At 46.7% G+C, this 144,179-nt stretch overlaps 1 protein-coding gene and 1 pseudogene across 1 annotated transcript; both read left to right on the forward strand.

Annotated features, from left to right (window-relative positions):
- Positions 1 to 36,553: 36,553 nt before the first annotated feature.
- On the forward strand, positions 36,554 to 38,085 carry LOC130022372 (zinc finger protein 420-like; the record flags this gene model as incomplete). The annotated part of the gene is made up of 2 exons (XM_056113117.1): positions 36,554 to 37,855; positions 38,026 to 38,085. Coding segments are annotated over 2 exons (1,362 nt in total), but the record flags the coding sequence as incomplete, so codon positions are not given.
- A 20,398-nt stretch (positions 38,086 to 58,483) lies between these two features.
- Positions 58,484 to 117,290, forward strand: LOC130022191 (putative zinc finger protein 66; annotated as a pseudogene).
- The last annotated feature ends 26,889 nt before the right edge of the window (positions 117,291 to 144,179 follow it).

Consider the following 144,179-nt stretch of genomic DNA (forward strand, 5'->3'; position numbering starts at 1 on the left):
AGAATTCATACAGAAGAGAAACGCTATTCATCCAAGGAATATGAGAAGACCTCAAGACTTAGTAACCATAGGAAAATTCATTTAGAGAAATCTTATTCATGTAAGGATAAGGAATGTTTGAAGACCTTTATTTCCTTCTCAGGGGTTTCTGTGCATAGAAAATTCATGCAGGAGAGAAACCTTACTCATGTAAGGACTGTGGGAAGACCTTTGTACTCAGAACTTACTAAGCACAGGAAAATGCACACTGAAAAGAATCATTATATATATATATATATATATATATATATATATATATATATAGACTGTTGGAAGGCATTCACTTACCTCTCACTCCTTATTACATATAAGAACATTCATACTGGAAAGAAACATTATGTATGTAAGGCAAGCAGGAAGGCCTACATTATCTCCTCAAGCCTTATTGATCACAGAAAAATTCATATGGCAGACAGCTTACATATGGAAGGTCTGTGGGAAGGCCTTCATTCAAAATTGATGTCTTACTAAACAGAAAATTTCATACCAGAGAGAAACCCCATACATGTTAAAAAGGCTTTTGCTCTACATTCAAGCCTTAGTATGCATAGGAAAATTCATAGTGGAGAGAAGTCTGACATATGTCAGGAATGTGCGAAGGCCTTCACTCAACCCTCAACTCTTAAGATCCATAGGAAAAAACAAACTGGAGGGAAAACTCATGTTTGTAAATGTAGGAAGACCTTTGTGTGCCTCTCTAGCCTTTGTAGTCTTTGTAAAATGCACATGGGATGAGTTAACCCCAAAGAACTGTCCCCAAGTTTAGAACAATCCCCCTAGGGAAGGCGAGTTTTATTTAGACCAGGAAGGTTAGGAGGGGGCTACAAAAGTGCAGCCCAGAAGCTAAGAATCCAGCATGAAACGCTTCCCGTGACATTATCCTATAAGGGAAAGGTACCCGGTGATTATCACCAGGGCTATAGTTATGCCAGTGTCCCGGCATTTAAACTTCACAGTGTGTTAACTTGTAAATAACAGTCTTGGTTATGGAATCCAGGAGGAATGTGACTAAATAAGTACCAAATATAAAAGGAAAAAGCTCTTGAAGCAACAAAAGCTTTTAAAAATTAATGAGACAATCTTACCAACCCTAAAACCAGATATAACAATGTTCACATGAATTTGTTTTCTCCACCTATTGATATAATATTGCAAATTTGTTATCTCAAATTTTATTCTATTCTTTTTTTTTTTTGGCCTTTTGGGTCACATCCGGCGATGCACAGAGGGTACTTCTGGCTATGCACTGAGGAATTATTCCTAGCGGTTCTTGGGGGACCATATGGGATGATGGGATTCGAACCTTCTTAGGCCGCACAGGATCCCCTGGGTGTCCCGAAAGGATCTCTCTGCACCTGGAGCTTGCCCTTTAAGGCTGCGGGTGGAAACAGAAGTGACATCACAGACAGGGCCTTCCAGGTGCCTGTGTTCTTGCTGACAGAGATGGTTCAGTCAGTCTCACTATTGTTACCTGGGTGAAGCATGGCCTGGAACTGGCTGGAAGCGGTTCTTAAAGGCGGATTTTGGGGCAGGAGAGGGGCAACTCTCCATCTCTGCACTGTGAGCAATGCGTTAGTGTGGGGGACGCTTCTGCGCTGGTTTCTCACATATTCCTCGACTTCTAGGTGTTCCTGAGGTGTGGCGGAGGCTTTAAGGGGGATGCGGAGCTTTGGGGGGCGCGGTGGGGGCTGTACTGGGGCGCAGTGTTGCGGGTGTGAGTGTGTGTCCCTGTAGGCCGATGAGGCCGTAATGGCCTCCATCTCCATGATGGGGCAGCGGCGGGTGGGGGACGGGGTTGAGCTTGGGGGTGAGCACAGGGGTGCGGAACCTGCACAGGGCGGGGGTCTTGGCTGTCCCGACCCTCCCGGCAGTCCCATATTGTAACCTTTGGCCCTAATCTCGTAGCTGTAGAACTTCCAGATTTGAAGGGCAGAGCCGAAGCCCCCTTTGCCCCCCAATGGCAAGGGTCCCCTTGCTGTACATCACTTTCATTGCCACCGTGTTGGTCTGTGACATTCGGGGGCAGTGGACCTGCAGGTGGCTGGGTTTGCCAGTGAACATGTTCTCTTGGGGCTCTTTTTGGTTTGGGGGTTGTTTTGTGGGGCGTTGGGGGGAGGGGGCATCCCCGGAGATGCTCAGGGCTTCCTCTGGCTCTGGGCTCAGGTATGATTCCTGCTGGTGTTGCTGCGGGACATAGGTACGGGGAGAATTTACAAACTCAAGGCAAGTGCCCTACAGACTTCATTGTCTGTCCAACCACAATATTGGTGTTTTTTTTTTCAGATCACGAGTGTCAACTCCCTCATGTCAAGTTGCAAAGCACCCTCCACTCTTCATCTCTTCCTGAGCGGGTGACCCGTGGCTATTGGGATAAATACTGAGAGTAAAGATTTTTGTTGTCATTTTTAAATTTCCCCCCCTTTTTTTGAAGGAAGATACTTGTTTATTTGTGTGGGGGGAAGGGGGACTTTGTACAGGACTCCTGGTACTTTTGGAAGAAATTTATGTAGGAACGGTCAGAGCGAAAGCACAGCAAATACTTGCCTTGCACACAGTCAACTTGGGTTCGGTCACCTGCATCCTAGTGATCCCCAAAGCTTCCAAGAGTGAAACCCTGAGTGCACTTAGGAATACCCCATGAGCAATGCTTGTTCTGGATCAAAGAAACACACACACACACACACATACACACTTGCACACACTGGAAAACGTGATTGCAAGAAAAAAGAGAATAATAAGGATTCTGGGAAACTATGGAACTGCCAGAAAAAAGAGTTTTAAGAACCCACTCTTTTGCTATTTAAATGTTCCTCTCTAGTTTGACTTTGCACATGATTTTTGTTTGTTTGTTTTGCTTCCTTACAGTTGTCCTGTTGTTGCTGTAGTTTTAGCCACTCCCTGTAGTGCTCTGCCCTTACTTCTGACTCAGCTCAGGGATCACTGCAGCCAGGGCCCAGCGTGGCCAAGTATCGTACTTGGGTCAGCTGAGATTAAGACCACTCTGCCCCCAAAATAGAATATTTACAGTATAAGTAGTCTTGAGAAGTTCCAAATGACAGGCACAGTTCATATTATGGTCCTTAGTAAAGAAATGCCTTGGTTATTTGGATTTATTTTCTATAAACCTGGGTGATTGCATCGTTTTCAAATATATTCCTGCACAACAGGAGCAAGCATAGGATGAGATTCATGCAGATGTGCTGATGCAGGATTAGAGTAAATCAGGACTCAGATGGGCCCAGGTCCAGCAGGACAGAGCATGGCTGTGCCTCAGGCTTATCTGGACCCAGAAGTGACCTTGTTCCCCTGGACAGAGTGCACAGGCACATATCCTTGTCCACCCTGCAAGAGAGTGACTGAAAGTTTTTCTACCTTACGCCCCAGTGACTTTCCCCATGGCAGAGCCACATTCCAGGCTGTAGTTCCCAGTGGCAGCACTGCTACCTGCCTGCAGGGGGTGCTGGTACTCAGGAACTCTTGAGGCCCCTGGCTGGGTCTCTAGGGAATTTTTTTGTGCTCCATGGAGGAATCTGAGGATCATAGAAGGCTGCCATTTCCACTGCTTTCACCCCTTCTTGATGACTTCCTCACGCAACTCAATGTCAGGTGCTTTGTACCAACCTGCCTGTTTGTCCTTGAATCAACCCACATGTGTTTTTCCTGATGGATTGTGTGTGAGAGCATTGTTTCAATGTTAAGACTGACCAGTGCAGGATCAGGGGTCTTCCCCTTATCCCCAGACCCCCACTGTATGAGCAAACACTTTAGCAGCTACCTCTCCACTCCTTTATTCAGTCCATCCCCCTTGCAGCACGGATTCACCTGGGTGGGCACAGAGGGTCTCTGCATCTGGACCATGGCCCTTTAAGGCTCCTGGCAGAAGCTGAAATGATGTCATAGACGGGCCCTTCAGAAATCCTTTCTGTTCTTGTTGTGGTTGCCTGGCTCTGGCCGCCATTGGTCTCCTGGGTAGAGGAGAAACTGGCGCCTGGAATGATGGGGAAACTGTGAGACCACTTTTGTGGTAGAACGCAAGTGGCCTCAGGTGAGCACCCCGCGTCTTGGCACTGTGAGTGGTGGGGCTACGCCAACTTGGGGGGTGCTTTCATGCTTGTTTTCCTCTGTTCAGGATGTCCAGGCAGTTCCTGAGATGAGGTAAAGCGAAATCTTTCAGGGGACTCAGAGGCTTTGGGCGGTGCAGTGGGGGCTGTGACAGGCGCAGGGGTCGCAGGTGTGAACAAGTGATCCTGGGGTTCCCCTTGGCCAAGATCTCCTCCAGCTCCTGGAAGGGTCAGAGTCCAGTGGGCCTGGGGCTGCGGGATTTGCAGAGGGCAGGGCTTAGCCCTCCCGAACCTCCAGCACCGGACTTTGCTTGGCCCTGTCCGGAGCCTTTGGCTCTGGCATCCTTAGTGTGGCACCTTCAGGTTCACTTAGAAGGGTGGGGCCCCCCCCCACTGCAGCAGGGGACCCAGTCGTCTTCTGTCCTTTGTTTGACTGTCCTAATGCGGTGGGGCCACCCAGTGTCTCAGTCCTTGCAGGTGGGTGGCGTTTGCAAATGAAACTTTTTCATTATTATCATTTTGGTTTGGCTCTTGTACCACATCTGATGGTGGTCAGGGTTTACTTTCAGCTCTGCAGTCGGGAATTCCTGCTCGTGGTACAAGGGGACCATAAGGGATGCCGGGAATTGATTTCAGTTGGCTTCATGCAAGGCAAGTTCGTACCCACTTACTGTCTCTGGTCCCAGCTTTTGTATTTTTCCCTAGGTAAAGAATTTCTCTATCCTAAGGTCCAGTTGCAAAGCACCCCACACATGTAATTTCTCCCTGACCAGATGACCCCCAGCTATTGTGAGTACTGGGGGTAAAGTTTTGTTTTCCTTTTTTAAGAGAAATAGTTGATTTTCGGGGCGGGGGGTGTTGTTGGGGAATCTTTTTCAGGGTCACTCTTGATATGGTGGAAATAATTCACTTAGAAAGGGCCAGAGCAATAGTACAGCAAGTAGGGTACTTTCCTTGCAAGCAGCCAACCCAGGTCTCTCTATGTCTAGTAATCCATATAGTCCCTGAGCCCCACTAGGACAGAACCCTGATCCCAGAGCTGCAAATCCCTGAGCACTGCCAGTTGTGGTCTAAAATTGAAACATGTGCATGCACACACACATACACACAGAGAGAATATGAGAGCATTGAGAGAGAAGAGTAGTATTCACGAGAAAACACGAATTTCTGCAGAAAAGAAAAATACAGAAAAAGTGGCTTAAGCATCCACTTTAAATGTTTCACTCTAGAATTTGTCTTTACCCTACGTGTATTAGGTTTGATCAGTAAATTTCCACTTTTGCTCCCTCCAAAGATGGTTATAGTGCTCTTATGAGCACTCCTAATCTATCCTTAAATCATAAAGTCAAACCTTCTGGTGACTCTAGACTTTGTATCTGCAGTCATTTATTTGCATTTCTCTTTCCGCTGTAACCTGTATAATCTATAATCTATCACTATAGAGCAATGTTCTTTGCTTCAAAACAGAAAAACCTTTCATGATAAGCTCTTAATATTTATGAGTTAATTGACTCTAAAATATATATACTGCTGTCCATCAATCATAATTACTTTACTCAGGCTTCAGTTACTGTAGTCGCTAACCCCAGAAAGCTGGATGCCAGCCAGCTTTTAACCTTAGCTCCTGGACCCCAGAGAAGTAAGTTTTGGGATGTTTCTCTACTGTGTGTATTGATAATTTCAAATATTAATAAGAAGTAAACTTAATTGTTTAGTATGTACGAGCAGGGAAGGAGAAAAGCAACACAGATGCATATAGCCCATGAGCGAATTTCTCAGCAAAGTCTCCCGCAGAATGTCTCCTTGAGTTAATTCCCCCGCAAAGAATTATCTCCGTTGAAACGCTTGACCTCTGTAAATGGTAAATCACAATACGTGAAGTTCTGTACCTCAGAACTTCTCGGATGTTCTATAAGTATGCTATTCGGTTCTGAATTAAAGATTGACTATGCACTATCCATTGGCTATCAGTTGTTGTGGTCCCTGTGTCTGTATTTCTTTGCAGAGACAGAACATTGAACATGTTGCCATGTGACCTACCAACTCACTATTCTTCACATCTGGCGACCTGGTGTGTATGCCTAAGAATTGACACTTGCGTATTTTTTGTTGTTGTTCTCTTGTTTCATTAGAGTTACCTTTTGAAGTTGCAGTATTTTTGGTAATCACCATTCATTGTCCGTGGCTTATTCCTGCCTCTGAAGTCAGGGATCATTTCCTGCAAGGATCAGGGGCCCATATATATTCTAGTATATTGAACCTGGGTCAGCCAAGTGCAAGCTGAATGTCTTATCCACTGTATTACCACTCCAGGCCCCAAGATATAATATTCATGGATTCAAAGTAGATTCACTCTAGAAATTCCTGTTGTTAGACACACATAACATCATGGGTCATAGTAAACACCCTAGTTATTTGGATAGTTTTGTGGTACAACACACTTTTTACATGGTTTTCAGAGAGATTCTTGCAAAATAGGAGCAAGTGCTGGATGAGGCTCATGTGCTAATTGGGGATTACAGTAAATCAAGACCAGGATGGGTCCAGGTCCAGAGGGTCAGAGCTGGGACTGCCTGGGGCCTACTCGAGCCCAGAAGTGACCTTGGTTCCTGAAAGAGAGCTCCCAGGCCCGTGTCCTATCCACTCTGTAAGAGGGCAGCTGAAGTTTTGTCCACCCCAAGTCCCTGTGACTGGCCCCACGGCAGAGCCAATAATGGTGCTGTGGTCACTGGGGCCTGCAGGGGCTGCAGCTACGTGAGAGCTCCTGGCCTCAGAGTTAGTCTCTGGCCTTTAGGACCTTCCTGTGTGGTTCCCTAGGTAGAATCCCGGGCTTGGGCAGCACCGGGGTTTCCTCCCCTGTAGGCCTCAACCACTCCTGTCCTGACAGCAGCTGGGTCACAAACCATTTCTTTCTCCCCCGAGAGACAGGAACATCTGTTAGTGTCTCGCCATGGATGTTTCTGTGAGCCAGTGTCCAAACATCCAGCTGGTCACTACCTTTCTGGCTCCAATGCAGGGATTTCTGGTCAGGTGGGGTCCGGGGCTGGTTGTGCTCCTCTCTGGTACCCACGGCTCAGGTACTTGCATGGAGCCTCCTGTTGGTCCACAGGAAAAACAGGCAGGAAATGGTGAGATGGCCTCTGCCACACCATCTTCAGGCAGGAGAGTGAGAAGACAATGCAGTGCAGTGACATGTAGCACAAGCTTCCCAGGCTGATCGTCTCTGATTGTTTTAGGAAGGAGCCTGGGGATCCGGCTCCTGACCTGATTGATCAGCTCTGATTTAGGCCACTGTTTTATTTTTTTGTTGATTTGAATAAAGTAAAGGCCCTCCCGTTGATCATCGATTTGCTCGAGTGGGCCCAGTAACGTCTCCATTGGAGATTTTGTTGTTACTGTGTTTGGCATATCGAATACATAATGGGTGGCTTGCAAGGCTCTGCCGTGCGGGCGAGATACTCTCGGTAGCTTGCCGGGCTCTCCGAGAGGGGCGGAGGAATCGAACTCGAGTCGGCCATGTTGGCTGCGTGCAAGGCAAACGCCCTACCACTGTGCTATTAGTGGTGCTCAAGGATCATCCCTTTCAAGACTGGGGTACCAATTTTATAGGGTGCCAGGGGTCCAACGCTGATTAGACTTATTTGTTTGTTTGTTTTTGGAAGATGTTTAAGGGGAGGGGCCATACCCAGTGATTCTCAGGTTATTTCTGATTCTGTACGAAGGATTTCTATCTGCCAGTTCTTGAGGAACTATAAGGGACGGCGTTATTACCAGCCCTTAATGCTGTCCCAGACCCACTGTTCTGTTACTCCATCCTGCTGCTTTGTTTTCTTTCATGTTTAGTTTTGTGCTTCACTCTAGATACTCAGGGCATCCTCTTGGCTCTGTGCTCCAGATTCACCTCTGACAGGCATCAGGGGAATCCAGGTGTGCTACTTATGTATGTACCCTGATGGCTACAAATGTCTCAGACCCCAGGACATGTGTTTCTCCTATTTTGTCCTTCCTGCTCTGAGAGCCTCACCTGCTCAGTCACACAGTCTCATGTTCAGATGATGCTGTGTGTGCAGTTCTGGGCATGCGCCTGTCCCAGGGATTTGGGGCAGAGAACCTTAGGATTGAATCACTTTTACCATCTTTGAGATGAATTCGGGGAATCCGTTATATTTGTTAGGACTGTGGGAACCCATTCAGTTACTCCTCCTTATTACACATAACTTACATGTGTAAATGATGCGGAAAGTCCTACATTATGCCCTCAAGCCTTATAATTATAGCAAAATTTGTCGTGGAGACAGACTCTACATATATAAGAACTGTGGGAAGGCTTTCATTCAAGCTTGGTGTTTTACTAAACACAGAAAACAATCACACTGGAAAGAAACCATATAAATGTCTGACATGTGGGAACGTCTTCACTCTACCCTGTAGCCTTACTATGCATTTTAAAAGTCATAGTAGAGGGCTATCGTGCCGCCAGCAGGTCAATCTGTACCTGTGAGGTGAGTGCATCAGCAGCCTGATGGCACTGTCCTACTTTCAGATACCCCAAAATTGCTGCAGTGCCTTTGGCCAGACCCCAAAAACTTGGGGCAAAGTTTACCAAGAAAGTAAACGGCCAAAAGTTTGGTATGTGGGAGACACATGCACAAACCACCTCCAGCTCAGCTATATAATTGGAGACATGGCCTCTCTGATTCCTAATTGAACTACTTAATGGCCCTGATCCCAGAGCCTCAGAAACCAATCTCGGAACCCAAAGACTTTTGGCAGAAATGCATCCTGTTCCTGCAATTGGTTACTGGCACTGGGCCACTCCAGGTGGGAATAGGTTTCATGCCTTGGCCTGTTCCCCTTGGCAGCCTGGTGACCACCATCCTCCAGAGGCCACTGGACAGTCAGGTTTGGGCCTGCAGTGATGAGACACACGGGGCTTCACCAGATGGGATTGGAACCGGCCCTTTCCTCCCCATCCAAGCGAGACCCCGAGTCGCCGCATACAAATGGCCTCTCCTGCTCCTGATCAAGCTTATTAACAGCCATGATCCCAGAGACTCAGAAACAAATCTCGAAACCTAGTGGATTTTCGCAGAAATGCATCTGGATCCCATATAATGTGGCCGCCGTCTCAGAGCTTATTGGAAAGCCAAGTATGTGCCAGCGGTGAAAGGGCAACTGTAGTCTCATGGGAAGGGGGTTGGTACCGGCTCATCCTTCACGCCCTACCGAGGTCACTAGTTGCCCCCCATGAGTGGCTCTCCTGCACAGCCATAACATCGGATGCATAGAAACCAATCTCGTAATCATCTGGCTCTTTGGAGAAATACATAATCGTGGCCCCATGGCATTATATGATACTCATAACCAGCTATAGAAAACAAACTATTTCACAGTGCCTTTTCAACAATTCTGATTGTTGGGGGGGGGAATTCTAAACAATAATGGTGCATCTTTTGTCAAAATAATGAATGTAATCAATGTGGAGAAGAGGTAAGTAGAAATTCTTGCCTCACAGTCATTGGGAGGGTTGGGAGGGGGGTATATTGGGGTTCTTAGTGGTGAAAAATGAGTTCTGGTGAAGGGAAAGGTGTTTGATCATTGTATGACCGAGACAAACCTGAAAGCTTAGTAACTTTTCCCACAGTGATTCAATAAATAAATATAAGAAGAAAAATTATGAAAGAAAAAGTAAAAAAAAAATAAAAGTCATAGTAGAGAGAAGTCTTAAATATGTAAGAAAAATGCAAGACCTTCACTCGACCCATGGCGCTTACTTGCCATATCAAAACATATACTGGAGAGAAATCTTATGTTTGTTAATGTGGGAAGGCCTTTGCATACGTCTCAAGCCTTGTAGACATCATAAAATGCACACTGGATGAGTGATCCCTAATAACTATTCCCACATTCAGAGGAGTGCCCCTAGAGAAGACAAGTTTTGTTTGGACCAGGAGTGTTAGGGGGCTACAGGAGTGCAGCCAAGAAGGAAGTAATCCAGGTAGCAGGTTACAAGCTTCCAGTGACATCAGTACAATAAGGGAAAGGTTCTTGCTGATTATCACCCGGGCTTCGGCTTTAGCAGTGTCCCAGCATTTGGACTTCACGTGTATGTTAACTTGTAAATAATGGGTTTTGGTAATGAAAGTCAATAGGAAGCTGACTAAATAAAAATTAAAAATCAATATGTAAAAACCTATTGAAGCAACAAAAAGCTTCAAAGATTCTTCGAGTCTTAAAATCCTGCAATCAAATATAACAATGTTCACATAAATTTATTACTACATCGATTGATATTGCAAGTTTGTTTTCTTATCAATTTTAATCCTAAATTTTATTAGCAGTTGGGGATTTTTCTCTTTAGTAAATTAAATACATACATATGTCACCACCCCTCACTTTGGACTACCAAGTTTCACCATTGTCTCAGTCTTTGCTCTGATTCTGGCTTGGCCCAGAGGCCCTGTTTTGAAGGGGTTTATGGCAGAGATCCACCATAATGTTGCCAAAAATTATTGTGAATCAAAAATCAGGCAATTCTTCATTCTTCCCACCTCGCTGTCTTATGCCTGAGGGAGCTGTGGTCAGGCCCTACACCATAGTATGGGGTGGGATGGCCTCATTCCTGTCCCCTTATGTCGGTCAGGACATGGTGATCTTCCCCTATGTGGCCATGAGCTTCACCCCAGAGGAATGGACGGGGATGAGAATGCTAAGTATGTGCAAGGAACAGGTGAACCCCAATTTGCTGGAGTATCTCCCCAGTTGTGGGCCTTATTTATTATGAGTCCAACTTATTTTTTTACTTTGTTTCATTTTGGGGTCCAGCTGGAAATGCACATGGTGACTTCAAGTTCTGCACTCAGGAATCACTACTAGTTTGATACTTGACATCCAATATGGAACCCAGGAATGGCCAGGAGTATTTCCTCAGCCCAGAGCCATGAATATACCCTATACGTTGCTTTGTATGTGACTCAAAACAAACGAAATAAATTTACTTCTCTTTCCACATTTAACTTGGGTGTTTTGCTTTTGCTCTTGGTATTGTTTCGGGGACACACTAGGAATTTTTATTTTCTTTCATTTGTAACTTTTAAATTCCATTCATTTATTTTTTGGTTGTTGGGCCACACTCAGTGGTGTTCAGGGGTTACTCCTGGCTCTTCCCTCAGTATTTACTCGTGGCAGTGCTCAGGGACCATATGGGATGCTGAGATTCGAACTCTGGTGGTTTGCATGCAAGCCGTGCCCGCTATTCTGTCATTACAGCCCTTAAGATCATTTATTTCTTAGAGTCTCACCCCCTCATCTTCTCTTATTCTCAGTGCTTGGGGTGACTTCAAGTGATCTTCGGTGATCAGGTGTCGCCCAGCATCAAATCAGAGGTTCCTGCATGCAAAGCATGTTTCTGAATCCTTTGCATTGTCGCCCTGCCTTCATCGGAATCTTTTAGGTTTTTTAAAATTTGTTTTGGGCCAAACCAGCAGGACTCAAGGTTTGATCTTTGTTTCTGCACTCAGGGATCATGCCTGGCTGGTGGTGGACAGTATGGGGTTGTCGGGCATCATACCTGGTCTGACCATTGGCAAGACCATTGCCCCACCTGCTGTAATACCTGCTACCCTCCGTCTTTCCCTTTGTTTTTAGCTTAATATAAATTTGGGGGGATTTCCATCATTGTCCTTGTTGGATGCTTGGGTTTACTACTGACTCTGCGCTCAGTGAGAGTGAACTCAGGACCCTCCAGTTGCTGGTGTCCTGGACACAGGGCCCAGCAGTCATTGTTCTTGTGGATAAAGGACACTGTAGAGTATCTTCTTGGAAAGCTGACTGTGAAGGCCAATTTTGTGGCAGGAGACAAGGCCTCCTGTGAGCACCCCACACTTCCCAGTCTCTGTACTATAAGAGGGTTACCTGCTCCAGCTTGGGGAGCGCTCTCACACATTTTTACACTTGTTCCCTTATATCCAGGTGGTTCCTGGGGAGCGGTGGAGGCTCTTGGGGGCACAGCTTTGAGGGGTATGATGGGGGCTGTACCAGGGTGCAGGGTGCGTGGGTGTGAGTGCATGACCTGGGGGGGGCCCTGCAGCCACAATCGCCTCCAGGTCAGCTATAGGCAGAGGCGTGTGGGAGCAGGGTTGAGCAGGGGGACTGCAGATCTTGGGGTGAGGGACCTACATCAAAGCACTGAAAGCCCTTGTTTTCCACATTGCAGACTGAGGTTCCATCCTGCTAGCAACAACCTGGATTGATTTTTGTGTGCAGAGCCAGGAATTACCACTTAGCATCAGCTGTGTGGCCTCCAAAAAAATAAAATAGAAGATTTATTTTGATTGGGCTGGAGCGATTTATTTTGATTATTTTGATTGATTATTTTGATTGGGCACAGCAGGTAAGGCATTTGCCTTGCATGTGGCCTACCCGTTTTTGATTCACAGCTTCCCATATGGTCCCCCGAGCAACTGCAAGATTAATTTCTGAGTGCAGAACCAGGAGGAGCCCCTGAGCATCGCCAGGTGTGACCCAAAAAGAAAAAAAAAGAGTATGTAGGAATATGTTAAGGAGCAAAGCACCTTTCTCATTTCATCTCTCCCTTAGCAGGCTTCCCTCGCTGTTGTTTTGTGTAACACTGGTAAAGTAATATACTGGAAGGAAGATATTTGACTATTTGGTGAATAGGAGCTTTGCTTAGGGATCACTGCTGGTGTGCTTGAATTATTTAGAAAAGGCAGGGGACTGGAGCAATAGCACAACGGGTAGGGCGTTTGCCTTGCACGCGGCTGACCCGGGTTCGATTCCCAGCATCCCATATGGTCCCCTGAGCACTGCCACGAGCAATTCCTGAGTGCAGAACCAGGAGTAACCCCTATGCATCGCCGGCTGTGACCCAAAAAGCAAAACAAAACAACACAAATACACAATACTTTTAAAGTTACCTTTATAATACATTATTTACTCAATAATTCAAAACTCTCCCAAATAAAATTTTCTCAAGGACCTAACATTATATTTTGTATGCGTCCAATTTTGTTTTCTTTAGTTTCATTTTTCAGCCACGCCATGATACTTCGGGGTGACTCTGGGTTCTGCACTCACTTATCAGTCTTGGTGTTTGCTTGGGGGATCATATGGGATCCGGGGATTGAATTGGACCAGTTGCGTGCAAGGCAGCAAAAGTGAAGGTTGTGTTGTTTGCATACTTTCAGTAACTTGGCTGGTTATATCAGGGACACATGGGCTAGGACTCTCACCTTTTCATTGGCACTAATCTCTAAATTGATTCTATGGGGTTCAGGGTATTCTAGGGTGAAGCCAGCTGTAATCCCCTGGATGGTAGGAGGAGCCCTGAGGCCAGGGAGGAGAGGCGTGTATGCAGCTGAGTGTCTGTGGACCCTCCCAGGCTCGGCCCCGGGCATCGTGGGTGTGCCCTGAGTGTGTGTGAAACATGCTGCTGACCCCAGGGGGCCTCGGGCTCCTGGATGCAGGCATCTGTGCTCTACTCACACAACCCTTCGCTCCCCTGGGGTGATCCTGTGCTTTGCTTTCTTGGCTCATTCCAGTCTTATTCATTAGTCATGTGTTCTTGAGATTCAGGGTCCTTTGTACCCCTTTCCCTTATCAGCCTGACTGCACAGCCTGTATTGTTGGGGTGCCCTTTTCAGGAGCAGCAGAACCACCTTGCACCCCGCCCTCTCTGTCACTAAGCTTGTCTTTGCCCTCAGGTCATTTGCATGTTTTTTGAGTATACGAAGACATTTTGTTTTGTATCGGTTTGGGGTCTGATGTTGCCAAGGGGTTTATTCCTGGCGGTGCTCAGGGGTTCCTTTGGGCAGTGCTTAGAATCCTGCCCCTGTCAGCCTTATGCAAGGCAGGTGCCCTACCTGCTATTCTCTGTCTGACCCACTATGAAATATTCTTTCGGTTTTATGTTAAAAAGTCATTGAGTGAGCCCATAATAAAGCTAGTTTGTGCTGAAGTCATAGTATAGTGGGGAGGGTGCTTGTCTTGCACAGGGTTTGAGTTGCAGTTCCCATAGGATCCTCAAATATCTCTGGTTCTACTAAAATAGAAAAGCCAAAAGGCTAGTGTGTGATTGCCAGGCTCCTCCCAGCAATAATCCCAAAGGATCGTCCCTTTGCTCTGGGCCTGTTTGGACTGTGAGAACCACAGAGATGTCATCTACCTGCTCGGCCTGTTCACCCAAGAGTCATTTGACTAATTCTTACCTGACTTGCTGTGATTTACTTAAGAACTCAAATCACAGCCTCAGGATTTGGCATAGCTGCAATCTGACTTGGGAATAGGGTCACTGAGTATGCGTGAGCTGGTAAGATTCACACATTCAAAAATGAATATCATTATACCCCGCGGGATAGATCAGTGGAGCAAGCATGTGACTGGAAAGGTGGGGTTCTGGGCTCTCTCCCTGCCATTACATCTGTGGTCTCTGGACACTGCAAAGAGAAAATCCAGAGTCTTATTCTGGGAGTAAAAGTCACTTAGCCTTACTGGGTACTGAAACTGAAAAAAATTCGATTATTTTTCATATCAATAAAGTACTTGAATTTTTTCTTCTACTGAAAGCAAACACAAGTGGTAATTGTTTCAAAGAATTCGTTTGTCAGTTCATGCTATGTTTACAAAAAATGAATATGAAGGCCCCTCTCTCTCTCCTCTCTCTCTCTTCTCCCCTCCCCCCCCCCCCACCGACGCCTGAATTTGATGGTCTCAGGCTGCTTTCCCCACCCTTGGCCAGCTGACGGCCATGGGTGGATGACGGAAGGAATGAGGGCCAGGCTGGTTGGTATCAATTGCAGTTTCTTCCAATCTCCTCTCAGTTCTCCTCTGATTCTCCTCCCAAGAATCTCCTTCATTTCTCTTGGATTTTCCCTCTCAGATTCTTTCTTGATTTTTTCCCTTGCCAACTATTATAGCATTAATTATCCCCCAAATCATGAGGGAGTTGGGGTAGCAATTACACATAGGCGAGGTCATACAATCAATGGATGTATGGTCCCTCTCTCAGAGGAAACTTCTTCTAGGACAAACTCTTTCAGCAAGAAGACCCATCTAAAGGTGCAATGCCATCTATGGGTGCGTTTTTCTTTCCCTTAGTTCAGGAACCATATAAACATTCATCTTAATTCTACTCCTTAATAAAATTAGTAGTCATTTAATATGGACACAGTAATAGATACATTAAGCTGGGGACATCTTACTATAGATCTCAGATTACAGTGCTCAGGCCAGATTAGTCTTTCTTAACCCTAGCATGGTACCAATCTAGTTGTTACTCTTTGGATCATGACAGAATTTGTCCATGATCATGCTCTTAACTCATATGGCATTTTGGTCTAGCCCATTTCGATGCCAGGGTACGTCACAGCTAGCCGTGAGTCCATCCAGTCCCTCATCATGACACTGCCTTTGCGGTGCTAGACACTAAGGGCAACTGAGGCTTAGATTGAGAAAGCAGATGCCCAGGTATGAAGTATTATTTGGTGTCAATTAACTCCCAAGTTACAATGTCAGAGTATTTACTATCTTCCTATGTCTATACAACAAGGGTGTTGCTCTAAAATAATTATGCCAAGGACATAAGGAGAAGAGAAAAGCAGTTTTTCACTCAGATTTCTGAGGATTCAGACCTTACAACTTAACAGAGTCTGATTAGGAGAAATATGTGACAGACCAGTTGGGAAAGCAAAGCACAGAGAGGGAGGTTACAGAGAAACATAGAATAATGGGAGTGCCTCAGGAGCACTGTGGTAAGCCTAAGCTTCCTCTGGCAAGGGAGGAAGGACATACCAATGTTAAACCTAAAGTGTTTAGAGCTATATTCCAAGAAATAGAGGAATGGGAGTGCCTCAGGAGCATTGTATGGGTGTAATCCAATAAAACTTAAACTCCCTGTCACAAGGGAGAATGGACATACGAGTGTTAAACGTAAAATGTTTAGAGCTATATTTTCAACAGAACAGTGTAGTAGTTGGTCTGGAGCGATAGCACAGCGGGTAGGGCGTTTGCCTTGCACGTGGCCCTTGAGGCTGCTCCAAGTTCGATTCCTCCACCCCTCTCGGAGAGCCTGGCAAGCTACCAAGAGTATCTCACTCACACGGAAAAGCCTGGCAAGCTCCCCGTGGCATATTAGATATGCCAAAGACAGTAACAACAAGCATCACGATGGAAACACTATTGGGCCTGCTCGAGCAAATCGATGAACAATGGGAGGACAGTGTGGTAGTGGGAAGATAGGGGAAGTTGAAGATAGGGGAGGTTGTGCTGCATCCAGCCTTCTACATCATCCCACAGCTGACTCTCGGGACCAGAGAGAAGATCGCCAGTACTAGCAGGTCCTTTGAAGGCTTTCCGCGGACATCCAAGGGGTTTGGGATGTTGGGCCCCCACCCCATCAAATATCGAATGAACTCCAAAATTTGGACTGTTTGTTCACACCAGGTTACAGGCTGTTCTGCCAGGCGAAGCAGCAGCCTCCCAAGAGAAGCACAGTCTGTTGGTTAGAAAAAAGCACATCCTGACTCACCTGTCCATTTCATAAGCACCCACAAAATTAAATTCACCAGACCCACATCCGGGTACCCTGTAAATTTATCTAAGCATAGTGAGGCAAGCATAGTTACCGAAGCAAAGAAAGCGAATACAGAAATAAATCAGCTATTGATGTTTACTACCTCACTTTGGGGGGACCCTAACCTATTTTTCCTATTTGCACTCTGTGACGATCTGGCACCCTAGTGGAATGGTTACAAGAAATTGAGTATGTTTTTGTAATAACTCCGCTAAAAAGTAAACTTGTAAACTAAATTAATTTCATATTCTTACGGTAACAAGCACCAAATCATCATAGCCAAACAACAGATCAATAGATCAACATGTCTGAAAAAGAGGCTTTCTCCTGTACTACTACTGTACAGTTATTCTTTCCCACTGGTTCAAATTTTGAAGAATTATATCTTAATAAATCAGCAAGTACTAAAATATTAAAAGACTATTTAGCTGCACAGCAGTTAAAGGACTTTCTATTCATTTGTCTGATCCATGTAGAATCACTGCTATGTAGACTTTGAGCACTGTTTGAAGAGTTGCTGCGCATAGCTCTCAAGGAATAACTGGAGAGCACCGTTTGCTCTGAACACTCACAAATACAGAAACAGGAATTTTTGCATACACAAATGTCTTCCCAGTCATCAACAATTCTTGAGTCCCCTTCTGGGCTACCCCTGACCGCTTTCTAAGCCACGTGATTCACTTAGTTTCTGAATCTCTCCTATCATTGTGAAAATAAACAGTTGAAGCTACTCAAGACCTATACTTTCAGTGTGATATAAATAAACGTGGGGACTCAGAGAGGTCTGGATGGCTGTTTGCAAAGAATGTGAATTTTATTTCCTTTGTCAAAACAAAGACTTCTGATTGACGTGCTATCTGTTCAGTCCGTCACTCTCCATCTATCCCAGACCTTGCAAATATCAGATGTCCTGATCACCTGATCCTATCCCAGAAACGGGGAAAAATGAACCTTTCTGACCAGGCAAGTACCTGGTCAGGAATATTTGAAGCCTGGCCCTTTAAGGCTCTGGGCGCTCTGCCTATGACGTCACAGAGTGGGGACCCTCTTTCCCTGCGCGTCCTGGAAGTTGGCGGATGTGCTGGCGGGCGGCTTAGGTGCGGAAGGTGAGGAGCGGGTGAGGGGGCACCCAGGGGGCCAGAGGGGTCCAGGAAGGTCGGTTTCCCCGCCGGCCGCCCGAGTGGTCGCACTTAGCGCCTGAACTTCCGTGTTCTCCGCCTTGTGGGCGGCGGGGTCGCTCCGTGGTGGCCCGGGGTGGCGGCCCCTCACCCAGGTCGCACAGAGAGCTGCTGCCGAAAGGTTTATCTTATTTATAAATTGATTTTTGGGGAAAAACGATCGTTTTTACTGAGTAGAAGTTACTTAGAAAGATGCGTAAGGGGGGAACGCGGCCGGCCGGGTTCGATCCTGGCACCTCACAGCGTCCGATCACGGCCTGGAGTGAGCCCAGAGCCGGGAGTAACCCCTGACCAAAGTCCCCCAGAGCTCCCCAAAAAGGTGGGTGGGTAGAGGAAGCACGTGTTCGAGGAGAAAAATGAATCTGATGCGCTAATTTCATTCTGAAAGCTCCAGAAACAAGGACAATAACCGAATGAAGAAAAGTGGAAACAAAAGTTGTTTTAATTTTTTTATGTGTTTTAGCCCCTTACCCGGTGGCGCTCAGGACTCTTTCCCTGGGGATCCGAGGACCCTTTGGGGTGTCGGGATGTGGGGCCAGCGCCCTCCCTGCTGACCCGTTGCTCGGGCCCCTCACAAAGGAGAAAGAGTCAGAGGTAGAGGGAGCCTCAGTCTCCCCCAGATCTGATGGGGCGGGTGAGGGCACCTCAGTGTTAATTTAGTTTCAGGGCGACGACCAGCACCTGGTCAGTCACAGGGGTGGGTGGATCATCCCAGCAGTGTCCCCAGGACATCCCGTTACTGGCCCCCTTTCATTCCTTAGGCTGATTGTGGAATAGTGCTAAAGCGTGGGATTCCCTCATCAAAGGGACCTGGGGGCGCATTCTTTTTCCTCGTGGGGGGGTGTTGAGCCCCACCTGGCTGTGCTCTGGGGTCACTCCTGGGGTTGCTCAGAGTACCCCATATCTGGGTCAGCAGCATGAAGGAAAAATACCCTACCCTCTGTCCTGTCGTTCTTGGGGGTGTCAGGTCTGGATGGGGGGTGGGACTGGGCACATTCTTCATATGCTTGGGGCTTAAAAGCATTTGGCAGAGTCTATGATTTTCACTTGTCCTTGTGCATTCAGTGGGTTCTGGGAGTTCAGGGAGGTGGGGAGCTTCTCTTTCTTTTTTAAATTTATTTTGCATTTTGGGTCACACCAAGCGAGGCATTATGGTTACTCCTGGTTCTAAATTCAGCAAGCACTCCTAGTGGTGCTAGGAACCAAAAGCGATGGCCAGAATTAAACCCACGTTGGCCACCTTCAAAAGAAATGCTCATTTGTCTATGCTGTCACTCAGGCCCCAAGGTGTGGAACTTTAAGCCAACTCAGGTTGCGGTCTGGAGGGGTGCATCAGGGTGGTGCTACAGTGGGTCTTGCAGCCAAATATGCAATCTTAGCAGGAAGTAGCTTGGGCACTTCCAGAGTGTGCCCTAACCCCTCTAATAATGCAATTTAGGATCACTATTGGCCACCACAACTTTATTCGTTTAATGAAATAATTATTTAGTCTGTAGGAAATACAACTGCAAGACTCAGTTACTTCTCCTACTCAGGGATCACTCCTGGCGGGGTTCAGGGCACCGTATGGGATGCCAGGATTCAAACTTGATTTGGCCGAGTGCAAGACAAGCACCTCACCTGCTATACTGTGTCTCCAAACTCTTTCCACAGAAATTTCTCTTTTTTAGATTTTTAGGGTCACACCCAGCGATGCTCAGGGTTTACTCAGGCTTTGCATTCAAGAATCACTCCTGGCAATACTGGGAGACTATATGGGACTTTGGGAATCGAACCCAGGTTGGCCGCATGGAAGGCAAATTCCCTACCTGCTGTACCATCGTTCCGGCCCCAGAAATGTCTTCATTACTTGATTTATTATACTTTTTTTGGCCACAGCAACACTCAGTGCTCAAGGGTTACTCTTGGTTCTGAGTTCATGCATCATTTTTAGCAGTGCTGGAGTGAGTGAGCCTATGTCCTGTTGCATATTGACCCCAGCTTAGCTGCTTGAAAGAAAAGCACCCTACCAACTTATTAGCTTTGCTAACCCTATGTGATTATATTTCCTCAGAAAAAAAGAATTTCTGCCTCACCTGTCCAGATTCCAAGCATCTCCACTGTCCATCTCTCCAAGACCAGGAGTGTGCCCTGCTGTTGAAGTGAGTACTTGAAGAAAGGGGTTTTCCAGGGACCAGCTGCAATAGGTTCTAAATGTCTCACTCTTAGGGGCTGGGGCAGTAGTACAGCCAGGAGGGCATTTGTCTTTCTTGTGGTTACCAGAGTTATCCCTGGCACAACATCACTAGGTGATATTGTCCCCTGAGCATCACTAGGTATGACTCCAACCCTCCCACTTCAGAATTTGTCTTGACACATGAGAATTTTTTATGCATCTTTTTGGAGTTGGAGTGTTTCTCCTGTCTTTCCCTCTCCCCCTCACCCGCTTCATTTGCTACAAACTTGGAGATAGTCAGAGACTCTCCCCCTATTGTGTCTGTGTGTCTGAGATGCAGGGGGAGCCATGCCATGTCCCCCAAAGGTAAATCAGGTGCTCAGCCCTCTGAGCTCCTCTCCTTGGGGGTATCTCACTACCTGGGGAGAAGATGAGGTGAGATTTGGGGCCACACCTGGTAGTACTTGAGGTCTGTATCCTGCTCTGTGCTCAGGGGACTAGTGGACACTGGATACAAGGGAAGGCCTTCTGGCCTTCCAGGTGGCTGGCATCTGCTTCAGTCTGGTGTGCTCTCTCCTGTTTATGCCTTCATGGAAAGTTCTTACATGTGAAATTTCTAGAGCCCTTTCAACAGATGGCTGTTAGGGGAAAATGAAGGAGTTGGAGTTGGAGGCTCTTAGCGAAATTATGGACTTTAAAATCTCATTTGGGTTAAATTTAATTTTCTTTTTTCTTTTTTCTTTTTGGAACACAGCGGTAATGCTCAGGTGTTATTTCTAGCTTGGCACTCAGGAATCACTCCTGGCAGTGCTTGGGGTACTGTATGTGATGCCAGGGATTGAACATATGCCCTGCCAACTGTACTATCACTCTGGATCCAAATATAATATTTCATCCTCTTTTTCTTTTATAAAATCACATAACCATAGGAGTAAAATCATAGTCTGAAAACCTGGCCTGTAAGCTCTGAGCATTTCTGGATGTGGTCCCAAAACAAAACAACAAATCCAGAGGTCTGAGCGTTCAGAATATATTACTAGATTTCACACATCTTCTGTTGTCAGGTAACTCCTCATTGCCTTTATTTGGGCAGGAGGAGGATTGGCTATGTGGGATTTTGCCAAACCCAGCGTGCTCCGGGATCATTCCTTGGCAATTCAAGTCCTGAAGTTAAGTCTTTTGCGTTCATGCAAGTGCCCTGACACTCACTCTCAGCTCTTCCAGACCACTGCAGACCTTTGAAATTGTAGCCTGTACTTCTGGCTCAGGTTTGCACCAGGAGGCCCCAGGTACCAGCAACCCTGCCCTGCCCTCTATCTACCAGCTGGGCCTCATCCCTGCCCCCTGCCTGTATCTTTCTCACAAAGTTCACATTATTTATATAGAATTTGAATTCCTGCAGTCAGAGATAGGCCAGGAATGCAGGACCTGTCCTTGCAAGCAGTCTGCCATGGTAGTCTCCTGTAAAACGCAGGATTCCCCAAGCACCACTCAGGTAAGGTCAAAGTTCTGCCACCTGTAGCGCCCAAATCCAAACCTGCATTCTACAAAACTGGTTGGTGGAGGTTGACTAGTGAACAAATTAAGTATACATATAGATTTAGATATACACACATACACAAACACACACACATACATGAAATGAAATTCTGTCATGAATCAAAAAGGGGGATAACCGGGCTCTTATAGATAAGCATATATAGTCTTTGGGTCTTGGCCATTGATGGGATTACACGGCACCGGGGACAGTTGGTGGGTGTAACGCCTACATACTGGAAGATGGGAGATCTGGGTGGAGGAGGCCCAGTCCCAATACGAGCAGCTTAGAGATCTCAGCCCCAGGTCCTGCACACCTGGGTTCCTCTGCCGGTTCCTTCATGCGTGAGGCTCGTCTGAACTTGTGGAGAGTGGTCTTAAGCATGGCTGTGTCTCGAACCAGAGGTCGTGAGCTGCCGGGGCTCTGCTCGGGGTTGGGAGGGAAACTCAACACACCCTCCTCCAAAAGGCACGGGGATGGATGACGGGCACTGGTGGAGGGATGGGCACTTGATCATTGTATAACTGAAACCCAAGCACAAAATTTGTAAGCCTATAACTGTACCTCATGGTTCTTCACTAATAAAAAAAGAAAAAAAAAAAGGCACCAGTGAGAAAGCCAGACACGGAGGCAGGAGACTGCGTGTTTTCTTTCAGGAGCAGGGTTTTATAGTCTCTGGGTCTTGGCCGTTGATGGGATTACACAGCACCGGAGGCAGTTGGTGGATGTAACGCCTAAATACTGGAAGATAGGGGATCTGGGTGGAGGAGGACCATCTCTTTTCTCAGTCTCCTTCATTCCCCCTGTCTCCCTGAAGCTGCTCTTTTTCTTCTCTCACCACGACCACAATCCATGCCTCCCCACGGGAATCGCAATGAAAAATGATTTTCTAGACTTCCCCATTACCTGCAGCCCATGAAGAAAAAGCAGCCCTAAAGGTGTGTTACTCCTCTCCTTCGACCAGCAACTTAATTGACATATTTAGTCCTAATGATTACCATTCTGTATAAACATAGTAATAGACACTTTTAGACTTGTTGGTGACTCTCCTGGGGACTTCTCACCACAGATTCAGACTCAGGCCGGATCAATCACTCCCAATCCCAGCAGCGTCCAAGTCTAGTTATTACTTTTTGATTCGTGACAAAATTTGTCCATGACCAGGTCTTATAGATAAGCATTATGGTACTTTGGCCAGGCCCATTTCGATCCCAGCGTAGCTAGCTCACCACTTGCCCTGGGTCCATCTAGTTCCTCATCGGACCCTTCTTTATGAGATTGAGGAAGTAAGGGCAGCTGAGGCTTCAGTCAAGAAAGCAGATGTTCAGGAGGTAATATTATCTGGAGACCAACTCTCAAGCTTAGGCTTTTCTTTGTAACTGTCTTCCTGTATCCATACAAAAAGCAATTGCTCTGAAATAGCTAACCATGCAAAAGACATTAAGGAGAAGAGAAAGACAATATTTACAAGTCAAAGTCTGATCAGTTGACAAAAGTAATTGAAAGGTTATGGGCAATCAAGAAACATAAGATCTCACCTTCCAGGGAACAAGGGCAGACCACTATTATACTACAATACCTGGTGATCCTCAATGGTTTCTCTTGGCTCTGCACTCAGGTATTATTTCTGATGGTGTTCCTGGAAACTACAGGATCCTGGGGATTGAACCTAGGTTGGCCATGTGCAAGCAACACCCTACCCAGATCTACAGTTGCTCTGGTCTCAGTTGGAGAGTTTAGATACATGTAACTGTGCACAGAATGTTGTTTTAAAGGATAGAAGGGGCGCCTTGATGAAATCTTTTATAAGTGGGAATATGGGTCAGGTCCCAAGCTCTCCACATCCCAGGAGACCATTCCGTTTACCTGTGATTTCTCACAAGGATGGTCACATTCCTGGATAACACCCATGTTATTTTACTAATAATAGAGGTAAAAAAGGAAACATTTACGATTGGATAAAGGAAAATTCCATCCATCTATTAGTCAGATCGTGCTCAGGAAACCCTTTGGAATTCTGGACATTGTACCTAGATTGACTGCATGCAGCACACTATACTAGCGTGATACTCTCAGTTTGAAATCATGTTTCTGAAACTGCCTCCTGGGGTTTTCTTTGAAGCTGAGAGTCCACTGCTCGCGTGTTGTCAAGGGGTAGAGCGTTGGCCAGACCTTGCTCTCTGACGATCTTACCAGCCTTTGTTCCTCGTCCATGTCTCCAGCTCTCTGCGTTTCTACTAAGCCAGTTCCTCTCTGAATCCCCAGGGTTGGCTTCGGAGTCACTGCTTTCATCCCCATCTGGATTTATTATTTCCCCAAGAAACTCATTGTCCCGTACCCTACCAGCTACCTACCTACAGAGCTTAATTTAATTTGACATGAAAACTCTCATGGCATAGACTAATGAGTGCAATCCTCTGTTCTTCTACATGGCAGTAGCCAGACCTGGTGGAATGTCTCTTCCTGCACAGTGTGATAAAGTGAGCAATTTGGCCCTCATCCCCACAGGGATGCCGAGACAGGTGGGATGTGTTCTGAGGGTGATCAGAAGATCACTCTTCCCATGTCCTCAGCACCATCACTTTCCCATAGAAGCCCATATTGGACAGAATTCCCAGAAATGTAAGCACTGTGGACAAACTTTTGAGTCCAGCATGATCCCGATGGGACTATGTGAACATCCACACAGGAGAGAAACTGTTTAAGGAATGTGGGAAGGCCTTTGATGGATCCTCATACCTTGTACATAGGAGATTTCATACTGGAGAGTCCGTATGCATGTAAGGAATGTGCTGTGGCCTTTCTCTGACTCATACATCTTAGTATGCACAGAAAAAGTCACACTGGAAAGAAACCATATGCATATACAGAGTTAAAGTCTTTGCTTATTCCACAAGCCTTAGTACACAGAAAAACTCACACTGGGACACTGGAGAGATAACTTATATTTGAGAGCAATGTAGGAAGGCCTTTGCTTCTTCCTGAAGTCTTAGTTTTCATAAATTCTGTTTTGTAGAAAACCTTATATATGTGAGGTTGGTGGAAAGGCCTTTCATCTCAGGTCTTTCTGAGCATAGGAATGTTCATATAGGTGAATGAAACACTATTCGTGTCACTACTGTGGGAAGGTCTTCACTTACTATTCAAACTTTTTTGTCCATAAGAAAACGCACATTGCAGTGAATCCACGTATATATGTAAGGAGTGTGGCAAGGCCTTTGCTCATTTCACAATCCTTTTGTGACACTGAAATTTTCATATAGGAGACAAGCCTTATGTTTGTTATGACTTTTGCAAAGCCTTCACTTTCCCCTAACTCCTTATTAAACATAGGAAAATTCATTCTCGAAGAAGACATATGTAGGGGTGTGGGAAGATTTTTACTCAATCCTCAAGCTTTTCTGTGTGAGAAAAATTTATCCTGGATTGAGGCCTTATATATGAAATGACTGCAGGAAGATTTTGATGCAATTGGCATAGCTTTCTGAACATGAAAATTCACAGTGGAGAGAAATCTCATAAGTGTAAGGAATGTGGAAAGGTGTTCCGTTTGTCTCCAGCCCTTACTGCGCATGTGAAAAGTCATTTTGCAGTGAAAAATTACATCTGTCAGGAGTGTGGGAAGGACTTTCCTGGATCCTCGGGCCTTATGCATAGGAGAATTCACACTGGAGAGAAGCTATATATAAATATACATATTTATATATGTAAGAATATATATATATATTTATGTAAGAACGTGGAAAGTGAATTATTCTCACCTGCAACTTTAAAGACAATCCTGGAGGAAATCCTGTAGGTAAGGAATATATGAAAGCTTTCATGTTCCCTCAAGCTTTAGTAAATCTAAAAGTTATCTTGGATCAATCACTTCCACGATAACAATGGCCGGAGTCAGAACAGGGCCCTTAGGTAAAACAATTTTAGTTTCAACAAGTAGGTGGGGGTTAATTACAAATGTACAGTAAGGAAGGAAATAATCCTGTTATATGTGAAAGCTTCCTGTGATACTAGTACCGTAAGTGAAAGGTACTTGCTGATTATCCCCTGCACCATGGTTATGACAATGTCCTGGCATGTGGACTTCCCAGTATCTTAACTGGTAAATAATGGTTCTTAGTGATAAGGCAAGGTGGAAGGAATTAAATAAGAAGTAAATAGGTACAAACATTGCATTTTGCTGGGTACTGTCACGACTCACCATGGTTTCATTCTTTGCTGTGACTCTTACTTGGCTCAGAGGCCCTGCTTTGCATAGATCATGGCATAGATCAACCAGGATGCTGTGGTTCGCCTTTTTTGACGTTGTATAGACAGCCAAACCTCTATTCTTCAGGCCCTTCTGTGTTATGTTCTGGGAGTCACATCCCGCAGTGCTGTCCATAGTTTGTGTCTAGGTAGAGCCACATGCAAGGAAGCACTTCATTCGCTGTAGCATATCTGCACTCATTGTATTCAGTTTTCCATTTGATTTACACAAACATTGAGGGTAAATGTTTTGAAACTTACACTTTGTAAGCAGTAAAATCCTAACAATCTCTTATACACCAAAATGGGACCATATAGAATCCAGATGATTGAACCTGAGTCAGCTGTGTACAAGGCAAACACCCTATCCACTGTGCTCTCGCTCCAGCCAACCAGTCTTACACATTTACCTGCATTTTCCTAGTTGTTCTCTGCGCAGCTGGTGTCTGGCCCTTTAAGGCTGCTTGCAGAAGCGGAAGTGACGTCACAGCAGGGCATTTACATGTTTGCATGCAAGATGCTGGATCAGGCCTCCATTTGTTAAGCAGGTGAAGGGAGAAGATGCTGTCTGTCCGTTGTGGAAGGTGTCTGTGAAGGCCGGTTTCGTGGCGGGACACTAGCGGCCTCCCGTGAGCACCCTGCACCGCGCTTCCCAGTTTCTGCACTGAGGGGTGGAGCCAAGCCAGCTCTAAGGACACTTTTAAGCGTTTTCAACTGATATCCACGCGGTTCCTGGTTCCTGCCGCCCGGCGGGGTTTTGTGGGGGACTCGGAGCTTTGGTGAGTGCAGTGGGGGCTGTGCTGGGGCGCAGGGGTTGCGGGTGTGAGTGCGTGATTCTGGGGATCCCCTGCAGCTCCGCCGTGGGATGGTGGCAGGTGGGCGCTGGGCCGTCCCTACCCTCCCAGCTCGGGACTGCGCTGGGTCCTGTCTTGGACGCTTTGACCCCAACCTCACTGCTGTAGAAGCTGCAGGTTCACTTAGAGGACCTGAGAGATAGCACAGCGGTTAGGGCGTTTGCTTTGCATCTGGCCCACCCAAGATCGATCTCCAAGCTCGACCAGGACGGGTGCCTGAGTGCAGTTAGAAGTTTCTCGTCCATATCGCCGGTGGTGCCTCCAAAACTATAAAAGGACTGTTCATTTTTGAGGGGCAGCTCCCTGATGGCAAATGACACTGTAGCCCTCAGTCACTATTCATTAGTAGCCTTGATTTCCAGACCATCCCTTGGGTGGGGCTCTAGGGGTGGTTGCGATTTGCAACTGAAAATTTACTTTGGGGCTATTTTTAGTTGTATTTGGGCACAAATATGTAATCTCGGGACTTCCTTAAGGAGCAGCACTCTGGAATTCTTTTTATTTTAAGTTCTTTAGGTTTCATGTGAGATGCTGAATATCAATCAGGCTCAGCATGGGAAGCGCACCTCCCAGCTTAATATCTCTGACTACACATTGTTGTTTTGTCTAACGTAGAATTTCTGTATCCTAATACCAATTTGAAAATTGCACCCCGACTCTTCATCTCTCCCTGATTAGGCAAAACCCGGCTATTGCACTGAGAGTTGTGTTCAAATAATGTCTGGACATGCGCTGCATGCCTTTGGTGGCTAAGATTGGTCTCCCCACCCAGGCCGGTGAAGGGTAACAGAGGATCAAAGAAGGAAACAGGCCAGGCTGTTGGTGATCTGCTGGATATTAACCCAAAGTGTCTTAGGCTTCATCTGTGAATTGCCCCTTTTGCTCCTCCCAGAGAAGCTTATCATGTCCTTGCTAACATCCCTGATTTAGTTAAAGTTTATCTTTAACATTTCCTTTGTATTTTTCTTTGCGTTGTCTCAGTTCCCCAGGCCAGTCTTGATTACTTATATACCATAACTTTCTGGTTATTCTCAACTTTGTATTTGTACTGCTTTGTAGTTGAAGTGGCTGTGGATTTGTACCTGCTTTCCTGTTTCCCCTATAGCATTTTTATTTTTTCACTCTACCGCACTGTTCTTTGGTTAAACACAGAAAGACCATCAATGCTTATACTCCTAGTATTTCGGAGTAGATGGACTCAAGTATATCTACTCCTGGGCATAATTGCTTGGTCATAATTACTTGACTCGGGCTTCAGTTACTGTAGTTCCTAACACCCCAAAAGGGAGGTTCTGCCGTGGAACTTGTATGAACCTGGGGCAAGTGGGAAAACTACCCCAGCTTCGAAATGGAACATTCTAGAAAGCACGTGTGCATGGTCTTGGTGCAAACAGTTACAACATTAGAGACAGGATCCCCATGGGGAAGGACAAGGTGAACTGGCCTGAAGACTTAGTCTGGGATTTACAGTAAAAGCCTTGCTTGCTCTCAGAGCCCAGAGAAGTAAGTGTTAAAAGCCTTATTTGCTCTGGGGGCTGGAGAGATAGCACAGCGGGTAGGGTGTTTGGCTTGCACACGGCCAACCTGGGTTCGATTCCCAGCATCCCATATGGTCCCTTGAGCAATGCCAGGAGTAACTCCTGAGCGCAGAGCCAGGAGTATCCCCTTGTATCACCGGGTGTGACCCAAAAAAGCAAAAAGGAAAAAAAAAGCCTTATTTGCTGTCAAAGCCCAGAGAACTATGTGTTGGGATATTTGTCTCTTACTGTGTTTATCCAAACAACTACAAGTGTTGATAACTTATACAACTAGAGGAAAAGATAAAAGCAACGTAGATGTCCCTGGGAGACAGAGTGTCTCCTTGGGTAAATCTCCCCATGGGAATTTACTCTGCCAAATGTTTATCTGCGTAAATGATCAGTCACCCCTCTTACCTGTCTCTTTTCGATGCCTGGGTAGCTCACAGCTCTCCTGGGTCCATTCAGTCTCTTGCTTTTGGGGTGCTAAGAACAAAGGGCAGCTGAGGCTTTAGTCTCATAAACATGGCAATGCCCAGGAGTATATAGTATCTGCAGTTAATTAACTCTGGTTACAAAAGCATAATATTGCCTTCCTTTGTCTAGACAAAGCTGAGGGCTGGGGGCATGGCCATCCCAATCCTCCCAGCACAATCTTCCCAACTTGGGACTGCACTGGTCCTTGTTCAGGAGCAAAAAAGGATATTTTTCTAAAGTAAACTGTAGAGGATATAAAGGAAAGAGAAAGTCAACATTTTATTTACAAATGCAAAATCCAGAGATCTCTGGAGAATCTGACTTTACAATTCACAGGTTGTGATTAGGGAAAATGGGTGAATAATGTATAGGGGAAGCAGAGCACAGGGAATTAAAGATGAATACTAAGGAAATGGGTGTGATTGGGATGGGTGTTACTCAGTAATCCTCAGCTCCTTGTAGCAGAGGAGAAATGATGAACCAATGTTAAACCTAAATTGTTTAGAACTAGAATCCAACCAGGGTAAAGGATTTTGTTTTTTTTTTAAGCAAGAAAGTTTTGGTTTTCCTGGAGTAAGGACATTTGCTCAGGAATCCCACTGGGTGTGCTAGGAGCACGTTTACTTAGACCCGGAGCCATAGTACTGTGGGTAAGGAACCATCCAAGCAATCGACCCAGGTTCTATGCCCTGCATCCCATATGGTCTGTACCAGAGTGATTCCTGCGTGTAGAGCTAGGAGTAAGCCCTGAATCTGCCGGTTGTGGCCTCGAAACAAAAATCAAACAAAATCACACTTATATATACACATATATATGCACAATGGTGAAAGAACAACAGGGATTCAGGAGAAACTGTGACTTTCTGTAGCACGGATAGATCAAAAATATAGGATTATTTTTTCTTTTTTGGGTCACACTTGGCGATGCACAGGGATTACTCCTGGCTTTGCACTCAGGAGTTACTCCTGGCAATGCTCAGGCGACGATATGGGATGCTGGGAATCGAACCCAGGTTGGCCGTGTGCAAGGCATATGCCCTACCCGCTGTGCTGTCTCTCCAGCCCCAAGAATAGGGGATTTTTAAGGACCAGAAATTCGACTCTTTCAATGTTTCATTCTCGAATTTGTCTTTATACATCATTTCCCCCCCCACCTTCGGTAGAATTTGCCTTTTTTCTTGTTATATTTTTCATCACAGCCTACAGTGCTCAGTGTTTACTCTTGTCTCTGAGCTCAAAGATCATTTGAGAAGAGTCAGGGTAACATTCTGTGTTTAGATATTATTGGTCCGATGTTAGGTGACAATGCAGGATCAGGCGACTTCTCCTTACCCCCAGTCCCCCAGTGTGTGACCGATCAGTCCAGCATTTGCCTCTCCACTCCTTTATTCGTGTCCATCCCCCGTGCAGCACAGATTCACGTGGGTGGCAAAAAGGTTCTCCGTGCCTAGACTCTGGCTCTTTAAGGTACCTAATGGAAACGGAAGTGATGTCACAAGTGATGTCATAAATGCCATGGTTCATTTTCCATCCCTCACTCAGACACTGGGGCTGTTGCTCACTTGGCAAAGGACAAGTAAATTTGCTCCCCATCCTGGAAGGAGGACTCTGAAGAAGGATTTAGTTGCAGGATTCGAGCAGCCTCCTGTGAGCACGCTTCGCCTTCCCGTTTCCACACTCTGAGCCGAGCAGCCGAGCCATCTTGGGGGGCACTTTTGCGCTGGTTTTTCACTTGTTTGCCAACATCCAGGTGGATCGTGAGGTGTGATGGAGGTTTCAGGGCGACACAGAGCTTTGGGGTGCAGTGGGGGCTGTCTCAGGGTTCAGGTGTGACAGTTGTGAGTTCGTGATTCTGGCGTGACTCTTTTCCCACGATTGTCTCCAGCTCCGGGATGGGGCAACAGTGGGCGAATGCGGGAATCATCCGAGGGCTTGGCTGTTCCAATCGTCCCAGCAGTCCCATGTTTGAACCATCGGCCCTAAGCTCGCTTCTGTAGAATCCCCAGATTTGAGGTGCAGAGCTTCAGCCCCTCCACCTAATGGCAGGAGACCTGTTGCTGGTCATCTTCATTTTCTGCTGTGATAGCCGCGATCATGCAGGGTATATGGGGGGGAAGGGGGCCTGCAGTTGGCAGAGGTTTGCCAATGAAAATGTATTTCGGGGGCTATTTTTGCTTCTTTATATTTTAAGGGGAGAGAGAGCACATATGCGGAGATGCTCATGAGTTACTCGAGTTTCTAAGCTCAGGTGTTATCCCTGGTGCTGCTGGGGGCCATATCTGATACAGAGGATTGGTTGGTTCATCTAGTCTAGCACCCAGTTCACATTATTGCCTTCTAACCGCAATACCAGTGTATCTTTTTCTGGTTCATGAATTTCAGGTCCCTCACATCAAGCTGCAAAGCACCCCTGACTCTTCATCTCACCCTGAGCAGATGACACCTGCCATTGTGGTAAATACTGAGGTCCCCAGAACAGAGTGCCCAGGTGCATGTCCTTGTCTACCCTGCAAGAGAGTGTCGAAGATTTGTTCACTCTAAGTCACATGGTGTAGCCACATTCCAGGCTATGGTTCCCACGGGACAGCACTGCTGCCAGCTGCAGGGGGGCGCTAGTATTCGGGAGCTCCTGGGTTGAGAGTCGGCCCCTCAAAAGGCCTACAGGGACTTTCCTGTGGGAGCCAGAGAGGAATCTGGGGATCAGAGAAGGCTGTTTTTTCTTCCCCTGTATCCTGGGCCCAGGCTCCTCTCCTAAAAGTGCAGCACAGATGCTAACAAAATTTGCATCCCAGCGGAGACAGGAGCTTCTGCCATTGTCTCCCAGTGGCAGAATTGTGAGGCTGTGCCCGAGGGTGTGGCTGGTCTGAGCTCAGGAGTGGGAGGAGGTGCTCCTGTCTGGTGCTCAATGTTCCTACTTGTCCAGGTTTTTGCACGGAGCCTCCTGCTGATCCTCAGAACAACAATGACAGGAGAAGATGGTGACGCGGCTTCTGATAAACTGTCCCCAGGTAGGAGTAGAGGGATAGAATGACATGAGGTAGTACCAGGAGTGCCCAGGCTTCCTGGACCATCTGTTTTGAGTTTCTTTTGGACGGATTCCAAGATGAGACTTCCGATCAGACCGTCCCATTCTGCTGTTTGAAGCTGCTTTTGTGTATGTTTATTTTGTTTTATTTAGCCTTGGGGGCGACCCAGTGGTGCATGAGGAGTACTCAAATCTCAGTGCTCAATGTTCATTCCTGAAAGGTCTAGGTGACCAGTGGGATGCTGGAGGTCCAAAGGTTTCATCTTGGGTTTTCTGTTTTCTTTAGGGTGGCAGAGCAAGGATTCTTGCAATCATTTCTTGTGCTACACTCTGGCATTGCCCCTGGCAGTGCTTGTGGACCATATGGGATGTTGGGGACCGCCAGTCCTACATGCTGTCCCTGGAACAGCTGTCCTGTTACGCCAACCTGCTGCTTCAGCTTCTTTTGCATTGTTTTTGCCATCAGCTGTCCTCTTGACTCTGTGCTCTGGATTCACAACTGACTGGCCTCAAAGCACCCTGGGGTGTGCTGGCCCCGTTTGCGCCCTGGCAACTACAGTGACTTGGGCACCCAGACTTGCTTTTCTCCTGTTTTGTCCTTCCTACTTTAGAGAGACTACCTGCTTGGTCATATAGTCTTACGTTCACATAATCTTGTGTGTGGATTTCTGGGCATGCGCTGATCCCAAGGAGAAAGAGCCAAGGATCTCTGCGGCCAGTAGAGATGTTGGGGTCAAGAAACTTCTACCTTATTTGAGCGGGATTTGGGGCGGTACAGTGCAGTGAGTTCCTACAGCCACACATGCCATGCACTGCTCTGAGTAGTTGTCTATACGGACTGTCGAGTTCTAAATCCTAGTGGTCATGAGCTGTGAGGGTGCAGCGGTGAGCGTGCAGTGTTTTTTGCTACACCCAGGGATAGTCTTTTGGATCGTACAAGTCTGTGTTCAGGTGATCCTCTCTACAGTGCTCACTGGACCAGTGGTGCTCGAATTGGCCGGTGGTTACCAGGAAAGGCAGATACATCCAAGAACCTTCTGTATAACGTCCTCCCACTTTAGCAGATCCAGTTCCCTTATGTGATTTTTGGGGCCCGTCAGTCATGCGTGAGCATGGAGGCTGGTTCATTCGAAGTGGAGAGGCCCAGCGACAATATAGGACCCTGGGGCCTGGCCTCAGAGTAGTGGGAATGAGGCTAAGATAGACTCTGACTCCCACCCTCTTCGTGTGCTGACTCAGGACGCAGTGACCTTCCATGATGTGGCTGTGAACTTCACCCCAGAGGAATGGTCATGCCTGGAGGCCTCTCAGCGGAAGCTCTACAGGGACGTGATGCTGGAGACCTACCAGAATCTGCAGGCTGTCGGTGAGAGCAGTGTGGAGCTAACCATGTCTGAACAGACCCGCTTGGCTCCCTGGGGTTGGGCGGCAGCTGTGTGTCCAACAGTAGCTCTGTGACTGGCGTGCAGTAGCTCTTCCCTCCCTCGTTTTTTTTAGGGTTCACCTGTGGATACTCAGGGCTTACTCTCAGCTTTGTCTTCAGGAATTACTCTTGTGGGGTAGCCAGACCGTATGGGGTGATTCAGATCAACCGTTTTCGACTGTCTCCATGGGAAGATCCCTATCTGCTCAGTTATCACTCAGGTCCCTTTAAATACTTCCATCCATTGGTGCAACAATTTACTTTGTGTACTACACAAAATTGTGTGTGTTTAATTGGTTTTGCTGTTTCCTTTGTTTGGGGGGCACAGTCCACAGTTCTCTTGGCTCTGTGCTAAAGGATGACACCTAAGAGTGTTCAGGGGCCATTTGGAACCGTATATTGAAACCTCTTGGCAAGTTAAACTGTCGGTGCCTCATCCCCCGTACTTTTGCACCAGTCACTCAAGTCAGACGGTTTTTGCATTTTCTTTTTTCCTTAGGGATTAGGGATTATTCCTGCCTTTATATTCAGGATCCACACCTGGACTTGCTCCAAGACCATATGGGCTGCCTGGGATCAAACCCACATGTGTGTGCAGCGCTTCTGTCTTATCTGCTGTACTATCTCTTTCACACCACAGGGTATTTGATATCTCGTCTCTCAACTCATTAGACGCAGCCCTATTTCAGTGCTTTGATTTACTTCTAATGGTTCTTGTGAGACTTCAGCAAGACTTAGGTTTTGCTTCTGGACTCTGCACTCAGGGATCGCTCCTGGCTGGCATGAGGGACCCTAGGAGATATCGGGTATCGCAACTGGATTGTCCGTGAGAAACTCCTGCTGTGCTCTCTTTCTGGATACATTTTTAGCTTAAAAAATAAGGGTCTCTTGTCACCCTTGGTCATTTCCAGATTTATTATGCACTTAGTTTTACTGAAATCCGTGAAAAGTTTATGAGGGGCTCAGGAAACCCCATGTGCTGCTGGGCCTAGAGAGACAGTACAGGGAGGAAAGTGATTTTCTTGCAAGCGGCGCACGTGGGTTAAATTCCCGGCAACCCATGTCATCCCCGAGCACCAGCAGCAGTGATTTCTGAATACAGAGTCAGGAGTCTGCCCTGATCATTGCCAGGTGAGACCCAAAACAAGACAAAAAACAAAAACATACTGTGCTAATCAACCCCCTGTCGGCCATACACAAGGCCAGGTCTAGAGTATTTGTGATATTTTCTTGGGTCATAACTCTCGAATAACTAGAAATATGTGGAATTTTGGAAATGGACATTCTGTTCATGCTTTTCAGATATTTGCCCACTTATATCAGGAAAACATGGGCATTTACCTGTCACCTTTTCCCTGTGACTTATCCATGCCTCTGTCTCTGTTGGGGCAGGGCACACTGGAATGAAGCCTGCAGTAATCTCCTGGCTGGAAGGAGGAGCTCTGAGGTCGGGTTGGAGAGGCGTGTGTGCGGGTGAGTGTCTGAGGACCCTTCCTGGCTCAGGCCCTGTGCAGTGTATGGGTGCCCTGAGCATGTGTGAAACATGCTGCTGAGGCCGGGGCCTTGGTGTCCTGGATCCTTGGGTCTGTGCCGCACTCAAGCTGCTCTTCATTTCCCTGGACTGTCAATCACAGAATGATCCTGTAATTTGCTTCCATGGCTTTCGAATAAATAACACCATAACAGAGATAGTTTGGATCTAAACGATAGTACAGCAGGGAGCGCCTTGCAGTGCCTGAATGTGACCTGTTCAATAATCTGTTTAATAACCAGGTTCCCCGAACATCACAGGTCTGCTCAAAAACAAAAACATAACCTAGTGTAGAATTGCCAAGATCCTCACAGTTTTCCACTATCCGAATCTTTTCTTTAGTGTGGGACTCTTTGGACTTTGAGAACCACAGAGATGCACTCTTAACTACATGGCATCATTTTGCTACATATTGTGACATGTGTGACATGTGTGAATTGCATGTTCTCTTCAGTTACAGAACTGAAACCGCGACTTCAGGATTTGGCAGTACAGTACTTTGATTTGGGAATGGGGTCAGCAAGTACGAGTGAGTTGGTAAGATTCACGAATACAGAATAAATATTATTATGCCAGCAGGAGTGGACCAAGTATGTGATTGTAAAGGTGGAAGGCTGGGATTGGCAGGGAGAAATTCCAAAACCTGATGCTTGGAGTAGAGGACTCTTAGCTTTGCTAGGTGCTGAAATTCACCATGTATAAAAAGTACTGTGAGTTTTGATTGGCTTGACAGTGGTAGTTGTTTAGAAAGCTAATTTCTGCGCCCTAGAGATGGTGCAGTGAGAAATATACTTGTTTTGCTTAGGGATGGATGGTCCTTACCCAGCTCTCCTTATAGACAGCATAGACCCACAGAACTGATCCTAGACACTGCATGGTGTGCCTCTCCACCCACCCAACCACAAATAAATAGAAACAACAAAAAAGAAAGAAAAAAAACTTCATTGATCCTGAAAGGCATCACTTGTGGTGAGAGAATTGCAATGGCCAGGTGGTCTGCTTCAGCTGCGTTACGATGCAGTGTAGTCTTCACCACTGCATCACAGGTTCCACACGGAACTTTAACCAAACCGACATGTGGATCTATTCATTTTCTCCTGAAATGGATGTGTCCGTTTTCTATAGAAGGAATTATTTCTAGTTGTATTCCTTCATTAATTTAAAAGGGGGGAAAGTCACAGAATTTACTCTCTATCCATCAATGTTGTGCGTCCAACTTACGGTAACATGAAGTTATTCAATAGTAAGACAATTCATATGTCAGTAATTGCATTTTTGCGGTGCATATGTGTGAAACTACATCTGAAGGTCTCAGTTTTTTTGACAGGAAGACTCAGTGAATAAGTCAATAATTAGAATCATCTGTTGTTCTACAGGAAAGCTGCCACCTCGAGTGGAATGTCTCTGATCCTGCACTGTATGATAATGTCTCGAGTGATCAATCCTGCCCTCAGCCCCATGAGGACGCCGAGACAGGCGGGATGTTGTCTGAGGGTGATCAGAATGGTGAGAGCTACCTCACTCTGAAGAAGCCCTCTCCTGGAAAAAGTTCCTTGGAGTGTGTTATTCTCAGTTCACAGACACAAAATTCCCCAATTGGGCACCTGCTATGGAGAGAAGCACTGTTTATAGTGAGTCCCTCACAGCAACATACCCTCAACCACAGTCACCATGAGCAGAACCCATATAGGTGTAAGGAATGTGGGGGAGCCTCCCCATGTTCTCATCACTGTGGTGTTCCCTTAGAAAACCACAGTGGACAGAATCCCCAGAAATGTCAGCCCCAAGAACAAAGTATGAGTCAAGGGTTACTCCATCATGACCATATGAATATAAATTCAGGAGCGAAACCTTTTGCATGTGAAGCATGTGGGAAGGCCTTCGATCAATCATCATATCTTATTATGCATAGGAGAATTCATATAGGAGAGAAACCTCATGAATGTCAGACATGTGGGAAGGCCTTTATTCAGACCTCTAGTCTTAATAGACCTATGAAAACTCATAGTGGAGAGAAGCCTTATATATGTCAGGAGTGTGCTAATGCCTTTACTCGATCCTCAGGCCTCAGTATACATAGAAGTATTCACACTGGAGAGAAACCGTATATATGTAAGGAATGTGGGAAGGCCTTTGCGAAAGCCTCAAATCTTAGTGAACATAGGAGAATTCACACAGGAGAGAAACCGTATATATGTAAGAAATGTGGGAAGGCCTTTGCGAAAGCCTCAAATCTTAGTGTACATATGAGAATTCACACTGGAGAGAAACCGTATATATGTAAGGAATGTGGGAAGGCCTTTGCTCAATCCTCAAGACTTAGTGAACATAGGAGAATTCACACTGGAGTGAAACCGTATATATGTAAGGAATGTGGAAAGACCTTTGCTTTGGCCTCAAGACTTAGTGAACATTGGAAGATTCACACTGGAGAGAGACCCTATGTTTGTCAGGAATGTGGAAAGGCCTTTATTTTGGCCTCAAAACTTAGTGTACATAGGAGAATTCACACTGGAGAGAAACCGTATATATGTAAGGAATGTGGGAAGTCCTTTGCTGAAGGCTCAAGCCTTCGTGTACATAGGAGAATTCACACTGGAGAGAAACCGTATATATGTAAGGAATGTGGGAAGTCCTTTACTGAAGCCTCAAACCTTAGTGTACATAGGAGAATTCACACTGGAGAGAAACCGTATATATGTAAGGAATGTGGGAATGCCTTTGCTACAGCCTCAAGCCTTAATGTACATAGGAGAATTCTCACTGGAGAGAAACCGTATATATGTAAGGAATGTGGAAAGGCCTTTGCTACAGCCTCAAGCCTTAATGTACATAGGAGAATTCACACTGGAGAGAAACCGTATATATGTAAGGAATGTGGAAAGGCCTTTGCTGGAGCCTCAAGACTTAGAGTACATAGGAGAATTCACACTGGAGAGAAACCGTATATATGTAAGGAATGTGGGAAGGCCTTTGCTCAATCCTCAAGCCTTCGTGTACATAGGAGAATTCACACTGGAGAGAAACCGTATATATGTAAGGAATGTGGGAAGGCCTTTGCTAAAGCCTCAAGACTTAGTGAACATAGGAGAATTCACACTGGAGTGAAACCGTATATATGTAAGGAATGTGGGAAGGCCTTTGCTAAATCCTCAAGCCTTACTATACATAGGAGAATTCACACTGGAGAGAAACCGTATATATGTAAGGAATGTGGAAAGGCCTTTGCTGGAGCCTCAAGACTTAGTGTACATAGGAGAATTCACACTGGAGATAAACCATAATATATGTAAGGAATGTGGGAAGTCCTTTGCTGAAGCCTCAAACCTTTGTGTACATAGGAGAATTCACACTGGAGATAAACCATAATATATGTAAGGAATGCGGAAAGGCCTTTACTTCATCCTCGCAATTGACTATACATAGGAGAATTCACAGTGGAGAAAAACCGTATATATGTAAGAAATGTGGGAAGTACTTTGCTGAAGCCTGTTGATTTTCACCCGGGCTGCACCTATGCCAGTATTCTTGTGCTTGGAATTGCTTGTGTGTTAACTTGTAATCAATGGGTCATGGTGATGAAAATAAGGACGAAGTTGACTGAATAAACAGGTACAGAAACAACCTCCTGCTCAGAGCTGTCATGGTTCACTACTCTATTATTGTTTGCTATGCTTCTGGCTTGGCCCAGTGGGACTGGTTAGTGGGAATTATGGCAGAAATCAACCAAGATGCAGCATTGAATACTTTGAAAATGGAAAAATAGGTAATCCTTCATTCTTCAGTATTTCCTGTGTTAGGATTTGGAATGCTTGAGCATCCTGGTTTGGCAACTTGAGCGCCAGGTCTAGCCAGCTTGTATGGTGCATTCAAGCTTGTTTCTTACTTGTTCTGGATATCCAGGCTTTCGTAGATGTGGAACTTTTTAGGGGTACATTGGGTGTTGTTCTGTCGCTCAGGTGTCATGCGTGAAGGTGCGTTATCCTGAGGGCCCCTGCAGCCACCATCGATCCAGGTCCAAGACGGCACTGGAGGTTGGGCACATGGACTTCAGGCCTTGGTGTGAGGAGCTTGCAAAGAGTGGGGGTCTTGGTCATCTCGTTCCTTCCTACTGGAGACTGTGAAGGACCCTGTTTGGAGCCTTTGGACTGGAAATAACACTTATCGAAACTCCAGATATGTTCACGGGCAGTCCCCAAAGGAAAGGGACACTTTTGCCGTCAGTCATTTTCATTGGATTCAGTGCTGGGTTTGGCACTTTGGGGTGTGTTTAGACAAGTGAGAGGTATATGCCTTGAAAATTTACTCTTTGGATTATAATTTTTTTTTGCTCTTTGTGTCACACTCAGCGTTTCGCATGGGTTTCTCCTGACTTATACACTCAGGAATTACTCCTGGTAAAGCTCAGGTGACCATATTGTTTCTGGGATTCGAACCCGGGTTGGTCACGTGCAAGTCAAACCTCTTACCCGCTCTGCTATCACTTCAGCCCCTCTTTGGATTAATTTTAATAGCTGCTTTTATTCGGGGGTGTTGGAAGGGATTCTTTGATGCACAAGTTTTACTTCTGGTTTTGCATCTCAGGAATTATTCTGTGGTGCTGCTGGGTACCTATCGGATGGGGAGGCTAGCATCCTAGTCGCTTCACAATGATTCCAACCCCACTATTGGTGTTTTTTTCCCATATATAGAATTTCTACAACACGGGATTATGGTACCACCAGCAGGTCAATCTGTGCCTGTAAGGCGACTGCATCAGCAGCCTGATGGCACCATCAGACTTCCAGATACTCCGAAATAGATGTTGTGCCTTTGGCCAGACAACAAAAACTTTGGGCAAAGTCTTCCAAGAAAGTAAACAGCCAAAGTTAGGTATGTGCAAGACACAACAACAAACCATTTCCTGCTCAGCTATATAATTGGAGGCAAGGTCTCTCTGGTTCCTGATCAAACCTCTTAAAGGCTACGATCCCAGAGACTCAGAGATAAATCTCGGAACCCAGCAGCTTTTTGCAGAGATGTGCCCGATACCCGCAATGAGCTACCAGCGACAGACCACCACAAGGTGAAAGGGTGTGTGTCTCTGCCAGATCCCACTTGGTGGCTTGGTGGCCACCATCTTCCATAGACCATTGGACAGACAGGTTTGGGCCTGCAGTGACAAGACATGCAAGGCCTCATAGGATTGGGCTGGACTCTGCACTTTCCTCCCCACCTCAATGAGACCCCGAGTCGCTGCCCATGTACGAACTTTCTGGCTCTTGATCACTCTGTTTAACGGCCATGATCCCAGAGTCTCAGAAACTAATTTCGGAACCCAGTGGCTTTCAGAAGAAATGTGTTCTGTCCCCACAGTAGGTTACCAAAGCTGGGTATTTCAGGTGCGAATAGGTTTTGTGCCTGGCGGTTCAGTGGCCGCCATCTCTTAGGGCTTCTGGACGGTTAGGTTTGGGACTGCAGTGAGGAGACATGCAGGGCCTAATGGGATGGTGGTGGAGCCGGCCCTTTTCCCCCCGCCCCAACGAAACCCCGAGTTGTCTGGCGTCTACGATTGACCTCTGTGGCTCGTGATCAAGGGGAGTAATGGCCATGATCCCAGAGATTCAGAGACAAATCTCGAAACCCAGTGCCTTTTAGCAGAAAAGCATCTGGATCCTGCAGTAGGTTACTGTCCCAGGTCCACCCCAAGGGGAATTGGTGCTATTCCCCCAACTGCTCCTCCTTGGCGGCTCGGTGGCCTCCATCCGCCAAAGGCCTTTGGAAAGTCAGGTTTGGGCCCACACTCACGAAGATACGTGGGGCCTTGCTGGATGGGTGTGGAGCTGGCCAATTCCTCCTCACCCCAACAAGAGCCTAAGTCATTCCCACAAACCACCTCTCTGGCTCGTGATAAAGCTGTTTAATGGCCATAATCCCAGAGACTCAGGAACAAATCTCAGAACCCAGCAGGTTTTTGCAGAAATTCCTCCAGATTTTGTTGTTAAAATTTCATAATTCCAAAATCATATGTTATTTATAACCAGCAATTGAAAAAGAATTGTCTACTGTTGCGTTTTCACCAGATCTAAGTGCCGGAATAAAATCCCAAATAATAATGGTGGGTCTTGTGTCAAAATATTGAATGTAATCAAAGTAGAGAGAATAATTGGAAATTATCTGCCCCACAGGTAGAGGAAGGCTGTGGAATGGCGTTATACTTGGGTTTTTAGTGATGGAAAATGGGCACGGTGAAGGGACAGGTGTTTCATTGTATGACCGAGACTTAAACCTGAAAGCTTTCTAAGTGCTCTCCCATTTTCCCCTGTTTTCTCCCATTTATTTAGAAATGGCCAGAGTAATAGTAGAGCAAGTAGGATGCTTACTTTGCATGTGGCCAACCCAGGAGTCCTCCAGTCCACAACATCTTTTCATTGCTCATTGGACATTGAGCATCCCCTTCTCATTCCTAGAACATGTAATGTGGGGGTGTGGCATGGGGTAGGGGTGTCTTCTCCCTGGAGCTGTTCATTACGGACAGATCCAGTGCTTTCCTTTCTTGACTTTATTGTGATTCTTCCCTATCTGTCAGGTATGTCAAGTAGTCCATGTGTTTCAAGGCTCTTGTTTTCCCAGTTGTATAACTGGCCAGACTGTACACCTAAAGGGTCGGGTGCCCTTTCTGGACTCCTCTCAGTCAATCTGACACCATGCATATCTTTGCCTTTGGATCATTGCCATGTTTTTTTGAATTTGGGAAGAAATTGAGTTTTCTTTTGTTATGGGGCCTGGGGATGCTCAGCAGTTATTTCTGGTTGTTCTCGTAAGTTGCTTTTTAGCAGTGTTCAAGGATCAAACCCTGTCAGCCTCATGCTAGGCAAATGCCTACCTACTGTACGCTTGTACGCACCAAAAACTGTTTTATTGTGTGTATGTTAAATTGTGACTGTGAGCCCATAGTGAAGTTAATTAGGACGAGAACAGCAGTGCATCACGGTGGGTTCTCGCCTTACAGATGCCGCCTACCTTCGATGTCCAGCATCCCCTATGGTATCCCAAGCATCACTGGGTCTGATTAAAAACAAAACCCAAAAGGCTTTTTTTGGGATTGCCGAGCTCCTCCCAGCAACACTTCCTGTAGATTTTCCCTTTCTGTAGGCTTGCTTGGACTGTGAGAACTATGGAGATGTCCTCCACCTGCTTGGTTATTCAACTGCATTCCATTCAACATTAGACTAATTCTCATTGTGCATTTTGTTTGATTTCAGAACTCAAATCACAGGTTTATGATGTGACATTACAGCAATTTCTTTAGGGAACAGGGGTATTGCATACAAGTGTGCTGTAAGATTCTCTTGTTTAAACTATTATGCCATTGGAGTGCTCAGTGGACCGAGCATGCGACTTCAAAGGTGGGGTCCAGCTCCATCCCCACAACCACATCTATGGTCTCAGCATCACAGGAAAAATATCAGAGCCTAATGCCTGGACTAGAGGGTCTTTAACCTCAGTGGGTGCTGAAATCTGGAAATTTATTTTATTGTATTGTTTTTTAAAGTCTTCATTAAAATGCCAGTATTTTTAATGTTATTGATAGTTGTATTTAGGCGTACAGTCATTGACCACCAATTCCTGCATCAACTTCCCTCCACCCGTGTTCCCATATTCCCTCTCCACCCAGCTGCCCACTCTGCCCCCACCTGTCATCTGGACAAGCACATGACTAGGTTTCAGTGGTTACAGCTTAGATCTCTTGTTTTCAGTTCTGTTGCATCTGTGTTTTGGGTAAATGGCTACACCCCTCACTCATGTCACTGGCATCAATGAATCCCTGATCCCTGTAAACTTCCGGGTCTCTTCCGCCCCAAATTTCTTTCCTTCTTTGTCCGGCTTCTCTCTAAACACTGGAATCAGGGATGATTTAAGCAGCCCCTTTACATTACATTTCCACATCCAGTGTTCGGTATTCCACAGATGAGTGAACAGCATCCTGTTTTTGTTTCTTTTTCTGGCTAACTTCACTCAAGACAGTATCTTCCAGTTCCAACCATGTTGGTGCATAAAAGCAGTAATTCTAAAACCTAAAAAATATATCAATTGATCTCCCTTTATTCATCGATTTATTCGAGTGGGTGTCAGTAACGTCTCCATGCATGCCTGTTGCGTGCTAGTGTAGCCCAATGGCATCTGTTCTAGGAACATGGAGAGCCTCAAACCGATTTTTCAGGGTCTTGAGGAAGAAATCTGAACATCTTGTAGGTGGGCATCCACGCAGTCTTTTGACGTCCCATGGAATTCAGTCAGTAATGGGTCTAGGCCAGTGGTTGTCTGTAAACCTCATTTCGTGTCCAGCCCATCTGATTTTTGATACCTTGGAAGATCAGACAGCATCCCTGATTCTTGACCGTTGATGGAGATCAGAACTCCGGATTCTATCTCTCATTTGAGTGATACGTGATATTCCAAGCATAGCTCTTTCGATTCCTCTTTGAGAGACCCAAGTAGCGTTCTCATCCTGTTTTCATAGGGCCCAGGTCTTTAAGGCATATGTTAATGCAGGAAGAACAGTGGAATTGAAGACATGTGCTTGAAGCTGGAGGTTCTTTGTCCTCTTAGTTATTTCTTCAATGCTCTTGAAGGCATTCCAAGATGCTCTCATCCTCCTGCGAAACTCAGGTGCCAGGTCATTCATCATGTTTCTTTCTCGAACTAGGTATGTATAACTTGCATTCGGAGATGGTGGTTCCATTGAAAGCGAATGGAGGATCAGAAACGAGGTTGTTTCTCATAAACATTGTCTTCGTAATTGTGATGCTTCGTAATTCAGCTGTAGTCCGACCTTTCCACACCCACGGTCGAAGTCGGTCATCATTTCTGCCTCTTGGCTGATGTTGGGTGTTATTAGAACGATGTCATCAGCAAAGCAGAGGTGGTATAGTTGCCTACCATCTATCTTCACTCCCATTCCTTCCCATTCCAGTCGTCGCATGATGTTCTCAAGGGTGGCACTGAAGAGTTTTGGTGAAATGGTATCACCCTGCCAAACCCCTCTCTTGACATGGATAATTACTTCTTTGTAGAGTGATCAGATCCTCGTAGTGAATCCATAATAGACCTCACGGAGGATCCTGATGTATTGAGTTTGTACACCCTGATTGGCTAGGGCTTCTATGACCACTTCCGTCTCCATAGAAGCAAAGGCCTTCTTTAAATCAATGAACGTTAGACAGAGCGGCTTCTTGAACTCCTGAGAAACCTCAATGAACTTAGTAATCGTGTGGATATTGTAGATGGTACTGAATCCTTTTCGGAACCCACCTTGTTCACATGGTTGTTCTTCATCTAGTATTCTGCTAATCCTATTCAGGATGACTTGAGTGAACAGATTGTAGATGAGAGACAATAGGCAGATTGGGTGATAGTTGCCAATGTCGTGGATGCCTTCCTTCTTGTATAGTAGTATGGTCTTGCTGGTTTTCCATTGGGATGGAACCTTGCATTCAGACAGCGTGTGAAGAGCCGAGCCAGTGTATTGATGAGTACTGATGGTAAGTTCTTCAAGTGTTCAGGTCTGATCTTGTCTGGGCCAGGTGCTCTTTGTTTCTTTACCGACGAGATAGCATGTTGAATTTTGAAGGGAGAACATTCAGAATGATATATCCATGGTGCAGAATGTGGTATGTGGGCAGGTGGACGTGGCTATTAAAGAGATCTGAGTAGAAGTCATGAATAATCTTCTCCATTTCCCTTCTGGATGATGTGATAGATCCATCAGGATGTCGAAGGGGAGTCATCTTGGTCTTGTAGTTGGTGAAGGACAGGCGGGCATTATGAAGGCTTTTCATGGCTTCTGCCGCATCTACCAGCATCGCTGTTCTCCTGTCTTTGAGGTCATCCTTTATGGCTTCTCTGCATTGTTTTGCCAGCTTGGACGTTCGCTTGCGGTTGCCTGAGGCATGTGCCAAGCCACATTAGCGAATAAGTTCAAGAGTGTTCGAAGAAAGGCAGTTTTTTTGTGGTTATTTCTCTCGGCCCCGAGAGTCCCAGCAGCAGGAATCTCTGAGCAATGCTGGTGTGACCCTCTCCCCACGTATGTTAATTAAAATTCTCCTTAACACACCGTACTTTCTCTGATTGCTGTTACCTTTTCCCCAGACATCTGGAGATGCTGGAGTTGAATCTGGCTTCTCCTCCATGGAGAACAAAAGAAATGGGACTTCTCATGTGTATAAGAACCTCAAAACTCAGGACAGAAGATGGCACTCTCAGCAATGTGGGGTGCTGTGATATGTGGAAGTGGGGTTTGGAGACCTTTAGAACTGAGTTGGTTGGACACATCGTACTGCAGGAAGGCAAGCCTCTCCTGTGTCACCCTGTTCGCTCTCGGGTAGCTGGCTCTGGAGCACTGCTAACTGGGTATCCTTCCACACATAGAGTGAGTGGGGCAAGCCTCAGGCATCAGGGACACCCGGACACAGATCCCCAGTTTATTCCCTGACCGAAGGCCCAGTCAGACGCGGCCAGGGCCGGAAAATGCTGGACTCTCTCATCCCCTCTCTTACTTTGCGGGTGTATGAGAGTTGAATCCATCAGAGGTGGCTCTTGGCACACGGACCCCACGAGAATGAAGCAGCACCATTGACGTCTGGGGTCATCCCCCAATCCCCACCCCACCCCACCTGGTCCACACCTCCTGATCTGACTATATTATTTAAGTGAGGGGGTCGGAAGCAGTGTTGGGGGGCCCCACATCCTTCTGGAGTTCGACTTTGGTTCCCACACTCAGGGAACCTCCACTTGCCCTGCTCCCGCAAATGTCTGCGAAAGCCAATGAGAAGTCTCCCTGGAACAGAAGGGAATCCAATCTAGGCTTTTACCTAGGTCAAAGTCCCATTGCTAAGGAGGTTGCCTAGGCAGGTTGAGAGTGGTGATGATCTTCTTTGAAATTCCTTTCCTGGCCTTTTTTTTTCTGCAGGAGCTTCTCTGGGTCTGTTACTGGCCATAGGTGAGGGTGTGATCAGGCCTTAGTTTCTGTTTTCTTCAAGGTTGGCCTTCACAACTTCAGAGCTATTCCCGGGAAATTTACTGCCTTTACCTTGGGAGGGGGAGCCATCCCTATCTGCCTGCATGCCTACATCAATTCCCTCCAAACCATTAGGAGTTGCTGGATCTTAGGACGTTAGGAGCCCTCAACCCTGGCCCCAGAGGAGTGACTCCTGAGTGCAGAGGCAGGAATAAATAATCCCTGAGCACTGTTGACTATGTCTCCCTCCCCAAAGATGCAAATCCTAAGGTTCCCGGTGCTTCCCAGGTAGCTGATTACTCACTGTGGTACCAGGGGACCATGTGATACTGGAGGTGAGCCCAGAAAAACCATCTACAGGCAGAGAAAGCCTTGATCACAGGGATCACTGAAATCACTCACATCTGTAATTTATAAACCTGATCCCCCTGACATAGCGCTTTCTGTTCAATACACAAAACAAGTACTTTTTTGTAGGGGTGGGGATAAGGCACAACCAGAAATGGAGTTACTTCTGGCTCCCCAGGCAGGATAATTCCAGGTGGGCCTGGGAGGGAAAGGGATTATATCCTGTCATCCCCTGCAAGACAAACTCCCAGTAGTCCCTAAAATCTAAATTTCAATTTACCTTGAATGCATCATTCAATCTCCCCCAGCCTCTGGGTGGGATACACAATACCTCCATTATCTCTGGGTTCCTCATGGTTTGCCCTTTGACCATTTTTTTCATTTTTGTGTCCCACCTGGGTGATGCTCAGGGGTTTCTCCTGAATATGCACTCAGGAATTACTCTGGGAGTGTGGTGCTTGGGGGATCCTACGGCAAACACTCGGCTTCAACCTTTTGATGTCTGAAATATACACTCCTATTTCATTCTTTATGTTAAAGTTCTCACGTTCAAATTAAACTGGTAAATTCAGTACTATGAGGGAAAGGGAATTGCTGATGATTGCAATTCAGGAAAACACAAAGATCTTCCCATTCTGTACACCCTTAAGAGTTCTTGCCACTGTGTATTTTCATATGCCTACTAAGGCCTGAGTTCCTTATGAACCTGAATTAACTTCCTGAGTTACCTTATATAGCAAATCATAATAATAATAGTAATGATTACTATTTCCTATGCCAGTGTCCCAGCACTCTCCACCCTGGACAGCAGTTGCTTTGGAACAATGAAAGTAGAACGAGGACCAGGCTGGTTGCTGATTAGTTGCAGTTTATTCAATCTCTTGTTTCTCCCAGCTCTATCCAACCCTCTCTCTAACTCATTCTCCAGTGCTCTCTGTGACTCCTCTCCAATCTCCCCAGCCACTCTTACTATCAGCTCTCAGCCTTCTCTCTAATTCGCAGCCGTGTCCTCTAACTCTGTGTCTCTTCTTCTCTCACTGTATCATTGTCATCCTATTGTTCATCGATTGACTCAAGCAAGCCCCAGTAATGTCTCCATCCTCTCCCTGAGATTTTAAGAAGTGCCACATTTGAGGCTCTTTCAGGGTCAGGAGAAAGAGAACCATGATTGTTACTGGTTTTTGGCATATTGAATACACCATGGGGGAGTTTGCCAGACTCTGCGGTGTGGGCAGGATACTTCTGGTAGCCTGCCAGTTTTTCCAGATTAAGACTAGACAAAAAAAAAATTTGTGTGACCGTGCACTTCCCAGAGCACAGTTTTATAGTCTTTGGGTCTTGGCCATTGATGGGATTACACGGCACCGGGGACAGTTGGTGGGTGTAACGCATACATGCTGGAAGATTGGAGATCTGGGTGGAGGAGGCCCAGTCCCAATACGAGCAGCGTGGAGATCTCAGCCCCAGGTCCTGCACACCTGGGTTCCTCTGCTGGTTCCTTCATGCGTGAGGCTTGTCCGAACTTGTGGAGAGTGGTCTTAAGCATGGCTGTGGCTCGAACCAGAGGTCGTGAGCTGCCAGGGCTCTGCTCGGGGTTGGGAGGGAAACTCAGCACACCCTCCTCCAAAAGGCACCAGTGAGAAAGCCAGACACGGAGGCAGGAGACTGCGTGTTTTCTTTCAGGAGCAGGGTTTTATAGTCTCTGGGTCTTGGCCATTGATGGGATTACACAGCACCGGGGGCAGTTGGTGGATGTAACGCCTATATACTGGAAGACAGGGGATCTGGGTGGAGGAGGACCATCTCTTTTCTCAGTCTCCTTCATTCCCCCTGTCTCCCTGAAGCTGCTATTTTTCTTCTCTCACCACGACCACAATCCATGCCTCCCCACGGGAAGCGCAATGAAAAATGATTTTCTAGACTTCCCCATTACCTGCAGCCCATGAAGAAAAAGCAGCCCTAAAGGTGTGTTACTCCTCTCCTTCGACCAGCAACTTAATTGACATATTTAGTTTTACTTCCTAATGATTACCATTCTGTATGGACATAGTCATAGAAACTTTTAGACTTGTTGGTGACTCTCCTGGGGACTTCTCACCACAGATTCAGACTCAGGCCGGATCAATCACTCCCAATCCCAGCAGCGTCCAAGTCTAGTTATTACTTTTTGATTCGTGACAAAATTTGTCCATGACCAGGCTCTTATAGATAAGCATTATGGTACTTTGTCCAGGCCCATTTCGATCCCAGCGTAGGTAGCTCACCACTTGCCCTGGGTCAATCTAGTTCCTCATCGGACCCTTCTTTATGAGATTGAGGAAGTAAGGGCAGCTGAGGCTTCAGTATAGAGAGCAGATGTCCAGGAGGTAATATTATCTGGAGACCAACTCTCAAGCTCAGGCTTTTCTTTGTAACTGTCTTCCTGTATCCATACAAAAAGCAATTGCTCTGAAATAGCTACCCATGCAAAAGACACTAAGGAGAAGAGAAAGACAATATTTACAAGTCAAAGTCTGATCAGTTGACAAAGGTAATTGAAAGGTTATGGGCAATCAAGAAACATAAGATCTCACCTGCCAGGGAGCAAGGGCAGACCACTATTATACTACAATACCTGGTGATCCTCAATGGCTCTTGGCTCTGCACTCAGGTATTATTTCTGATGGTGTTCCTGGAAACTACAGGATCCTGGGGATTGAACCTAGGTTGGCCATGTGCAAACAACGCCCTACCCAGATCTACAGTTGCTCTGGTCTCAGTTGGAGAGTTTAGATACATGTAACTGTGCACAGAATGTTGTTTTAAAGGATAGAAGGGGCGCCTTGATGAAATCTTTTATAAGTGGGAATATGGGTCAGGTCCCAAGCTCTCCACATCCCAGGAGACCATTCCGTTTACCTGTGATTTCTCACAAGGATGGTCACATTCCTGGATCCCACCCATGTTACTTTACAAATAATAGAGGTAAAAAGGAAACATTTACGATTGGATAAAGGAAAATTCCATTCATCTATTAGTCAAATGGTGCTCAGGGGACCCTTTGGAATTCTGGACATTGTACCTAGATTGACTGCATGCAGCGCACTGTACTAGCGTGATACTCTCAGTTTGAAATCATGTTTCTGAAACTGCCTCCTGGGGTTTTCCTTGAAGCTGAGAGTCCACTGCTCGCGTGTTGTCAAGGGGTAGAGCGTTGGCCAGACCTTGCTCTCTGATGTTCTTACCAGCCTTTGTTCCTCTTCCATGTCTCCAGCTCTCTGGGTTTCTACTAAGCCAGTTCCTCTCTGAATCCTCCGGGTTGGCTTCGGAGTCACTGCTTTCATCCCCATCTGGATTTATTATTTCCCCAAGAAACTCATTGTCCCGAACCCTACCAGCTACCTACCTACAGAGCTTAATTTAATTTGACATGAAAACTCTCATGGCATAGACTAATGAGTGCAATCCTCTGTTCTTCTACATGGCAGTAGCCAGCCCTGGTGGAATGTCTCTTCCTGCACACTGTGATAAAGTGAGCAATTTGGTCCTCATCCCCACAGGGATGCCGAGACAGGTGGGATGTGTTCTGAGGGTGATCAGAAGATCACTCTTCCCATGTCCTCAGCACTATCACTTTCCCATAGAAGCCCATATTGGACAGAATTCCCAGAAATGTAAGCACTGTGGACAAACTTTTGAGTGCAGCATGATCCCGGTGGGACTATGTGAACATCCACACAGGAGAGAAACTGTTTAAGCACTGTGGGAAGGCCTTTGATGGATCCTCATACCTTATACATAGGAGATTTCCTACTGGAGAGTCCGTATGCATGTAAGGAATGTGCTGTGGCCTTTCTCTGACTCATACATCTTAGTATGCACAGAAAAAGTCACACTGGAAAGAAACCATATGCATATACAGAATGAAAGACTTTGCTTATTCCACAAGCCTTAATACACAGAAAAACTCACACTGGAACACTGGAGAGATAACTTGTATTTGGGAGCAATGTAGGAAGGCCTTTGCTTCTTCCTGAAGTCTTAGTTTTCATAAATTCTGTTTTGTAGAAAACCCTTATATATGTGAGGTTGGTGGAAAGTCCTTTCATCTAAGGTCTTTCTGAGCATAGGAATGTTCATACAGGTGAATGAAACACTATTCGTGTCACTACTGTGGGAGGGTCTTCACTTTTCAAACTTTTTTGTCCATAAAAAAACGCACATTGCAGTGAATCCATGTATATATGTAAGGAGTGTGGCAAGGCCTTTGCTTATTTCACAACCCTTTGGTGACACTGAAATTTTCATAAGGTAAAGGTAAAGGTAAAGGTAAAGGCCCTCCCGTTGATCATCGATTTGCTTGAGCGGGCCCAGTAACGTCTCCATTGGAGACTTTGTTGTTACTGTGTCTGGCATATCGAATACTCTCGGTAGCTTGCCGGGCTCTCCGAGAGGGGCGGAGGAATCGAACTCGGGTCGGCCATGTTGGCTGCGTGCAAGGCAAACACCCTACCCGCTGTGCTATCGCTAGGAGACAAACCTGATGTTTGTTATGACATTTGCAAAGCCTTCACTTTCCCCTAACTCCTTATTAAACATAGGAAAATTCATTCTCGACGAAGACGTATGTAGGGGTGTGGGAAGATTTTTACTCAATCCTCAAGCTTTGCTGTGTGAGAAAAATTTATCCTGGATTGAGGCCTTATATATGAAATGACTGCAGGAAGATTTTGATGCAATTGGCATAGCTTTCTGAACAGGAAAATTCACAGTGGAGAGAACTCTCATAAGTGTAAGGAATGTGGAAAGGTGTTCAGTTTGTCTCCAGCCCTTACTGCGCATGTGAAAAGTCATTTTGCAGTGAAAAACTACATCTTTCAGGACTGTGGGGAGGACTTTCCTGGATCCTTGGGCCTTATGCATAGGAGAATTCACAATGGAGAGAAGCTATATATAAATATACATATTTATATATGTAAGAATATATATATTTATGTAAGAACGTGGAAAGGGAATTATTCTCACCTGTAACTTTAAAGACAATCCTGGAGAAAATCCTGTATGTAAGGAATATAGGAAAGCTTGCATGTTCCCTCAAGCTTTAGTAAATATAAAAGTTATGTTGGATCAATCACTTCCATGATAACAATGACTGGCGTCAGAACAGGGCCCTTAGGTAAAACAATTTTAGTTTCAACAAGTAGGTGGGGGATAGATACAAAAGTACAGTAAGGAAGGAAATAATCCTGTTATACGTGAAAGTTTCCTGTGATACTAGTACCGTAAATGAAAGGTACTTGCTGATTATCCCCTGCACCATGGTTATGACAATGTCCTGGCATGTGGACTTCCCAGTATGTTAACTGGTAAATAATGGATCTTAGTGATAAGGCAAGGTGGAAGGAATTAAATAAGAAGTAAATAGGTACTAACATTGCATTTTGCTGGTTACTGTCACGACTCACCATGGTTTCATAGTTTGCTGTGACTCTGACTTGGCTCAGATGCCCTGCTTTGTATAGATCATGGCATAGATCAACCAGGACGCTGTGGTTAGCCTTTTTTGCCATTGTATACACAGCCAAACCTCTATTCTTCAGGCCCTTCTGTGTTATGTTCTGGGAGTCACATCCCACAGTGCTGTCCATAATTTGTGTCCAGGTAGAGCCACATGCAAGGAAGCACTTCATTCGCTGTAGCATATCTGCACTCATTGTATTCAGTTTTCCATTTGATTTACACAAACATTGAGGGTAAATGTTTTGAGACTTAGACTTTGGAAGCAGTAAAATCCTAACAATCTCTTATACACCAAAATGGGACCATATAGAATCCAGATGATTGAACCTGAGTCAGATGCGTACAAGGCAAACACCCTATCCACTGTGCTCTCGCTCCAGCCAACTAGCCTTCCACATTTACCTGTATTTTCCTAGTTGTTCTCTGCACAGCTGGTGTCTGGCCCTTTAAGGCTGCTTGCAGAAGCAGAAGTGACCTCACAGCAGGGCATTTACATGTTTGCGTGCAAGATGCTGGATCAGGCCTCCATTTGTTAAGCAGGTGAAGGGAAAAGAGGCTGTCTGTCCGTTGTGGAAGGTGTCTGTGAAGGCCGGTTTCGTGGCGGGACACTAGCGGCCTCCCGTGAGCACCCCGCACCGCGCCTCCCAGTTTCTGCACTGAGGGGTGGAGCCAAGCCAGTTCTAATGACACTTTTAAGCTTTTTCAACTGATATCCACGGGGTTCCTGGTTCCTGCCGCCCGGCGGGGTTTTGTGGGGAACTCGGAGCTTTGGTGAGTGCAGTGGGGGCTGTGCTGGGGCGCAGGGGTCGCGGGTGTGAGTGTGTGATTCTGGGGATCCCCTGCAGCTCCGCCGTGGGATGGTGGCAGGTGGGCGCGGGGCCGAGTGGGTGGGGCGGGCGCTGGACCGTCCCTACGCTCCTAGCTCGGGACTGCGCTGGGCCCTGTCTTGGATGCTTTGGCCCCAACCTCACTGCTGTAGAAGCTGCAGGTTCACTTAGAGGACCTGAGAGATAGCACAGCGGTTAGGGCGTTTGCTTTGCATCTGGCCCACCCAAGATCGATCTCCAAGCTCGACCAGGACGGGTGCCTGAGTGCAGTTAGAAGTTTCTCGTCCATATCGCCGGTGGTGCCTCCAAAACTATAAAAGGACTGTTCATTTTTGAGGGGCAGCTCCCTGATGGCAAATGACACTGTAGCCCTCAGTCACTATTCATTAGTAGCCTTAATTTCCAGACCATCCCTTGGGTGGGGTTCTAGGGGTGGTTGCGGTTTGCAACTGAAAATTTACTTTGGGGCTATTTTTAGTTGTATTTGGGCACAAATATGTAATCTCGGGGCTTCCTTAAGGAGCAGCACTCTGGAATTCTTTTTATATTAAGTTCTTTAGGTTTCATGTGAGATGCTGAATATCAATCAGGGTCAGCATGGGAAACACCCCTCCCAGCTTAATATCTCTGACTACACATTGTTGTTTTTTCTAACGTAGAATTTCTGTATCCTAAAATCAATTTGAAAATTGCACCCCAACTCTTCATCTCTCCCTGATTAGGCAAAACCCGGCTATTACACTGAGAGTTGTGTTCAAATAATGTCTGGACATGCGCTGCATGCCTTTGGTGGCTATGATTGGTCTCCCCACCCTGGGCGGTGAAGGGTAACTGAGGATCAAAGAAGGAAACGGGCCAGGCTGTTGGTGATCTGCTGGATATTAACCCAAAGTGTCTTAGGCTTCATCTGTGAATTGCCCCTTTTGCTCCTCCCAGAGAAGCTTATCATGTCCTTGCTAACATCCCTGATTTAGTTAAAGTTTATCTTTAACATTTCCTTTGTATTTTTCTTCGCGTTGTCTCAGTTCCCCAGGCCAGTCTTAATTACTTATATGCCATAACTTTCTGATTATTCTCAACTTTGTATTTGTACTGCTTTGTAGTTGAAGTGGCTGTGGATTTGTACCTGCTTTCCTGTTTCCCCTATAGCATTTTTATTTTTTCACTCTACAGCACTGTTCTTTGGTTAAACACTGAAAGACCATCAATGCTTATACTCCTAGTATTTCGGAGTAGATGGACTCAAGTATATCTACTCCTGGGCATAATTGCTTGGTCATAATTACTTGACTCGGGCTTCAGTTACTGTAGTTCCTAACACCCCAAAAGGGAGGTTCTGCCGTGGAACTTGTATGGACCAGGGGCAAGTGGGAAAACTACCCCAGCTTCGAAATGGAACATTCTAGAAAGCACGTGTGCATGGTCTTGGTGCAAACAGTTACAACATTAGAGACAGGATCCCCATGGGGAAGGACAAGGTGAACTGGCCTGAAGACTTAGTCTGGGATTTACAGTAAAAGCCTTGCTTGCTCTCAGAGTCCAGAGAAGTAAGTCTTAAAAGCCTTATTTGCTCTGGGGGCTGGAGAGATAGCACAGCGAGTAGGGTGTTTGGCTTGCACACGGCCAACCTGGGTTCGATTCCCAGCATCCCATATGGTCCCTTGAGCAATGCCAGGAGTAACTCCTGAGCGCAGAGCCAGGAGTATCCCCTTGTATCACCGGGTGTGACCCAAAAAAGCAAAAAGGAAAAAAAAAGCCTTATTTGCTGTCAAAGCCCAGAGAACTAAGTGTTGGGATATTTGTCTCTTACTGTGTTTATCCAAACAACTACAAGTGTTGATAACTTATACAACTAGAGGAAAAGATAAAAGCAACGTAGATGTCCCTGGGAGACAGAGTGTCTCCTTGGGTAAATCTCCCCATGAGAATTTACTCTGCCAAATGTTTATCTGCGTAAATGATCAGTCACCCCTCTGGTATGGTGCTTACCTGTCCCTTTTTGATGCCAGAGTAGCTCACAGCTCTCCTGGGTCCATCCAGTCTCTTGCTTTTGGGGTGCTAAGAACAAAGGGCAGATGAGGCTTAAGTCTCATATACATGACAATGCCCAGGAGTATATAGTATCTGCAGTTAATTAACTCTGAAGTTACAAAAGCATAATATTGCCTTCCTTTGTCTAGACAAAGCTGAGGGCTGGGGGCATGGCCATCCCAATCCTCCCAGCACAATCTTCCCAACTTGGGACTGCACTGGTCCTTGCTCAGGAGCAAAAAAGGATATTTTTCTAAAGTAAACTGTAGAGGATATAAAGGAAAGAGAAAGTCAACATTTTATTTACAAATACAAAATCCAGAGATCTCTGGAGAATCTGACTTTACAATTCACAGGTTGTGATTAGGGAAAATGGGTGAATAATGTATAGGGTAAGCAGAGCACAGGGAATTAAAGATGAATACTAAGGAAATGGGTGTGATTGGGATGGGTGTTACTCAGTAAGCCTCAGCTCCTTGTAGCAGAGGAGAAATGATGAACCAATGTTAAACCTAAATTGTTTAGAACTAGAATCCAACCAGGGTAAAGGATTTTGTTTTTTTTTTAAGCAAGAAAGTTTTGGTTTTCCAGGAGTAAGGACATTTGCTCAGGAATCCCACTGGGTGTGCTAGGAGCACGTTTACTTAGACCCGGAGCCATAGTACAGTTGGTAAGGAACCATCCAAGCAATCGACCCAGGTTCTATGCCCTGCATCCCATATGGTCTGTACCAGAGTGATTCCTGCGTGTAGAGCTAGGAGTAAGCCCTGAATCTGCCGGTTGTGGCCTCGAAACAAAAATCAAACAAAATCACACTTATATATACACATATATATGCACAATGGTGAAAGAACAACAGGGATTCAGGAGAAACTGTGACTTTCTGTAGCACGGATAGATCAAAAATATGGGATTATTTTTTCTTTTTTGGGTCACACTTGGCGATGCACAGGGATTACTCCTGGCTTTGCACTCAGGAGTTACTCCTGGCAATGCTCAGGGGACCATATGGGATGCTGGGAATCGAATCCGGGTTGGCCGCGTGCAAGGCAAACGCCCTACCCACTGTGCTATCTCTCCAGCCCCAAGAATAGGGGATTTTTAAGGACCAGAAATTTGACTCTTTTAATGTTTCATTCTCGAATTTGTCTTTGTACATCATTCCCCCCACTTCGGTCGAATTTGCCTTTTTTTCTTGTTAAATTTTTCACCACAGCCTACAGTGCTCAGTGTTTACTCTTGTCTATGAGCTCAGGGATCATTTGACAAGAGTCAGGGTAACATTCTGTGTTTAGATATCATTGGTTCAATGTTAGGTGACAATGCAGGATCAGGGGACTTCTCCTTACCCCTAGGCCCCCATTGTGTGACTGACCAGTCCAGCATTTGCCTCTCCACTCCTTTATTCGAGTCCATCCCCCTTGCAGCACAGATTCACCTGGGTGGCAGAAAGGTTCTCAGGGCCTAGACTCTGGCTCTTTAAGGTACCTAATGGAAACAGAAGTGATGTCATAAGTGATGTCATAAATGTCATGGTTCATTTTCCATCCCTGAATCAGACACTGGGACTGTTGCTCACTTGCCAAGGGACAAGTAAATTTGTGCCCCATCCTGGAAGGGGGAGTCTGAAGAAGGATTTAGTTGCAGGACTCAAGCAACCTCCTGTGTGCACCCCGCGCCTTCCCTTTTCCAAACTCTGAGACAAGGGGCCGAGCCAACTTGGGGGGTACTTTTTCACTGGTTTTTCACTTGTTAGCCAACATCCAGGTGGATCGTGAGGTGTGTTGGAGGATTTAGGGGGACGCAGAGCTTTGGGGTTGCAGGGGGGCTTTCTCAGGGTTCAGGAGTGACAGTTTTGAGTTCGTGATTCTATTGTGCCTCTTTGGCCACGATCGTCTCCAGCTCCGGGATGGGGCAACAGTGGCTGAATGCGGGAATCATCCGAGGGCTTGGCTGTTCCAACCGTCCCAGCAGTCCCATGGTTGAACCATCGGCCCTAAGCTCGCTTCTGCGGAATCTCCAGATTTGATGGGCAGAGCTTCAGCCCCTCCACCTAATGGCAGGAGACTTGTTGCTGGTCATTTTCATTGTCTGCCATGAGAGCCGCGATCATGCGGGGTATGTGAGGGGGAATGTGGCCTGCAGGTGGCTGAGGTTTGCCAATGAAAATGTATTTGGGCAGGGCTATTTTGGTTCTTTATATTTAAGGGGGGAGAGAGGGCACATACCCGGAGATGCTCATGACTTACTCGAGTCTCTAAGCTCAGGTATTGTCCCTGGCGCTGCTAGGGGCCATATGGGATGCAGAGGATTGATCGGTTCATCTAGTCAAGCGCCCAATTCACATTATTGCCATCTAACCACAATACTTGTATATCTTTTTTAGGTTCATGAATTTCAGCTCCCTCACATCAAGCTGCAAAGCAACCCTGACTCTTCATCTCTCCCTGAGCAGACGACACCTGACATTGTGGTAAATACTGAGGTCCCCGGGACAGAGTTCCCAGGTTCATGTCCTTGTCCACCCTGTAAACGAGTGTCAAAGATTTGTCCACTCTAAGTCACATGGTGGAGCCACATTCCAGGCTACGGTTCCCTGGGGGCAGCACTGCTGCCAGCCTGAAGGGGGGCGCTAGTATTTGGGAGCTCCTGGACTGAGAGTCAGCCCCTGGCAGGGCCTATTGGGACTTTCCTGTGGGAGCCAGAGAAGAATCCGGGAATCAGAGAAGGCTGTCTTTTCCTCCCCTGTAGCCTGGTCCCAGGCTCCTCTCCTGAAGTACAGCACAGATGCCAACAAAATTTGCATCCCCAGCGGAGACAGGAGCTTCTTCCATTGTCTCCCAGAGGTGGATTTGTGAGGCTGTGCCCGAGGTTATGGCTGGTCTGGCTCAGAATTGGGAGGAGGTGCTCCTCTCTGGTGCTCACTGTTCTGTTTTCTCCAGGTCTTTGCACGGAGCCTCCTGCTGATACTCAGAACAATAGTGACAGTAGAAGATGGTGACACGGCTTCTGATAAACCGTCCGCAGGTAGAAGTAGATGGATAGAATGACATGAGGTAGTATCAGAAGTGCCCAGGTTTCCTGGGCCTTCTGTTTTGAGTTTCTTTTGGACGGATTCCAAGATGAGACTTCTGATCGGACTGTCCCATTCTGGTGTTTGAAGCTGCTTTTGTGTATGTTTGTTTTGTTTTATTTGGCTTTGGGGCCAACCCAATGGTGCATGAGGAGTACTCAAAGCTCTGTGCTCAATGCTCTTTCCTGAAAGGTCTAGGTGATCAATAGGATGCTGGAGGTCCAAAGGTTTCATCTTGGGTTTTCTGTTTTATTAGGGGTGGCAGAGCAAGGATTCTCGCAATCATTCCCTGTGCTGCACTCTGGCATTGCCCCTGGCAGTGCTTGTGGGACCATATGGGATGTCCGGGATCGCCAGTCCTACATGCTGTCCCCGGAATAGCTGTCGTGTTACGCCAACCTGCTTCTTTGGTTTCTTTTGCATTGTTTTTGTCATCAGCTTTCCTCTTGACTCTTTGCTCTAGATTCACAACTGACTGGCCTCAGAGCACCCTGGGGTGTGATGGCCTCGTTTGCATCCTGGCAACTACCCCCAGACTTGCTTTTCTCCTATTTTGTCCTTCCTACTTTGGAGAGACTACCTGCTCGGTCATACAGTCTTGCGTTCACATAATCTTATGTGTGGATTTCTGGGCATGCGCCGATCCCAAGGAGAAAGAGCCAAGGATCTTTGTGGCCAGTAGAGATGTTGGGGTCACAAAACTTCTACCTTGTTTGAGCAGGATTTGGGGCAGTCCTGAGCAGTGAGTTCCTACAGGCGCACATGCCATGCACTGCTCTGAGTAACTGTCTATATGGACTGTCGAGATCTCAATCCTAGTGGTCATGTGCTGTGGGGTTGCAGCGGTGAGCGTGCAGTGGTTTTTGCTACACCCAGGGATAGCCTTTTGGATCGTACAAGTCTGTGTTCAGGTGATCCTCTCTACAGTGCTCACTGGACGAGTGGTGCTCGAATTGGCCGGGGGGTTACCAGGAAAGCAGATACATCCAAGAACCTTCTGTAAAACTTCCTCCAACTTTAGCAGATCCAGTTGCCTTATGTGATTTTTGGGGCCCGTCAGTCATGCGTGTGCATGGAGGCTGGTTCATTTGGAATGGAGAGGCCCTGTGACAATATAGGACCCTGGTACCTAGCCTCAGAGTAGTGGGAATGAGGTTAAGATAGACTCTGACTCCCACACTTTTTGTGTGCTGACTCAGGATGCAGTGACCTTCTATGACGTGACTGTGAACTTCACCCAGGAGGAATGGTCATGCCTGGAGGCCTCTCAGCGGACGCTCTACAGTGACGTGATGCTGGAGACCTACCAGCATCTGCAGGCTGTCAGTGAGAGCAGTGTGGAGCCAACCTTGTCTAAACAGACCCGCGTAGGCTCCCTGGGGTTGGGCGGCAGATGTTTGCAAGCGGCGCACGTGGATTAAATCCCAGGCATCCCATTTCATCCCCAAGCAACAGCAGCAGTGATTTCTGAATACAGAGTCAGGAGTCACCCCTCAGCATGGCTAGGTGAGACCCCAAAGAAGACAAAAACCAACAACATACTGTGCTGATCAACCCCCTGTCGGCCATACACAAGGTCAGGTCTAGAGTATTTGTGGTATTTTCTTGGGTCTTACCTCTCGAATAACTAGAAATATGTGGCATTTTGGAAATGGACATTCTGTTCATGCTTTTCAGATATATGTCCACTTGTATCAGGAAAATATGGGGATTTACCTGTCACCATCTCCCTGTCACTTATCCATGCCTCTGTCTCTGTTGGGGCAGGGCACTCTGGGATAAAGCCTGCGGTGATCTCCTGGCTGGAAGGAGAAGCCCTGATGTCGGGGAGGAGAGGCGTATGTGCGGGTGAGTGTCTGAGGACCCTTCCTGGCTCAGGCCCTGTGCAGTGTATGGGTGCGATGAACAAGTAGGAAACACGCTGCTGAGACTGGGGCCTTGGGCTCCTGGATCCATGGGTCTGTGCCGCACTCACGCTGCTCTTCATTCCCCTGGACTGTTATTCACAGAATGATCATGTAATTTGCTTCCATGGCTTTTGAATAAGTAAGACCATAACAGAGCTAGTTTGGATCTGAACGATAGTACAGCAGGGAGTGCCTTGCAGTGCCTGAAGGTAACCTGTTCTATAATTTGTTCAATAACCTGGTTCCCTGAACATTACCAGGTCTACTCAAAAACAAAAACAAAACCTAGTGTAGAATTGCCAAGATCCTCACAGTTTTCCACTATCCGAATCTTTTCTTTAGTGTGGGACTCTTTGGACTTTGAGAACCACAGAGATGTACTGTTAACTACATGGCATCATTATGCTACATTTTTTGACATGTGCTTGATTTGCATGTTTTGTTCAGTTTCAGAACGGAAACCGCGACTTCAGGATTTGGCATTAGAGCACTTTGATTTGGGAATGGGGTCAGCAAGTACGAGTGAGTTGGTAAGATTCGCTAATTCAGAATAAATATTATTATGCCAGCAGGAGTGGACCAAGTATGTGATTGTTAAGGTGGAAGGCTGAGAATGGCAGGGAGGAATTCCAAAGCCTGATGCTTGAAGTAGAGGACCCTTAGCTTCACTAGGTGCTGAAATCAACCATGTTTAAAAATACTGTGAGTTTTTATTTGCTTGAAAGTGGTAGTTGTTTAGAAAGCTAATTTCTGCGCCCTAGAGATGGTGCAGTGAGAAATATAATTGCTTTGCACATGGACGGATATTCCTTACCCAGCACACCTTATGGACAGCATAGACCCACAGAAATCATCCTAGACACTGCATGGTGTGACCCTCCACCAACCCCACCCCCAATAAATAGAAACTACAAAATAGAAAGAACAAAAAACTTCATTGATCCTGAAAGCCATCACTTGTGGTGAGAGCTTTGCAATGGCCACGTGGTCTGTCTCAGCTGCGTGACGATGCAGCGTTGTCTTCACCCCTGCATCACAGGTTCCACACGGAACTTTAACCAAACCCGCATTGGATCTATTTCATTTTCTCTTGAAATAGATGCTTCCATTTTCTATAGAAGGAATTATTTCCAGTTGTATTCCTTCATTAATTTAAAGGGGAGAAAGCCACAGAATTTACTGACTCTGCATCCATCAATTTTGTGTGTCCAACTTACAGTTACATGAAATTATTCTATTGTAAGACAATTCGTATGTCAGAAATTGCATTTGTGTTGTGCATATGTGTGAAACCACAGCTGAAGGGCTCATTTTTTGTCAGGAAGACTCAGTGAATAAGTCAATAATTAGAATCCTCTGTTGTTCTACAGGAAAACTGCCACCCCAAGTGGAATGTCTCTGATCCTACACTGTGTTACAATGTCTCTAGTGAGCAATCCTACCCTCAGCCCCATGAGAACGCCGAGACAGGCGGGATGTCTTCTGAGGGTGATCAGAATGGTGAGAGCTACCTCACTCTGAAGAAGTCCTCTCCTGGAAAAAGTTCCTTGGAGTGCGTTATTCTCAGTTTACAGGCAAAAAATTCCCCAATGGGGCACCTGCTAGGGAGAGGCTCACTGTTTATAGTGAGTCCCTCACAGCAACATACCCTCAACCACAATCACCGTGAGCAGAACCCATCTAGGTGTAAGGAAGGTGGGGGAGCCTCCCCATGTTCCCAGCACTGTGTTTTTCCCTTAGAAAACCACAGTGAACAGAATCCCCAGAAAAGTCAGCCCCAAGAGCAAAGTGTGAGTCAAGGGTTACCCCATAATGACCATATGAATATTAATGCAAGAGTGAAACCTTATACATGTGAAGAATGTGGAAAGACCTTCAGTAGATCAGCAAATCTTATTTTGCATAGTAGATTTCATACAGGAGAGAAACCATATAAATGTCAGACTTGTGGGAAGGCCATTATTCAGACCTCACATCTTAATAGACACATGAAAACTCATGGAGTGGAGAGAAGCCTTATATATGTGAGGAGTGTGGCAAGGCCTTTACTCAGTTGTCAAGCCTCAGTAGGCATGCAATTATTCACACTGGAGAGAAACTGTATAGATGTAAAGAATGTGGAAAGGCCTTTGTTTGGGCCGCAAGACTTAGTTTACATAGGAGAATTCACACTGGAGAGAAACCGTATATATGTAAGGAATGTGGGAAGATCTTTGCCGTAGCCTCATATCTTAGTGTACATAGGAGAATTCACACTGGAGAGAAACCGCATATATATAAGGAATGTGGAAAGGCCTTTGCTAGAGCCACAAAACTTACTGAACATAGGAGAATTCACACTGGAGAGAAACCGTATATATGTAAGGAATGTGGGAAGGCCTTTGCTGTAGACTCAACTCTTAGTGAACATAGGAATGTTCACACTGGAGAGAAACCACATATATGTAAGGAATGTGGGAAGGCCTTTGCTGGAGCCTCAACACTTCGTGAACATAGGAAAATTCACACTGGAGAGAAACCTTATCAGTGTCAGACATGTGGAAAGGCATTCACACGGTTCTCTTCCCTTACTCTGCACATGAGAATTCATACTGGAGAGAAGTCTTAGATATGGATGGAGTGTGAAAAGGCCTTTACTTCTTCCTCACAATTGACTGTACATAGGAGTATTCATAGTGTAGAGAAACCATATATATGTCAGGAATGTGGGTAGGCATTTGCTACAACCTCAAATATTAGTGTACATAGGAAAATTCACACTGGAGAGAAACTTTATATGTAAGGAATGTGGGAAGGCCTCTGTTTGTCCTCAATACTTAATGTACATAGGAGAATACTCACAGGAGAGAAATCATATACATGTAAGAAATGTAGAAAGGCATTTTGAGAAACCTCAGATTTAGTGTACACAGTAGCATTCACGCCAGAGAATAACTTAACTTCCTCTTAGTCGTCGATTTGCTCTAGCGGGCACAAGTAACATCTCCATTTGTCCCTGTTGCGTGCTAGTGTAGCCCAATGGCATCTGTTCGCTCTGGGAACATGAAGAGCCTCAGACCGATCGTTCATGATCTTCACGAAGAAGTCTGACCATCTGGTAGGTGGGCGGCCATGCGGTCTTTTGACATCCTGTGGAATCCAGTCAGTAACAGCTCTAGTCCAGCGGTCATCTTTAAATCTCATTACGTGACCAGCCCATCTGATTTTTGACACCTTGGCAAACGAGACAGCGTCCCTGATTCTTGATCGTCGACGCATGTCAGAACTCCGGATTCTTTCCTTCATTTGAGTGAAACGTGATATTCCAAGCATAGCTCTTTCTATTCTTCTTTGGGAGACCTGAATAGCGTTCTCATCTTTTTTGCGTAGGGCCCAGGTCTCTGAGGCATATGTTAATGCAGTAAGAACAGTGGAATCAAACAGATGTGCCCAGAGCCGGAGGTTCTTTGTCCTCTTAGCTATTTCTCCGACGTTCTTGAAGGCGTTCCAAGCTGCTCTCTTACTCCTGCGCAGCTCGGGTGCCAGGTCATTTGTCATGTTGACTTCTCGACCTAGGTACACATAGCTGTTGCATTCGGAGATGGTCGTTCCGTTGAGAGCGAATGGGGCGTCAGGAATGAGGCTGTTTCTCATGAACATCATCTTCGTAAGATTCAGCTGTAGTCCTACCTTTCCACACTCACGGTCAAAGTCGGCCAGCATTTGTGCCGCTTGGCTGATGTTTGGTGTTATTAAAACAATGTCATCAGCAAAGCGGAGGTGGTGTAGTTGCTGACCATCTATCTTCACTCTCATTCCTTCCCATTCCAGTCGTCGCATGATGTTCTCGAGGGTGGCACTGAAGGGTTTCGATGAAATGGTATCACCCTGCCGCACCCCTCTCTTTACATCAACGACCACTTCTTTGTAGAATGGTGAGATCCTCGTAGTGAATCCGCAATACAGCTCATGGAGGATCCTGATGTATTGGGCTTGAATGCCCTGATTGGCTAGGGCTTCAATGACCGCTTCCGTCTCAACAGAATCAAAAGCCTTCTTTAAATCAATGAACGTTAACCAGAGTGGCATCTTGAACTCCCGAGAAACATCAATGAGCTTGGTTATCGTGTGGATATGGTCGATGGTGCTGAATCCTTTGCGGAACCCAGCTTACTCGCATGGTTTTCCTTCATCTAGTGTTCTGCCAATCCTATTTAGGATGATTTGAGTGTACAACTTGTACATGACAGACAATAGGCAGATCGGGCGATAGTTGCCAATGTCATGGATGTCTCCCTTCTTGAACAGTAGTACGGTCCTGCTGGTTTTCCTCTGGGACAGAATCTTGCATTCAGACAGGTTGCGAGTGAAGAGGCGAGCCAGTGTATTGATGAGTACTGATGGCAGGTTCTTCAGGTGTTCAGCTCTGACCTTGTCTGGGCCGGGTGCTGTTTGTTTCTTTACTGACGAAATAGTGTGTCGGATTTCGGAAGGGAGAACGTTGGGAATGACATATCCATCCTGTGGAATTTGGTATGTCGGCAAGTGGACATGGCTATCGAAGAGATTTGAGTAGAAGTCATGGATAATCTTCTCCATTGCCATTCCGGAGGATGTGATGTATCCATCAGGACGTTGGAGGGCAGTCATCATAGTCTTGTAGTTGGTGAAGGACAGGCGGGCGTTTCGAATACTTTTCGCTGCTTCTGCCGCATCTACCAGTACTTCTGCTCTTCTCTCTTTGAGGTCTTCCTTGATCGCATCTCTGCACTGCTTTGCGAGCTCGGACAAAGTGCGAGCTGCACTGCTTTGTGTGCGTGTTCGAGCACGCCAGAGAAAAACCTTATATATGGGAGAAATGTGGCAAGGCCTTCTGCCATTCTAAATCCTTTCTAAGCACGGGAAAATTCACAGTGGAGGGAAACCTTATTAGTGTCCGACTTGTGGGAACACCTTCATTTGGTGCTATTCTCTTACTCAGTATATGAGAATTCATACTGGAGACAAACTGCATATATGTCAGTAATGTGGGAAGGGCTTCATGTACCCCTCACACCGTAATAAACATAAAAATTCATACCGGATGATTTGATCCCTTAATATCGGTCTCTAAGGACAGAACAGGACAAGTCAGACAAGCAAGTTTCGTTTGGACACAATGGTCAAGGGTGTTAAAAAAGTGCAGTTAAGAGGGAAGTAAGCCTGCCTGCTCGGAACAGGCTTCTCTTGTCATTGAAATGTACCTGCTGATTTTCACCCGGGCTGCACCTATGCCAGTACTCTAGGGCTTAGAATTGCTTGTGTGTTAACTTGTAAATAATGGGTCCTGGTGACGAAAATAAGGAGGAAGTTGACTGAATGAAGAGGTATAGTAACACCCCCCTGCTCAGAGCTGTCACGGCTCACTACTCTCTTATTGTTTGCTATGCTTCTGGCTTGGCCCAGAGGGGCTGTTTGGTGGGAATTATGGCAGAAATCAACCAAGATGCAGCACTGAATTCTTTGAAAATGGAAAAACAGGTAAACCTTCATTCTTCAGTCTTTCCTGTGTTAGAATTTGGAATGCTTGAGCACCCTGAAAATCCCGGTTTGGGAACTTGAGCGGCAGGTCACACCAGCTTGTCGGGCACTTTCATGCTTTTTTTACTTGTTCTGGATGTCCAGGCTTTAGAGGATGTGGAGCTTTTGAGGGGTGCATTGGGGCTGTTCTTTGGCTCAAGTGCCATGGGTGAGGGTGCGTTATTCTGAGGGCTCCTGCAGCCACGATCGCAACCATGTCCAAGATGGCACTGGAGGGTGGGCACATGGACTTCAGGCCTTGGTGTGAGGAGCCTGCAGAGAGTGGGGGTCTTGGCCATCTCATTCCTCCCAACTCGAGACTGCGCAGGACTATGTTTGGAGCCTTTGGACTGGACATAACACTTATCAAAACTCCAGGTATGTTCACGGGCAGCCCCCAAAGGAAAGGGACACTTTTGGCGTCAGTCATTTTCATTGGCTTCCTTGCTGGGTTTGGGACTTTGGGGCGTGTTTGGAAAAGTGAGAGATAGTTGCCTCTGAAAATTTACTCTTTGGATTATTATTATTTATTTATTTATTTATTGCTTTTTGGGTCATACCCAGCGTTTCACATGGGTTTCTCCTGGCTTATGCACTCAAGAATTACTCTTGGTAAAGCTCAGGGGACCATATTGTTGCTGGGATTCGAAACCGGGTTGGTCATGTGCAAGTCAAACGTCCTACCTGTTCTGCTATCACTTCAGCCCTACTTTGGATTAATTTTAATAGCTTTTTTTTTAATTCAGGGGAGTTGGAAGGGATTCTTTGATTCTCAAGGTTTACTTCTGGTTCTGCAGCTCAGGAATTATTCTGCAGTGCTGCTGGATTCCTATGGGATGGGGAAGTTTGACCTGGATCAGCAAGGCAAGCATCCTACTCACTTTATAGTGAGTCCAACCCCAATATTGGTGTTTTTTTTTCCATAAATAGAATTTCTACTTCCCGGGTGTCTGGTACCACCAGCAGGTCAATCTGTGCCTGTAAGGAAAGTGCATTAGCAGAATGATGACACGATCAGACTTCCAGATACTCCGAAATAGATGCTGTGCCTTTGGCCAGACAACAAAAACTTTGGGCAAAGTCTTCCAAGAAAGTAAACGGCCAAAAGTTAGGTATGTGCAAGACACACCAACAAACCATTTCCGGCTCAATTATATAATTGGAGGCAAGGTCTCTCTGGTTCCTGATCAAACTGCTTAAAGTCTATGATCCCAGAGACTCAGAGACAAATCTCAGAACCCAGCGGCTTTTTGCAGAGATGTGTCCGGTTCCCGCAATGAGCTGCCAGTTACAGACCACCACAAGGGGGAAAGGGTGTGTATCTCCGCCTGATCCCACTTGGTGGCTCAGTGGCAACCATCTTCCAGAGGCCATTGGACAGACAGGTTTTTGACAGACAGGTTTGGGCCTGCAGTGACAAGACATGTGGGGCCTCATGGGATTGGGGCAGACTCTGCCCTTTTCTCCCCCCCTCAATGAGACCCCAAGTTGCTACCCATGTACAGACTGTCTGGCTCTTGATCACTCGGCCATGATCCCAGAGTCTCAATAACAAATCTTCGGAACCCAGTGGCTCTTAGCAGAAATGTGTCTGGTCCCCACAGTAGGTTACCAAAGCTGGGTATTTCAGGTGGCAATAGGTTTCGTGCCTGGCGGCTCAGTGGCCGCCATCTCTAATGGCTTCTGGACGGTTAGCTTTGGGACTGCTGTGAGGAGACATGCAGGGCCTAACTGGATGGTGGTGGAGCCGGCCCTTTTCTCCCCGCCGCAACGAAACCCCGAGTTGTCTGGCACCTATGATTGACCTCTCTGGCTCATGATCAAGGTACCTAATGGCCATGACGCAGAGATTCAGAGACAAATCTTGAAACCCAGTGCCTTTTAGCAGAAATGCATCTGGATCCTTCAGTAGGTTACTGTTCCTGGTCCACCCCAGGGGAAATTGGTGCTGTCCCCTCAACTGCTCCCACTTGGCGGCTCGGTGGCCTCCATCCTCCAAAAGCCTTTGGAAAGTAAGGTTTGCGCCCTCACTCAGGAAGATACGTGGGGCGTCTCAGGATGGGGTGGAGCCGGCCAATTCCTCCCCTCCCCAACAAGAGCCTATGTCATTCCCACGAACCGTCTCTCTGGCTCGTGGTAAAGCTGTTTAATGGCCATAACTCCAGAGACTCTGGAACAAATCTCGGAACCCAGCAGGTTTTGACAGAAATCCCTCCAGATTTAGTTGTTACAATTTCAGAATTCCAGCATCATATGTTATTTATAACCAGCATTCGAAAAAGAATTGTCAATTGTTGTGTTTTCGCCAGATCTGAGTGCTGGGGTAAAATCCCAAATAATACTGGTGGTCTCGTGACAAAATATTGAATGTAATCAAAGTAGAGAGAAGAATGTGGAAATTATCTACCCCACAGTTAGTGGGAGGCTGTGGAATGGCGGTATACTTGGGTTTTTAGTGGTGGGAAAAGGGGACGGTGAAGGGACGGGTGTTTCATTGTATGACGGAGAATTAAACCTGAAAGCTTTTTAATTGCTCTCCCATTTTTTCCCGTTTTCTCCCATTTATTTAGAAATGGCCAGAGAAATAGTAGGGCAAGTAGGATGCTTGCTTTGCATGTGGCCAACCCAGGAGTCCTCCAATCCACAACATCTTTGAGTTTCTCATTGGACATTGAGTATCCCCTTCTCATCGCTAGACCATGTTATGTGGAGGTGTGGCGTGGGGTAGGGGTGTCTTCTCCCCGGAGCTGTTCATTACGGATAGATCCTGTGCTTTGCTTTCTTGACTTTGTTGTCATACTTCCTTATCTGTAAGGTATGTCGAGTAGTCCATGTGTTTCAAGGCCCTTGTGTCCCCGGCTATATAACTAGCCTGGCTGTACACCTAAAGGGTTGGGTGCCCTTTCTGGACTCCTCTCAGTCAATCTGACACCATGCATATCTTTGCCTTTGGAGCATTGCCATGGTTTTTTGAATATGGGAAGAAATTTAGTTTTCTTTTGTTTTGGGGCCTGGGGATGCTCAGCAGTTATTCCTGGTGGTTCTCGTAAGTTGCTTTTGACAGTGTTCAAGGATCAACCACTGTCAGCCTCATGCAAGGCAAATGCCTACCTGCTGTACGCTTGTACGCACCAAAAATTGTTCTATTGTGTGTGTGTTAAATTGTTACTGTGAGCTCATAGTGAAGTTAATTAGGACGAGAACAGCAGTGCATCACGGTGGGTTCTCGCCTTACAGATGCCGCCTACCTTCGATGTCCAGCATCCCCTATGGTATCCCAAGCATCACTGGGTGTGATTAAAAACAAAACCCAAAAGGCTTTATTAGGGATTGCCGAGATCCTCCTAGCAACACTTCCCGCAGATTTTCCCTTTCTGTAGACTTGCTTGGACTGTGAGAAATATAGAGTTGTCCTCCACCTGCTTGGTCATTCAACTGCATTCCATTCAACATTGGACTAATTCTCATTGTGCATTTTGTTTGATTTCAGAACTCAAATCACAGTTTTAGAATGTGGCATTATAGCAAATTCTTTAGTAACAGGGGTAAAGGTAAAAAGGTAAAGGCCCTCCCGTTGATCGTCGATTTGCTCGAGCGGGCCCAGTAACGTCTCCATTGGAGACGTTGTTGTTACTGTGTCTGGCACATCGAATACGTCACGGGGCGCTTGCCAGGCTCTGCCGTGTGGGCGAGATACTCTTGGTAGCTTGCCGGGCTCTCCGAGAGGGGCGGAGGAATCGAACTCGGGTCGGCCATGTTGGCCGCGTGTAAGGCGAACGCCCTACCCGCTGTGCTATCGCTCCAGCCCAGTAACAGGGGTATTGCATACAAGTGTGCTGTAAGATTCTCTTGTTGAAACTAACTATTATCCCATTGGAGTGCTCAGTGGACCGAGTATGCGACATGAAAGGTGGGGTCCGGCTCCATCCCCAGAACCACAACTATGGTCTCAGCATCACAGGAAAAATATCGGAGCCTAATGCTGGGACTAGAGGGTCCTTAACCTCAGTGGGTGCTGAATGTTGTATTCAGAGATGGTGATTCTGTTGAGAGTGAATGGAACATCAGAAACAAGACTGTTTCTCATGAACATTGTCTTTGTGAGATTTAGTTGTAATCCGACCTTTCGACACTCACGGTCGAAGTCAGTCAGCATTTGTTCTGCTTGGCTGATGTTTAGTGTTATTAGAACGATGTCATCAGCAAAGCGGAGGTGGTGTAGTTGCCGACCATCTATCTTCACTCCCATTCCTTCCCATTCCTGTCATCGCATGATGTTCTCAAGGGTGGCACTGAAGAGTTTTGGTGAAATTTTATCACCCTGCCCGACCCCTCTCTTGACATGGATAATTTCTTCTTTGTAGAATGGTGAGATCCTGGTAGTGAATCCGCAATACAGCTCATGGAGGATCCTGATGTATTGAGTTTGTACACCCTGATTGGCTAGGGCTTCTATGACCACTTCCATCTCAACAGAAAAAAAGGCCTTCTTTAAATCAATGAACGTTAGACAGAGTGGCATGTTGAACTCCTGAGAAACCTCAATGAGCTTAGTAATCGTGTGGATATTGTACATGGCACTGAATCCTTTTCGGGACCTGGCTTGTTCACATGGTTGTTCTTCATCTAGTGTTCTGCTAATCCTATTCAAGATGACTCGAGTGAACAGTTTGCAGATGACAGACAATAGGCAGTTTGGGCGATAGTTGCCAATGTCATAGATGTCTCCCTTCTTGTATAGTAGTACAGTCTTGCTGGTTTTCCATTGGGATGGAACTTTGCATTCAGACAGGTAGCGTGTGAAGAGCCAAGCCAGTGTATTGATAAGTACTGATGGTAAGTTCTTCAGGTGTTCAGGTCTGATCTTGTCTGGGCCAGCTGCTCTTTGTTTCTTTACCGAAGAGATGGCGTGTTGAAATTTGGAAGGGAGAACATTGGGAACAATATGTCAATCGTGCAGAATGTGGTATGTGGTTAAGTGGACGTGGCTATTAAAGAGATCTGAGTAGAAGTCATGAATAATCTTCTCCATTGCCCTTCTGGAAGATGTGATAGATCCATCAGGATGTTAGAGGTTAGTCATCTTGGTCTTGTAGTTGGTGATGGACAGGCAGGCATTATGAAGGCTTTTCATGGCTTCTGCCGCATCTACCAGCATCGCTCTTCTCCTGTCTTTGAGGTCATTCTTGATGGCTTCTCTGCATTGTTTTGCGAGCTTGAACGTTCGCTTGCTGTTTCCTGAGGCATGTGCCAAGCCATGTTGGCGAATAAGTTCAAAAGTGTTCAAAGAAAGGCGGGTTTTTCGTGGTTATCTCTCTCGGCCCTGAGAGTCCCAGCAGCAGGAATCCCTGAGCACTGCTGGTGTGACCCTCTCCCCACCTAAGTAAAGAGAACAAGATAACAGAAAACTTATTGATCCTCGAGAGGAATCTGCTTCAGGTGAGATGTTTTCAAAGCTCTGTCTCGGCTATGTGGGGATGCATCATTGCCTTCGCACGTGTATCCCACTAAGCTATCCCACTAAGCTTCACACTAAGCTAGTAACAAAACTAGTCTCGGGACCCTTTTATTTTAACTCTAAACTGGTGCGTCAATTTTCTGCAGAGGGACTTATTTCCACTTACTGTGTCTGTTCTTTGAGTTGGAAAAAAATCATACAGCTATGTGACCTGCCGTCCATCTATTTTGCTTGTCCATCTTGCTGAAACGTTAGGTAGTTGCCTGTAAAAATCCATCCATGGGTCAGAATTGCAACCGAGTTGGGTAAATGTTAGAAACCAACCTGCAGGTCTAGAATTTTGTTGTCGAGAAGACTATCAGGCACAGCCCCTCCAGCACTTGCCTCTCCTCTTTTTTATTGGAGCTCATCCCCCTTGCACTGGTTCACCTGGCTGCCATAATGGTCTGTCTGCACTTGGAACCTAGCACTTTAAGGCTCTTCGTGAAATGGATGATGTCACAGACTGGAGTCTTCCATGTGCACCTTTACTTCCCAATGATGTCAAGTGGATCAGGCCTCATACAGACAAGCGTTTAAAGGACAAACTGATACTTCAGGTGAAGGGGGGAACTGAAGGCTAATCAGTGGCAGGACATGAGGACCTCTCACCTTCAATGCCTGTAATGTGACCAATGGGATCGTTCCAGCTTTCAGGACAATTTTGTGGTTATTTATCAGTCCGCCTCATCCATATCCAGTGGGTTCCTGGGGTCTGCCTTGCTCCAGAGGCTTTAGGAGAATGCAGAGCTTTGCTGGTTGCATTGGGAGGATTTAACACGGCACGTGGGTCTCGGGTGTGAGCTTGGGGGCATATTCGTCTCCAGCTCTGCGATGGGGCAGCGTGGCCCCTGTGCGGAGTTGAACATGGGGGGCTGTGGGTCTCGAGGATGCCCCACCTGCTGATGGAAGAAGTCTTAACCATCCCAGCCTTCTCAAGCAGGGGTTGTACCAGGCCCTGTCCCACAGCTTTCAGTGTAGGCATGTGTGTGAAACTGCCAGATCACTTTGAGGGGCAGATCCTCAGCCCCCAATGGTGAGGGACCTTATTGAACCCCGTCTTTTTTATTGGCACCTGCCAGAAAGATTCCTGGGGGGCGCATATGCTGCCGGAGCCCATGTGCTGCTTGCACCCACATGGCCGAGCACATGTGGTTCCCGAGCACATGTGTTGCCCGCATCTCCCCTCTTGGGATGTGTACATTCATGCTTTCATGTCTAACTTTACTCTCTCTCTCTCTCTTTTTCTTTCTTTCTTTCCCCCCACTCCACAGCTTAAAAATCCTCCAAATGAAATCTATTTACTTAAAAAAGAAAGATTCCTGGGGACCTATTTCTAGCATGTGGCTGAGGGTTGTAAATGAATATATACATGAACATCGGGACTCACAGAGATGGTCTTGGTGGCTGTTTGCAAAGTACTTTTGTGAATTTTGTTTCCTTCACAAATACAAAAACTCTCTGCTCGACATGTTATCTGCTCAGCTCATCCCTCTCTATCTATCCCAGACCTGGCGACCCCCAGCTATCTGGATCACCTGATGCTATCCCGGAAATGAGGAAAAATGAACCTTCCTGAGCAGGCAAGTACCTGGTCAGGGATATTTGAAGCCTGGCCCTTTAAGGCTCTAGGCGAACGTGCAGGTGACATCACAAAATCCACGACCTTTATCCGCCAGGGCTTGGCATTCTGTGGGGAGGTACCAGCGGGTCGCCTGGTTGCGGAAGGTGAGGAGCGGGTGAGGGGGCACCCTGGGGGGCAGGGGGTCCCCGAAGGTCGGTGCCCCCGCCACCCGCCCGGGTGGTCGCTCTGAACGCCTGAACCTCCGCGTTCTACGCCTTGTGGGCAGCGGGGTCGCTCCGTGGCGATGGCCCGGGGTAGCGGCCCCTCAGCCGGGTCACACAGAGCGCTCCTGCTGAAAGTTTTATCTTGTTTATAAATTGATTTTGAGGGACACAGGGTCATTTTTTCTAAGTAGAACTTATTTAGGAAGATGCATAATGGGGGAACGCGGCCGGCCGGGTTCAATCCCGGCACCATACATCGTCCCGGTACCAGCCTGGAGTGAGCCCAGAATCCGGAGTAACCCCTGGGCAAAGCCCCCCAGACCCCCCAAAAATATGGGTGGGTAGAGGAAGCACGTGGTCAAGGAGAAAAATGAATTTGAAGCGCTAAGTTCGTTCTGAAAGTTCCAGAAACAAGGACAATAACGAAACAAATAAAAGAGGAAAAAAAGTTTTAATTTTTTATGTGTTTTAGACCCCTACCTGGTGTCGCTCAGTACTCCCTCCCTGGGGATCCGAGGACCCTTTGGGGTGTCGGGATGCGAGGCCAGCGCCCTCCCTGCTTACCCATCGCTCGGGTCCCTCACAAAGCAGAATGTGTCAGAGCTAGAGGGAGCCTCAGTCTCCCCCCCAGATCTGATGGGGCATGTGAGGGATCCTCAGCGTTAATTTAGTTTCGGGGCGACTTCCGCCACCTGGTCAGTCACAGCGGTGGGTGGATCATCCCAGCAGTGTCCCCAGGACATCCCGTTACTGGCACCCTTTCATTCCTTAGGCTGCTTGTGGAGTAGGAAAAGCGTGGGATTCCCTCATCAAAGGGACCTGGGGGCGCATTCTTTTTCCTTGTGGGGGGTGTTGAGCCCCACCTGGCAGTGTTTAGTGGTCAAACCTGGGGTTGCTCAGGGTACCCCATATCTGGGTCAGCAGCCTGAAGGAAAAAACACCCTCTCCTCTGTCCTGTCATTCTTGGGGGGTGGCCGGGCTGGATGGGGGGAGGGGCGCAGCATATTCTTTATGTGCTTGGGGCTCAAACGCATTTGGCAGAGCCTTTGATTTTCACTGGTTCTTGTGCATTCAGTGGGTTCTGGGAGTTCAGGGAGGTGGGGAGCTTCTCTTTCCTTTTGATTTATTTATTTTGCATTTGGGGTCACACCCAGTGAGGCATTATGCTTACTCCTGGCTCTAAATTCAGCAAGCACTCCTAGTGGTGCTCGGAACCATAGGGATGCCCAGAATTAAACCAAGGTTGGCCACCTTCAAAAGAAATGCTCATTTGCCTATTCTGTCACTCAAGTCCCCAAGGTGTGGAGCTTTAAGCCAGCTCAGGTTGCGGTCTGGTGGGGTGCATCAGGGTGGTGCTACAGTGGATCTTGCAACCAAATATGCAATCTTAGCAGGAAGTAGCTTGGGCACTTCCAGCGTGTGCCCTAAACTCTCTAATAATGCAATTTAGGATCACTATTGGCTACCATACCTTTATTCATTTGAATGAATTAAATATTCAGTCTGTAGGAAGTACAACTGGAAGACACAGTTACTTCTCCTGCCTTTGCACACAGGGATCACTCCTGGCGGGGTTCAGGGCACCGTATGGGATTCCAGGATTCAGACTTGGTTTGGCCGAGTGCAAGACAAGCACCTCACCTGCTATACAGTGTCTCCAATCTCTTTCCACAGAAATTTCTCTTTTTTGCATTTTTAGGGTCACACCCAGCGATGCTTAGGGTTTACTCAGGCTTTGCATTCAAGAATCACTCCTGGCAGTGCTAGGGGACAATATTAGATTTTTAGAATCGAACCCGGATTGGCCGCATGGAAGGCAAACTCCCTACCTGGTGTACCATCGTTCCGGCCCCAGAAATGTCTTTATTATTTAATTTAGTGTACTTTTTTTGACCAAAGCAGCATTCAATGCTCAGGGGTTACTTTTGGTTCTGAGTTCATGTATCATTTTTAGCAGTGCTGGAGTGGGTGAGCCGATGTCCTGTTGCATATTGGGGTGGGAAACTCAACACACCCTCTCCAAGAGGCCCCACTAAGACAGCAAGATGCAGAGGCAGGAGACTATGCTGTTCTCTTTCAGGAGCAGGGTTTTATAGTCTTTGGGTCTTTGCCATTGATGGATTACACAGCGCCGGGGGCAGTTGGTGGTTGTAACGCCTACATACTGGAAGATAGGGGATCTGGGTGGAGGAGGACCATCCCTTTTCTCAGTCTCCTTCATTCGCCCTGTCTCCCTGAAGTTTCTCTTTTTCTTCTCTCACCACGACCCCAATCCATGCCTCCCCACGGGAAGCACAATGAAAAATGGTTTTCCAGACTTCCCCATCACCTGCATCCCACGAAGAAAAAGCAGCCCTTAAGGTGTGTTACTCATCTCCTTAGACCAGGAACTTAATTGACATATTTAGTTTTACTTCCTAATGATTAACATTCTGTATGGATACAGTAATAGACACTTTTAGGGTTGTGGGTGACTCTCCTGGGGACTTCTCACCACAGATTAGATTACAGTGCTCAGACCGGATCAATCACTCCTAATCCCAGCAGCGTCCAATTCTAGTTATTACTTTTTGATACATGACAGAATTTGTCCATGACCAGGCTCATATGAATAAGCACTATGGTACTTTGTCCAGGCCCATTTCGATGCCAGGGTAGCTAGCTCACCACTTGCCCTGGGTCCATCTAGTCCCTTATTGGACCCTTCTTTTGGGGATCGAGGAAGAAAGGGCAACTGAGGCTTCAGTCAAAAGAGCAGATGTCCAGGAGGTAATATTATCTGGAGACCATCTACTCTCAAGCTCAGGCTTGTCTGGTGGGGGACGTGGAGCTTTGGTGAGTGCAGTGGGTGCTGTGCCTGGGCGCAGGGGTCGGGGGTGTGAGTGCGTGGTTCCGGGATCCCCTGCAGCCACAATCGCCTTTGGCTCCGCCGTGGGGCAGTGGCGGGTGGGCACGGGGCTGAGCGCGGGGGCTGCAGAGCGTCGGGCTGGGCCGTCCTAACCCTCCCAGCACGGGACTGCGCTGGGCCCTGTCCTGGACGCTTTGGCCCCGACCTCACTGCTGCAAAACCTGCAGATTCACATAGTGGACCAGAGAAATAGCACAGCGGTTAGGGCGTTTGCTTTGCATCTGGCCCATCCAAGTTTGATCTCCGAGCTCCACCAGGACAGGTTCCTGAGCACAGAGTCAGAAGTTTCTCGTCCATATTGCCGGTGGTGCATCCAAAACTATAAAAGTACTGTTCATTTTTGAGCGGCGGGGGAGGGGGGGCAGCTCCCTAATGGCAAATGACACTGTAGCTCTCGGTCACTAGTCATTATTAGCCTTGATGTCCAGGGTCATCCTGGGGCCGTGGTACTAGTAGAGGTTGTGGTTTGCAAATGAAAATATACTTTTGGGCTATTTTTGATTGTATTTTGGGGACATCTGTGGCAGCTCCGGGCTTAACTTCAGTAGCAGCACTCTGCAATTGGTTTTTTCAACTTTAGGGGTCACGTGAGATGCAGAGTATCAATCTGTGTCTGCGAGGGAAGCGCCCCTCCCAGCTTACCATCTCTAACTCCACTTTGTTGTTTTTTCTAGCATGTAGAATTTCTGTACCCTAAAATCAAGTTGAAAATTACACCCCGACTCTTTATCTCTCCCTGATCAGGGCAAAGCATGGCTGTTACACTGAGTACTGAGAGTTGTGTTCAAATAATGTCAGGGGATGTGCTGCATGCATTTGGTGGCCATGATTGGTCTCCCCACCCTGGTGGGTGAAGGGACACAGAGGATCGAAGAAGGATACAGGGGCCTGGCTGTTGGTGATCTGCTGGATATTAACTTAAAAGTGTTTTAGGCTTCATCTGTGAATTTTCCCTTTTGCTTTTCCCAGAGAAGCTTATCCTGTTCTTGCTAACCTCCCTAATTTAGTTAAAGTTTATCTTTAACCTTTTCTTTGTATTTTACCTCACGTTGTCGCAGTTGCCCAAGTCAGTCATGATTACTTATAAGCAATAACTTTCTGTTAATTCTCAGCTTCGTATTTGTACTGCTTTGTAGTTGAAGTGCTGTGTATTTGTACCTGCTTTTCAATTTCCTCTATAGCTTTTTTATGTTTTGACTATACAGAATGTTCTTTGGTTAAACAGAGAAAGGCCATCAATACTATACTCCTAATATTTGGGAGTTGATGGACTCTGAAGTATATCTACTCCTGGCCATAAATGCTTGGTCATAATTACTTGACTCAGGCTACATTCGCTGTAGTTCCTAATGTCCCAAAAGGGAAGACCAGCTGTGGGACTGGGATGGACCTGGGGCAAGTGGCAAAACTACTTTGGCTTCGAAATGAATATTCTAGAAAGCATAAATGCATGGTCTTGATGCAAACTGTTACAACTTTAGAGACAGGATCCCCTTGGGGAAGGACAAGTTGAACTGGCCTGAGGACTTAGTCTGGGATTTACAGTAAAAGCCTTGCTTGCTCTCAGGGCCCAGAGAAGTAAGTATTGGGATCCTTGTCTCTTACTATGTTTATCAATACAACTGCAAGTATTGATAACTTATACAACTAGAGAAAAAAGATAAAAGCAATGCAGATGTCCCTGGGAGACAGAGTGTCTCTTTGAGTGAATCTCTCCCTGAGAATTCCTTCTGCCAAATATTTTTCTGCGTAAATGATCAGTCACTCCTATGTCCATACATCATGCCCCCTCAGAAGTTCTATAAATATGGTAGCTGTTCTGCATTAAAAGGACAATTTTCACCATCAGGCTGTGGTTTTCTGTCTCCCTGTCTCTCTGTCTCTGTTGAAAGGGGCTAAGGAGGTGAGGAGGCAGTGCTGAACCACCAACACCTCACCACACCCCCACATTTTACTTTGTGGACTCACGGTGATCAATTTCTCTTTATTCCATTCTCCTGTGCACCTATACCACTCTCCCACTGCTCCTCATTCCCTCTCCTCACACGTCTCCCACAGCCTTTTTACTCCAACCCATCCCACAGAGTCAGGGTTAGCAAATAGACAGAGATGTGGTTGTACAATCAAAGGAAGGGGAAAACTTCTAGCATAAAAATCTGACTTGGAAGGAGAGTTCAGCTCAAGGGCAGAATTGTCTCTTAAGGGCATATTTTTTTCTTCGCTTAGTCCATATTCATTGAAACAGTCATCTTAAATTTACACTTACTCTTTCTATTCATTTTGAATGGACACAGTAAAAGATCTATTAAGTTTATAGGGTGTCTCTATTGGGGATATTTCCTATAGCTCCCAGACTACACTCCCCAGAACAGTTTAGTCCTTCCTAACCCCAGAATGATCCTTATCGAGTTGCTTATGTTTGGGCCATGATGATGTTGGTGGGCCCCACGGGCGACTTATGTGAATTGGGGAGGAGAAAGACGGTCACTTTCTCTCCAACCGCCTCTGCTACCCGGGACCCAGTGCTACTGGGTTCTTATCTCACCTCACAGAAAGGAATTTCAGGAATAGACAAGCAGTGAAATAAATAGATTTTATTTAGAGGATTTTTAGGTGTGGAGGGAGAGAGAGGGAGAGAGTGATGTACTCAAGAGACAACACGGGCTTCTCCAATAGCAGAGAGAGCCCCTAAACACATCCTAGCATTAGACATGAAAGCATGAAAGTACACATCTGAAGAGGGGATATGCGGGCGACAAATGTGCTAGGCCACATGGGCGGAAGAAGCACATGGGCTTGGCAACATATGCACCCTTCCTTTGTTCAAGGTGCCCTTTATAGGGTTTCTCCAACCTTCCCCCATGTGGGGCTTCTTCCTAGGTAAAAGTCCCGTTACCGAGGAGGTTACCAGGGAGGTTGGGAGTGGTGAGGGTCTTCTTTGGGCTGAATCACTAAAGTTAATCAGATTAAGGAAGATGACCCAGGTTTTTGAAAAGAGAAACTTCATGGGGAGGGGGCCAATATCCTCAGGGTCTGCTGATGGTCTTATCAGGTTTTTGTTTTCTGTATCCACAAGGTGGATCAGTCCTAGAATTCTTCCATGTAATTTTGTTTATCCAAGTTTCATTGTCAAGGGCCTTTCCCTATCTACCTGTCTACCTCAATGACAGAATTTGTTATGGTGCTTACCTGTCCCATTTCAATGCCAGGGTAGTTCAGAGCTATCCTGGTTCCATCCAGTCTCTTGCTTTTGATGTGCTAGGAACATAGGCCAGTTGAGGCTTAAATCTCATAAATATGACAGTGCCCAGGAGTATATAGTATCTGGAGTCAATTAACTCTGAAGTCACAAAAGCATAATATTGTCTTCCTTTGTCTATGCAAGATCCTCCCAGCACAATCTTCTCTGCACTGGTCCTTGTCCAGGAGCAAAAAGGATATTTGTCTAAAGTAAACTGCAGAGGAAATAAAGGAAAGGGAAAGTCAAAATTTCACTTACGAATACAAAATCCAAATCTCTCTGAAGAATCTGACTTTACAATTCACAGGTTCTGGTTAGGGGAAATGGGTGATTAATGCATAGAGGAAGCAGAAGCACCTGGAAATTAAAAATGAATGCTAAGGAAATGGGAGCGATTCAGAAGCATTGGGATGGATGTTACTCAATAAGCCTAAGCTCCTTGTAGCAGAGGAGAAATGATGGATCAATGTTAAACCTAAATTGTTTAGAACTCTAATCCAACAAGGGAAAGGGTTGTGTTCTTTTAAGCAAGATAGTTTTGTTTTTTCAGGGATAAGGACATTTTCTCAGGGATCACCCTGGGTGTGCTAGGAGCACATTTACTTAGAGCCAGAGTCAGGGAGTAAGCACTTAACCATCCAAGCAATCGACCTAGGTACCCTGCATCCCTGCATCCCATATGGTCCGTACAAGAGTGATTCCTGAGTATACAGCTAGGAATAAGCCCTGAGTCTGCCAGATGTGCCCTCCAAACAAAAATCACACAAAGACACATATATATGTACGTACAGTTAAGAAAGATGCAAAATGGAAAAAGAAAAATAGGGATTCAGGAGAAACTGAGTTTCTGTAGCAGGGAAATATCAAGAATAGGGGATTTTAAGGAACAGAAATTTGACTCTTCACTCTAGAATTTGTCTTTGCACATCATTTTCCCCCTTTGGTAGAATTTGCCTTTTTTGTGTTACATTTTTCACCACAGCCTACGGTGTTCAGAGTTCACTATTGCCTCTGAGCTCAGGGATCATTTGGCAAGAGTCAGGGCATCATTGTGTGTCTAGATATCATTGGTTCAATGTTTGGTGACAACTGCAGGATCAGGGGACTTCTTACCCTCAAGCCCCTTAGTGTGTGACTGACCACTCCAGCATTTGCCTCTCCACGCCTTTTTTTGAGTCCATCCCCCTTGCAGCACAGATTCACTTGGGTGCCAAAAAGGTTCTCAGTGCCTAGAATCTGGCTCTTTAAGGCACCTTATGAAAACAGAAGTGATGTCATAAGTGATGCCATGGCTCATCATCCGTCCCTGACACAGGCACTGGGGCTGTTGCTCACTTGGCAAAGGACAAGTAAATTTGTGCCCCATCCTGGAAGGGGGACTCTGAAGGCAGATTTTGTGGCAGGACTCAAGCAGCCTTCTGTGAGCACCCCGCAGCTTCCCATTTCAACACTGTGAGCGGAGGGGCCGAGCCAGCTTGGGGGGCACTGTTGCACTGTTTTTTTCACTGTTCCACGGTATTCAGTCGGGTTCTGAGGTGTGGTGGAGTCTTTAGGGGGACATGGAGCTTTTGGGGTGCAGTGCAGGCTGTATCAGGGTTCGCAGCTGTGAGTGCTTGATGCTGGAGAGCCTCTATGGTCGCCATCGTCTCCAGCTCTGGGATGGATCAACAGCGGGTGAATGCGGGACTCAGCTGGGGGCTTGGCCATCCCAACCCTCTCAGCAGTTCCATATTTGAACCGTCGGCGCTAATCTTCCGTAGAATCTCCAGATTTGAGGGGAAGATCTGAAGCCCCTCCACCTAATGGCAGGAGACCTGTTGCTGGCCATCTTCATTGTCAGCTGTGATAGCCAGTGTCATGAAGGGGATGGGGGTGAGGGGACCTTCAGGTGCCGGGGGTTTTCCAATGAAAATCTACTTGGGGAGCTATTTTTGCTTGTTTTTTTGAGGGGGAGGGGCCACATCTGGAGATGCTCAGGACTTACTCTAGCCTCTAATATCAGGTATTATCCCTGGCGCTGTTGGGGACCATATGGGATGCAGAGGATTGATCGGTTCATCTAGTCAAATGCCTAACTCACATTACTGCCTGTCCAAACTCAACACTGTTGTTTTTTTTTCCAGATCAGGAACCTCAGCTCCCTCACATCAGGCTGCAAAGCACCCTTCATCTCTCCCTGAGGTAAAGGAGTTTTAAATGTTTATTTTTTGAAAGAAGATTTTTTTGGGTGGGGAGGGAGAGCTGTGTTCATGACTCTTGGTATTTTTGGAAGAAACTTACATAGAAAGGGGCGGAGCAAAAGTATGGCAGGTAGAGTGCTTGCCTTGCACACAGCCAACCCAAGTTCTGAATCTTGAATCCCACTGGTCCCCAAACCTGCCGGGAATGAAACCTGAGCGCAGAGCTAGGAATATTACCTGAGTAGTGCTGGTTCTGACTCAATGAAGAAAAACATGCACACACACCCAGACAGACACACCCACATGCACAAAGAAAACGTGTGATCGCAGAAAAAGAGAATAATAATTCATGGAAAACCATGGCAGAAATACAAAGTTATTTTTTTTATAATTTTTATTAGTGAAACACCATGAGGTACAGTTGTAGACTTACAAATTTTGGGGTTTCAGTTATACAGTGATTGAGTATCCATCCCTCCACCAGTGCCCATTCTCCGCCACAACTAATCCCAGTATCCCTTTCACGCCCCCATCCCCCCATCCCACCCTGCCTCTGTAGCAGGTCATTCCCTTTTGTTCTCTCTCTTTTTGGGTGCTGTGGTTTGCAAAATAGGCATTGAGTGGCAATCATGTTCAGCCTATAGTCTACTTTCAGCATGCATCTCCCATCCTTGGCGGATCTTCCCAACACCCTTTGTTTGGTGCTCCCATCTCTAGCTGAGCTACCTTTATACCTAGCGTGTGCGGCTGGCCTCCACGCAATGGAGTAAACTTTCTGGTATTTATATTGGCTATTCTTGGGTGTTAGTCTCCTATTTTGTTACTTTATTTTCCCCAAATGAATGCAATCTTTCTATGTCTGTCCCTCTCTTTCTGACTAATTTTGCTTAGCATGATACTTTCCATGTAGTACCACTTGTATGTAAATTTCATGACTTCATCCTTTCTAACGGGCTGGAGAGATAGCACAGCAGTAGGGCGTTTGCCTTGCATGCAGCCACCCCAGCCAACTCAGGTTCGATTTCTCCGCCCCTCTTGGAGAGCCTGGAAAACTACCGAGAGTATCTTGCCCGCACAGCAAAGCCTGGCAAACTACCCGTGATGTATTTGATATGCGAAACACAGTAACAACAAGTTTCACAATGGAGACGTTACTGGGCCCACTCGAGCAAATTAACAAATAACAGGAGGACCGTGACACTTCCTTTCTAACAGCTACATAGTACTCCATTGTGTAGATGTACCAAGGTTTCTTTAACCAGTCATCTGTTCTCGGACACTCAGGTGTTTTCCAGATTCTAGGTCTTGTAAACAATGCTGCAATGAACAAACAAGTGAAGATGTCACTTCGACTATATATATATATATATATATATATATATATTGGTTTTTGGGTCACACCTGCCAATGCACAAGAGCAACTCCTGGCTCATTCAATCAGGAATTACTCCTGGCGGTGCTCAGGGGACCATATGGGATGCTGGGAATTGAACCCGGGTCGGTCGCGTGCAAGGCAAACGCCCTACCTGCTGTGCTATTGCTCCAGCCCCTCAACTATAATTTTTTGCCTCTCTGGGCTATATCCTCAGGAGTGGTATTGCTGTGTCAAATGGGAGCTCAGTTTCTAAATTTTTGAGAATCGTCCATACTGTTTTCAAAAAGGGCTGAACCAGTCAGCATTCCCACCAGCAGTGAAGGAGAGTCCCTTTCTCGCCATGTCCGCACCAACACCGGTTGCTTTGTTGTTTTGGATGTGGGCCAGTCTCTGTGGTGTGAAATGATTGAAATGAAATCTCATTGTTATTTTGTTGCATCTCCTGGATGATTAATGATGTGGAGCATTTTCTCATATGCCTTTTAGCCATTCGGATTTCTTCTTTGAGAAAGTTTCTGTTCATTTTGTTGCCCCATTTTTTGATGGGGTTGGATGTTTTCTTCTTGTGGAGTTTAACCAGTACTTTGTATATCCTTGATATCAACCCCTTGTGGGATGTGTATTTGGCAAATATCCTTTCCCATTCTGTAGACTGTCTTGTACTTTGGTCACTGTTTCCTTTGAGGTGCAGAAGCTTCTTAGTTTAAGATAGTCCCATTTGTCTATCTCTGTTTTCACTTTCTTGGCCAGTGCTGTGATACCGTTTGAAGATACCATTAGCTTCAATGTCATGGAGGGTTTTGTCAACTTTGTCTTCAATGTACCTTATGGATTCCGGTCTGATGTTGAGATCTTTAATCCATCTTGACCTTACTTTTGTACATGGTGTTAGGCAGAGATCTGAGCCCACTTTTTTGCATGTAGGCGTCCAATTTTGCCAGCAAAATTTGTTAAAGATGCTTTCCTTGCTCCACTTCACTTTTCCTGGCCCTTATTAAAGATTAGATGATCATATGCTTGGGGGGAGATGTCAGTATATTCAACCCTCTTCCATTGGTCTGCAGCTCTGCCTTTGTTCCAGTACCATGCTGTTTTAATTATTACTGCTTTGCAGTAGAGTTTGAAGTTAGGGAGATTGATTCCTCCCATTTTCCTTTTCCCAAGAATCGTTTTAGCTATCTGTGGGGGCTTATTGTTCCATATAAATTTTAGGAGTGTTTGCTCCATTTCTTTGAAGAATGGCATGGGTATTGTAATAGAGGTCACATTGAATTTGTAAAGTGCTTTGGGAAGTATTGCCATTTTGACAATATTAATTATCCTGATCCATGAATAGAGGATATTTTTCCATTTCCTAGTGTCCTCTTTTATTTCCTGAAGTAGCATTTTGTGGTTTTCTTTTTACAGGTCCTTTACTTCCTTAGTTAAACTGATTCCTAGGTACTTGATTTTCTGGGGCACAATTGTGATCGGGATTGTTTTCTTTATGTCACTTTCTTCTTGCTCACTATTTGCGTATAGGAAAGCCATGGACTTTTGGGTATTGATTTTATAGCCTGCAACTTTACTATCGAAGTCTTCTTTTTCTAGGAATTTCTTGGTAGAGGCTTTAGGGTTCTCTAAGTATAGTATCATATCATCTTCAAATACTGAGATCTTGATTTCTTCCTTTCTTACCTGAATGCCCTTCATATCTTTTTCTTCCCTAATCGCTATTGCAAGTACTTCCAGTACCATATTGAACAATAGTGGAGAGAGTGGGCATCCTTGTCTCATCCCTGATCTTAGAGGAAAGGCTCTCAGTTTTTCCCCATTGAGGATGATGCTTGCTGTAGGCTTGTGGTAGATGGCTTTAACTATATTGAGGAAAGTCCACTCTATCCCCATTTTGGTGAGGGTTTTCATCATAAACGGCTGCTGGATCTTGTCAAATGCTTTCTCTGATCTATTGATATGATCATATGATTTTTATCTTTTCTTTTGTTGTTATGATAGATTATGTTGATTGATTTCCAATGTTAAACTATCCTTGCATCCCCAGTATGAATCTCACTTGGTCATGGTATATGATCTTTTTGATGAGTTGTTGAATTCTATTTGCTAGTATTTTGTTGAGAATCTTCGCATCCTTGTTCATCAGTGATATCAGCCTGTAGTTTTCTTATGCTGTCTTTGTTTCCTTTTGGTATGAGAGAGATATGGGCTTCATAGAAACTGTTTGTGAGAGTTTCTCTTTCTTCAATTTCCTGAAAACCTTGAGAAGAACTGGCAATAAATAGGTCCTCTTTAAATGTTTGGAAAAAGTCGCTAGTGAATCCATCTGGACCTGGGCTTTTGTTTTGGGGAAGACTTTTGATTACAGTTTCAATTTCCTTGATGTTCATAGGTCTATTCAGGTACTCTAGATATTCTTGATTCTGCTTTGGGAGATTATAGGAATCCAGAAATTTATTCATTTCTTCTAGGTTCTCTTGTTTCGTGTCATATAGACTTTCAAAGTTGTCTCTGATGATCATATGAATTTCTTTGGTTCCTGTTGTGATATACCCATTCTTATTTCTGATTCGATTTATTCGTGTTCTCTCTCTTTCTTTGTGAGTGTTGCTAGTGGTTTATCTATCTTGTTTATTTTCTCGAAGAATCAGCGCTTGGTTTCATTGATCTTTTGGATTGTTTCTTTGGTTTCCATGTCGTTGATTTCTGCTCTAAGTTTTATGATCTCTTTCCTTCTGCCTGATTTGGGCTCATTCTGTTGATCTTTTATAAGATCTTGAACTGTGAAATCAAGATGTTTATGTGCATCCTTCTTCTGTTCTAAAAAAAATGCTTTCAGAGCTATGAATTTCCATCTTAATACAGCTTTAGCTGTATCCCATGAGTTCTGGTAGCTCATGTCTTCATTCTCATTTGTTTCCAAGTATCCTTTTTTTTGCTTTTTGGGTCACACCTGGAGATCCACAGGGGTTACTCCTGGCTCTGCACTCAGGATTTTCTCCTGTCAGTGCTCAGGGGACCATATGGGATGCTGGGAGTTGAAACCAGGTCGACCACATGCAAGGTTAACACCCTACCCGCTGTGCTATCTCTCCAGCCACCCCCAGGTATTTTTTGATTTCATCCTTGACTTCCTTCCTTACCCACTCATTGATCAGCATTGAGTTGTTTAATTTCCAGGTGTTTGATTTGGTTCTCCGTGTCTGTGTGTGATTCATTTCTATCCTCAGCTCATCGTGGTCTTAAAAGATTGTTAATACTAATTCTATCTTCCTGATTCTATTGAGGTATGTTTTGTGGCCTAGCACATGGTCTGTTTTGGAAAATGCTCCGTGCACACTGGAGAAGAATGTGTATTCTTTCTTTTTGGGGTGCCAAGCCCTGTAGAGGTCTATAAGCCCTTTCTCTTCTATTTCTTCTTTCAAAGCCAATGTTTCCTTGCTGAGTTTTGTTCTTGTTGATCCATCCAGAGGTGATAAGGCAATGTTGAAGTCTCCAACTACTGTTGTGTTGCTAGCAATGTCCTCCTTAAAATCGATTAGCAGTTGTTTTAAATATTTAGCTGTTCCCTCATTAGATGCATATACATTTAAGAGTGTGATTTCTTACTATTGTACATATCCCTTGATGAAGAGAAAATAGCTTTTGCTGTCCTTTCTAATCTTTTTCAGCCTGAAATTAATGTTGTCGGATACTTGTATGATCACCCCAGCTTTTTGAGGGAGCTGTTTGCTTGCAGGATTGTTTTCCATCCTTTCACTTTGAGTCTGTGTTTGCTATGACTGTTGAGATGAGTTTCTTGTAGGCAGCAGAATGTTGGGTTTTGTCTCTGAATCCATTTTGCCACTCTGTGTCTTTTAATTGGTGAATTTAGACTGTTGATATTGAGAGATATTATTGTTGTGGGGTTTTGTATCATCTTTCTGTAAGGGTCTGTTGTGCTTATAGGGTTTGTCTTGTCTTATAGTAGACCCTTTAGCCCTTCTTTTAGGTCTGGTTTTGAGTCTATGAAGTTCTGGAGCTGCTATTTATCTAGAAAATAGTGTACCGTTCCTTCAATTTTGAGTGAGAGTTTAGCCAGATAGAGTATTCCTGGTGACGCATTTCAGTGAGTTTTTTCACTATATCCCCCTATTGCCTTTGGGCTTGGAGGGTTTCCTCTGATAGGTCTGCCGTGAATCTAAGGGATGCTCCTTTGTATGTGATTTCCTTCTTTGACCTTGCTGCTTGCAGTATTGTGTCTCTATTGGCAGCATTGATCATTCTGGCTATGATATGTCTTGTAGTGTTTTTGTTAAGGTCTCTTTTAGCTGGCACCCTTCGGGCTCCTTGAACCTGATGGCTGCATTGTTGAGCTCTGGGAATTTATCAGCAATGATTTGTTTATCCGTGGCTTTTTCATTGGGATTGTTTCCCTGAGCTTCTGATACTCCAATAATTCTAATGTTCCTCTTGGAATCGTCTCCTAGGACTCTGATTCACTCTAGAGGTATTTTGAGGTCCCTTGCCATTGTTCGTTGTTGCCTGTTGACTTGGTTCAGCTGCTCTTCCAGCTCACTGATTCTGTCCTCAGAATCAGTGGGTTATTCTACTATTGAGGGAACAGACTGTGTTTTTTATTTAATCTATGGAATCTTTAATTCATGACATTTCTGTGCATAGCTTTCCAATTTCTACTCTCATTTCTTCCTGTATTTTCTCGAGTGTTTCTTTCATGTCCTTTAATTTACTGGATATATGTCTGACTGTTTCATTGAGTTCATTGAACATCTTCATGACTTCATATCTGAATTCTTTGTCAGAGAGTTCCCTTCGGTGTATCGCACCTACAGAGGCTTCTGGACTCTTTTCATCGTTCTCCGCATGTAGTGGGAATTTGTGTTGTTTCTTCATGTTGTTGTGTAGGTATGGGTACTAGGTTTCTTGGTATGTTTAAAATACCTGCAGCTGCTTAAGGGGCCGCCTGCCTAAAATCAGGCCACGCCCATTTCTAACATAGGCACGCCCACTTCAGAAGAGGCGACGCCCCCACCGGAACCGGTTGTGGGGGGGGAGTAAAGACTGGGTGGGGAAGAAGACCAGGACAGCTTGGCGGGTGAAGAGGAAGAGCAGAAAAACAAAGTTTTAAGGTCCTGCTATTTGACTATTTAAATGTTCTTCCCTCTTATTTTGTTTGGAGGTTCTAGCAGGGGAGCGCAGCTACTCGTATACCCTCGACCGAAGACCGGTCCGTCTCTATCGGGGAAGGCCGTCCTCTTCGGCTGGAGCGATAGCACAGCGGGTAGGGCGTTCGCCTTACACGCGGCCAACATGGCCGACCCGAGTTCGATTCCTCCGCCCCTCTCGGAGAGCCCGGCAAGCTACCAAGAGTATTCGATATGCCAGACACAGTAACAACAAAGTCTCCAATGGAGACGTTACTGGGCCCGCTCGAGCAAATCGACGATCAACGGGAGGGCCTTTACCTTACCTTTACCCTCTTATTTTGCACATGAATTCTGTTTGTTTCTTGTGCTTCAAATTTGCCTTTTTGTTTCAGTATTTTTGTTCATAATCTACAGTGCTCAGGTATTAATTCCTGACAGTTCATATTATGGTCCTTAGTAAATGCTCGGGCTATTTGAATTATTTTGCTGTACAACCGACTGTTTGCATGGTTTTCTAATATATTCTTGCATGACAGGAGCAAGTGTTGGCTGAGGCTCACGCAGATGTGCCGTTTTAGGGTTTGAGTAAATCAGGACCCATAAGGGCTCAGGTCCAGTGGTAAAGAGCAGGGCTGTGTCTCTGACCCAACTGTACCCAGAAGTGATCTCGGTTCCTGGGACAGAGTGCTCAGGCTCAGGTTCTGTCCACCCTGCAGGAGAGTGGCTGAACATTTGTCCACTATAAGTCCCTGTGTCTTTCCCAGTGGAAAAGACACATTCCAGGCTATAGTTCTCAAGGGGCAGCACTTCTGCGAGCCTGCAGAGGCGCTGGTTTTCGGGAGCTGCTGGACTCAGAGTCAGCCCCTACCTGGGCCTGTAGGGACTTTCCTGTGGTATCTAGAGAGGAATTTTGGAGTCAGAGAAGGCTGCCGTTTCCACCCCTGCAGCCTGGGCCCTAGCTCCTATCCTGAAGTTCAGCACAGATGCCAGCAAAATTTGTATCCCCAGCGGAGACAGGAGCTTCTGCCACTGTCTCCCTGAGGTGGGATTGTGAGCCTCTACCCAAGGGTTTGGCTGGTCCGAGCTCAGGGGTGGGAGGAGGTGCTCCTCTCTGGTGCTCACTATTCTGACTTCTCAAGGTCTTTAAACGGAGTCTCCTGCTGATCCTCAGAACAACAATGGTGGGAGAAGATGGTGACACGGTCTCTGATAGACCGTCCCCAGGTAGGAGTAGAGGGACAGAATGACATGAGATAGTGCCAGGAGTGCCCGGGCTTCCTGGGCCATCTGTTTGGGGTTGTTTCTTTTTTTTTTCTTTTCTTTTTTTCTTTTTTTTTTTTGCCTTTTGGGTCACACCCGGCGATACACAGGGCTTACTCCTGGCTCTGCACTCAGGAATCACTCCTGGTGGTGCTCAGGGGACCATATGGGATGGGAATCGAACCCGGGCCGGTCGCGTGCAAGGCAGACGCCCTACCTGCTGTGCTATTGCTCCAGCCCCCAGGGCCATCTGTTCTGAGTTTCTTTTGGACGGATTCCAAGATGAGACTTCCGATCAGACCGTCCCATTCTGCTCTTCGAAGCTGCTATTGTGTATGTTTGTTTTGTTTTATTTGGCTTTGGGGCCGACCCAGTGGTGCATGAGGAGTACTCGAAGCTCAGTGCTCAATGATCGTCCCTTACAGGTCTAGGTGACCAATGGGATGCTGGAGGTCCAAGGGTTTCATTTTAGGTTTTCTGTTTTATTTGGGGTGGCACAGCAAAGGATTCTCACAATCATTCCATGTGCTGCACTCTGGCATTGCCAGACATGTCGATTTCTGGGCATGCACTTATCTGAAGGAGAAAGAGCCAAGGATCTCTGAGGCTAGTAGAGATGTTGGGGTCAAGAAACTTCTTTTTTGAGAGGAATTTGGGGCGGCCCTGAGCAGTGAGTTTCTACAGGCACACATGTCCGTACACAGCTATGACTAGTGGTCTATATGGACTGTTGAGTTCTCAGTCCTAGTTGTCATGAGCTGTGGGGGTACAGCAGTGGGCAGGCAGTGGTTTCTGCTGCACCCAGGGATGGTCTTTGGGATCGTATAAGTCTGTGTTCAGGTGATCCTCTCTACAGTGATCACTGGACCAGTGGTGCTCGAATTGGACCTGGGGTTACCAGGAAAGGCAGATACATCCAAGAGCCTTCTGTATAACGTCCTCCCACTTTAGCAGATCCAGCTGCCTTATGTGATTTCTGGGGCCCGTCAGTCATGCGTGGAGGTTGGTTTATTCGGAGGGGAGAGGCCCAGCGACAATATAGGACCCTGGGTCCTGGCCTCACAGTAGTGGGAATGAGGCTAATATAGACTCTGACTCCCACCCTCCCCGTGTGCTGACTCAGGACGCAGTGACCTTCCATGACGTGGCTGTGAACTTCACCCCGGAGGAATGGTCGTGCCTGACAGCCTCTCAGCAGAAGCTCTACAGGGACGTGATGTTGGAGATCTACCAGCATCTGCAGGCTGTCGGTGAGAGCAGTTTGGGGCCAACCGTGTCTGGACAGACCCACTTGGGCTTCCTGGGGTTGGGCCGCAGCTGTGTGTACAACAGTAGCTGTCATTTTGATGGGCTGGGATGTTGGACAGCCGTGTGGTAGCTGTTCCCTCCCTGTTTTTTTTAGGGTTCACCTATGGATAATCAGGGCTTACTCTCAACTCTGTCCTCAGGAATCACTCTGGTGGAGTAGCAGGACCCTGTGGGGTGATTCAGATCAACCTGTCTCTACTGTGTCCATGGGAAAATCCCTATCTGCCCAGTTATCGCTCAGGTCCCTTTAAATAGTTGCATCCATTGGTGAATCAATTTACCTTGTGTACTACAGAACTTTTTTCTGTTGCCTTTGTTTGGGAGCACAGTCCAAAGTTCTCCTGGCTCTGTGCTAAAGGATGACTCCTAAGAGTGCTCAGGAACCGGGGTACCGTGGATTGAAACCTCTTGGCAACTTAAAACATTGGTACCTCACCCCCAGTACTATTCAACCAGGCTCTCAAGTCAGAGGGTTTTTTCTTTTTTTTTTTCCCTTATGGATAGGGATTATTCCTGCCTGTGTATTCAGGATCCAAACCTGGCATTGCTCCAAGACCATATGGGCTGCCTGGGATCAAACCCACATGTGTGTACAATGCTTCTGTCCTATGTGCTGTACTATCTCTCCCGCCATCGGGGCTTTGATATTTCGTCTCTCAACTCATAATTGCTGCCCTATTTCAGTGCTTGGATTTACTTCTAATGGTTTTTGTGAGACTTCAGCAGGACTCAGGGTTTACTCCTGGACTCTGCACTCAGAGATCACTCCTGGATGGTATGAGGGATCCTAGGGGATGTCAGGTATCGCAACTGGGTTGGCTTTGAGAAACTCCTGCTGTGCTCTCTTTCTGGAAACATTTTTCAGCTTAAAATAAGGGTCTCTTGCCACCTTTGGCCATTTCCAGATTTATTAAGCACTTAGTATTACTGAAATCCGTGATGAGTTCATGAGGGGCTCAGGAAACTCCATGTGGCGCTGGTCCAAGAGAGACAATACAGGGAGGAAAGTGATTGTTTTGCAAGGAGCGCACGTGAGTTCAATCCCTGATCCATGTCATCCCCAAGCACCACCAGCGGTGATTTCTGAATACAGAGTTAGGAGACACCCCTGAGCATTGGCAGGTGAGGCCCGAAACAAGACAAAAACCAACAACATATTGTGCTGATCAACCTCTTGTTGGCCATATACAAGGCCAGGTCTAGAGTATTGTGGTATATTCAGGGTCCACCTATTTCACTCTTAAATTGAAACCTGGGTCTTACCTCTCGAATAACTACAAATATGTGGCATTTTGGAAATGGACATTCTGCTGATGCCTTTCAGATATTTGCCAAGTTATATCAGGAAAACACGGGGATTTACCTGTCACCTTTTCCTTGTCTCTTATCCATGCCTCTGTCTCTGTCGAGACAGGGCACTCTGGGATGAAGCCTGCGGTCATTTCCTGACTGGAAGGAGGAGCCCTGAGGTCGGAGAGGAGAGGCGTGTGTGCAGGTGAATGTTTGAGGACCTTTGCTAGCTCAGGCCCTGTGCAGTGTATGGGTGCCCTGAGCATGTATGAAACACACTGCTGAGTCCGGTGGACTCCTGGACCCATGGGTCTGTGACACAGTCATGCAGCTCTTCACTCTCCTGGACTCTCTGTCACAGAATGATCCTCTAATTTGCGCCCATGTCTTTGTTGTTATTTTTGCTCTCTGTCAGTCAATGAGATTCACCGTTTCTGATCCACCCCATCCCCTATCTATGACTTACCTGATTGGATTCACAACCACGGTGTCACTATACCTGTAAAAATATTTTTAGACCTTTTTGATTAAATCCGAATAAGTGAGCACATAACAGAGCTAGTTTGGATCTGAACTATAGTACATGGAGGAGTGCCTTGCATTGCCTGAAGGTGACCTGTTCAATAACCAGCATCACATATGGTTCCCCGAACGTCACCAGGTCTGCTCAAAAACAAAAACAAAACCTAGTGTAGTTTTTCCAAGATCCTCACAATTTTCAACTAACCAGATCTTTTCCTTAGTGTGGGACTCTTTGGACTTTGAGAACTACAGAGATGTACTCTAAATTCGTGGCATCATTTTCCAACTTTTTTTTTTCTGACAAGTTCTTGAATTGCATGTTGTGTTCAGTTCCAGAACTGAAACCGTGGCTTCAGGATTTGGCATTACAGCACTTTGATTTGGGAATGAGGTCAGCAAGTGCGAGTGCGTTGGTAAGATTCGCTAATTCAGAATAAATATTATTATGCCAGCGGGATAGCTCAGTGGACAAAGTATGTGATTGTTAAGGTGGAGGGCTGGGCGTGGCAGGGAGGAATTCCAAAGCCTGATGCTTGGAGTAGAGGACCCTTAGCTTCACTAGGTACTGAAATCAACCATGTATAAAAATACTGTGAGTTTTCATTTGCTTGACATTGGTAGTTGTTTACAATGCTAATTTGTGGGTCCTAGAGATAGTGCAGTGAAAGATATACTTGCTTTGCACAGGGATGGATATTCCATGCCCAGCAGTCCTTATGGTCTCCATAAACCCACAGAACTGATACTAGACACTGCATGGTGTGCCCCTCCATCCACACAACCCCCAATAAATAGAAATTACAAAACAGAAAAAAAAAACCAAAAAAATTCTTTGATCCTGAAAGCCATCACTTATGGCAGCTTTGTCTGTCTCAGCTGTGTGACGATGCAGCATTGCCGTCACTCCTGCATCACAGGTTCCGCAATGAGCATTAATCAAACCCACATGTGATGTATTTCATTTTGTCTTTAAAAGGGTGAGTCAGTTTTCTATAGGAGGAATTATTTCCAGTTTGCTCCTTTATTAAGTTGGGGGGGGGCGGGAATTCACAGAATTTACTGACTCTGTCCATCAATTTTGTGTGTCCAACTTACAATAACGTGAAGATATTCTATAATAAGAATTATATGTCGGTAATCCATATGTCAAAATCTCAAGGCCGGACTAGGCTGCCACAATGAAGGAAGACAAAAATGATCGTCTGTACTTTCAATGCACGTACGCTAGCATCAGATACATCCATCGAGGACCTGATGGTACAAGCGCGGATAATCAAGTACGACATCATTGGTCTGACCGAGACAAGAAGGCACGAATCTCACATGCTGTTTTCGACACTGGAGAAGAATTGTTCCTTGGAACATGCGATAAAAGAGGTGTCAGAGGCGTCAGTGTCCGTGTCAACACAAACTTGGCCAAGAGCATTGATTCATTCGAATGCCTAACAACCCGAATCGGACGTTTACATTTGAATAGATGTGGCTCACTGCCGGCAGTTTCTATCTTCGTTGTCTACGCACCAACATCTCATTATGATGAAAGAGAAATCGAGAAATTCTACATGGAGCTGGAGAAGTTCTATAAAGAAGACCACACCTTCTACAAGATCATCATGGGTGATTTTAATGCCAAGATAGGACCGAGAAGATCAGCTGAAGAACTTCACATCGGGACCAATGGCCTAGAATGGAAGGAACAGGGTGAGAGACTGTCTGAGTTCATCATGTCGACCAAGACCATCCATGGTAACTCACAGTTCCAGAAGGCAGAATCTAAACGTTGGACATGGGAGTCTCCCGGTGGACGATTCCACAACGAAATAGAGCACATCATAGTCAATCGAAGGTTTTGCCTAAACGATTTCACTGTTGTCCCAAAATTTTGAACAGGATCGGACCACCATCTCCTTCATGCAAAATTCTACTTAACAGAGTGGGGAGAAAGGGCTGAAAAGTTCAAAAAGAGAACTTCCAGAACGACCACCAACAGGGAACTATTTGGCACTATTGCGGCAACATGGGAAGATGCCATTGTTGACAACATTGATGAAGAATACGATCGACTGGTTCAGCACCTCCATGAATGTGCGAGGAACGCCAAGAGAAAGATAGCCACAAAAAAAACCTGTCTTCGAAAACTCTTGAGCTAATTCGCCAGCGTGGTTTGGCACATGCCTCAGGCAACCGCAAGCTAACGTCCGAGCTTGCAAAGCATTGCAGAGATGCGATCAAGGAAGACCTCAAAGAGAGAAGAGCAGAAGTACTGGTAGATGCGGCAGAAGCTGGGAAAAGTATTTGTTACGCCCGCCTGTCCTTCACCAAGTACAAGACCAAGATGACTGCCCTCCGACGTCCTGATGGATCCATCACATCCTCCAGAACGGCAATGGAGAATATTATACATGACTTCTACTCAAATCTCTTTGATAGCCATGTTCACTTGCCGACATACCAAATTCCACAGGATGGATATGTCATTCCCAACGTTCTCCCTTCCGAAATCCGACACACCATTTTGTCGGTAAAGAAACAAACAGCACCCGGCCCATACAAGGTCAGACCTGAACACCTGAAGAACCTGCCATCAGTACTCATCAATACACTGGCTCGGCTCTTCACTCACTACCTGTCTGAATGGAAGGTTTCGTCCCAATGGAAAACCAGCAGGACCGTACTACTGTTCAAGAAGGGAGACATCCATGACATTGGCAACTATAACCCTATCTGCCTATTGTCTGTCATCTACAAGTTGTTCACTCGAATCATCCTAAATAGGATTGGCAGAACACTAGATGAAGGACAACCATGCGAGCAAGCCGGGTTCCGCAAAGGATTCAGCACCATCGACCATCACGATCACGACCACCCTGTTGTACTTCGATTGCCTCGAGCAGGTGCCAGTAACATCTTCGTCCTAGCCCTGAGATTTTTTTTTAAAGTGCCATATTCAAGGCTTTTTCAGGGTTAGGAGAATGAGACCCATCATTGTTACTTGTTTTTGGCATATTGGGTATACCACGGGCAGTTTGCCAGACTCTGCCGTGTGGGCAGGTTACATTTGGTAGCCTGCCAGTTTGTCCAAAGTAGGAATGAGATGATAAAATGTCGCATTCGCGGCCGTGCGCTTCCGGGATCTCAGTGTGATAATCTCTGGATCCTGGCCGTTGTTGGAGTTACACGGCAGTTGGTGGGTGTAACTGTCTAGTTACTGGCAGGTCCAGTCCCAAACCGTGCAGGCTTGGAGATCACAGCCCCAGGTCCCACACACCTGGGTTCCTCTGCCAGTTCTTTTATGCGTGAGGCTCATCCAAGTGTGTAGAGAGTGGTCCCAGCATGGCCTTGGCTGGGCCCCGGAGGTCTTCAGCTGTTGGTCCCTGGTGGAGACAGTCAGGCACAGGGTAGGAGACTCTGCCTTGTTCTCTCCCGGGAGCTGAGTGTGATAATCTCTGGATCCTGGCCATTGTTGGAGTTACACGGCAGTTGGTGGGTGTAACTGTCTAGTTACTGGCAGGTCCAGTCCCAAACTGTGCAGGCTTGGAGATCTCAGTCCCGGGTTCCATATCCACACATCGATCATATCCACTCAATAACCAAACTCATTGATGTTTCTCGGGAGTTCAAGATGCCACTCTGTTTAACGTTCATTGATTTAAAGAAGGCCTTTGATTCTGTTGAGACCGAAGCGGTCATTGAAGCCCTAGCCAATCAGGGCATTCAAGCCCAATACATCAAGATCCTCCGTGAGCTGTATTGCGGTTTCACTACCAGGATCTCACCATTCTACAAAGAAGTGATCGTTGATGTCAAGAGAGGGGTTCGGCAGGGTGATACCATTTCACCGAAACTCTTCAGTGCCACCCTCGAGAACATCATGCGACGACTGGAATGGGAAGGAATGGGACTGAAGATAGATGGTCGGCAATTAAACCACCTCCGCTTTGCTGATGTCATTGTTTTAATAACACCAAATATCAGCCAAGCGGCACAAATGCTGGCCGACTTTGAACGTGAGTGTGGAAAGGTAGGACTACAGCTGAATCTTATGAAGACAATGTTTATGAGAAACAGTCTCGTTCCTGATGCCCCATTCGCTCTCAATGGAACAACCATCTCCGAATGCAACAGCTATGTGTACCTAGGTCGAGAAGTCAACATGACATATAACCTGGCACCCGAGCTGCACAGGAGGAAGAGAGCAGCTTGGAACGCCTTCAAGAACGTCGAAGAAATAGCTAAGAGGACGAAGAACCTCCGGCTCTGGGCACATCTCTTTGGTTCCACTGTTCTTCCTACATTAACATATGCCTCAGAGACCTGGGCCCTACGAAAACAGGATGAGAACGCTATTCAGGTCTCCCATAGAAGAAAAGAAAGAGCTATGCTTGGGATATCACTTTTCACTCAAATGAGAGATAAAATCAGGAGTTCCGACATCCGTCGACGATCAAGAATCAGGGACGCTGTCTCATTTGCCAAGGTGTCAAAAATCAGATGGGCTGACCACGTAATGAGATTTAAAGATGACCGCTGGTCTAGAGCTGTTACTGACTGGATTCCACAGGATGTCAAAAGACCGCATGGCCGCCCACCTACCAGATGGTCAGACTTCTTCGTGAAGATCATGAATGATCGGTTTGAGGCTCTTCATGTTCCCAGAGCGAACAGATGCCATTGGGCTACACTAGCACATGACAGGGACAAATGCAGACATTACTGGTGCCTGCTCGAGCAAATCTACAACTAACGGGAAGTTAAGTCATTAAGTGATGTCGGTAATTGCATTTGTATTATGCGTATGTGAGAAAACACATCTGAAAGACTCAAGTTTTTGACAGGAGACTCGGAGAATAAGTGTTAATTGGCATCCTTCTCTGCTGTTCTACAGGGAAGCAGCCAGCCTGAGAGGAATGTCTCTGATCCTGCGCTCTGTGACAATGTTTTGAGTGAGCAGTCCTGCCCTTCGTGCCTTGGGGACATCGAGACAGGCGGGATGTCGTCTGAGAGTGATCAGAATGGCGAGAGGGACCTCACTCTGAAGAAGCCCTCACCTGGAAAAAGTTTCTTGGTGTGTGTTGTTTTCAGTTCACGGGCAGAAAATCCCCCAGTGGGGCAGCGTCTAGGGAGAGCAGCACTGTTTACAGTGGGACCCTCACAGCGACGTACCCTCAACCAAAGTCACCATGAGCAGAACACATCTAAGTGTAAGGAATGTGGGGGATCCTCCCCATGTTCTCAGCAACGTGTTGTTCCCTTAGAAAACCACAGTGGACAGAATCCCCGGAAAAGTTGGCACCAACGACAAAGTGTGAGTCAAGGTTTACTCCATCGTGACCATATGAATATAAATGCAGGAGAAAAACCTTATGCAGGTGAAGAATGTGGGAAGGCCTTCACTAAACCTTCATATCTTTTTATGCATAGGAGAATTCATACAGGAGAGAAACCACATAAATGTCAGACTTGTGGGAAGGCCTTTATTCAGACCTCACATCTTAATAGACATATGAAAACTCATAGTGGAGAGAAGCCTTATATATGTCAGAAGGGTGGCAAGGCCTTTATTCAATCCTCAAGCCTCAGTAGACATGCAAGTATACACACTGGAGAGAAACCGTATAGATGTAAAGAATGTGGAAAGGCCTTTGCTGGGGCTGCAAGACTTAGTGTTCATAGGAGAGTTCACACTGGAGAGAAACCATATATATGTAAAGAATGTGGGAAGGCCTTTGCTGGAGCCTCAGGTCTTATTGTACATAGGACAATTCACACTGGAGAGAAACTGTATGTATGTAAGGAATGTGTAAAGGCTTTTGCTGGAGCCTTGAGACTTAATTCACGTAGGAAAAGTCACACTGGGGAGAAACCATATATTTGTAAGGAATGTGGGAAGGCCTTTGCTATGGCCTCAATTCTTAGTGTACATAGGAGAATACACACTGGAGAGAAACCTTATATATGTAAGGAATGTGGAAAGGCCTTTGCTGGAGCCTCAAGACTTAGTGCACATAGGAGAATTCACACTGGAGAGAAACCATATATCTGCCAAGAATATGGGAAGGCCTTCTGTCAATCTCAGTACCTTAGGAATCATAGGAGAATGGAATCATAGGAGAATTCACAGTGCAGAGAAATCTCATCAGTGGCCGACATGTGGGAAAGCCTTTACTCTGTGCTCTTATCTTAATGCACATAAAAAAATTCATCTTAGAGAGAAACCTCATCAGTGTCAGACATGTGGGAAGGCATTCACACATTTCACTTCCCTTACTATACACATGAGAATTCATACCAGAGAGAATATATATATATATATATATATATATATATATATATATAGAATGTGGGAAGGCTTTTACTAGATCCTCAACACTTAGTGTACATAGGAGAATTCACACAGGATAGAAACTGTATATATGTACTGAATGTGGAAAGGCCTTTTCTGGATGCTCAAGACATACTGTACATAGGAAAATTCACACTGGCGAGAAACTGTATATGTAAGAAATGTGTGAAGGCCTTTCCTGTGGCCTCAATACTTAATGTACATAGGAGAATTCACACTGGAGAGCAACCTTATATATGTAAGGAATATGGAAAGGCCTTTGCTGGAGCCTCAAGACTTAGTGTATATAGGAGCATTCACACTGGAAAAAAACCTTATATACGTGATGAATGTGGGAAGCCCTGCCATTCTGAATACCTTGCTCAGCACAGTAAAATTCAGTGGAGGGAAAACTTATCAACGTCAGACATGTGGGAAGGCCATCACTTGGTGCTATTCTCTTAGTCAGTATATCAGAATTCATACTGGAGAGAAACCACATATATGCCAGGAATGTGGGAATGGATTCATATTATCCTCACACCTTAGTCAACATAGAAAAATTCATACTGGATGATTTGATCCCTTAATAATAGTCTCTAAGGTCAGAACAGAACAGCTCAGCAAAGCAAGTTTCCTTTGGACAAGATGGTCAAGGGTGCTACAAAAGTGCAGTTAGGAGGGAAATAAGCCTGCCTGCTTGGGACAGCCTTCTCCTCATGTCAGTGAAAGGTACCTGCTGATTTTCACCCAGGCTGCAGCTATGTCAGTGTACTAGTGCTGAGATTGCTTTTTTTATTTAACTTGTAAATAATGGGTCTTGGTGATGAAAATTAGGAGAAAGTTGACTGAATAAACAGGTATAAAAACACCCCCTGCTCAGAGCTGTCATGGCTAACCACTGTGTTATTGTTTGCTCTGCTTCTGGCTTGGCCAAAAGGTGCTGGTTTGTAGTAATTATGGCAGAAATCACCCAAGATGCTGATTTGAATCCTTTGAAAGTGGAAATAAGGCAAACTTTCATTCTTCAGTCCTTTCTGTGTTAGGATTTGGGATGCTTGAGCACCCTGTGCCTCGGGTTTGGGAAATTCAGCGTGGATCACGCCAGCTTGTAGGGCATTTTAACCCTTGTTTTTTCACTTTTTCTGGATAACCAGGCTTTAGGGGATGTGGTGCTTTTGATGGGTGCTTGAGGGCTGTTCAGTGACGCAGGTATCTTGGGTGAGGGTGCGTTATCCTGAAAGCCCTTGCAGCCACAATCGCAACCAGGTCCAAGATGGTACTGGAGGGTGGGCACATGGACTTTGGGCCTTGGTTTGAGGGACCTGCAGAAAGTGGAGGTCTTAGCCATCTCATACCTCCCTACTCAGGACAGCGTGTGGCCCTGTTTGGAGTCTTTGTACTGGATATAACACTAATCAAAATTCCAGATATGTCGCTGTAATTTTTATTGGCTCCCGTGCTGGGATGGGACCTTCTGGGCGTGTCTTTACAAGTGAGAGGTATTTGCCTCTGAAATTTGCTCTTTGGATTATATATTGCTTTTTTGGGTCACACCCAGCGATGCACAGGGGTTACCCCTGGCTTATATACTCAGGAATTACTCCTGGAAGTGCTCAGGGGACATATTGTTGTTGGAAATCAAACCCGAATTGGTCGCGTGGAAGGAAAATGTCCTGTCCTCTCTGCTGTCACTCCAGCCCCTCTTTGGATTAATTTTAGTAGCTCTTTATATTCAGTGGAGTTGGAAGGGAAGAAAAGACATTCTTCGATGTTCAAGGCTTACTTCTGGCTCTGCAGCTCAGTAATTATTCTGGGGTGCTGCCGGGCATCTATGGGATGGGAAGGTTTGACCTGGATCAGCAAGTCAAACATCCTACTCAATTTACGGTGAGTCTAACCCCAATATTGTTTTTTTTTTTCCATATCAAGAATTTCTACTTCCTGGCGGTGTGGTGCCACCAGCAGGTCAATCTGTGGCTGTGAGGCGAGTGTATCAGCAGACTGATGGCGCCCTCAGACTTCCAGATACCCCAAAATTGCTGCTGTGCATTTGGCCAGACTCCAAAAACCTGGGGCAAAGTTTACCAGGAAAGTAAACAGCCAAAAGTTAGGTATGTGTGAGACACACCAAGAAACCATTTCTTGCTCAGCTACATATATGGAGGTAAGGCTTCTCTGGTTCCTGATCAAACTGCTTAAAGGACATTATCCCATAGACTCAGAGATAAATCTTGGAACCCAGCAGCCTTTGCAGAGATGCACTCAGTCCCCGCAATGGGCTACCAGTGCCAGACAACGGCAAGGGGGAAAGGGTGTGTCCCTCTGCCTGCTCCCCCTTTGGCTTGACAGCTGCCATCCTCCATTGGACATCTGCCATTGGACAGTCAGGTTCGGGCCTGCTGTGACAAACACGCAGAGCCTCATGAGATGGGGGTGACATGGCTCTTTCCTCCCTGCCCCAATGAGACCCTGTGTCACTGCCCACCAATGGACTCTCTTGCTTGGGATCAAGCTGCTTAACGGCCATGATCCCAGAGACTCAGAAACAAATTTCGGAGCCCAGCGACTTTTAGCAGAAATCCATCAGTTCCCCATAGTAGGTTACCAGCGCTGGGCCACCCCAGGTGGAAATAGGTTTCGTGCCTTGGCCTGTTACCCCTGGCAGCTCGGTGGACACCATCTCCAATGGCCTCTGGACAGTTAGGTTTGGGCCCGCAGTGATGAGACATGCAGTACCGAAGGGGATGGTGGTGAAGCCAGCCCTTTTCTCCCCACCCCAAAGAGACCCCGAGTTGCCTGGCGCCCATGAATGGCCTCTGTGGATCATGATCAAGCTTCTTAATGGCCATGATCCCAGAGATTCAGAGACAAATCTAGAAACCCAGCAGCTTTTGGCAGAAATGCGTTGGGACCACGCAGTAGGTTACTGTCGCTGGGTCACACAGGGGGAAAGGATGCTGTGCCTCTGCCTGCTCCACTTAGCGGATCCATGGCCACCATCCTCCAGAGGCCATTGGAAAGTCAGGTTTGGGCCCACAGTGACAAGATACAATGGGCCTCACAGTATGGGTGTGGCGGTGGCCCTTTCCTCCAGCCCTGAGACCCTAAGTTGCACCCACAAACCGCCTCTCTTGCTTCTGATAAATCTGCTTAATGGCCATGATTCCATAGACTCAGGAACAACTATCAGAACCCAGCATGTTTTGGCAGAAATCCCTCCATATTGTTAAATTTTCAAAATAAGAAAATCATATGTTATTTATAACCTGCAGTAGAAAATAAATTGTCTATTGTTGCCTTTTCAGCAGATCTGAGTGCTTGGGTAAAATTCCAAATAGTAATGGTGGGACTGGTGTCAAAATATTGAATGTGATCAAAGTAGAGAGAGAGAGTAATGTGGAAATCATCTGCCCCACAGGTAGGGGGAGGATGTGGGATGGGGGGTATACTGGGGTTTTTGGTGGTAAAAAAATGGGCTCGGTGAAGGGATGGGTGTTTCATTGTATGACTGAGATTTAATCCCGAAAGTTTTGTAACTGCTCTCACGGTGATTCAATAAATAAAATTTGAAAAAAAGTAAGGTGGAGTTCATGCCCATTTTAATCAGCCTAAATAATGGCTGAATAAACTGCAATACTCCTAAGGAAAAAAAGGAATTTCTACTTCCACATGCCCAGTTGCAAACAGTCCCTTTCTCTTCATCACTCCCTGACCAGGATATCAGGGATACTGGTTCTTGGGGTGGCTACATTGGTAAACTTGTTGTTTTATGTTTTTCTGAAAGGGAGATATTTGAGTATGGGGAAGCATCCTCCACCCAGATCCTCCATATTCCAGTAGGCAGAGGTCACACCCACCAACTGGCCCCCTGGTGCCGTGTAATGTGTAATCCCATCAACGGCCAAGACCCAGAGATTATAAAACCCAGATCCCGGAAGAGAACAGTGCAGAGTCTCCTGCCCCTGTGCCTGGCTGTCCTCACCGGGGCCCCTTGGAGTGGAGTGGGTTGAGTTTCCCTCCCCCCCCGACCAGGGCTCTGGCGGCTGAAGACCTCCAGAACCAGCCACCACCATGGTGAGACCACTCCCTGAACACCTGAATGTACCGGCAGAGGAACAAAGGCATGCGGGTTCCGGGGCTGAAATCTCCAAGCCTGCTCAGATCGGGGCTGAGCATCCTCCACCCAGATCCCCCATATTCCAGTAGGCAGGGGTCACACCCACCAACTGACCCCCTGGCGCCATGTAATCCCATCAACGGCCAAGACCCAAAGACTATAAAACCCAGATCCCAGAAGCAAATGCGGCTGAGCGACATTATTATTTCATGCTTACTTTGGACAAACTGGCAGGCTACCAAATGTAACCTGCCCACATGGCAGAGTCTGGCAAGCTCCCCGTGGCATACCCAATATGCCAAATACCAGTAACAATGATGGGTCTAATTCTCCTAACCCTGAAATAGCCTTGAATCTCAGGGCTAGGATGAAGAAGACGTCACTGGGGCCTGCTCGAGGTAATCGACGAACAAAAGGATGGTCGTGATCATGATCGGGGAAGGGGAACTTTGCTCAGGGGTCACTCCTAGTGTGCTGAGAAGAAATTCATTTTAGAATTGGCCAGAGCCATAGTAAAGCAAGTACATTGCTTGCCTTGCATGTGGCCAACCCAAGGGTACTCCAGTTCACAGCATCTTTGAGTTGCTCACTGGAAATTGAGTGTCTCCTTCTCATCCCTAGAACAGGTGATGTGGGGGTGTGGCATGAGGGAGGAATGTCTAGTGGTTTGGTCCAACCCAGTGTTGCTTTCTTTTGGTCCTACTGGGTCTGTGCTTAGGTATTACTCTGTCTGGTGCTCGCAGGAGCAGTGTTCATTGACTCTGTCCCTGGGGTGGCTGTGTGCAAGTCCATCAACTTTCAGTATAGTGCCATTGTAAGAAATCTGGCTTTCATACTGTGATTACTGGGGCCCGTCACCCTAAAGTGTTGGTGGAGGCCGGTTTCTCCCTTCTAAAGTGGGGAGACGGGAGAGGCCCTGAGCTCCTCTACGGTGTTGCAGTATATCCTTTGGCCCTATTGTGTGGAGTGGGATGGCCTCCTCCTCCCCTTGTGTGTGCTGATTCAAGATGCAGTTACCTATGTCAATATGGCAGAGAGTTTTACCAGAGAGGAGTGAACATGCCTGGTTGCCTCTCAGAGGAATCTCTACAGGGACGTGTTGCTGGAGTCAAAAGAGAAACAAAGAGATGGGGGGCCACTGATTGATGATCAGAATGACCCATTTAATGCAAATCTGTTAGCATACTTACAGAGCATTGAAGGGGTTTGATGTATAGGACTACACGTAGGGGTGACTGCACATGCTCTGCTCAGGTTCCTGCATAAATAGTTCCTTCCATTGATAAATTAATTGTGTTATACTTCAATTCAGTGTGTTATTTTGGGATTTATTTCGGGGCCAAAGTGCCCATTCTTCCTGGCTCTCTGATGAAGGATCATTCCTGGCAGTGCTCCAGGACCCACGGAGGTGATGTGGATTAACCCAGTCAAACAGCTTATGAGGCTGGTGTCTTATCCACTCTGCACCAGTGCTGCAACTTCATTATTTTTTGGTTTTGATTTTGTTTGGGGGCTACAAACAGCAATGCTCTGGATTTCTCCTGGGAATATATTCAGTAATTTCTCCTGGCAGTGCTCTGGTGCCATCTGGAGGTCAGAGATCAAAACTGTGAGTGTCAGGAATGTGTCCGCCCCCTGGACCTTCCTTCCAGCGACAGGTTCATTTTTTCTAGGGTCCCACCCCATCAGACACAGGATTGTTTATTGGGATTACTTCCAGTGGATCTTGGGACACTTCAGCATGACTCATTTACAGCTTAAATTGAAATATGGTTATTCTGCTGCCTACCTGCCAGTTACTGAAACAACCTGCTTCATTTTTCCCCCATGGACATGAGTGTGAGAGCATTGGTTCACCCTATTACAGCATCAGGGCACTTCTCCCTACTCCCAGCCCCTCACTGTGTGACCAACCACTCCAGGAGCTTCCTCTCTACTCTTACGTATAAGCCCATCCACCTTGCAGCACAGATTCAGCTGGGTTTTCCAAAACAACCTCTCCACACCTGGAGCCTGGCCCTGTATATGCTGCCTGCGGAGCCTGAAGTGACATCACAGCGCAGGAGCTACTGGGTACACATTTTGTTTCTGACACAGATGCTTCAGTCACGCTGCCCTTGGGTACCCGGGGTGAAGGAGGAAGTGGCGTTCTGGCACGGCAGGGGACTCTGAAGGCCGATTTTGTGGCAGGAAGGGAGCGTCCTCCCATCAGCACCCCATGCCAACCATCTCTCCACTGTGAGCGGTGGAACCACGTCAGCTTGGGGTTCTTTCGTGCTTGTTTTTCGCTTATTCCCCTATATCCAGGTAGTTCCTGAGGCGCAATTGCCTCCAGCTCTGTGATGATGTAGCAGTGGGTGGGTGCAGGCTGGGTGCAGGGGATTGGGCACTGAGGTGCGGGATCTGCGTAGGATGGGGACTTCACCGTCCCGATCCTCCCAGCACAGACTGCACTGGGCCCGGTCCTTGAACCTTTGGGCCAGACATAGGAGTCAACCTAGAACCTCCAGACTCACATGAGGGGCATCACTTCAGCCTCTTGCTGGCAAAGGAACCGGTTTTCATCCTTGTTTGTCACTGGCTGCTGTGATGGGGCGAAGCCACCGGGTGCGTGGTGCTTGCAGGTGGCTGGGTTTGCCAATTAAAATTCTTTTGTAGCTATTTTTATTTGGTCTTTCTTTTTTCTGGGGTGGGTGGTCCACCCGTAGATGCTCAGGTTTTATTTCTGTCACTGTGCTCAGGAATTATTCCTGTCGTTGCTCTGGGGGCCGTACGGGATGCAGAAGATTGATCGGAGTCATCAATGTAAGCATCCAACCTGTTTTATTGTCTGTTTTATCCCTACATAGGGCTGGAGCAATAGCACAGCAGTAGGGCGTTTGCCTTGCACACAGCCAACATGGCCGACCCGAGTTCGATTCCTCCGCCCCTCTCGGAGAGCCCGGCAAGCTACCGAGGGTATTCGATATGCCAGACACAGTAACAACAAAGTCTCCAATGGAGACGTTACTGGGCCCGCTCGAGCAAATCGACGATCAACGGGAGGGCCTTTACCTTTTACCTTTACCTATCCCTACATAGTTTTATTCCCAGATCAGGATTTTCTAGTCTCTTAGGTAGCAAGCCAGCCCTCACCCGCATCTCTCCCTGGCCAAGTGACCCCTGGTAACTGGTTGTTGGGTGAGTACAGTGGATAAACATATCTTTGTATTTTGTTTTTTCGTGTATTTTTTTTCTTTTTTGAAGGAACGGGTTTTTTTGGAGACAAGAAGCTCTGCTCAGGGATCACTCCTCGTGTGCTGGGAAGCAATTAACTGATAAATGGCCAGAGCCAAAGTACAGTGCTAAGGGCACTTGCCTTGCACAAAGCCAACCAAGGTTTGAGCCCCTGCATACGAGTAAAAGGCATATAATGAGGCTTTAAACACCCACTGTTTGGGGCTAGAGAGAGAGCACAGCGGGGAGGGCGTTTGCCTTGCACGCAACCAACCCTGGTTCAATTCCCAGCATTTCATATGGTCTCCTAAGCACCACCAGGAGTAATTCCTGAGTTCCGAGCCAGGAGTAACCCCTGAGCATTGCCAGGTGTGACCCAAAAAGCAATAAATAAATAAATAAATAAATAAATAAACACCCACTGTTTGACTCTTTAACTATAGCAGGCTAGAATTTGTCATTGCACATGACATTGTTTTTTCTTTTCTTTTCTCTCCTGCTTGGTTAGAGTTACCAAGTTGCTGACCTTCTGGGCCACATCCTACAGTTTGTCGGTCTAACTCCTGACTGAACTCAGGGCTCACTGCTGCCAGGGTCAGGGCACCATAAGGTATGCTTGGGTATTTCCTTGGGACAGCCAACTGCAAGATATTACATGCTGTAATATTGCTGTGACACATGAGATAGAAAATGTCTAGTTAGAAAGTAGACTTACACAAGAAGTTCTGACTGTCAGACACAGTTCCTATCATGACCTTTAGTAAACACTCTGAATAATAGGATAATTATGCTCTACAACACACATTTGCGTGGTACTCAAATCTGTTCCTGCAAGACAGGAGGGAGTACTGGAAGAGGCTCACGTGGATATGCTGATTCGGGAGTAGAGTAGATCAGGACCCAGAGGAGCCCGGTTCAGCAGGACGGAACTAGGACTGTGCTTTGGGCTCATATGGGCCCAGAAGTGATCCTGGTCCCTGCAGAGAGCTCCCAAATGCATGTTCCTGCCCAGGTGCCAGAGGGCACCTGATAGTTTGCCCATGCTGAGGCCCTTTAGCTGAGCCCATGGCAGTGCCACTTTCAGGCTGAGGGTCACTGGGGCCAGCATTGATGCCGGCCTGCAGGGGGTGCTGATGTGCTTGGGCACCTGGGCTCAGATTCAGCCCCTTGCTGGACCTGTGGGACCTTTCTGTAGTTTTTAGGATGGAGTCCAGGGACTCAGGCAGGGCTGCAGTTTTCTCTCCTGTGTCTGGGACCCAGACCTTCTGTTTGGACATGTAGCCCAGATTCCAACCCACTTTAACATCCTCATGAGAGGAAGAAACTTCTAGCAGTGTCTTCCTGGAGTGGGTCAGAGTTCTGGTGATAATATTTTCCCCGTTGGGAGTATTTCTGCCTCCAAAGCTGGGGCTTCTGGTACGGATTTAGGGGTGGGGTGTGCTCCTCTTTGGTGCTCATGGATATGACTTCTCCAGGTCTTTGCACATGGCCTCCTGCCGATCTTCAGGAATAACAGATGCTGGAGATGATGATGACACATCATCTGACACACTGTTGCCAGGAATGAGGTACGTGTCAAGATGACATGGTGCAGTGCCTGGAACTTGCTGTCTTCCTGGCCCATCTGTCTCCAGTTGGTTTAGGAAGGAGCCCTGGACTGAGATTCCTGGAAAGGGTTTCCAACTATGCTGTATGAGGTAAATTTTGTCCCTGTTTGCTTTGTTGTATATGGATTGAGTCCTCACCCAGAGGTGCTCCAGAAGTACTCCCAACTCAGTGCTCAAGTGTCACTTCTTTGAGAACTTGGGGATCTTACAGGGTACTCGGGGTCCAAGGCTAACTTTGGGATTTTTGGTTATTTTATATTGGGATGTGATGTGGGACCAGACCTTGTGATGTTCACAATTACTCCTGACTCTGCACTGCAGCATAGCACCTCAGAGTGCATGAAGGACTGGGTGTGACTGAAGAATCGCCAGCCCTACCCCTACAATGCTGCTTGATGCTTTGTTTTCTTTTATATTTATTTTTGTGCCACAGTGGAGTTTCTCAGGGCTTCCTCTTGGCTCTGTGCTGTAGGTTCACACCTCAGGGGCATTAGGGGCCCCTGGTGTGTTGGCCCCATATGTATCCTGGCAGCTACAGTGACTCGGGCCCCAGAATATGTGTTTCCCCTGCCTTGTCCTTCCAGCTCTGGAGGGCTTCGCCTGCTCAGTCACAGTGTCACGTTCACATGCTGCTGTGCATGCAGTTCTGAGCTTGCGCCCGTACCTGGGAGACAAGCAAAGTATGTTGTATCTGGTAGAGGTGTTAAAGATCAAGACATTTTTGCCTCTTGAACAGGGATTAGAGGCAGCCCTGAACCGTGACTTCAGGGTCCTACAGGCACATATGTCCACACAGAGCTTTGAGTTTGCCACTGTACATTGACTGTCCCCTTCTCATCCCTAGAACAGGGCGTGTGGAAGTGTGACATGGAGGGTCGTCTGGTGTTTGGTCCAACTCAATGTATCTTCTATGTTTGGTGCTACTGGTTATGTACTTGGGCGTTTCATTCTGCAGTGCTCACCAGAGCAGTATTCATTGGCTTTGTCCCTGGGGTGGCCCTGTGTTAGTCTAGTACCTGCAGGAACCTTGTAGTATAGTGTCATTGTAGCAGATCTGGCTTCTCTCAAGTGATTTCCGGGACCTGTCACCCATCATCCTGAAATGCAGTGGAGGCTGGTTCCTCCCTATGGGAGTGAAGAGAGGAGGAGGCCCTGTACTCCTCTAGGGCACTAGGGTGTCTCATCCTCAGGCCCCATAGTATAGGGTGTGATGTGTGATGGCCTCACTCACAGCCCCTATGTGTACCAGCTTAGGACATGGTGATCGTCCCCTATTTGGCCATGAGATTCACCATGGAAGAGTGGCCGTGCCTGGATGCCTCTCAGAGGAAGCTCTACAGGGATGTGATGCTGGAGACCCCACCAGCACCTGTGGGCTGTCGATGAGAGCTGCTGGGCCTGCTTTCAATGCCCAGAGAAACCCATGTGGGCTCCTAGGGGCTGGGCCAAACTGTGATTCTGATTTACTGGTAGGTGTGACAGCCATGCATATAGCTGTTTCTCTACTTCCTTTCATTTTTTCCTTCCTTCCTTCCTTCCTTCCTTCCTTCCTTCTTTCTTTCTTTCTTTCTTTCTGTCATATTTTCTTTCTTACTTTCTTTCTGGGGCACACTATTGATTCTGAGGGGTTCTTACTGATTCTATACTCAGAAATCATTGTTGGTAGGCATGGAGAATCATATTGGATGCCCAGTATACCCGGGACAGCTAAATGTATTCAAGCACCCTATGAGCTTTTTCTTCCTTTACTAAATGGAATTACTATCAGCCAGAACAATAGTATAATCAGTCTGGCATTTTTTCTTTGTTGCTAGTCCAGGTTCAATCCACGGAATCCAATACGATCCCAAGACACAGCCAAGAGTATTTCCTCTGCCCAGATCCAGGATTAAACCGTGTGCATTGCTGGGTGCAATCCCCAAAATATACGAAGTAAATTTACTTCTATTACCACACTTAACTTTCATGTTTTATTTTGTTTTGAGTATTGTTCCGGGACCACACCCAGCATTTTCTCGGGTTCTGTGCCAAAAGATCACTCCTGGCAGTGATCAGGGGACAATTCGGGTACTGTGGATTGCAATCTGGTCAGGAGTTTGCAGAGTGCACGCCTAGACAGACCTTCAACTTCATTTATTTTTTCTTTGTTTTTCTTTGGGGCCACACCTGGCGATGCTCAGAGGTTCCTGCTGATAGTACACTCACGAGTTCCTTCTGGTGATGCTTAGGGAATCATATGGGATGCAGGTTCACAGCACTAAGAGTGTGTACGGCACAGGCGAGCCCCGACCTTCTGGAGTATCTCCTTAGCACTTGCTTTATTTGCTATGAGTCCAACTTAATTTTTTCGCTTTGTTTGCTTTGTTTGGGGACCCACCTTGTGATGCGCATGGGTGACTCCTGCTTCTGCACTCAAGGGTCACTTCTGGAAGAGCTCTGGAGACTATATGGGACGTGGGGACTCGAACCTAGATCAGCCACATCAAGTCAGCACTGTTCCCACTGTACTGTCTCTCCAGCCACTATTTTATTATCTGAAATGTCATTTTATTTATTTGAGAGGGGAAGTGTGGGCCACACCCATCTCTGCTCAGGGCTCCCTTCTGTGTCGGCTCAGGGCAAGGTAAGTGCCCTCTGCTCAATATCTTCTCACTAATCCCAAAGATTCTAACTTGAGTAATAATTTGTAAAAGTGTGACTCAAGTTTGTTTAGTTCTTTTACTTGTAATTTTAAAATTTTCGTTCATTTACTTTTTGGCTTTTGGGTCACAATCAGTGATGTTTAGGGGTTACTCCGGCTCTGCCTTCAGGAATTACTCTTGGCAGTGCTCAGGGACCTTAAGGGATACATGGGATCAAACCCGGTTGGACTGTGTGCAAGGCACACGCCCTCCCTGCTGTGCCATCTCTCTGTCCGCTAAGATCATTTATATCTTAGCGCCTAACCCCCTCAGCTGATGTTCTGTTCAGTGCTTAGGGTAACTTCCAGTGTTCCCAGGAGACCAGATGGTGCCTGGAATCAAGTCAGAGGGTCCCACATGCAAAGCATATTCCCCAATCCTGTGCATTGTCACCCTGCCTCCATTGGACTCTTCTACGGATTTTAAAATTTGTTCTGGGCCAAACCAGTTGGACTCAGGGTTTGCTCCTGGCCTCTGCACTCAGGGATCATGGCTGGCTGGTAGGGCACAAACTTGGTTTGAATATGGGCAAGTACTTTGCCCCACCTACTGTACTATCTGCTACACCGACTTCTATTTCCCTTTGTTTTTAGCTTAAAATAAAGTTGTAGGTCTTGCCATCCTTGTCCTCACTTGGGTGCTTGGATTTCCTCCTGACTGTGCACTCAGTGAGCACTCTGGGAGGGGCTCAGAAACTCCATTTGGTTCCGGGGTGAGAGAGCGTAAGTGCGGAGGGCTCTTCCTTACTCGAAGAAAACCGGGTTCAATCACTGACCTTCCATGGAGCCAATACTATCAGAAGTGATTCCTGAGTGCGGATACAGGATTAACCCTTGAGCATCACCAAGTGTGACCCCAAAACAGAGCTACATACAGTGCTGGGATGAAACTTAAGTCAGCCATATGCCTGGCCAAGCCTAGAATGTTAGTGGTATTATCTGTGGCCCCATTATTTAACTCTTAAATTGAAACCTTATCTTATGTCTCACTCCCCACCAATCTCTGGCATATTGAAAGTGGATATTATGATCATGCCTTTTCAGTAATATGGCCGGTTAGACCAGGGGCACATGAGGATTACTTGTCCTCTTTTCCTTGTGACTAATCCATGCTTCCATCTCTGTGGGGACTGGGCTTTTTGGGGTGAAGCCAGTGTTAATCTCCTGGGTGGAAGAGGAGCCCTAAAGCCGAGGAGGAGAGGTGTGTGTCCCACTGAGTGTCTGAGGACCCTGGCTGAGGCCCTGGGCACTGTGTGGGTGCCTTGAGAGCATGTGAAACATGCTGCTGACCCCGAGGTCCTTGGGCTCCTGGATCAGGTGTCTGTGCTGTGCTCATGCTGCCCTTCACTCCCCTGAGCTGTCTGTTACCGAGCAATCCTACGCTTTGATTTCTTGACTTTGTTGTTATTCTTCCTCATCTGTCAGGTATGTGGAATAGTTTATGAGTTTCAAGGTCCTTGTTCCCCTGGCTGTATAAGTAGCCTGACTGTACACCTACAGGGTCGGGTGCCCTTTCTGGAGCACTGGACCCCGCTCTTTCAATCAGACACCATGCTTATCTTTGCCTTTGGATCATGCCATGGTGCTTTGAGTATAGAAAGAAATGTAGTTTTCTTTGATTTCATGGCCTGGGGATTCCCAGCAGTTATTCCTGGTAGTTCTCAGAAGTTGCTTTCGGCGGTGTTCAGGGATCAATCCCTGTCAGCCTCATGCAAGGCTATCTGCTTTACTATTGACCAACCAAAAATGTTTTATTGCGTGCATGTGAAACTGTTGAGTGTGATCCTATAGTGAAGCTAATTGGAACCAGAATGGCAGTGCATCAGAGAGGGTGTTTGCCTTACAGACACCGCCTCCCTTCGATGTTTGGCATCCCCGATGGTATCCTGAGGATCACTGGGTCTGATCAAAAATAAAACCCAAAACGTTTTTTCGGGGATTGCCGTGCTCCTCCCAGAGACACTTCCAGCAGAGTTTTCCTTTCTATACGCTTATTTGAACTGTGAGAATCATGGAGATGTCTTTCACCTGCTCAGCCATTCAGGGGTGTTGCATTCAACATGGGACTAATTCTTTTGTATTGTTTTTGATTTGAGAATTCAAATCACAGGTTCTGGATGTGGCATTGCAGCAATTTGATTTGGGAACATGGATATTGCATACACGTGTGCTGGTAAGATTCTCTTGTTGAAACTAAATATTATGCCATTGGGGGTACTTTGTGAACCAAGCATGTGACTTGAAAGGTGGTCCAGCTACATCCCCCAACCACATCTATGGTCTCAGCACCACAGGAAAAATATCAGAACCTGGGGCTGGAGTGATAGCACAGCAGGTAGGGCATTTTCCTTGCACGCGGCCGACTTGGGTTCGATTCCCAGCATCACATATGGTCCCCCGGGCACCTCCGGGGTAATTCCTGATTGCATGAGCCAGGAGTAATCCCTGTGTATTGCAGGGTGTGACCCCAAAAAGCAAAAAAAATTCAGAGCCTAATGCTGGGACTAGAGGGTCTTTAACTTCAGTGGGTGCTGAAATCTGGAAATTTATTTTATTGTATTGCTTTTTTTTAAGTGCCAGGATTTTCAAAGTTATTCGTAGTTGTACTTAGGCATACAATAATTCAACACCAATCCCTGCACCCACGTCAACTTCCCTCCACCCATGTTCCCATATTCCATACCCACCCCAGTCCCAACTCCACTCCCGCCTGTTCTGTACAACCACATGACTAAGTTTCAGTGATTGCGGCTTAGATCTCTTGTTTTCAGTTCTGTTGCATCTGTATTTTTGGGTAAATGGCTACACCCCTCACTCATGTCACTGGCATATATGAAGCCCTGATCCCTGTAAACTTCTGGTTCTCTCCTGCCCCCAGATTTCTTTCCTTCTTTGACCAGCTCCTCTCTAAACACTGGAGTCAGGGATGATTTAAGTAGCCCCTTTAGAGTACATTTCTACATCCAGTGTTCTGTATTTCATAGATGAGTAACATCATCCTGTTTTTGTTTCTTTTTATGGCTAACTTCACTCAACATGGTATCTTCCAACCGTTTGGCAGCACATATACTAAAATTATAAAACCTAAAAAAATTATTAAATTTTTGCTTTTTGAGTTACATCCATTGATGCTCAGGGGTTACTCCTAGATTTTCGCTCAGGAATTATTCCTAGGGGTACTTGGGGGAGCATATGGGATGCCTGGGATTGTAGCTGGGTTGGCTGTGTGCAAGGCAAATGCCTACCCCTGTACTATGGCACCGACTCCCCCAAAATTATTTTTATTACAGGGGAAATACTGTGACTTTACATTTGATAGAAAGCAAGGACAAGTGTGTTGAAAAGAACTCAATGGTTCAGCACTAGTGGTTTTGCATTAGGAAGGACACTTGCTTGGCACCAGGAAGAAAACTATGGTTCCATTCCAGCACACCACATGGCCCCCAGTGCCCCAGCAGCAGGAATCCTTGAGCAATGCTTGGTGTGACTCTCTCCCCACCTAAGTAAATATAACAAGATAACAAAAAACTCAATGATCCTGCAGAGGAATCTGCTTCAGGTGAGATGTTTGCAAAGGTCCATCTCGGCTGTGTAGGGATACATCATTGCCTTCACATGTGAAGCCCGGGCTCCAAACTCAGCTAGACCCAAACCCAGTCTCAGGCCCCTTTTAATTTTCACTTTAAACTGAGGCTTCACTTTTCTGCAGAGGGTGTTATTTCCACTTACTGTGTCTGTTCTTTTGAGTTGGAAAATTTTTACACAGCTATGTTGTGGGAAGCTGGCCCTTTAACTGACCAAGAGCCTACGTGCCTGTGCTAGGTACGGCTATCCTGACCTACAGTACCCTCAGCAGGTAAAGCCTGTGGTATGGTAATCCTGACCTACGTGACCCTCGGCAGGTGAAGCCTGTGGTTTGGTAATCCTCACCTACGTGACCTTTGGCAGGTAAAGGCTGTCCTATGTATGATTATCCCAAGAAAACAATTGTCATGGCTGTAACTGACAATGATTAACTTAGTATAAGCTTTGTAATGCATGGTAGGTTAAACTTATAGACTCTGTAACTTTCCTAATCACATTTTGAGCACGACCCTTTGTGTAGCTGCCTCACTAATATATACCCCCATCACCCTCAATAAAGCCTGTCCCTTTTTCTCTTTGTTTCTAAGATCCATTTTTTCTCTCGTGTCTTGTGTTCATTTGGTCAGTCTTTCCCTGCACCTACGGATCCTAGGGCCACCTCTGTGGGCCGGAGCGTGGTCTGGCGGGGCCCCCCGCAACTGGCGCCCACACGGGGTGGTGTCTGGGAGACGACTGCCAAACTCCCCTTCAGGAAGCGGTGGCCACCGGGACGCACGGAAAGGTAAGTGCACGCCTAATCAAAAATCCCTGTCTCGTTTGAGGCCGAGTGGGCAGATCCCCATCTCGTTCGAGGCTGAGTGGGTACTAGCTCCTGCCTCATTATAGAGGTCGACGGGGCGGCATCAGGGGAGAATTAAGTGTTCAGTCTCATATGAGGTATATGAGACGGTCACTGGGTTGGATAAGCCCCCCCCCCCCCATGCCCCTTTGTCGTGTCCTTTGTGGAATGTGTGTGTGAGTGAATGAGCGGTCAGGGGCGTCCTCGCCTCTGATTCGAGTCTGTTGTTCCACGGCTGGGCACCCCTAAGATCCCCGAAAAGGCTACGGAATCCGGTTGGGCTGCCTGTGGTTCCACGGGAAACATATGGTCTATGGTGGTGCTGACTTAGACGTCGGCCGCAAGTCACCTTTGGCTGATCCACTACGGCTAAGTTTCCCACCGGCCAGACAAGCACCTGAGTGGGCCCCTTTGTTGGGACTCCCCCGTGTCTCGCGTCTGTTTTTCCCAGGTATTCACACGGGGTACAGCCTTCCAGTGACCCATCTCCTGTCTCGTCAATCTTTATATCTTGTCTGCCTTCTATTCCTTTCATCTGTCTTACTCCCTCTCTTCTTCCTATATTTCTCATTTTCTGTTTCGTAATCTGTATATTCGTGTGTATCTGTATCTTTGAACGCTGTTTCTCCTGACCTCTGACAATGGGTCAGAGTTTAAGCAAGAAGGAATTGTTTATTCATGGTTTAAAGACATCCCTTAATCACCGGGGTATCCAGGTCAAGAAAAAGGATCTCGTAGATTTCTTTCTTCTTATTGAGAAGATCTGTCCCTGGTTCCCTCAAGGAGGGACCATCAATGAGAAATGTTGGGGCCGTGTAGGAGACTGTCTTAAAGACTATTACAGGACGTTTGGCCCCAAGAGAATCCCCGTTCCGACTTTCTCTTATTGGAATCTCATTAATGAGGTCCTTCGAGTCCGACATGTTCAGTCAGATGCCCACCAGATAATTCAAGACTCTGAGACCTTAAAGATTATGGCCCTTTTAACCCTCACTCCCGCATGCCTTCCAGTCCGCCTTCTGTTCTCCCCACCCCCACCGCAGAGACAGAGGAACCTTGTCAGTCCCCGTGTCCCTCTGTGTCAATCCTATGCCCACTGAGGAGCCACCTGAGAAACCTCCTGCAGGCTCTCAGTACGATCCCCCTGAATGTTCGATGCCACGCTTATATCCAGTCATCAGGGATCCCCTCCCCAAGCACTCCCCTCCGCATTCTGTGGACTCTGATGCCCATCCCCCTGAGAACGTTGCTGACCTCGGGGATGCAGCCACATGCTTTCGTGCACCTGAGAGGTCCCCAATGGCCCCCTCGCCCACCCTCGCTGCCCCCCTCCATACAATCCCGAGGTCTCTTTCGGGGTGAGCGATTGTCTTTCTCCACCCCTTGTGGGTCCTGACCTTCGCCTTGTTCCCCACCGCTTGGCGCAGAATACTCAAATGCTCCGCTCCTTCATACAACAAAAGCAGGAATTCCTGGACCTCCTGGGGCAGATCAGGCAGCTTGATCTATCTCCAAATACCCCGCCTGACTCACTAAGCCCGCCACTTAAAGCTCGGCTGCAAGCCCCTCAGATCTTTCCTGCTCTCCGGTCTGGTAGATGCCTCTCACCTCAGGCCCCTTCAGGGGAGGAGAGATAGGGAGCAGCCCAAGAGGCAGACTTCCCAGATGACCGTGAGGGCATCGAGGAGGCTCCTAATCCGGGCAGGGATGCAAGGGACTCAGAGCCAGGTGAGACCCACGTGGGAGCCCATGGACGACAGCACTATGAAAGACTGAAGTTTAGTGATATTAAAGACATTAAGGATGCTGTTGCCTCCTTTGGTCCAAAGGAGGTCCAACTGCCCCCTTTACCCTGAGCCTTTTAGAATCCCTTAGCGAGAGCTGGCTCACCCCTAATGATTGGTTTTCCCTGACCCGTGTCGTTTCAAGCCGCGGAGACTATCTGCTCTGGAAGGTGGATCATCATGATCGCTGTCAGGATATGGCCCGGCGGAATCTCGCTGCGGGAGGGTCCTCCTCCCCCTGGGTACTGAGCAAATTCCTGGGTAATGATTCCTTCTCCTCTAACGAGGTTCAGGCTCCGTTCCCTCCTGGCCTTCTCACACAGATTCAGGCGGCAGCCTTGAAGGCTTGGAAGGGTCTCCCAACCAAGAGTTCCGTTGTCACCTCTCTTTCCAAAGTCCACCAGGGCCCTAACGAGCCCTACAATGACTTTGTTGGCCGCCTGGTGGAGGCTTCTGAGAGCCTCCTGGGGGGAGGCGACACTGATAACGACTTTATTTGCCACCTAGCCTATGAAAATGCTAATTCTGTCTGCCAGGACGTCCTTCGTCCTCATAAAGGAGGCAAGACCCTCTCTGACTACCTCCGCCTGTGCGCCGATGTAGACCCCGCCTCTCACAAAATTGGACTGGCCATTGGGGCGTCCTTTAAAGGTTTAACCCATACTCCCATGACCGCTCCAATTGACCCTAGATTGTGCTTTGGCTGCAACAAGCCTGGTCATTTCCGGCACCACTGCCCAGAGCGGGAGAGGGCGTGCGTGCCCCATACATTATGCCCCAAGTGTAAGGACGGGTACCATTGGGCATCAGACTGCCAGGTTGGAGTTACCTCTCGCCCGGGAAACTTGTCGCGGGGCCGGCCCCAGGGCCCCGTAATGCAGCAGGCAGCTGGGGCACCCCCTTTCTTCCTCCCCAAACTCTTCCGCCTCTGGCCCTTGTTCCCCCTCCGGCTTCGATTCCCTCCTGCGTGCCATCCCAGGAAGCTCCAAATTGGACCTCCGTACCACCTCCCCCACAATCTTAACCCAGGCACAGGGACCTCAGCCCATCCCAGTTAATTTCCAGGGGCCTCTGTCTGCTGGAAAGTTTGGCCTCATTATCGGGAGGGGGAATCTTATACTGGAAGAATTCCAGGTCCTTCCCGGCACTATAGATAATACTCTCACTGGCCAGCTTAGCATTATGGCCATGACTACATCTTCCTTCCTAAGTATAGATCTGGGTGCATTTATGAATTGATGAATTGCTCCTCATCCCGCCTGGCCTTGCTCCTGCTGCCACCGGCCCTGTGCCACTGGGGGTGCATTTGGCTCAGGCTATAAAGGAGTGTAAGCCACTCCTGACCCTCACCAACTTAGGCAGGCCCTTTACCGGCCTTATAGATACTGGAGCTGATACTACCATCATTACTACTAGGGACTGGCTGCCCGAATGGCCACTCTCCCCCTCTTTAACACACCTGCAGGGGATTGGTCATTCAAAAAACCCAATATTAAGTTCAGCTGAACTCAAGTGGCGGACCCCCGAAGGAGAGGAAGGCCACGTCCGCCCCTATGTCCTCCCCGACCTGCCTGTTAATCTGTGGGGGAGGGATATCTTGTCCCAAATGGACCCGATCCTAGTAGATACCAAAGGCCTAGATCTTTTACTTCAGCAGGGCTATCTTCCTAGTCAAGGTCTGGGAAGGCACTCCCAGGGCCTCACTGAACCCGTGATGCCTTCCCTCTCTGTAGGACGACAAGTACTGGGAAATTTACCATAATGGCCGTTGACTTGCCTGTACCCCACACTGATAAGATTATCTGGCAATCAGATGACGCTGTGTGGGTAGATCAATGGACCCTGTCCTCTGAAAAACTGGCCGCAGCGGAGGCGCTAGTGCAGGAGCAGCTCGCTGCTGGACACATAGAACTGACCAATTCCCCCTGGAATACGCCCATTTTTGTGATCAAGAAGAAATCGGGGAAGTGGCATCTGCTCCAGGATCTGAGGGCAATAAACAAGACCATGGTGGTCTTTGGAGCATTACAACCTGGCTTACCATTGCCCGTAGTCATCCCCGCTCTATGGCACAAGATTGTTATTGACCTAAAGGACTGTTTTTTCTCCATCCCCCTCCACCCTGCTGATCACCCCCGATTTGCCTTCAGTGTTCCGGTCACAAATTTCAGAGGCCCGATGAAGCGGTTTCAGTGGAAGGTGCTACCTCAGGGAATGGCCAACAGCCCCACTTTGTGTCAGAAGTTTGTTGCGAGTGTTCTGGCCCCCGTCAGGGAACAATGGCCGGATCTTTACATCGTCCATTATATGGATGATATCCTGCTTGTTGGCCCGCACCCAGATGAAGTTATGCGTTGCTGCAATCATATGATTGACACCCTAACTCACGCAGGGTTTTCCATAGCCCAAGACAAAATTCAGATGAGTGACCCCTACTCCTTCTTAGGCTTTCAGATCGACCGATCTAGAATCAGAGTCCAGAAGGCTCAGCTCATGACTTCCACATTGAGGACTTTAAATGACTTTCAGCAGCTATTAGGCAATATTAACTGGCTCCAACCCTGCCTTAAGCTGACACAAGATGACCTTAAGCCTCTATTTGACACCCTTCGGGGCAATCCCGATTCTAGTTCCCCCCGTACACTTACAGATGACGCCCGACGCGCCCTTGCCCTTGTAGAGCGTGCCATTGATGAACAGTTTATTGTTGCCCTGAACTATGAGCTCCCGTTTTCTCTGATAATTTTTGAGACCCCACACTCCCCTACAGGTCTTGTTTGGCAGACCCATCCCGTTTCCTGGTTGTCTCTATCCTCGACCCCCAGACGTGTCCTCACTCCCTATTACCTCCTTGTTTCCTCATTAATCAGCCTAGGGAGGGAATATTGCAGAAAATACTTCGGCTTAGAGCCAACCACCATCATTCAGCCCTACGACCGAGACCAGGTAAACTGGCTACTCCAGAATTCCGATGACTGGCCCATAGCCTATGTCTCTTTTGAGGGACTCATAGATAATCATTACCCTCCAGACCGACTGGTTCAATTTTGCAAGATACACAGATGGATCTTCCCCACTGTCACTAGAAATAACCCCATCCCCGGGGCTCCCACTATCTTCACTGATGGATCTTCTAGTGGGATGGCAGCATACGTGCACCAAGAGAAGGTTGTCTTCTCTCACACAGACTATACGTCCGCCCAGTTGGTGTAGCTGTCGGCCGTCTGTGAAGTTTTTCAGAACTTCCCTCAGACAGCTTTTAATCTATACACAGATAGTGCCTATGTAGCCTTTTCCGTTCCGCTCCTTGAAACTGTCAGCTATATTAAGGAATCCTCTCAGGCGACCAGTTTGTTCTTACAGATTCAACAGTGCATCCGCTCCTGCCGTCTCCCCTTTTTCATAGGCCATCTGAGAGCCCACTCTGGGCTCCCTGGCCCACTATCCAAAGGCAATGACAGGGCTGATCGGGCTACTTGGCTGATTGCAGCCTCTGTTTCCAGTCCAGACCCCGTATCCGAGGCCACTAAGGCTCATGCACTTCATCATCTTAACGCTAATACTTTAAGAATGATGTTTAAAATCCCTCAAGAGCAGGCCTGACAAATCATTAAGCAGTGCCAGTCTTGTGTCACCTTTCTGCCTGCACCCCACCTGGGAGTCAATCCCAGAGGCTTGGTTCCTAACGCACTCTGGCAAATGGATGTCACCCACGTCTCCTCTTTTGGACGGCTCAGATATGTCCATGTGGTAATAGATACCTTCAGCGGGTATATCTGTGCATCTGCTCAGACAGGCGAGGCCTCTAAGAATGTTATCGCTCATATTCTTTACTGCCTATCTATCCCGGGGAAGCCTCAGTGCATTAAAACGGACAATGGCCCAGGCTATACTGGAAAAAAAATTTCAGAACTTTTTCAAACAATTCCAAATACAGCATACTACCAGAATTCCCTACAATCCACAAGGCCAGGGTATCGCGGAAAGAGCCCACTCTACCCTTAAAATGTATATCTCCAAATTGGTGAAGGATAGAAACCTATATGGTGCCTCTAACTCTCCTAAGACACTGCTGTCCCATGTGCAGTTTGTGCTCAATTTTTTGAGCCTGGATAAGGATGGCCGCAGTGCTGCAGATCGTTTCTGGCACTCTGACTCGAAAAACTCCTATGCTATGCCTAAATGGAAGGATCCACTCACGGCTCAGTGGCATGGCCCGGACCTGGTCCTGATCTGGGGCAGAGGACATGCTTGCATTTTTGATACCCGTGAAGGAGCAGCTCGCTGGCTTCCTGCCCACCTTGTCTGACCTATAAATCATGTAACAAATTCCAGAACCTCGCCTGGCCCTGAGAACACCTCTATTTTCCCCACAGATGTCCCTGGAAATCCTGCTGATGCTGTTAAAATGACACTCCACCCAGTCCGGTGCCGACCATCAAACAGTGAGGCACACCAGCCTATATCCATCTGCTGGAAAGTATTCATCGACCCGATGACAAATGAGAGACAACTCGCTGTGAAGGATGCCACCCGTGTTTTCTGCAAGTGCGCTCCCCAAACCCTTTCCTGGTTCCCTGACTTAGAGGTCGATTACTGCCATGCCATATTCAATGGTTCTTTGCATGCCTTCCCCAATTTACAGTGGCGGCCCTTGCCCAAGTCCCTCTGTGACCACTCGTGGAAGGAAATTACCATTTACATTTTTCCAGAACAGCCTCATCGTCCTGAGTGCGGAGGTGTGCCTGACTTTTTTGGTAAGAATTGGGGCTGTGAATCTTCCGTAGCGGGCCTTCCTCCCTCGTCTCTCTCCACCCCCCGCCTCGATTACCTGATTTACAGCCACCGAGCCACGGCCCCCGGCTCGTCGGGATGTATTCCCCCCTCTGGGGCTGACAGTTGCCGCATGTTCCTCCTATTGTTCACATCCTTGGGGAAACTGCTCCCCAGCTCCCGTTGGGAGGGAGATGGCCTCCGTTGGGGGGTCTGCACTTCGGGCAGCACTCTTCGGTCTCTTCGGTCTCTTCAGTCAGGCCATCAGATTTTTCTTTCGTGTCTGGCACTACCTTGTCCAGCCGGCTCCCTCAGCTCCACCTGCGACCACCCCCAGTACTCCCATCCCAGTAGTCCCCACAGACCGGGTCCCTTCCCCAGGTCTCGAGCCACACCCGAGTGACTCTCTTCGTGGCTTAGTCATGGCCTCTTTTGACTCCCTCAACCGCACCTCCCCAAACCTTACATGCAGCTGCTGGCTGTGCTTGCAACCATCCCCCCCATTTTTTGACCTCTTAGGCAGCCCCTTGCCTTATTCCATACCTCCCGTGAGTGGGCCTCTTTCCTCTCGAACCTTTCCCTCCTGGATGTATCAGGCCATGGATTTTGTGTTGGTGCCGCACCTCCTTCCCTTGACGCTTCCAAACTATGCACCACCCACATCCCTGATCCTTTTCTCCAGTTAGACCAGTGGGTTCTCCCTTCATCTGGATCCTGGTGGCTGTGCGTTTGGGCGGGACTTACCCCACATCTGGCCGGATCCGTCTTTCATCCCGCCCAGGACTTCTGTGTCTCCGTTGTTGTCCTGCCCCGAGTTTTCTACCATCCGGCCAATTCCTTTTTGGACGCTTGGGACAATAGGACTGACCTCCATCTTAATCGTCGCGACCCGTTCACAGCCATCACTGTTGCTACCCTCCTGACCCTGACCCTTGCGGGCGCAGCGATGGGCATCGCGTCCCTGGTGACTCAACACTCTGCACTAGCCTCCCTTCATGCTGCTGTCGAGGCAGACATCAGCTGCTTGGAAGGCTCGTTCACCCATTTGGAAGAATCCCTCAATTTGTTGTCTGAAGTTGCCCTGCAGAATCGGAGAGGACTTGACCTTCTCTTTTTGAAAGAGGGTGGACTCTGTTCCGCACTGGGGGAGGAATGCTGTTTCTATGTCAATCATAGTGGAGTCATTCGGGATACCATGCGGGAACTCCGCGAGGGTTTAGAGCTCAGACAACGCCAACGAGAGTCCTCTACCTCTACCTGGGGCTTTCACACTCTTCTCCCATACCTACTCCCCTTCTTGGGCCCCCTTACTGCACTCTTGTGAATTGCTACTATCGGCCCTTGCGTGTTTAACCATCTAATCAGCTTTATCAAACAGGTTGCCTCACTGGCGGCAGCACCTATACAGGTGCATTATCACCGCCTGGCAATGGAAGATGCTCCCCTAGACCATGCGGCCACAAATTCTGCTGCTACAGAAGACGGCTCGCAGGTCTTATTTAGTTGGACCCAACCTTGAGTTGTTCATGGCCAGCTCCCCTGCCCCTCTCTGATCTGACAATCTGGGTATGGAGGAATCGGACTTTACCCTATTCCATTTTGTTCAGCGGCTAGGCAAAGCACTGCAAGGGAGGCCTCATGGCTGATTCCGACTCCCTGTGGAGTACACTGGGCCTGCATGGAGGTTTTATCTGCCTAACACTGGCCTTTTTCCATGGCTCCCCTCCGCTAGTAGGGTGGGCAGGGGAAAACGGGCTCTGTCTACTTTCCTCCCCTCCACAAAACAAAGATTTTCTTGATATCCTGGAGGGGCCCAGTCAATGCTCCCCCTAGCTGGCATTTTTTTATAAAAAAGGAAGGGGGAGATGTGGTAACTGGCCCTTTAACTGACCAAGAGCCTACGTGCCTGTGCTAGGTACGGCTATCCTGACCTACGTGACCCTCAGCTGGTAAAGCCTGTGGTATGGTAATCCTGACCTACATGACCCTCAGCAGGTGAAGCCTGTGGTATGGTAATCCTCACCTACGTGACCTTTGGCAGGTAAAGCCTGTCCTATGTATGATTATCCCAAGAAAACAATTGTCATGGCTGTAACTGACAATGAATAACTTAGTATAAGCTTTGTAATGCATGGTAGGTTAAATTTATAGACTCTGTAACTTTCCTAATCACATTTTGAGCATGACCCTTTGTGTAGCTGCCTCATTAATATATACCCCCATCACCCTCAATAAAGCCTGTCCCTTTTTCTCTTTGTTTCTAAGCTCCATTTTTTCTCTCATGCCTTGTGTTCATTCGGTCAGTCTTTCCCTGCACCTACGGATCCTAGGGCCACCTCCATGGGACGGAGAGTGGTTTGGCGGGGCCCCCCTGCACTATGTGACCTGACGTTGGTCTACTTGCTTGTGCATCTTGCTGAAATGTTAGATTGTTGCCTGGAAAATTCATCCACATGTCAGAATTGCAATTGAGTCGGGTAAATGATAGAAACCAACCTGCAGGTCTAGAATTATCTGGACAAGGAGAATCTTAGGCACAGCACAGTAATTGGAATCCTTCCTTACTGTTTTTCAGGGTAGCAGCCAGTCCAGGTGGAATTTTTCTGATCATGCACACTGTGACAAAATCTCGAGTGAGCAATTATGCCCTCACCCCCATGAGGATGCCAAGACAGGTGGGATTCTTCTCTGGGCGACCAGAAGGAAGTGAGTGCCCACGCTGCAAAGAAGCGCTCCCCTGGGAAAAGCTACTCGAAGACTGTTCTGCTCAGTCCATGGTCCCAGAATGCCCCAAGTGAGAAGCCCCTGGACTGTGGGAGAGAAGCACTGTTTATAGTGAGTCCAATTATGTACTCCTCAAGATATTAATGCTGGAATCGAACCCAGGTTACCCAAGTGAAAGAAAGCACTCGCATACTTTGGACCTCCATACAGCCCCACCATCATGCCGGAAAGCTTCCTGAGTGCAGAGCCAGGAGAACCTCTGCATGTTGCTGGATTTGTGGCCTCCAAACCATGAACAAACCAAATAAAACCAAAACAGCCTCAGTCCCTTATTGGAGGATTCCCTCACCCCAACAAGGGGTTTCTGAGCTGTATCTTGCTGTATACATGCTGCCTCTTCCTTGTAGTAGAGGGTTGGGTGCCCACAGAACATGGGGTGATGTGGTGTGGGTTGCCCATAGCAGGAAATATTTCTAAATGGTTTGGTCACAGACATAACAACGTGACTTCAGATGTTTTTTTAGCTCAGAGTGTCACAGTCACTGTCCTCCCATTGTTCATCGATTTGCTCAAGGGGGGGGCCAGTAACATTGTGAGACTTGTTACTGTGTTTGGCATATCGAAAACATCACTGGTAGCTTGCCAGGCTTTGCCGTATGGGCAAGATACTCTTGTTAGCTTGCCGAGTGGGTGGAGGAATCGAACCCAGGTGGCCATGTCGGCCACATGCAAGGCAAACGCCCTACCCGCTGTGCTATTGCTCCAGCCTTGCAGATTTGCCTTGCTCTGTCCACGTCAGGTTCAATCCTCTGAACCCCTCGTGGTCCAGAGGCAAAGATGGAGCAGCCCACTCAAGCCCCGAGGTGATTCAGCCATGTATCTCAAAAGATCTGAAGGCGGGAATCGAATGCTGGTCACCCATGTGAGAGACTCGCACCCTCAAGGCTCTCCTACCACTGCCCCTTTGAAGCCCTGTTCTTGATCTTTAATTACCCCATACTTAACACAGAAACAAACCTAAGGGTGGAAAATTCTTAGAGTAATAGGCCTGTAGAAGGACGGAAAAGCTCACAGCTCCATCTCATGGCGTTTCAGCATAACTTCCGTGGGTCAAATTTTCCCACGTTTTAGATTTTCAGCCCTTCTCTTTGCTTAAATGGGGTCATTAAGGATACAGCACGCAGCTTGGGCTGTTACAATAGGAGCAGAGCAGATAGGGCTTTTTGCCTTGCATCCATAGGACCCGGGTATATTCATAGGCTTCCCATGTGGTTTTTCAATTATGTCCATAGTGTTTCCTGAGTGCAGAGTCAGGAGAAGGCCCTGAGCATATCCGGGTGTGACCACAACCATAAAGGAACAAACAAGAAAGAAAAGTAAAACACAGAGCTTCAGTTCCTTGATGGCGAATTCCCTCACCCCAACTTGAGGGTGTCAGAACTGTATATTCTTCCATTCCCCACGTCGGTGTAGAAGAGGGTTCGTGTCCCCTCATAATGTGCGGTGATGTGGTGTGGGTTGCCCATGACAGAAAACATCCAAAGGGCTTGGTCACAGGCATCACAGAGTGCGTTCAGAACTTTTTTTGTACACAGAGAAAAGAACAATAAATGTAAGAAAATAACCTTTACCTTGTTCGTTAAAGATTCAGTTCAATCCACTGCACCCCTTGAGGTTCAGAGACAAAGCTAGGGCAACCCACTCGACCCCCAAGGCGATTCAGCTATCCACTCCACAAAGATCTGAAAGCTGGAATCGAACCCAGATTACTCAAGTGAAAGACAAGCAACCGCAGGCTTTCCTTCCTACTGCTGCACCTGTGGAAGAGTCTTGCTTGATCCTTTATTACCCCATACTCAACACTGAAGCAAACCCAAGGGTGGAAAAATTCTTAGAGAAACAAGCACGTTTTGTTACTTTATGTTCCCCAGATGAAAGTGATCTTTCTATGTCTGTCCCTTTCTTTCAGACTAACACCCAAGAATAGCCGAGACAAGTGCCCTGAGGTTTATTCCATCGCATGGAGGCCAGCTGCACACGCTAGGGAAAAAGGCAGGTCAGATAGAGAAGGAGCACCAAATAAAGGATGCTGGGAGGATCCTCCCAGGATGGGAGATGCATGCTGAAAGTTAAAACTGTAGACTGAACATGATTACTCAATGCCTCTTTTGCAAACCACAGCACCCAAAAGGAGAGAGAGAACAAAAGGGAATGCCCTGCCACAGAGGCAGGGTGGGATGGGGGGGATGGGAATGGGAGAGACTAACTGGGATCAGTGGTGGTGGAGAATGGGCACTGGTGGAGGGATGGGTACTTAATAATCGTATAACCAAAATCCAAGCACAAAAATGTGTAAGTCTACAACTGTACCTAATCGTGATTCACTAATAAAAATGAAAAAAAAAAAAAAAGAGAAATGATCCCAGAGAGGGACTGAAACGTCCACAGCGCCATCTCGTGGTGTATCGCCAGAACTGCCGTGGCCCACCTTTCCCACACTTTAGATTTCCAGCCCTTTTCTTTGCTACAATGTTAGGCATAGGGTCATTAAGGATCAAGCAAGCCACTTGGGTCCCTGCAGCGGGAGCAGAGTGGTTAGTGCTCTTGGCTTGCAGTCACAGGCTCCGGTTATTTTTCTGGCTCCCCATACAGCTTCACCATCATGCCAGAGTGATTCCTAAATGCAACATCAGGAGAACCTCTGCTGTTGCTGTATTTGTGTCCCCCAAACCATGAACAAACCAAATAAAACCCAAACAGCCCCAGTCCCTTATTGGAGGATTCCCTCACCCCAATGCGGGGGTTTCTGAGCTCTATCTTGCTGTATCCATGCTGCCTCTTCCTTGTAGAAGAGGTTTGGGCTCCCTCAGAATGTGGGGTGCCAGGGTGTGGGTTGCCCATAGCAGGAAATATTTCTCAATGGCTTGGTCACAGACATAAGCAAAGTGGCTTCAGAAGGTTTCTAGCTCAGAGTGAAGAGAACAAAAAATAATAATAAATGACTTTGCCTTGCTATTTCCACGTCAGGTTCAATCTTCTGCACCACTCGTGGTCCAGAGACAGAGTGGGAACAACCCACTCGACCCCCGAGAAGATTCAGTTATGTACGCCACAAGATCTGAAGGCTGGAATAGAACCCAGGTTACTCTAATGAAAGAAAGCACTCGTGGGTTCTTGTACCGCAGCCCATGTGGAAGCGGATTGCTTGATCCTTAATTATACCATACTTATTCCTGAAGCAAACCCAAGGGTGGGAAATTCTTAAGAGAAACAGGCCTGGGGAGGCAGGGAAACGCCCACAGCGCCACTTTGTGGCATTTCCCGGAACTGCTGCGGGCCGACATTTCCTGCGCTTAAGATTTCCAGCCCTTTTTTTGCTTCAGTGTTAGGTATAGGGTCCATTAATCAGGTAAGCTGCTTCGGTCGCTTCAGTGGGAGCAGAGCAGTTAGTGCTCTTGGCTTCCAGTCGCAGGTCCCTGGTTCTCTCTTTGGCTCTCCATACAGCCCCACCATCATACCGGAGTGATTCCTGAATGTGGCGTCAGGAGAACCTCTGCACATTGCTGGTGTTGGGCACCCAAACCATGAACAAACCAAATAAAACCAAAACAACCTCAGTCCCGTGATGACAGATTCCAGCACCCTAACTTCGTGGGTTCTGAGCTGTATCTTGCTGTATCCATGACCACTTTTCTTTGTAGAAGACGGATGGGGCATCCTCAGAAAGTGGGGTGATGGCATGTGGGGTTGACTATAACTGGAGACCTTTCCAAAGAGCTGGGTCACAGACAGGGCAAAGAGGGCTCATAACTTTTCTTGTTCAAAGTGAACAGAAGATCGACAAAATAATCTCACCCTGCTTGTAATCGACCGTGTTCAATCCCAGGTACTCAATGTTTCCCAGAACCCTGTGGGCACACAAGAAAACAGCCCCTCCCCCCAAAAAAACCCTCGGAACCAGAGCTATAGTATAGCTCGTAGGATGTTTGCCTTGCAAACAGCCAACCCGTGTCCAATCTCTGGCATCCCATATGGTCCCCCAAGTACCACCAGGAGTAATTTCTGAGTGCAGAGCCTGGAGTAACACATGAGCATTGCTGGGTATTAGCCAAAAAGCAAAAGAAAAAAATCCTTGGAAGAAGTGATGTATTTAGATTTTCCAGGGAAGGAGATTGCACAGTCTTACGCTCATTATTCCTGTGTTAATTAAAATTCTTCTTAACACACCCTAGTTCCTCTGATGGCTGTTACCTTCACCCCAGACATCTGGAGATGCTGGAGCTGAATCTGGCCTCTGCCACCCTCCTCCACGGAGAACAGAAGACATGGGAATTCTCAGGTGTACAGGAACCTCAAAACTCGGACGGAAGATGGCACCCTCAGCAATATGGGGTGCTGTGATATGTGGACGTGGGGTCTGGAAACCTTTAGAACTGAGTTGGTTGGACACATCGTACTGCGGGAAGGCAAGCCTCTCCTGTGTCACCCTCTTCGCTCCCGGGTAGCTGGCTCTGGAGCACTGCCCACTGGGTGTGCCTCCACACATAGAGTGAGTGGGGCGAGACCCAGGCAGCAGGGACACCCGGACACAGATCCCCGGTTCATTCTCTGACCCAAGGCCCAGTCAGACGCAGGCAGGGCCAGAAGATGCTGGCCTCTCTCATCCCCTCCAGCCCTTTGCGGGTGTAAGAGAGTTGAATCCACCAGAGGTGGCTCCTCTTGGCACACGGACCCCTCGAAAATAAAACAGCACCATTGATGTCTGGGGTCATCCCCCAACCCCCACCCCACCCCAACTGCTCCACACCTCCTGATCTGACTATATAATTTGGGGGAGGGGGCCGGAAGCAGTAGTGGGGGGTCCCACATCCTTCTGGAGTCCGACTTTGGTTCCCACACTCGGGGACCCCCCCAATTGCCCTGCTCCCGCAAATGTCTGGGAAAGCCAATGAGCAGTCTCCCTCATACAGAAGGGAATTCACTCTAGGCTTTTACCTAGGTCAAAGTCCCGTTGCTAAGGAGGTTGCCTAGGCAGGTTGGGAGTGGTGATGATTTTCTTTGAAATTCCTTTCCTGGCCTTTTGTTTCTGCAGGAGCTTCTCTGGGTCTGTTGCTGGCCATAGGTGAGGGCCTGATCAGGCCTTAGTTCCTGTTTTCTGCAAGGTTGGCCTTCACAACTGCAGAGCTATTCCCAGGAAATTTACTGCCTTTTCCTTGGGAGGGGAACCTTCTCTATCTGCCTGCATGTCTACATCAATTCCCTCCAAACCATTAGGGGGTGCTGGATGTTAGCACGTTAGGAGACCTCAACCCTGGCGCCAGAGGAATGACTCCTGAATGCAAAGGCAGGAATAAATAAGCCCTGAGCACTGCTGACTGTGTCTCACTCCCAAAAGATGCAAATCCTAAGGCTCCCAGTGCTGCCCAGGTAGCTGATTACTCCCCGTGGTACCAGGGGACCATGTGATACTGGAAGTGAGCCCAGAAAAACCACCTACAGTCACAGAAAGCCTTGATCACAGGGATCACTGAAATCGTTCACATCTGTCATTCATAAACCTGATCCCCCTGACATAGCGCTTTCTGTTCAATACACAAAACAAGTACTTTTTTGTAGGTGTGGGGGTAAGGCACAACCAGAAATGCCAAGCAGTTACTTCTGGCTCCGCAGGCAGGATCACTGCAGGTGGGCCTGCGAGGGGAAGGGATCATATCCAGTCATCCCCTGCAAGGCAAACACCCAGCAGTCCCTAAAATCTGAATTTCAATTTACCTTGAATGCATCATTCATTCTACTTCAGGCCTTGGGAAGAATACACAATGCATTCATTGTCTCTGGGTTCCTCACGGCTTGCCTTTGACCATTTTGTTTTTCATTTTTGTGTCCCACCTGGGTGATGCTAAGGGGTTTCTCCTGAATATGCACTCAGGAATTACTCTGGAAGTTTGGTACTTTGGGGATCCCATGGCAAACACTGTGCTTCAACCTTTTGATGTCTTAAGTATACACTCCTAGTTCATTCTTTATGTTACAGTTCTGAAGTTCAAATTAAATTGGTGACTTCAGTACTATGAGGGAAAGGGAATTGCTGATGATTGCAATTCAGGGAAACGCAAAGATCTTCCCATTCTGTACACTCTTAAGAGTTCTTGCCACTGTGTATTTTCATATGCCTACTAAGGCCTGAGTTCCTGGTGAACCTGAATTAACCACCTGAGTTACTTTATATAGCAAACCATAATAATAGTAGTAATGATTACTATTTCCTATGCCAGTGCCCCAGCACTTGGAATTAATGTGTATGTTAACCTTTAAATAATGGGTCCATTTTTTTCTTTTTTTCCTTTTTGGGTCACAGCAGGAGATTCTCAAGGTTTACTTCTGACTTTGCACTCAGGAATCACTCCTGGCTGTGCTCAGGGGACCGTATGGGATGCTGGGAATCGAACCTGGGTCAGCCACATGCAAAGAAACACCCTAGCCGCTGTGCTATTGCACTCTTCCCTGTAAATAATGGGTCTTGATGATGGAATCCAGGTGAAAACTGATTAAAATAGGAACTAAGTAAATGGGTACAAAAACCACCCCTTGAACACAATTATCAGTGTCACTTTTTTGTTGTCTTTTGTTTTTTGGTCAAAACCAGAGATGCACAGGGTTTACTCCTGGATCTGCACTCAGGGATTACTCCTGGCTGTTCTTGGGGGACCCTATGGAATGCTGGAAATTGAACCTGGGTTGGCTGCATGCAATGAGAACGCCCTATCCGCTTTGCTATCACTCCAGCCCAGTGTCTCATTTTGACTTGGACTTGAGGCAGAGACCCCGGTTGGTGGGATTTATGATAGACATCAAGCAGAATGTTGCAGTGAATCCTTTGGAATGGAAAAAGAGGCAAACCTCCACACTTCAGGCCTTCCTCTGTTATGTTTTGAGGTGTCACACCTACTTTGCTCAGGCCATACTCTTGGCTATGAGCTCATCCATACCTGCGAGGGAGGACATAGGTATCCATATGGGAATCTGGATTTTGAATCCAGATCAATCTTGTGCAATCAAGCACCTTCCCACTGTATCAGCTCTGCATCCCTAGTATTCAGATTTTTATTAGATTTCCCTAAGCATTGAGGGTAAATATTTCTCAAAAGTTTAGGATAATGGCCCTGTCATTGTTCTTTAGTAGGGTGGATTAGAGATAGTTGAAATGGACTTGACACGCACAGAAAGATTTCTGATGGTTCTATGAAAGGATGGAACAGGCCCCTTGATCAAAATATTTTACAAATGGTGGGAACCTGCCAGAATGCCCAAACTCCCATCTCAACAGTTAATAACATCAGCTGTGATGACTAACTATAAAGGATGGTCACATTCCTGGATTTTACTCTTCTCATTTCAGTTATATTAGGAGAAAAGACGAGAAAACTTTGTGTTTGCAAGTGGTAAAATCTCAATCCTACTAGTCACCAGAATGATTAGAACCGTTTTTGGTCTGCCCAAAAGACAAAGTCTACAAAATGATTTAGTACACTTTGGTGCCCATTAGCTCCTATGTGCCTCCGTTCTTAGGGTAGATCCATACATGGATTTATTTATTGAATATGTTTTATATAATTCATGCCATACTTGGCAGTTCTTAGGAGTTTGTGTTGTTTTGGATGCCAGGAATGGAACTCAGGAAAACCATGTTTAACGCAAGCATTAAGCCACAGTACTAACCTCTTTCACCATACTCTTGGTTGAAAACGTGTTTCCAGAGCTGCATCCTGGGGTTTCCTTGTAGGTTCTTATACAGCGTGTTTTCAAGGGGTAGAGTGTTCACTGTACAATGCTCTCTGATGTTCTTCCCACCCTTTGCTCCTGTCCAGTGTCTCTCCAGCTCTCTGGGTTGCTGCTATGCCAGTTCCTCTGCATCTTCAGGGCTGGCTTCGGAGACACTGCACCCATCTTGATTAATGACTTCCCAGAGAAACTCACTGTCCCAGGACCCATTCACAACCTTCTTGTCTGTTTTACTTTGAATCAACCTGCTTTTGTTTTCATGATGGACATGTTGGGGAGCATTAGTTCTATGTTTGACCAGTTAAGGGACTCCACCTTAACTTGCTGCCCTGAACTCTGTGACCATACCCTCCAGCACTTCCCTCTCCTCTTTTTGATTCAACTCATCCCCCTTGCACTGATTCACCTGGGCTACCATAATGGTTTGTCAGCACTTGGAACCTGGCACGTTAAGGCTCCTTGGTGAAATAGATGATGTCACAGATGGGAGTCTTCCATGTGCACCTTAACTTCCAAATGATGTCAAGTGGATCAGGCCTCCTCTGGGCACGCGTTTAAAGGACAATGTGATACTTCAGTCGAAGGGGGACACTGAAGGCCAATTAGTGGCAGGACATGAGGACCTTTCACCTCCAGTGCCTACAATGTGATCAATGAGATTGTGCCAGCTCTTGGGCCACTTTTGTGGTTGTTTTTCACCCCCCCAATCCATATCCAGTGGGTTTCTGGGGTCTGCCTTGCTCCAGAAGCTTTCGGAGGATATGGAGCTTTGCTGGTTGCACTGGAGGGATTTAGCACGGCACAGGGGTCTCGGGTGTTAGTGCATTATCCTTGGGGCATCTTCACCTCCAGCTCTGGGATGGGGCAACCTGTCCTGGGTGTGGAGCTGAATATGGGGGGCTGCGGGTCTTGAGGATGCCGCACCTGCTGATAGCAGAAGTCTTGACCATCCCAAAGTTCTCAACCAGGGGTTGTGCCGGGCCCTGTCCTGCAGCTTTCTGTGTAGACATGTGTAGGTAGAATTGCCAGATCACTTTGAGCGGCCGCTCCTCAGCCCCCAATAGTGAGGGACCCTGTTGAAGCCAGTCTTTTTCATTGGCACCTGCCAGGAGAAATCCTGAGGGCCTAGTCCTAGCATGTGGCTGAGGGTTGTAAATGAATAAATAAATGAATGTCGGGACTCAGAGTTATGGTCTTGGCGGCTGTTTGCAAATTATTTTTTTGAATTTTATTTCCTTCGGAAATACAAAGACTCTCTGCTCGACATGTTATCTGTTCAGCTCCTCCCTCTCTATCTATCCCAGACCTGGAAACCCCCTGATGTCTGGATCACGTGATCCTATCCCGGAAACGAGGAAAAATGAACCTTCCTGACCAGGTAAGTACCTGGTCAAGAATATTTGAAGCCTGGCCCTTTAAGGCTCTGGGCGAACGTGCAGGTGACATCACAAAATGCGTGACCTTTATCTACCGGCCTTGGCGTTCTGTGCGGAAGTGCCTGCGGGCCGCGTGGTTGCGGAAGGTGAGGAGCGGGTGAGGGGGTACCCAGGAGGGCAGGGGGGTCCCGGAAGGTCGGTTTCCTCGCCAGCCAGTGGTCGCTCTGAGCGCCTGAACCTCCGGGTCTCCGCCTTGTGGGCGGCGGGGTCGCTCCGTGGCGGTGACCCGGGGTGGCGGCCCCTCACCAGGGACGTGCTGAGCGCTCCGGCCGAGAGGTTTATCTTGTTTATAAATTGATTTTGAGGGGAAAATGGTCGTTTTTAATGAGTAGCACTTATTTAGAAAGATGCGTAAGAGGGGAACGTGGCCAGCCGGGTTTGATCCCGGCACCCCACAGCGTCCTGGGACCAGCCTGGTGTGAGCCCAGGGCCCGGAGTAACCCCTGGGCAAAGACCCCCAGGCCCCCCAAAATAAAAGGTGGGTGGGCAGAGGAAGCACGTGGTCGAGGAGAAAAACGAATTGGAAGCGCCAAGGTTGTTCTGAAAGTTCCAGAAACAAGGACAATAACCGAACAAAGAAAAGTGGAAAAAAGTTTTAATTTTTTTATGTGTTTTAGACCCTTACCCGGTGGCGCCCAGGACTCCCTCCCTGGGGATCCGAGGACTCTTCGGGGTGTCGGGTTGCGAGGCCAGTGCCCTCCCTGCTGACCCATCGCTCAGGCCCCTCCCAAAGCAGAAAGCGCCAGAGCTAGAGGGAGTCTCAGTCTCCCCCAGATCTGATGGAGTGGGTGAGGGCAGCTCAGCATTATCTTAGTTTCGGGGCGACTCCAGCACCTGGTCAGTCACAGGGGTGGGTGGATCATCCCAGCAGTGTCCCCAGGACATCCCGTTACTGGCCCCCTGTCGTTCCTTAGGCAGATTGTGGAATAGGGATAAAGCATGGGATTCCCTCATCAAAGGGACCTGGGGGGTGCATTTTTTTCCTCCTGGGGGGTGCTGAGCCCCCACATGGCTGTGTTCAGGGGTCACTCCTGGGATTGCTCAGGGTACCACATATCTGGGTCAGTAGCATGAAGGAAGAAGCACCCTCCCCTCTGTCCTGTCGTTCTTGGGGGGTGGCGGGGCTGGATGGGGGGAGGGGCTGGGAATATTCTTCATGTGCTTGGGGGTCAGAAGCATTTGGCAGAGCCTTTGGTTTTCACTGGTTCTTGTGCATTCAGTGGTTCTGGGAGTTCACGGAGGTGGGGAGCTTCTCTTTCCTTTTGATTTATTTATTTTGCATTTGGGGTCACACCCAGCGAGGCATTATGGTTACTCCTGGCTCTAAATCCAGCAAGCACTCCTAGTGGTGCCAGGAACCATGAGAGATGCCCAGAATTAAACCCAGATTGGCCACCTTCAAAAGAAATGCCCATTTTTCTATTCTGTCACTCAGACCCCAAGGTGTGGAGCTTTAAGCCAACTCAGGTTGCGGTCTGGAGGGGTGCATCAGGGTGTTGCTACAGTGGGTCTTGCAACCAAATATGCCATCTTAGCAGGAAGTAACTTGGGCACTTCCAGAGTGTGCCCTAAACCCTCTAATCATGCAATTTAGGATCACTATTGGCTACCACACCTTTATGCGTTTAAATGAATTAATTATTTAGTCTGTAGGAAGTACAACTGCTAGACTCAGTTACTTTTCCTGCCTTTGCACTCAGGGATCACTCCTGGCTGGGCTCAGGGCACCGTATGGGATGCCAGGATTCAAACTTGGTTTGACCGAGTGCAAGACAAGCACCTCACCTGCTATACTGTGTCTCCAATCTCTTTGCATAGAAATTTCTTGTATTTTTAGGGTCACACCCAGCGATGCTCAGGGTTTACTCAGGCTTTGCATTCAAGAATCACTCCTGGAAGTGCTGGGGGACCATATGGGATTTCTGGAATCGAACCCAGGTTGGCCGCATGGAAGGCAAACTCCCTACCTGCTGTACCATCGTTCCGGCCCCAGAAATGTCTTCATTACTTAATTTATTGTACATTTTTGGCCACAGCAGCACTCAGTGCTCAGGGGTAACTCTTGTTTCTGAGTTCATATATCATTTTCAGCAGTGCTGGAGTGGGTGAGCCTATGTCCTGTTGCATATTGACCCCAGCTTAGCTGCTTGAAAGAAAAGCACCCTATCAATTTATTAGCTTTGCTAACCCTATGTGATTATATTTCCTCAGAAAAAAGAATTTATGCCTTACCTGTCCAGATTCCAAGCATCTCCACTGTCCATCTCTCCAAGACCAGGGGTGTGCCCTACTGTTGAAGTGAGTACTTGCAGAAAGGGGTTTTCCATGGTCCAGTTGCAATATGTTCTAAATGTCTCACTCTCAGGGGCTCGTGCAGTAGTACAGCCAGGAGGGCATTTGTCTTTCTTGCGGTCTCCAGAGTTATCCCTGCCACAACATCACTAGGTGATATTTTCCCCTGAGCATCACTAGGTATGACTCCAACTCTCCCACTCCAGAATTTGTCTTGACACATGAGCATTCTTTGAGCATCTTTTTGGGGTTGGAGTGTTTGTCCTGTCTTTCCTCCCCCCCCCACTCCATTTACTACAAACTTGGAGATAATCAGAGACTCTCCCCCTCTTGTGCCTGTGTGTTTGAGATGCAGGGGGAGCCATGCCAGGTCCCCCAAAGGTAAATCAGGTGCTCATCCCTCTGAGCTCCTCTCCTTGGGTGTATATCACTACTTGGGGAGCAGATGAGGTGAGATTTGGGGCCACACCTGGTAGTACTTGAGGTCTGTGCCCTGCTCTGTGCTCAGGGGACTAGTGGACACTGGATACCAGGGAAGGCCCTCTGGGCTTCCAGGTGGCTGGCATCTGCTTCAGTCTGGTGTGCTCTCTCCTGTTTATACCTTCATGGAAAGTTCATACACGTGAAATTTCTTTTTTTTTTTAAATTTTTTTTATTAGTGAAACACCATGAGGTACAGTTGTAGATTTACAATTTTTTGTGCTTGGGTTTGATTATACAATGATCAGATACCCATCCCTCCACCAGTGCCCATTTTCCACTACCATGGATAATATCCCCCCCACGCCCATCCCGCCATCCCCCCCTGCCTCTGTGGCAGGGCAATCCCCTGTGTTCTCTCTCTCCTTTTGGGTGTTGTGGTCTGCAAAAGAGGCATTGAGTGGCAAACATGTTCAGTCCATAGTCCACTTTCGACATGCATCTCCCCTCCTGGGAGGATCCTCCAAACACCCTTTATTTGGTGTTCCCTTCTCTATCTGAGCTGCCCTTTCCTCTAGAATGCCCGACTGGCCACTAAGCTATAGAGTAATACTCCTGGTGCTGATCTCAGCTATTCTTGGGTATTAATCTCATATTTTGTTACTTTATATCCCCCAGATGAATGCAATCTTTCTATGTCTATCCCTCTCATTCTGACTCATTTCGCTTAGCATGATACTTTCCATGTTGTACCACTTGTATATAAATTTCATGACTTCATCTTTTCTAAGAGCTACATAGTACTCCATTGTGTAGATCTACCAAAGTTTCTTTAACCAGTCATCTGTTCTTGGGCATTCAGGTTTCTTCCAGTTTCTGGCTATTGTAAAGAGTGCTGCAATGAACAAACAAGTGCAGATGTCACCTCGACTATACATTTTTGCCTCTCTGGGATATATTCCCAGGAGTGGTATTGCTGGGTCAAATGGGAGCTCAATTTCTAATTTTTTGAGAATTGTCCATACTGTTTTCCAGAAGGGCTGAACCAGTGGACATTCCCACCAACAGTGAAGGAGTGTCCCTTTCTCGCCACATCCGCGCCAGCATCGGTTGCTTTTGTCCTTTTGAATGTGGGCCAGTCTCTGAGGTGTGAGATGGTATCTCATTGTGGTTTTGATCTGCATCTCCCTGATGATTAATGATGTAGAGCATTTTCTCATGTGCTTTTTTGCCATTCGGATTTCTTCTTTGAGAAAGTTTCTGTTCATTTCATTGCCCCATTTTTGAATGGGGTTGGATGTTTTCTTCTTGTGGAGTTTAACCAGTATTTTGTATATCCTGGATATCAACCCCTTGTCAGATGTGTATTCAGTGAATATCCTTTCCCATTCTGTAGACTGTCTTTGTATTTTGGTCACTGTTTCTTTGGAGGTGCAGAAGCTTCTTAGATTAAGATAGTCCCATTTATCTATCTCTGTTTTCACTTGCTCAGACAGTGGCGTGGCATCTTTGAAGATACCATTAGCTTCAATGTCATGGAGGGTTTTGCCAACTTTGTCTTCAATGTGCCTTATGGTTTCTGGTCTGATGTTGAGGTCTTTAATCCATTTTGATCTTACTTTTGTACACGGTGTTAGGCAGAGTTCTGAGCCCATTTTTTTGCATGTAGCCGTCCAGTGATGCCAGCACAATTTGGTAAAGAGGCTTTCCTTACTCCACTTCACATTACTTGTACCTTTATCAAAGATTAGATGATCATATGATTTAGGGGAGATGTCAGTGTATTCAACCCTGTTCCATTGGTCTTCAGTTCTGTCTTTGTTCCAGTACCATGCTGTTTTAATTATTACTGCTTTGTAGTACAGTTTGAAGTTCGGGAGGTTGATTCCTCCCATTTTCTTTTTCCCAAGAATTGCTTTAGCTATTTGTAGGGGCTTATTGTTCCATATAAGTTTCAGGAGTGTTTACTCCATTTCTTTGAAGAATGTCGTGGGTATCCTTATAGGGATTGCATTGAATTTATACAATGCTTTCGGTAGTGTTGCCATTTTGACAATGTTAAGTCTCCCGACCCATGAGCAGGGGATATCTCTCCATTTCCTCATGTCCTCTTTTATTTCCTGAAGGAGCGTTTTGTAGTTTTCTTTGTACAGGTCCTTTACTTCCTTAGTTAAGCTGATTCCTAAGTACTTGATTTTCTGGGGCACAACTGTGAACAGGATTGTTTTTTTCATGTTGCTTTCTTCTCTCTCACTGTTTGCATATAGGAAAGCCATGGACTTTTGGGTATTGATTTTATAGCCTGCAACTTTACTATACGAGTCTATTGTTTCTAGGAGTTTTTTGGTGGAGGTTATTGGGTTCTCTAAGTATAGTATCATATCATCTGCGAATAGTGAGAGCTTGATTTCTTCCTTTCCTACCTGAATGCCCTTAATATCTTTTTCTTGCCTAATCGCTATTGCAAGTACATCCAGTACTATATTGAACAGCAGTGGAGAGAGTGGGCATCCTTGTCTCGTCCCTGATCTTAGAGGGAAGGCTCTCAGTTTTTCCCCATGGAGGATGATGCTTGCTGTAGGCTTGTGGTAGATGGCTTTAATTATGTTGAGGAAGGTCCCCTCTATACCCATTTTGGCTAGGGTTTTCATCATAAAGGGGTGCTGGATCTTGTCAAATGCTTTCTCTGCATCTATTGATATAATCATATGCTTTTTATCTTTTCTTTTGTTGATATGATGGATTATGTTGATTGATTTCCGAATGTTGAACCATCCTTGCATCCCTGGGATGAATCCTACTTGGTCATGGTGTATGATCTTTTTGATGAGTGTTGGATTCTATTTGCTAGTAGTTTGTTGAGGATCTTTGCATTTGTGTTCATCAGGGATATCGGTCTGTAATTCTCTTTCTTTGTGGTATCTCTGTCTGCTTTTGGTATCAGTGTGATATTTGCTTCGTAGAAACTGTTTGGAAGTGTTTTTGATATTTCAATTTCGTGGAAAAGCTTAAAGAGGATTGGGAGTAAGTCCTCTTTAAAGATTTGGAAGAATTCACTAGTGAATCCATCCGGACCAGGACTTTTGTGCTTGGGGAAACTTTTTATTACCATTTCAATTTCCTTGATGGTGATAGGTCTGTTCAGGTATTCCAGGTCTTCTTGGTTCAGCCTTGGGAGTCTGTAGGAGTCTAGGAATTTATCCATTTCCTCGAGGTTTTGATGTTCCGTGGCATACAGTTTCTCAAAGTACTCCCTGAGGTTCCTTTGAATTTCTGTAGTTTCTGTTGTAAAGACCCCCTTTTCATTTCTGATTCGGTTTATTAGGGTTTTCTCTCTCCCTTTCTTTTTGAGTTTTGCTAGAGGCTTATCAATCTTGTTAATTTTCTCAAAGAACCAGCTCTTGGTTTCATTGATCTTTCGGATTGTTTTTTGGGTTTCCATCTCGTTAATCTCTGCTCTGAGTTTTATTATTTCCTTTCTCCTGTTCGTGTTGTGCTCCTTTTGTTGGTCCTTCTCCAATCTCTTAAGCTGTGAGGTTAGGTTACTTATGTGTGCTCGCTCCTCCTTCCTGAGGAATGCTTGTAAAGCTATAAACTTTCCTCTTAACACAGCTTTTGCTGTGTCCCATAAGTTTTGGTAACTCGTGTTCTCATTTTCATTCGTTTCTAGGAATCTTTTGATTTTCTCTTTGATTTCCTGTCTAAGCCACTCGTTCAGTAGAGCATTGTTTAATTTCCAGGTGTTTGATTTAGTTTTCTGTTTTTGTATGTGATTTACTTCTAATTTCAGCGCATTATGGTCTGAGAAGATTGTCGATACAATCTCTATCTTCTTAATTTTTAGGAGGCATGTTTTGTGGCTCAGCATGTGGTCTGTCTTGGAGAATGTTCCATGTACGGTTGAGAAGAATGTATATTCAGCTTTTTGTGGATGAAGTGTCCTGTATATATCTACTAAGTCCCTTTCTTCCATTGTTTCCCTCAGATGAAGTATGTCCTTTCTAAGCTTGAGTCTGGTTGATCTATCCAGAGGTTACAAAGCGGTGTTGAAGTCTCCCACTAGTATTGTGTTGATGTTGATGTCTTTTTCCAAATCTATGAGTAGTTGTTTTAAGTACTTTGCTGGTCTCTCATTAGGTGCATATACATTTATTATTGTAAGTTCTTCCTGTTGTACAGATACTTTGATCAATAAGAAATGGCCTTCACTGTCTCTTATGACGTTCCTCACTCTGAAATCAATGTGGTCTGATATTAGGATAGCTACCCCAGCTTTTTTATGGGAGCTGTTTGCCTGTAGGATTCTTTTCCAGCCTTTGACTCTGAGTCTGTGTTTGCTTTGACTATTGAAATGTGTTTCTTGCAGGCAGCAGAATATTGGGTTCAATTTTCTAATCCATCCTGCCACTCTATGTCTTTTAATTGGTGCGTTTAGCCCATTGACATTGAGAGAGATTATTGTTACGGGATTTTGTCCCATTGTTCTGTTGAAATTTGGTGTATTTGAGGGGCCTTTCTTGCCTTAAAGTAGCCCATTTAGTTGTTCTTGTAACCACAGTTTTGAGTCTGTGAAGTTCCTGAGCTGTTGTTTGTCTGTGAAACTGTGTGTTGTTCCTTCTATTATGAATGAGAGTCTCGCTGGGTAAAGTATTTTTGGGGAGGCATTTATTTCATTGAGTTTTTTCACTATGTCCCACCACTGTTTTCGGGCCATAAGGGTTTCATCAGAAAAATCAGCTGTGAATTTTAAGGATGCTCCTTTGTAAGAGATTTCTTTCTTCGAACTTGCTGCTTTCAGAATTTTGTCTCTGTCTAAGGTTTTGGTCATTTTGATCAGAATGTGTCTTGGGGTATTTTTATTCGGATTTCTTCTAGCTGGTACCCTTCAGGCCTCCTGAATATGGTCACAAGTTTTCTTCAGCTCTGGAAACGTTGTAGCAATGATGTCTTTGACAGTTTCTTCTTCATCAAGGTTTTCTTCCTGTACCTCTGGGACTCCAATAATTCTTATATTACCCCTCTTGGCTTCATCACACGTGAAATTTCTTGAGCCCTTTCAACAGATGGCTGTTAGGGGAAAATGAAGGAGTTGGAGGCTCTGAGCAAAATTATGGACTTTAAAATCTCGTTTGGGCTAAATTTAATTTTTCTTTTCTTTTTTTTCTTTTTTCTTTTTGGGACACAGCGGTAATGCTCAGGTGTTATTTCTTGCTTGGCACTTAGGAATCACTCCTAGGAGTGCTTGTGGCACTGGATGTGATGCCGGGGACCAAATATATGCCCTGCCAACTGTACTATCACTCTGGCTCCAAGTATAATTTTTCATCCTCTAATTTTTCATCCTCTTTTTCTTTTACAAAATCACGTACCCATAGGACTCAATTCATAGTCTTAAAACCTGGCCTGTAAGCCCTGAGCATTTCTGGATGTGATCCCAACACAAAACAACAAACCCAGAGGACTGACCGTTGAGAATATATTACTAGATTTCACACCTCTTCTGTTGGCAATTAACTCCTCATTGCCTTTATTTGGGCAGGAGGCGGTTTGGCTATGCAGGATTTTGCCAAAGCCAGCAGTGCTCCGGTATCACTCCTTGGCAATTCAGGTTGTGAAGTTAAGTCTTTTGCGTTCATGACAAGTCCCCTCCCACTCAGTCTCAGCTCTTTCGGGCCGCTGCAAACCTTTGAAATTGCATCCTGTACTTCTGGCTCAGGTTCGCACCAGGAGGCCCCAGGTGCCAGCAACCCTGCCCTAACAACTATCTACCAGCTGGGCCTCATCCCTGCCCCCTGCCTGTATCTTTCTCACAAGGTTCACATTATTTATATAGAATTTGAATTCCTGCAGTCAGAGATAGGCCAGGAATGCAGGACCTGTCCTTGCATGCAATCTGCCATGGTACACTCTCCTGTACAACGCAGTATTCCCCAAGCACTACTCAGGTAAGTTCAAAGTTCTGCCACCTGTAGCAGAATCCAAACCTGCATTCTATAAAACTGGTTGGTGGAGGTTGACTTGTGAACAAATTAAATATATAGATATAGATGTATATATAGATATACACACATACACACATATATAATATACGTCAAGCTACCGAGAGTATTCGATATGCCAGACACAGTAACAACAAAGTCTCCAATGGAGATGTTACTGGGCCCGCTCGAGCAAATCGATGATCAATGGGCGGGCCTTTACTTTACTGTATATATATATACATATAGGGCTGGAGCGATAGCACAGCGGTAGGACGTTCGCCTTACAAGCGGCCAAGATGGCCAACCCGAGTTCGATTCCTCCGCCCCTCTCGGAGAGCCCAGCAAGCTACTGAGAGTATTCAATATGCCAGACACTGTAACAACAAAGTCTCCAATGGAGACGTTACTGAGCCCGCTCGAGCAAGTCGACGATCAACGGGAGGGCCTTTACCTTTACCTATATATACATATACATATACATACATATATATATATATATATATATATATATGGTCATGCCCTGTGTTTGCTGTCAAAAGGTACCAAACGGTACTCAGTGTGGTGCCGGGATATACAGGTCAGCTGTGTACAAGGCCAGTACCCTACCAGACTATAGTTCTGGCACCTAAATTTATTGATTTATTTTTGGTTGGCTTCACCCAATGGAGATTAGAGTTTACCCCGGCTCTGTTCTCATTGATAATGCTAGGTTTGGGGACCCTGTGAAGTGATAGGGATTGAACCCTGGTCGCTATGTGCCAGACAAGCAACTCGTGCTCTGTGCTATCTCTGTAGCCATCATAAAAATGCTTCTTTGCTAAGTCGAGAAAGTCGTGTTCTTTTTTCTGGTTAACTACACAATTCACTTTTTTTTTTGGTTTTTCGGTCACCCCCAGTGATGCACAGGGGTTATTCTTGGCTCATGCATTCAGGAATTACTCCTGGCGGTTCTTGGGAACCATTTGGGATGCTGGGAATAAAACCTGCATTGGTCGTGTCCAAGGTAAACACCCTACCAGCTGTGCTATCACTCCAGCCCCCCAAAGTTCACTTTGTGTTTTTTTGTTCGGATCACAGTCAGAAGTGCTCTGGGCTTACTCCTGACTCTGCACTCAGGAGTCAATCCAGGGGTTCCTGGGGGACCTATGAGAAGTGGGGGTTTGAACAGGATTTACACGTTAACAGATGTTCCCAGTCTCTCCTGGCGGCTCTCTCTCACTGTCCACATTTGGTGCTCTCGAGCCACTTCTCCACCCTGGACAGCTGTTGCTTAGGGCCGATGAAAGTAGAACGAGGACCAGACTGGTTGCTGATTAGTTGCCCTTTACTCAGTCTCTTGTCTATCCCCGATCTATCCAACCCTCTCTCTTACTCGCTCTCCAATGCTCTCTGTGACTCCTCTCCAAACCCCAGCCATTCTTACTCTCAACTCTCAGCCTTCTCTCTAAGTCGCAGCCGTGTCCTCTAACTCTGTGTCTCTTCTACTCTCACTGTATCATTGTCATCTTATTGTTCATCGATTGACTCAAGCAGGCCCCAGTAATGTCTCCTTCTTCCTATCCCTGAGATTTTAAGAAGTGCCATATTTGAGGCTCTTTCGGGTCAGGAGAATGAGAACCGTCATTGTTACTGTTTTTTGACATATTGAATACACCACGGGGAGTTTGCCAGACGCTGCAGTGTGGGCAGGATATTTCTGGTAGCCTGCCAGTTTTTCCAGAGTAAGACCAGATAATAAGATTTTGTGTGTCCGTGAACTTCCCAGAGCACGGTTTTATAGTCTTTGGGTCTTGGCCATTGATGGGATTACACGGCAACAGGGACAATTAGTGGGTGTAACGCCTACATACTGGAAGATGGGAGATCTTTGTGGAGGAGGTTCAGTCCCAATACGAGCAGCTTGGAGATCTCTGGCCCAGGTCCTGCACACCTGGGTTCCTCTGCTGGTTCCTTCATGCGTGAGGCTCATCCGAACTTGTGGAGAGTGGTGTTAAGCATGGCTGTGGCTCGAACCAGAGGTCTTCAGCTGCCAGGGCTCTGCTCGGGATGGGAAGGGAAACTGAACACACCTAGTAAGACAACCAGACGCGGAGTCAGGAGACTGGGCTGTTCTCTTCCAGGAGCAGGGTTTTATAGTCTGTGGGTCTTGGTCATTGATGGGATTACACAGCGCTGGGGGCAGTTGGTGGGTGTAACACCTACATACTGGAAGATAGGGGATCAGGGTGGAGAAGGACCATTTCTTTTCTCAGTCTCCGTTATTCCCCCTGTCTCCCTGAAGCTGCTCATTTTGTTCTCTCAACATGACCCCAATCCCCGCCACCCCACGGGAAGTGCAATGAAAAATGGTTTTCCAGACTTCCCCATCACCTGCAGCCCACGAAGGAAAAGCAGACTTAGGGTGTATTACTCCTCTCCTTAGACAGACCAGCAACTTAATTGACATATTTAGTTTTGCTTCCTAATGATTACCATTCTGTATGGACACAGTAGTAGACACTTTTAGCATTGTGGTGACTCTCCTGGGAACTTCTCACCACAGATCAGACTACAGTGCTCAGGCTGGATCAATCACTCCTAATCCCAGCAGCCTCCAAGTCTAGTTATTACTTTTTGATTCATGACAGAATTTGTCCATGACCAGGCTCTTATAGATTAGCATTATGGTACTTTGTCCACGTTCGTTTCGATGCCAGGGTAGCTAGCTCACCCCTTGCCCTGGGTCCATCTAGTCAGTCATCGGATCCCTCTTCTGAGGACCAAGGGAGTAAGGGCAATTGAGGCTTCAGTCAAGGGAGTAGGTGTCCAGGAGGTAATATTATCTGGAGACCATCAACTCTCAAGCTCAGGCTTGTCTTTCTAACTGTCTTCCTGTATCCATACAAAAAGCAATTGCTCTGAAATAGCTAACCATGCAAAAGACATTAAGGAGAAGAGAAAGACAATATTTACAAGTCAAAGTCTGATCAGGAGACAAAGGTAATTGAAAGGTTATGGGCAATCAACAAACATAAGTTCTCCTAGGCCAGGGAGCAAGGGCAGACCACTGTTATGCTACAATACCTGGTGATCCTCAGTGGTTTCTCCTGGCTCTGCACTCAGGTATTATTTCTGATGGTGCTCCGGGAGACTCTACAGGATCCTGGGGATAGAACCTTGGTTGGCCATGTGCAAGCAACACCCTACCCCAATCTACAGTTGCTCTGGTCTCAATTGGAGAGTTTAGATGCACGTAACTGTGCACAGAATGTCG

The sequence above is a fragment of the Sorex fumeus genome, unplaced genomic scaffold (genome assembly GCF_029834395.1).
Source record: "Sorex fumeus unplaced genomic scaffold, SorFum_2.1 ptg000019l, whole genome shotgun sequence".
NCBI lineage: Eukaryota > Metazoa > Chordata > Mammalia > Eulipotyphla > Soricidae > Sorex > Sorex fumeus.